The sequence below is a fragment of the Bombina bombina genome, chromosome 1, assembly GCF_027579735.1.
Source record: "Bombina bombina isolate aBomBom1 chromosome 1, aBomBom1.pri, whole genome shotgun sequence".
NCBI lineage: Eukaryota > Metazoa > Chordata > Amphibia > Anura > Bombinatoridae > Bombina > Bombina bombina.
In genome coordinates, this window is record NC_069499.1 from 847,581,338 (window position 1) to 847,725,516 (window position 144,179).

Consider the following 144,179-nt stretch of genomic DNA (forward strand, 5'->3'; position numbering starts at 1 on the left):
AATGCATCAGGGATGAAATGCAGAAATTTAGGGACGAATTTAGACAAAGAACCCCTATTGGGTCAGAAGTAAATATCTCAAATAGACAGTCACTTCATTATATAAATTCAGGGAGCTGCTATAACTCAGCTGAGGAGGGAAGCTCTAGTAGCGAGTCACGCTCCAACCCCAAAAATAAAGCTCCTAGGAAAGCCCGAGATACATCTAATATGGTATACAGGGAGTGCAGAATTATTAGGCAAATTAGTATTTTGACCACATCATCCTCTTTATGCATGTTGTCTTACTCCAAGCTGTATAGGCTCGAAAGCCTACTATCAATTAAGCATATTAGGTGATGTGCATCTCTGTAATGAGAAGGGGTGTGGTCTAATGACATCAACACCCTATATCAGGTGTGCATAATTATTAGGCAACTTCCTTTCCTTTGGCAAAATGGGTCAAAAGAAGGACTTGACAGGCTCAGAAAAGTCAAAAATAGTTAGATATCTTGCAGAGGGATGCAGCACTCTTAAAATTGCAAAGCTTCTGAAGCGTGATCATCGAACAATCAAGCGTTTCATTCAAAATAGTCAACAGGGTCGCAAGAAGCGTGTGGAAAAACCAAGGCGCAAAATAACTGCCCATGAACTGAGAAAAGTCAAGCGTGCAGCTGCCAAGATGCCACTTGCCACCAGTTTGGCCATATTTCAGAGCTGCAACATCACTGGAGTGCCCAAAAGCACAAGGTGTGCAATACTCAGAGACATGGCCAAGGTAAGAAAGGCTGAAAGACGACCACCACTGAACAAGACACACAAGCTGAAACATCAAGACTGGGCCAAGAAATATCTCAAGACTGATTTTTCTAAGGTTTTATGGACTGATGAAATGAGAGTGAGTCTTGATGGGCCAGATGGATGGGCCCGTGGCTGGATTGGTAAAGGGCAGAGAGCTCCAGTCCAACTCAGACGCCAGCAAGGTGGAGGTGGAGTACTGGTTTGGGCTGGTATCATCAAAGATGAGCTTGTGGGGCCTTTTCGGGTTGAGGATGGAGTCAAGCTCAACTCCCAGTCCTACTGCCAGTTTCTGGAAGACACCTTCTTCAAGCAGTGGTACAGGAAGAAGTCTGCATCCTTCAAGAAAAACCATGATTTTCATGCAGGACAATGCTCCATCACACGTGTCCGAGTACTCCACAGCGTGGCTGGCAAGAAAGGGTATAAAAGAAGAAAATCTAATGACATGGCCTCCTTGTTCACCTGATCTGAACCCCATTGAGAACCTGTGGTCCATCATCAAATGTGAGATTTACAAGGAGGGAAAACAGTACACCTCTCTGAACAGTGCCTGGGAGGCTGTGGTTGCTGCTGCACGCAATGTTGATGGTGAACAGATCAAAACACTGACAGAATCCATGGATGGCAGGCTTTTGAGTGTCCTTGCAAAGAAAGGTGGCTATATTGGTCACTGATTTGTTTTTGTTTTGTTTTTGAATGTCAGAAATGTATATTTGTGAATGTTGAGATGTTATATTGGTTTCACTGGTAAAAATAAATAATTGAAATGGGTATATATTTGTTTTTTGTTAAGTTGCCTAATAATTATGCACAGTAATAGTCACCTGCACACACAGATATCCCCCTAAAATAGCTATAACTAAAAACAAACTAAAAACTACTTCCAAAACTATTCAGCTTTGATATTAATTAGTTTTTTGGGTTCATTGAGAACATGGTTGTTGTTCAATAATAAAATTAATCCTCAAAAATACAACTTGCCTAATAATTCTGCACTCCCTGTATGAGACCCCTAAAATAATTAAATTTTTAAGTCATGCAGTACCTAAGTTCCCCAACAAAGGAACCAATTCCATAATTGACCACTTAGCGACTTATGAAAATGCTTTATCCATTTTGAATGTTACAGGTGAGCAGTCAAACATTGACTTTCTGCCCTGGGTATTTGAAGGTAAATATCACAAATTCTTTGCTTCACTAAAGGATATGAATATTCATCCTGGAATGAGACAAAACGACAGTGCAGAAAAGAATTTGGGCAATATCGCACTAAAACTGCAGCAAAAATAGCTGTATACAATTTAAAATGTAGTGCAAATCAAAGCCCTATAGAATTCCTTTCTGTACTGAAAAGTGCGTACAGTATGGCTGAAGATTATCCCATATTTGAATGCTCAGAATTTGTGAATTTATTTTTCGAAGCAATGCCCGTGTCCATCAAACTTAATTTAGCTAGAGATTTTGATGAGCACTGCTCATTTGACTGGCTGATCAAAGAGAGTACAAAGTTATACTCTATTCAGCAGTCTGGTGAACAGGGGGTTAAAAGGGAATCAAAACAAAGTCCCAAAATTGTGGCAGAAACTAGGGTGTCACCTAGCCCCCTCAATCTGGAGTCTAAAAAGAAAACCTATGCGGAGGTGGCCCGAGAAAACAGGCCATCCCCACAAAGTTTTAACTCTGCCCCTCCCCCAACACAGGCTGAGGCGCAGAGAGACAATACCCAAAATGGGGGGCATACCCAGGTAAATAATTATTCCCAAAGAGATGAACGCCCACAAAATAATTGGTATCCCCGTAAATATAGACACCAAAAGTGGCGAAAATACTCTCAGGGTAACCAGACACCCCAAGTAAATAGTGCTCCCCAAGATACTAATGCTGAAAACGTTGAACCCCAAAGACAAGCATGTCAAAATAGGAGAAATAGCTATGATTCTGAGGGATCCCAAGGATCCAGGAATCAATACCCTTAGAAAAAATCGGTCTATGGGTAAAGATAGCTTGTCCATTCAAGTGTGCCAACTCAGCACACAGGTTAGTCAATTATGTACACTATTTATTAATATGAGTCAAGTTTTTATGGCAAAGCAACCTAATAATCCTTTTTTAGGGGTACAGCCAGTGGCCAGCAGTGGGCCACAGACACAGTCATAAATACTGCAGTATCACCTGAAAGAGAGGGGAGAGATATACCAAATGAAATGATACATGTCAATAATGGTACTAATCATATTCTCTCCCTACAGACCGGAAACGGACGATTTAGCTGTGATAACGAGCAACCTCAGCCGGTAAACTTTAACAAATTTCTTCCTTTGCAGCATTCTCTTAACCTTATTTCCACAGATGCAGTACACAAGAACCCAGTCAACCCTATTATAGAGGATATGAATGGTGAGCATGAAAATTCCCCTGCATCAGGTAACATGGCGGATTCAGGAAACACGTGGCGAAGCCCACAATTGTGTAATCATGCCAATTTTATGTGTGAAATGGTAGAAACTGCAGGGGGATATTATGTATTAGCTGAGCTCCAGGATTCAGTCTCCAACCCTATCATGGGATTAATTGATACTGGGTCTCAGGCAACTATTTTATCCCACAGGTACTACACACAGCTAAATGAGCTAACACCCCACAAACCTAAAATAAAAGAATTTGATGGTTCACTAATAGGTGTTGGGGGTGACTCTCTAAAAGTCTACGGTACTGCATGGTTAAAAGTGAGGCTGGGGAACAGGATGATAAGACACCCTGTCATTATAGTGGATCTGCCAACTGATCGTTTAATTATTGGTAGTGATCTCCTGAAGAAATTAAGCACCATAATTGATTGCATAAATAATGTAATTTGGTCACAAGTAAAAAGGCCAATTAATTATGAGCAATCCGGTATATCTCGCACCCGACATAGCTGTCATGTGGTGGAAGAGAAGCCAGATGCTGTGGAGATTCATTTCAGGAATAACTCTGTACCTGAAATCACTATCTTACAAATAGATGATCAGACTCCTTTAAGTGGCTCTGATGGTAATACTTTTAAAATTTCGCCTGGAAAGATAGCAAATATCTCCTTAGACGGCGATGTATTAACCATATCTCTCCACAAGGAGGACCCTAAATCCCCTAAGGGGGGAGGCCACACTCAATACCTCACAGGAATTGAGAAAGTTAAGGATGATCTATTTATACCTATGCAAGTGCATGACCTTGGTAAAACCAAATATGCTAAATTGAACTTAAAACAGGAAGCTAGCTATATAATGTCAGTATATTTGTAAGAATCTTAGTAGTGCTATCCAAATAATATATCAGTTTATGGCAGGGTTACAAACACAATATAAAAAAAATAGTAACCCTAATTAACCATGCATCTACTAGACCATACAATTAATATAAATACCTGAATTCTTTTATTTAGTTAATATCCATGAACATATTGAAATACATTTGCAATAAAAGGAAACTAAATAATATTATAGGCGCTTGAAAACTATTTAAATATGCTATGCAAAATTCCTACACACTTATCTTAAGAAACCAGCCTTATATACAAGTCTTTTAACATCCAAGCAATACAATTCTAAACAGTGTTTATAAAACAATAGGATAATATATATATATTCTGCTATTTAACTGCAATTTATCCTAATACAATATTGACTTAAAACACCAGGACTTTCACAGATAAATCACTTAGTCTACCAAATACAAATTTAAATAATATCTAGGCTGGGGTTATCAATTTAAAATACAATTTATTTATTTGACTCTGTCAGGCCCAGCAATAGTAATTGTTTACTTTAAATGCTTGCATACAAATAGGTAGGCTAAGAGCTATCTAGGACAATGACACACAGTTTAAAAGTATAATCTGCTCTTTAAATCTATTAACTGTAAAGGCTATGCATATGACTTATCTTATAATAAAACTTTTATATACATCACAAAATAAACAGCAATCCAGTTTCCAATGTTTTGCAACAGATCCAATTCACCTCAGAAATTCAAAATTGGGGTAAAGCATATGGAGTCCAATGGTAGGTGTGTGCTTTTGATTAATAACTGCAGCAGTTACTCCTTTCTGGATCAGTCAACACACCCTTTTTAGTCTCTATGCTGGGGTTTAAATCATCTGATCTCACCCCTCCCCTTTTTGATTATTTATCAGTCATTGGTGAATATTGGAAACGCCCACGGCCTTGTCCCTTTTCATTGGATTATCTTAATATCCCATTTCCAACAGCCAAAAAGCTTTCTGGCTGTAGTTCTCTCATAGCAACACCGGGTGGCAGCATTACAATTAGACAGCATAAACAAATGCAGCATGACAAAGAAATACAGTTATACATTTAAGCATCTTTCTTTAAAATGTATAATAACTCCCATAATTTCTTGTATTAATCTCTCCCAATATTAATTACAGGTGAAGCGGCATCAGATTAATTTCCTGATCGTTTTTATATGAAACATCACATATATCTAACATTAATTTAAAATAATTTATATTTCATTTAGCCTAACAGAAAATGTATATCTCATAGTCATATCACATCAAAGTAACTTCCATATCTTCATCTCACTATATTTTAAAAGATGTATTTAAAACTTTATAAACATGTGTTTCACATTTATATGATATGACATTTCATTTCATTTCATGCAGGCATTCCATCTCTTTCTAAGTGCATAGATTGATGCTCATGACCAATGGTTGTCTGCAATAAAAATAGAAATAATTATTAGAGATGATCCAAGCATTCATATGTCTATGGTCCATAAGTATTTATTTATATTCTTAAAAACACAGAGGCTAACTAAGATCTTTTATGTTTTCAAAACATATATATCATTTCTATGTATATCTGAATTTATTTCCTATATAAATATCCCCTGCAGCAATTATCTATTTAATACAATGTGCTTAATTTCAATATATATATCATGAATCATTCCAAACATACATGGAAAACTGGCATTGTTCCCCTTGCAAAATGTATTTAATTTTATTTGTGTCACCTTCCCCCAAGATGGGGGTCTGCAGTACGTCTTCAAATGTCAGAGATTCAGTGAGATAGAACTGTTGTTATCACACGTGTCAAATTCCAAAGGGGTCCTTGAACACATTCTTTTCTCTCATCACCAAATGTTCTGAAGTTATAAAACTCTGCATATATAGTCAAATGAATAGGGTCACTGAGCTATTTCCTTTAGAAAAGAAATGTTTGTGTGTTTTACACTACAGGGGTCGTGCTTCAAAAGGCTATGCTGATTTCCAATCCTGATAAACGTGTATTCACCCAGCTCTCATCTTGTAGGGGGTTTTGAGTTAAATCCTGACATCAGAATTTCTATTCTACAGCACATCTGATAAAATAGACGGCTTCATATATATACACACATCCTTTTATATTATTTCATTTACGTATATATATTAGTATATATATATATTATGTCATTGACCTTTACCCTGACATAATTCCCCCTTTCAAATTCAAATATATGTAGGACACATGTTTTTGAATTGGATCAAAGTCAGTGGTACTCGGTGAGGATGTTGGCCATATACAACATAGACAGTCTCTTATGTAGAAAGTTTATTTTGAGCCTTCACGTTCATCAGCTGGTCATCTTTAAATTACAGTATGTCTTTAGTGCATTTGGGGATATGACACTTCATTCTCCCTCTATGACTTGTAGTTGGGATCTGGGATGACATGCCCGCAATTGATTTATATGGACCCATTTATCTATGAAACCTTCATTTTTGGGGATTCTTATTTTATAGGCCACTGGAGATATTTTGTCAGTAATGACAAAAGGACCTTTCCATGAGGGAAGAAATTTCTTCTCCCTAACCTGATCTCTTCCAAAGTTATAAAGATAAACTTTATCATTTATTTCATATTCCTTTTTGGATGTTTTGAGATCATAATAGGTTTTAGTGGCAGTTGCGGCTCTTTCTAAATTCCTTTGAGCAAATGCAAAGGCATATTGCAGGTGCTTTCTTAGGTTTTCCACATATTGATGTGTATTGGCAGCGTTTATCAAGTTTTGGTCTGATGTACGGTACAGCAGATGCTGAGGTAGAACCATTCTTCTACCAGTCATCAGTTCAAAAGGTGACATCTTGGTAGCACTACTTGGAGTTGCTCTTAATGCCATTAAGACTAGAGGTAGTTTTACATCCCAGTCTTTACCCGTTTCACTCACAAACTTTTTGAGGATTTTAACAATGGACTGGTTGTAACGCTCTACACCACCACTTGAGGCAGCTCTATAAGCAATATGGAGCTTTCTTTTAACCCCTAGTATTTTCCACATTTTGGTCATCACTTCGCTAGTGAAGTGAGTTCCCCGATCTGATTCGATTCTTTGGGGCAAACCAAATCTGGAAAATACATGGTTGATGAGCAACGCTGCACATGTTTCAGCACTGTTGTTAGGTGCACTAATGCACTCTACCCATTTAGTGAACAGGCATGTCACGGTTAACATGTATTTGTTACCTCTTGATGATCTTGTTACTGGACCAATAAAATCAATTTGTATATCTGACCATGGCATTACCATCCCCCTTTTCTGCAATGGTGCTCTATGCGTTGGTGCAGTGGGTTGGAACTGTGGACAGATTAAACAACCTTGACAGTAGGTTTGAACATCTTTCAACATGTGTGGCCAAAAAGCATAATCACGTAATATTTCATACGTGAGTTTGGCACCACAATGACCAGATGTGGGAGCGTCATGGGCATGTTGAAGCATTAGACCTCTGAACTTGGTGGGTACTACCCACTGCTGGATGCCAGTTTTGGAGGTTCTAATTAACAAACCATCCTGTAATTTGAATTGTGATTTAGATTTTATTAAGATTCTCAGATCTTCTTTGCCAATACAATCATCTTTTGAGATGGGGTTGCTTTCAGGATCTTCTATGTGTTTATAGAAGATGCCTACAATGGGGTCTTCTTTTTGACTAGTGATCAGGTCCTCACTAGGAGAATCCTGACTCCATTGTACCAAGTTAGGCTCACTCTGTTGTTTTGCCTGGTTTCTGGTAATGGCTTCTACCTGAATTGCACCCATTAAATGGTCAATATTAAGGAGTTCTCCAGTTATGGCTCCTTGTTTGGCTAATGAATCCGCAAGATCATTGCCTTCCTTATCAGGACCTAGAACTCTGGAATGACCCTTGGTCTTTTTCCAGTGTATGGTTAAATCATTGGATACCACCAGATTATCAATCTCGCAGAACAATTTGCCATGCTTGACTGGTTTGTTATTGCTTTTCTGCATGCCATTTCTTTTCCAAGTTGGCAGGTATTCAACAAAACTGTCACGCACATAATTTGAGTCAGTTATGATCACAAATTCATGAATACCATGTTCAATAGCCATTTCAATGGTTTTGAAAACAGCAGTTAGTTCTGCAACTTGACTGGATCTTGGTCCAATGTTGAAACCTACAGATATATTTGAGAATCCATTTGCCCCAGTTATACCAATGCCAGCGACTAATCTGCACTCATTATCAATAGTGGCATGGTAAGAACAACCATCAACATATACCCAAGGTAATGTTTGACAATGGTCCTCATTGTACATTTTATATGGGGAAAGCAATTGTTCTTCCAGAAAATCATCTTCTGATAATTCTTCCCCAGGATCTCTAGCAGTACAGTCGTGGAGCTCAGCAAGCCCTTGTGCGACTGGATTCTTTTTATTCTGCTTGTAGCGAATTTCTAAGGGCCAGCCTTGTAAGGAAAGAGTCCACGCTGTTATGCGGCTATTAGACAAATTCCCATCTCTTATTCTCTCACTTTGCAAATATAGCAAAGGCTGGTGGGCCGTTTCCACAATAATTTTCTCGCCCTGTATATAGCTGCGGAAATTTTGTAGAGCCCATACAGTAGATAAGAGGGCTTTTTCGCAATCGCTAAATTTTATTTCTACTGGGGATAGATTTTTGCTCGCATAAGCAATGGCTTTGTTCAAATTATCATGCTTTTGGTATAAAACAGCACTCATGCTTACATCTGTGTACCCTGTTTCTAAGTAGAAAGGTTTGCCACCTTCAGGGTACGCTAAGCAAGGTGCTTGAGTGAGTTTTCTCTTCAGCTCTCTGATGGCTGTCTCTTGAGACTCACTCCAGTGCCATTTCACCTCTTTCTTTAGGAGAAGTAGTAGTGGTTTAGCTAATTCCGCATAATTATCAATGAATTTGCGAGAATAATTTGTCATACCCAGGAATGATCTCAATTCCTTCAAGTTAGTTGGGTTTTTAGAATTCACTATCGCTTCCACCTTTTTCTTCTGGGGATTTAATCCGTCAGAGGTAACTTCATGTCCCAAGAAGTTTACACGAGTGCGGCACCATTGAGCTTTTTGTAGGGATAATTTGACACCTGCCCTTTTAAGTTGGCTGAGGACGTGTTTAAGCTCTGCGATGTGTTTTTCAAAGTCTGTGCTTTTGATTAAAACATCATCAACATAAGATAAGGTCCCCCTTTCCAGTGCGTCAGGCATAGCCTTATGCATGAATACAGCAAATTCATGTCCAGAATTTATGTATCCAAATGGAAGTCTCTGGAATGCATACTGAACCTTTTGGAAGGAGAATGCTAGCTTATATTGGTCCTCTTCATGTACCTTTATGGTTCAATATCCCTGTGCACAATCAATGGCAGTGAATATTTTGGATCCCTGCATTTGTGCTAGGCACTGGTCAATGTATGGTACAGGCCAGCCAGACATGTATACTCGTTTGTTTAGCTGTCTTAAGTCAGCACACAAACGCCATTGTCCATTGGGCTTAAGGACACCTAGAATAGGATTATTATAAGAGCTGTGCACCTGTCTGATAATACCTCTTTCTTCCAAATTCCTTATGATCTCTGCAAGAGAATCATATGAGGCTAAGGGAAGTCTGTATTGTTTGACAAATACAGGTGGCGCATTAGGATCTGTTTGTATCCTTGCAATGTGCAAGTCTGTAGTACCACAGTCATAAGAATCCTTAGCGAAAATATCCTTGTACTCCATCAGGAGTTCTCGCAGCTGTTGGCGTTCATCATCGCTGGAACAGCCATTAGCTAAGGATATTTGCTCTTCGACTATTTGCTGAAATCCTGGAAAGATTTCAGGCTGTCCTATTTCATAGGCTTCTTCCAGTCTAGAGGTGAGATTCCCTTGATTATAATTTACATTGCTCCCATGACTCTGGGTATTGGGGTAATCTTGCTGTTTGATTGGCTGATCAAACACTAGAGAGGCTTCTTCAATTTTACAGATGCCTTCCTCTGAGCTGAAGGGATAAATAGACTGAATATTAAATAGACCCTCTGGCATGGATGCAAAGGATTGTTCTATTAATTGTTCTTCAGTTAGGTATCCTTCAGGTATTAGCCCAATTACATTATTCTGGAATCCAAAAGTGTAATAACTTGATTCCAGTGCATATCCTATGGTGGTTCCCTTGGATAATGTTATATCCTGTGGGGTCATGTTATGCACAACAATATGTATTGGAACAGTTCCAATATTCACCATAGGAGTGTAGGTTACTGTGACACCCAGATTTTGTATTCTATGGGAGAGGCAAATTAGTGTTTCAGAAGTTTTTAATTTCTGACCTCTCTTTACCTGTAAGGGTAAAAGAAATTTATCAGCCCCAGCAGGAATTATAACATCGCTAGATACCTGCATATTCACAGCATATGGCAATTGCTGGTTTGATTTTAGGGCTGCATTTTCATTCTGAAATACTTCAGGGTCCCCCTTTAACCTGCTCCAAAGGCAAGAGTTAATCAAATCTATTTGTATGGCATATCTATGTAAGATATCATTGCCAATGTATATCTGATTATGGGGAGTATTTAAAACTAAAAACAGGTGCTTCACTGACTTATTACCAATAGAGATAGATAATAAGCACTTAGCTGTGATGTTATAGCTTTCAGACCTGTCATCCAGGCCGTTGACACAGTGGTCTTGGGGAGAAAGATATTTAATCACTTTAGGTTCAGCTATCTGCGCTAATAAACCTTCGCTTATATAGCTAGCTTCCTGTTTTAAGTTTATTTTAGCATACTTGGTTTTACCAAGGTCATGTACCAAGGTCAGAAACTATTTATGACAGGAAGGCCTGTTTGGTTAAGGAAAATACACAGAGACATACAACCTTTCAAATAAAACAAAATAGCATACAGAGAAGTTAACCCCTTGCACCTAAAATCATGAGGTTTTCATGACAGCTTACTCTTCAGGTCTGGTGCTGACTGTTACTTTTAGTCAATTTCAAAACCCCAACTTGTATAATTGGAACATACCATGGTCACAGTGAAAATATCAGCTTTGTATATTGTTACCTTAACATATTACAAATAAACAGGAAAACATTTTTTTCAAGTAGACTGTCCCTTTAATGGCTCTCCAGGAAATCTTAGATACTGCCAACTGCGGTCATCTGATTCTGTCTTTCATTCTATTTTCAGCCAGTCTAGCATGTTTTCCTTTTCTGCTTTGTCTTCATGTTGAAAAAGCAAAAAATGAAGCCTCCTATGGAGATTATTCTAGATTCAGTGTCCGAAATAATCATGGTTATTTGGTTACAGGAGCTAGAATAATCTACATTTTTTACAATGCTCACCTGCATCTTACAGGGGGTTCTTTCAACTTAGGGGTGTTTTGTAAGGAGTCCAAGAGCGGAGATACAGGCTTTAAACGTCACCCAACACCATTAACTATGAAGGAAATAAGGGGACACTCAAGTCAAAATTAAACTGTCATGATTCAGATAGATCATGCAATTTTAAACAACTTTCCAATTTACTTCCATTAACAAAATGTGCAGTATTTTTATATTTACACTTTTTGAGATGTGTTTGTATGCATCTCTATGTTAAAGCCTTCATATCTTTGAGCCCTTATAACTTTTTATATGCAATATTTTTTTTAAAATAATTTTTATTAGACAGTGTTATTATGAGTGTAACTGTAATTTTAAATGTAATTTTGATATGTTCTGTGCAACTTTGTGGTCTTTCGTAACAGTTAATCATAGCTCATTAAATTCAACTGCGCTCAAGCGAACATGTTTACTTTCAACTTGTTACACGTGCACAGCTTCTGACAAGTGTAAAGAGACGCGATAAACCCCTTATCACTCGCGTGCAACAGCACACCACTCATAATCTAGCCCAAAATAAGAGAAACAATGAAAATTAGACAAAAGTGAAATTATAACAGACAGTGGGGTAGATTCCTGTCTTTTAGATCATGTTTATTGGCTGGTATTCTACTCATGATACGCATTTTTCTGCATCAAAACAATCATACAGCAAATGATGACATAATTTCTTTATTGGAAGAATATTGGATTGAGTATTGGAAAAGTCACCAATTCGATGCATGGACAGTACTGACAATCCACCCAACCACAAATAATTGACTAAATTTCAACAAAATGGACACATCAAATTCAACAGCCAAAGGCACTTGATAAACACCCACAGATCTAACCGTAGCATACAACAGAAAATGACCATAAAAAGAAGATGGCGCTACTCATGCCAGCATTGAAGACAGCAGGTTTTTTTTTTATAACAATCAAATCATGCTAAATATCAAAAGCTACTGACTGTCATTACTGACTGAATTAGATTTAAAAACATGAAGAAAACATGCAGAGAGAGTGGAGACCGTAAGAAGTGGAGAAAATGCTGGGTTAACAAAAGAAGAATGAGTGTCCATGTCAGTTGGTGAGAGTGGCTGTAATTTTTCATGTATTTTTTTGGTGGTCAACAGCTACTTTTGGTGGTTAATGATGGTGTTGTGGGGTACTGGAGAATAAATATTACATTATCTATTGTGATCATTTAGATTTTTTTTTTATATATAGTCCAATCCCATTTTTCCAATATTGAATGAGTAATCAAGGCCAATATTAGAAAACATAGCGCTCATCATAGAAGAATCCTAAAAATCAAGCACAAACTTACTTCACCACCTCCATAGGAGGCAAAGTTTGTAAAAACTGAATTGTGGGTGTGGTGAGGGGTGTATTTATAGGTATTTTAGGTTTGGGAAACTTTGCCCCTCCTGGTAGGATTGTATATCCCATACGTCACTAGCTCATGGACTCTTGCCAATTACATGAGATATTTATTTCCCTGAATAAGAAAGGAGTGGGTTAGAAGATTGCTAGATACTTTATGTCCAGTCTCTTGTCGTTAAAGGGACACTGAACCCAAATTTTTTCTTTTGTAATTCAGATAGAGCATGGAATTTTAAACAACTTGCTAATTTACTCCTATTATCAAATTTTCTTCTTTCTCTTGGTATGTTTATTTGAAAAGCAAGAATGTAAGTTTAGATGCCGGCCCATTTTTGGTGAACCTGGGTTGTCCTTGCTGATTGGATAGCACCAATAAACAAGTGCTGTCCATGGTACTGAACCAAAAATTTGCTGGCTCCTTAGTTTAGATGCCTTCTATTTCAAATAAAGATAGAAAGAGAACAAAGAAAAATTTATAATAGGAGTAAATTAGAAAGTTGCTTAAAAACTAAATTTATGCTTCCCTGATAAATTACTTTCTTTTACGATATGACGAGTCCACGGATTTCATCCTTACTTGTGGGATATTAACCTCCTGCTAACAGGAAGTGGCAAAGAGCACCACAGCAGAGCTGTATATATAGCCCCTCCCCTTCCACCCTCAGTCATTCGGCCGAATGTTATAGGAGGAGAAAAGGAAAGGCTAAAAAGGTGCAGAGGTGACTGAAGTTTCCAAAAAATAAAATAAACCTGTCTTAAAATAACAGGGAGGGCCGTGGACTCGTCATATCGTAAAAGAAAGTAATTTATCAGGTAAAGCATAAATTTAGTTTTCTTTTACAAAGATATGACGAGTCCACGGATTTCATCCTTACTTGTGGGAAACCAATACCAAAGCAATAGGACACGGTTGAAAGGGAGGGACAAGACAGGAACCTAAACAGAAGGCACCACTGCTTGAAGAACCTTTCTCCCAAAGATAGCCTCAGAAGAAGCAAAAGTATCAAATTTGGAAAAAGTGTGAAGGGACGACCAAGTCGCAGCCTTACAAATCTGTTCCACAGATGCATCGTTTTTAAAAGCCCATGTGGAAGCCACAGCCCTAGTAGAATGAGCCGTAATTCTTTCAGGAGGCTGCTGTCCAGCAGTCTCATATGCCAGGCGGATGATACTTCTCAGCCAAAAAGAAAGAGAAGTAGCTGTAGCTTTCTAACGCCTACGCTTTCCAGAATAAACAATGAATAATGAAGATGATTGACAGAAATCCTTAGTTGCCTGTAAGTAAAACTTTAAGGCACGGACCACGTCCAATTTATGCAACAGACGCTCCTTCTTAGAAGAAGGATTAGGACACAAGGAAGGAACAACAATTTCCTGATTAATATTCTTATTCGAAACAACCTTAGGAAGGATATTAAAACAATTCCCATAAACCTGCGCTTCTCAAAAGAGAATCAAATATCGTAGTTATAATCTGTGTTGGCTTATAAAATAGCCTAAACTGTATATAACAAATAACAGTTAAAAATTCAATTGACATAAGAGTAAACGATAGCTCTAAATTTGCATATAATGTACTTATTCAGTAACTTAAATGTTAAAAAAGAAAGACCGTGTCAAATAAGAATAAAAACATTGATTGTAGGGATAACAATACTTCCCAACTGTGGTTTGTCGAGTAGGTGCTGCTCCAGTGAGAGACTCAGGGCTGTGTTCCTGATCTTGGAAGTGACTAAAAAACGAAAGAAGACACAGAGCGCACCCCACTCTAAGTGTAACACCGTTTTATTAAGACAAGCACACAACACGTGTAGATTGCATGTACAATGTGATAAAAAGTTAAAAGCACAGTCACCAAATCCGAGTCCGTCTTGTCGGATACTGAGGGTGTGTTAACCGTCACCTCGTCAGCTGCATCCTCAAGTGAGCTTCCGGAAAGCCGTGAGGGGACTTCGCCGCAACGAGGGATACTCTTTATCAGCACCGTCTTTTCAGTGATCCGGAGTCGGTGCTTGTGCAGCCTCAACGCGTTTCTTCAAGCTGCGACCTGACTTTTTCAAGAGGAGATAAATACTTGATTGATGCAGTCCCTTTTAAAAGGCCCGAGTCGGGCGCGCCTCCAAAGGTAAGAATGTCATTGGTTGTAAACTAGTCAGTGACATGAGGATGAGGCTAACATTCATATATGCATCAGTTCAGCCCTTTACATCAGGTCCGATAGAATAGCTCTGTATAGCAACACTTGCTGTAGTTGTAGAGCATGTGCTGCTATACAGAGCTATTCTATCGGACCTGATGTAAAGGACTGAACTGATGCATATATGAATGTTAGCCTCATTCTCATGTCACTGACGAGTTTACAACCAATGACATTCTTACCTTTGGAGGCACGCCCGACCCGGGCCTTTTAAAAGGGACTGCATCAATCAAGTATTTATCTCCTCTTGAAAAAGTCAGGTCGCAGCCTGAAGAAACGCGTTGAGGCTGCACAAGCACCGACTCCGGATCACTGAAAAGACGGTGCTGATAAAAGAGTATCCCTCGTTGCGGCGAAGTCCCCTCATGGCTTTCCGGAAGCTCACTTGAGGATGCAGCTGACGGGTAACACACCCTCAGTATCCGACAGGACGGACTCGGATTTGGTGACTGTGCTTTTAACTTTTTATCACATTGTACGTGCAATCTACACGTGTTGAGTGTTTGTCTTAATAAAACGGTGTTACACTTAGAGTGGGGTGCACTCTGTGTCTTCATTTGTTTTTTAACCTTAGGAAGGAACCCAGGTTTTGTACGTAAAACCACCTTATCAGAATGAAATATGAGATAAGGCGAATCACACTGTAATGCTGAAAGCTCAGAAACTCTTCGAGAAGAAATAGCAACCAAAAACTGAACCTATGCATTCCATGGATATTAAACTATTATCTTGGAAAGTTCTAACGGAACCCCTTGCAGAACTCGAAGAACTAAATTCAAACTCCAGGGAGGAGTAATAGATCTAAATACAGGCTTAATTCTAGATAGAGCCTGACAAAAAGACTGAACATCTGATACATTTGCCAATCATGAAATAAAACATTTGGGTTCAGTGTCCCTTTAAGTCTTCTACACCCCACAGGGAGTGACATTTCTTCTGCTGCCTGTGTTTACATAGCCTGTCATTAGCCTGGACTTAAAGGGGCAGTCTAGTCAAAAATAAACTTTCATGATTCAGATAGGGCATGTAATTTTAAACAACTTTCCAATGTAGTTTTATCATCAACTTTGCTTTGTTCTCTTGGTATTCTTAGTTGAAAGCTAAACCTAGGAGGCTAACATGCTAATTTCTTAGCCCTTGAAGGCCGCCTCTTATCTAAATGCATTTTGTATTTTTTTTCACAACTAGAGGGCATTAGTTCATGTGTGCCATATAGATAACATTGTGTTCACGTCCATGGAGTTACCTAGGAGTCAGCACTAATTGGCTAAAATGCAAGTTTGTCAAAAGAACTGAAATAAGGGGGCAGTCTGCAGAGGCTTAGATACAAGGTAATCACACAGGTAAACAGTATATTAATATAACAGTGTTGGCTATAAAATAAAAATAATAACCATCTTAATAAATTAAATATTAAAGGGATAGTAAACCCCAAAATTTTCTTTTATGATTCAGATATAACATACAATTTTAAACAACTTTCCAATTTAATTCTATTATCCAATTTTCTTCATTCTCTTGTTATCCATTGCTGAAGGGACAGCATTGCACTACTGACAGGAAGCTGAAAATATCTATTTAGCCAATCACAAGAGACAAATGTGTGCAGGCTCCAATTAGCAGCAGCTCCCACTAGTGTATGATATATGCGTATTCATTTTTTAACAAGGGATACTAAGAGAACGAAGCACATTTGAAAATAGAATTTAAAAGTGTATTAAAATGACCTGATCTGTCTGAATCATGCAAGTTTAATTTTGACTTTCCTATCCCTTTAAAGATTGTTTTCATTTTATACACACTTGCTGCTTCTTGGATTTAGTTTTTTATCCCATTTGTGAATTGGAGTGTGACCTGCATACTACCTGGGATCAGTCAGCTGGGCGGCAAAGAAGCTCCACTGTGCGATGCATTGGAGAAGTGATTTGCAACTTTTTTTTTGCCGTGGCACACTTTTTTACATTAAAAAATCCTGTGGCACACCACCATCCCAAAATTTTACAAAATCACACATTGTAGCCTAATACAGGATATATATATATATATATATATACACACTGTACTGTGCTGTCATGCCATGCCTCCTACAAACTATACATGACATATTGACATTCATTCACAATCATAATGATTGTCTGTGAATGAATGTCAATGTCATGGTTGTAAATGATGCCTGATGAGCCTGTCACATACCTACCAATATTTCAAATTTTGAAGAGGAACACCCCCACACTGTTGTCAGTCTGCCGCGGCACACCTGAGGATCTCTCACGGCACACTAGAGTGCCACGGCACACTGATTGAAAAACACTGCATTGGAGGATGTGTGTTTTTTAACATTGTACACATTTGAGCCAAACTGTGCTGGGCCATGTTGGTTCTGTCTTTTTCTACATAGGAATACATTAGTGGCCATCCCTGGGAGACCACTTCAGACGCTTTGTTGCCTGCATACAGTTAGCTGGACAACTGTGAGGTTCCAGTCTGCTCATTAGCACTTTTGGGTGCGGTTTGTGAGTAGTCATTTGCCTTATTTATATGTGTTGATGGTACTAGGTCATTTGGCACCTCTGTATTTTCTCCTTCCACAAGGAGACGTTCACTTGATATTTTCTAGTCAGCTCTTTACAGCTATGTTGCTTCACTTTCAAGCGTTTTAACATTTGGGTATCATGTCTCTTTAAGGCTCAAAGCAGGATTCCCAGGACAAAGTGTGTGGGGGTGGAGTGATGAGCCCCAAAATTTATTATGTGAATATGCCATTGGCACTTAAAGGGACAGTATACTATAAAATTGTGCTTCCAATTACTTTTTTTTACCAGCTGAGTATAAAATGTATGAGATTTGCTTTTTTTTAGGGCTTATTTATGTATATGAATGAGCAGATTTTGTGTTTTGAAGCCACAACCTAATAAAATGGAGCTTGTAGGTATAAATCAGATCTCATTACTTTATCACATTAACTACATATACCTGCTTCTTTATCTTATATCTGTCCATAAACCAATCACCAATACTTGGAAAAAAAACAATGGAAAAACATAATTTATGCTTACCTGATAAATTTATTTCTCTTGTAGTGTATTCAGTCCACGGATCATCCATTACTTATGGGATATATTCCCTTCCCAACAGCAGAGCTGCTATATAGCTCCTCCCCTCCACGTCATATCCAGTCATTCGACAGAAACAAGACAAGAAAGGAGAAACCATAGGGAGCAGTGGTGACTGGAGTTTTAATTAAAATTTAGATCTGCCTTAAAAAAGACAGGGCGGGCCGTGGACTGAATACACTACAAGAGAAATACATTTATCAGGTAAGCATAAATTATGTTTTCTCTTGTTAAGTGTATTCAGTCCACGGATCATCCATTACTTATGGGATACCAATACCAAAGCTAAAGTACACGGATGATGGGAGGGACAAGGCAGGAACTTAAACGGAAGGAACCACTGCCTGTAGAACCTTTCTCCCAAAAACAGCCTCCGAAGAAGCAAAAGTGTCAAATTTGTAAAATTTTGAAAAAGTGTGAAGCGAAGACCAAGTCGAAGCCTTGCAAATCTGTTCAACAGAGGCCTCATTCTTAAAGGCCCAGGTGGAAGCCACAGCTCTAGTGGAATGAGCTGTAATTCTTTCAGGGGGCTGCTGTCCAGCAGTCTCATAGGCTAAACGTATTATGCTACGAAGCCAAAAGGAGAGAGAGGTTGCCGAAGCTTTTTGGCCTCTCCTCTGTCCAGAGTACACGACAAACAGGGAAGTTTGACGAAAATCTTTAGTTGCCTGTAAATAGAACTTCAGGGCACGGACTACGTCCAGATTATGCAAAAGTCGTTCCTTCTTTGAAGAAGGATTAGGACATAATGATGGAACAACAATCTCCTGATTGATATTCCTGTTAGAAACTACCTTAGGTAAAAACCCAGGTTTAGTACGCAGAACTACCTTGTCTGAATGGAAAATCAGATAAGGAGAATCACAATGTAAGGCAGATAACTCAGAGACTCTTCGAGCCGAGGAAATAGCCATCAAAAACAGAACTTTCCAAGATAAAAGCTTAATATCAATGGAATGAAGGGGTTCAAACGGAACCCCTTGAAGAACTTTAAGAACCAAGTTTAAGCTCCACGGAGGAGCAACAGTCTTAAACACAGGCTTAATCCTAGCCAAAGCCTGACAAAAAGCCTGGACGTCTGGAACTTCTGCCAGACGTTTGTGTAAGAGAATAGACAGAGCAGAAATCTGTCCCTTTAACGAACTAGCAGATAAGCCCTTTTCTAAACCCTCTTGTAGAAAGGACAATATCCTAGGAATCCTAACCTTACTCCATGAGTAACTCTTGGATTCGCACCAATATAAATATTTACGCCATATCTTATGGTAAATTTTTCTGGTAACAGGCTTCCGTGCCTGTATTAAGGTATCAATAACTGACTCCGAGAAGCCACGCTTTGATAGGATCAAGCGTTCAATCTCCATGCAGTCAGCCTCAGCGAAATTAGATTTGGATGGTTGAAAGGACCTTGTATTAGAAGGTCCTGCCTCAGAGGCAGAGACCATGGTGGACAGGACGACATGTCCACTAGGTCTGCATACCAGGTCCTGCGTGGCCACGCAGGCGCTATCAGAATCACCGATGCTCTCTCCTGTTTGATCTTGGCAATCAGTCGACGTAGCAGCGGAAATGGTGGAAATACATAAGCCATGTTGAAAACCCAAGGGGCTGCCAGAGCATCTATCAGCGCCGCTCCCGGGTCCCTGGACCTGGATCCGTAACAAGGAAGCTTGGCGTTCTGGCGAGACGCCATGAGATCCAGTTCTGGTTTGCCCCAACGATGAATCAGTTGAGCGAAGACCTCCGGATGAAGTTCCCACTCCCCCGGATGAAAAGACTGGCGACTTAGAAAGTCCGCCTCCCAGTTCTCCACGCCTGGGATGTAGATCGCTGACAGGTGGCAAGAGTGAGACTCTGCCCAGCGAATTATCTTTGAGACTTCTAACATCGCTAGGGAACTCCTGGTTCCCCCTTGATGGTTGATGTAAGCCACAGTCGTGATGTTGTCCGACTGAAATCTGATGAACCTCAGTGAGGCCAAGCTAGAAGAGCATTGAAAATTGCTCTCAACTCCAGAATATTTATTGGGAGGAGTTTCTCCTCCTGAGTCCATACTCCCTGAGCCTTCAGGGAGTTCCAGACTGCGCCCCAACCTAGAAGGCTGGCATCTGTTGTTACAATCGTCCAATCTGGCCTGCGAAAGGTCATCCCCTTGGACAGATGGACCCGAGAAAGCCACCAGAGAAGAGAATCTCTGGTCTCTTGATCCAGATTTAGTAGAGGGGACAAATCTGAGTAATCCCCATTCCACTGACTTAGCATGCATAATTGCAGCGGTCTGAGATGCAGGCGCGCAAATGGTACTATGTCCATTGCCGCTACCATTAAGCCGATTACTTCCATGCACTGAGCTACTGACGGGCGTGGAATGGAATGAAGGACACGGCAAGCATTCAGAAGCTTTGATAACCTGGACTCCGTCAGGTAAATCTTCATCTCTATAGAATCTATAAGAGTCCCCAGGAAGGGAACTCTTGTGAGTGGTAATAGAGAACTCTTTTCCACGTTCACCTTCCACCCATGCGACCTCAGAAATGCCAGAACTATCTCTGTATGAGACTTGGCAATTTGAAAACTTGACGCTTGTATCAGAATGTCGTCTAGGTACGGAGCCACCGCTATGCCTCGCGGTCTTAGCACCGCCAGAAGTGAGCCCAGAACCTTTGTAAAAATTCTCGGGGCCGTAGCTAACCCGAAGGGAAGAGCTACAAACTGGTAATGCCTGTCTAGAAAGGCAAATCTTAGGTACCGATAATGATCTTTGTGAATCGGTATGTGAAGGTAGGCATCCTTTAAGTCCACTGTGGTCATGTATTGACCCTCTTGGATCATGGGTAGGATGGTTCGAATAGTTTCCATTTTGAATGATGGAACTCTTAGGAATTTGTTTAAGATTTTTAGGTCCAAGATTGGTCTGAAGGTTCCCTCTTTCTTGGGAACCACAAACAGATTTGAGTAAAAACCTTGCCCTTGTTCCGTCCGCGGAACTGGGTGGATCACCCCCATTACTAAGAGGTCTTGTACACAGCGTAGAAATGCATCTTTCTTTATTTGGTTTGCTGATAACCTTGAAAGATGAAATCTCCCTTGTGGAGGAGAAGCTTTGAAGTCCAGAAGATATCCCTGAGATATGATCTCCAACGCCCAGGGATCCTGGACATCTCTTGCCCAAGCCTGGGCGAAGAGAGAAAGTCTGCCCCCCACTAGATCCGTTTCCGTATAGGGGGCCCTCTCTTCATGCTGTCTTAGGGGCAGAAGTAGGTTTTCTGGCCTGCTTGCCCTTGTTCCAGGACTGGTTAACTTTCCAGCCCTGTCTGTAACGAGCAACAGTTCCTTCCTGTTTTGGAGCGGAGGAAGTTGATGCTGCTCCTGCCTTGAAGTTACGAAAGGCACGAAAATTAGACTGTTTGGCCTTTGATTTGGCCCTGTCCTGAGGAAGAGTATGACCCTTACCTCCAGTAATGTCAGCAATAATTTCTTTCAAGCCGGGCCCGAATAAGGTCTGCCCTTTGAAAGGAATATTAAGCAATTTAGATTTAGAAGTCACGTCAGCTGACCAGGATTTAAGCCATAGCGCTCTGGGCGCCTGGATGGCGAATCCGGAGTTCTTAGCCGTTAGTTTGGTTAAATGTACAACGGCATCAGAAACAAATGCGTTAGCTAGCTTAAGTGCTTTAAGCTTGTCCATAATCTCGTCCAATGGAGCTGTGCGAATGGCCTCTTCCAGAGACTCAAACCAGAATGCCGCAGCAGCAGTGACAGGCGCAATGCATGCAAGGGGCTGTAAGATAAAACCTTGTTGAACAAACATTTTCTTAAGGTAACCTAATTTTTTTATCCATTGGATCCGAAAAAGCACAACTATCCTCCACCGGGATAGTGGTACATTTAGCTAAAGTAGAAACTGCTCCCTCCACCCTAGGGACCGTCTGCCATAGGTCCTGTGTAGTGGCGTCTATTGGAAACATTTTCCTAAATATAGGAGGTGGGGAAAAGGGCACACCGGGTCTATCCCACTCCTTGCTAATAATTTCTGTAAGCCTTTTAGGTATAGGAAAAACGTCAGTACACACCGGCACCGCATAGTATCTATCCAGCCTACATAATTTCTCTGGAATTGCAACTGTGTTACAGTCATTCAGAGCCGCTAAAACCTCCCCTAGCAATACACGGAGGTTCTCAAGCTTAAATTTAAAATTAGAGATCTCTGAATCCGGTTTCCCTGGATCAGATCCGTCACCCACAGAATGAAGCTCTCCGTCCTCATGTTCTGCAAATTGTGACGCAGTATCGGACATGGCTCTCACATCATCAGCGCGCTCTGTCCTTAACCCAGAGCTATCACACTTGCCTCTTAATTCTGGCAATTTAGATAATACCTCTGTCATAACAGCAGCCATGTCTTGCAAAGTGATTTGTAAGGGCCTCTCTGATGTACTTGGCGCCACAATATCACGCGCCTCCTGAGCGGGAGGCGAAGGTACTGACACGTGAGGAGAGTTAGTCGGCATAACTTCCCCCTCGTTGTCTGGTGATAATTTCTTTACAGATAAAGACTGACTTTTATTTAAAGTGACATCAATACATTTAGTACACATATTTCTATGGGGCTCCACATTGGCCTTCAAACATAGTGAACAAACAGATTCATCTGTGTCAGACATGTTTAAACAGACTAGCAATGAGACTAGCAAGCTTGGAAAATCCTTTCAAATAAGTTTACAAGCAATATAAAAAACGCTACTGCGCCTTTAAGAAGCACAAAAAAAAAACTGTCACAGTTGAAATAACAATGAACCAAATCAGTTATAGCAACCAAATTTTCACAGTAAATGTATTAAGTTAGCAAAGTATTGCACCCACTAGCAAATGGATGATTAACCCCTTAATACCCAAAACGGATAATCAGTTTAACAATTAACGTTTTTATCACAGTCAAACACACTGTCACAGGTCTGCTGTGACTGATTACCTCCCTCAAAATGAATTTTGAAGACCCCTGAGCTCCCTAGAGACGTCCTGGATCAAGGAGGAAGAAGCAGGAAGACTGTGACTGAATTTTTACTGCGCAAAAAAGCGCTAAAATAGGCCCCTCCCACTCATATTACAACAGTGGGAAAACTCAGTTAACCTTTTCTATGCAGAAATATACGTCAGCCATGTGGAAAAAATCATGCCCCAAAAGATTTATCACCAAAGTACCTCTGAAAAACGAATAACATGCCAGTAAACGTTTTAAACATACATTTTAAAAGTTATGTAGTGTTATCAATAAGCCTGCTACCAGTCGCTTCTACTGCAGTTAAGGCTCATATATTACTTCAGTATTAACAGCATTTTCTTAATCAAATTCCATTCCTTAGAAAATTACTTTACTGCACATACATTCATCAGCCTGATACCAGTCACTACTACTGCATTTAAGGCTGTACTTACATTACATCGGTATCAGCAGTATTTTCTAGTCAATTCCATTCCTTAGAAAAAATATTTTACTGCACATACCTCATCTGCAGGGAACCCCGCATGCTATTCCCTTTCTGAAGTTACCCCACTCCTCAGAATGTGCGAGAACAGCCAGTGGATCTTAGTTACTTCTGCTAAGATCATAGAAAACGCAGGCAGATTCTTCTTCTAAATAATGCCTGAGAGAAAAAACAGCACACTCCGGTGCCATTTAAAAATAAACTTTTGATTGAAGAAATAATTAAGTATAAAAACTCCACACTCCTCTCACACCTTCCTACTATGTTGAGAGTTGCAAGAGAATGACTGGATATGACGTGGAGGGGAGGAGCTATATAGCAGCTCTGCTTTGGGTGATCCTCTTGCAACTTCCTGTTGGGAAGGGAATATATCCCATAAGTAATGGATGATCCGTGGACTGAATACACTTAACAAGAGAAATTAACATTTTATTACCTTATCTCTTCTATAACCCACTGGGAGTGTAATTTATTCTACTTGCTGTAGTAACACAGCTTGGCCAAAAACTTTCAGGATTGGTGGGGATAGCACAGGCTAAATCACTTATTTCAAATGCCAATATAAGGGTAATGGTAATACTTGTAAACAATTTAATACACTCCAGCAGGTAAAGTAGATAATTGGGGACAAATTAAAGGGGAGAAAATGTTAGCGTAAACTGTCCCTTTAAAGGGACATTAAACAATTTCAGATGAGAATATAAAAAGCTAAATTATATATATATAAAAAAAAAACCTCTGCAATATACTTTATTTATATTGTCCCCTTTTCCTGTAATTCCATTTTGAATGTGTGAGCTTTTCAGTTCCTGTTAGAAATGGATGTGCAGAACACTTATATTCCACACACTAAAATGTTACACTTATTTTGTCAATATTTAAACAGCTAATGAAACTTTAAAGAATACATCTGCATGTTATTCTGACTAATTTTTTCTTTGACTGCATCATTCTATCTAGCAATTATTTAGTGTTTAATGTCCCTTTAAGTGTAGAATAAAAAAAATAAATAATAAGAATATTACCCTTATATACAAATATAACCCAGGCAAAACAAAATTGATTATTTTATTCTGTCAGCTTTAACATGTATTTTGAAAAAATCAACAAAAGATAGATCACGGCATATTTTGGTCAGTATCTAGTAATCAACAAATAGAACCATGCTTAATAGTGTCAACAATATAAAAATACTCAAGGTATACAACATAAGATCAGATCATAAAATAGCTTTATCCAGACATTATACAAAAGGTATTTAATAGCTGACAATTAACTTGACCATAATGACAATTTCTTTACGTCTTTCCCTTTTACCCATGTGAGGAATTAAACATTTAGGGGTCGATTTAACAAAGGTCAAATGGCCCCTGATGCCCGTTTCTGCGCAAGCCTTCAGGCTCGCCGGAAACAGCAGTTATGAAGCAGCGGTCTAAAGACCACTGCTCCATAACTTGTCCGCTGCCTCTGAGGCTGCGGTATTCAATCCGCCCGATCCTATATGATCGGGCTGATTGACACCCCCTACGAATCTGCAGAAGACGGCATTGTACAAGCAGTTCTGGTGAACTGCTTGTGCAATGATAAATGCCGAGAGCGTATGCTGTCTGCATTCAGCAATGTCTGTCGGACATGATACGCTACAGTGTATCATGTCGGACAGACATTGGTAAATCTACCCCTTAGAATTAAATACTTAGCACTTGGAAACAAGTCTGTTACGATCATCCACATTGGCATAGGAAAACTTAGTAATGGCTTCAATTTACTTATATGAGCTACTACTGGCATTTCTAGACAGGATATTGACTTCATATTTTTTGATTAGAAAAAGGATTGTGGATGCTAATCATGTAAACGTTTCCCATAAGCCAATCTAAGAACATTATCCATAATAGGATACACATGGTCAATTGTCATACTCATGTCAATAGGTTCTACTTGACCTTGTTTTTGGTCTTTGGGAAAAAGCTTTTGCTGTAAAGAATCAAAAGACCCTCGTCCCGAGAAGCCAAGTTGTTTTTTAACTGGAAACCTGTCCACATTTACATTGTGTGCTAGAATTGCTAGCTTAGTTCTAGCCTCGAGTGATTTCAGTGTAAAGTGAGCACCTTTGGGTCTGTACTTTAACAACATGCTGTGGAAAAGATCAGTATCTCCGGCATTGCAAAATTCTGTTAGATGAGTTAAGTCCTGTTGAATCTGTTCATCATGAACAAATAGACTTAGTTCAGAAGTAGCCATAGTTCCCATCTTCAACCAAGGATGTTTTGTGTCCTCTTCTTTGTTTAAGTCATCATGAGGACATTTATGAACGGAAGTTCCTTTAACCCAGGAGTGTTGATTAGTCACATGGTACATTACAGAGTTCCATTTCTCCTGTAACAAATCAGCATCCCCTTTACATAATGCACTTGCAACCAATAAATGATTAATTATAGTTGGTATCCATGGTGCAATTGCAGTGCTGCATGGCTTATTGGCCAAAGAGATTAACTTTTTCTGTAGACTTTCTGTATACTGCCCAATTTCAAACTGGTGATTTATTTGCTTAAACTCTTCATCCATGATTTTTTTAATTCTTGCTTTATTTTTTGTGGCAATGATAAGAATTTCCAAACCTTCAGTTAGGACATTGTTTACACAACGCCTAAAAGCTTTAGATTCTAGAGTCGCCATTGATTTTTTTTCTGAAGCATGGACAGTATGGAAATCTATTATTTTTTTGGTACGTTCTTCTGTCAGTGTATATGTGCAACATTGAGTAGGAAAATCGGTTTGGTCATGCTGACCATCACCAGATAGACATAATGGTTTGCCCCGCAAAGAGTGTATTATCCCCTGCCGTTCTTTCTTCCAACGATGGTCAATGGCAGGCAAAAGAAATTTTTTTTGATAGCTTCCATAAGTTTTAAGAGAAATGAAAGGAATGCACAAAAGTTTGAAAAACTCTTTAAGTTTGTTGTAAATATTCCCACTGAACAAGAGAGCAGCACATAATAACAGATTACCAATAGGCATATTGCCTATCACTGGCTGATTTTGCCAAAGCTTAGTATTATGACCATTAAGACAGTCGCCATAGACAATTAACATTGTCCCAAAAATATATTTTTTTGCCCGGATTATTGGTGCAAAACATGTGCCATTGTAAGAACATTTCATTTTACATAACAAATCATCCAAATTTGATTCAAAGACTATAAACTTTCTTTCCTCAAAAGGATTCCCCCTTTGGTAACCACTGCTACAAGAATGACCACGTATGAAAGAGTCAGTCTCCTGTAGATAGGATGGGACATCATGCTGATAGTATACATTGTCTGATGGTTCAAGTGATACTGGTTGGGGATCTGAACAACTATAAACATTTTCCTCAAACACATTTGCACCTGTGTTTGGATCAGGTGAAATTGGTGATGTGTTGACATTTTTCTCAGGCACATTTGCACCAGTGTCTAGATCAGGTGAAATTGTTGATGATGTGTCGATGAGAGTTTGGTCTTGGACATTATCATTATCAGATATTACCATTGGTGAAGTTTTAGAATTAGACTGTTTAGATTGGACTGTAAAATTGCTTGAAGTTGACATATCAATTCCAACGGATGTACGTTCAGCCACAAAGTCCTCATATGAGCCTGTCCACGTGCCAACATCCTTGCAAGGAATTAAACGCTCAGTGGTAGTTTTTTTTATAAACCTAACAGCCGAAGTGTCTCTAGTTATATAAGTTCCATCTACTGTTATTTCAGCTATGCAGCTGTCAAACATTTTCTTAGCTGGCCGAGGCAGACCTCCTATCCCTTTTTCACTGTGCACTGGTAAAATATTAGCCGGCAAAACCTTCAATGTGCTGTCTAGATGTACTACACCCCTTTGTTGATGTGAAGTAGCCGGTGAAACCTTAAATGGGCGGGACTGTACCACTGTTCCAGTACCATGGAAGATAGAAGGAATAGCATCTTTTTTAAGGCGCTTGCTCACTCCTATAGTCTCATAGCAATCAGGAGTGAAATGTTTTGAACACATGCGAAGGTTACCACCCTTTTTCTTCTCTGAAAACTGCTCTACTATAAGATCTAGGTCTCCAGAGTACTGTCCAGTTTTTTCTAGCCACAGTTTTACTCTTTCAGGTGCTTTTGGAAATGTATGCATGGATATGTCTCCTAAGGGTCTTGTGCGAACCTGTTTAGTTTCACAAGCCTTTACAATACACCTCGGCATCTGTGGGGGGGAGAAAAATAAATAAGAAATAATTAGATATTCATAGGATTGTTTGTAAGTTATTTACAGTTTTATGTTAAAGGTATAGAAAGATTAAAATTGAAATGTGCATGAATGCTTTTCAGTTTTAAATAAGCATTTTTGCAATATACTTCCATTAGCAGAAATGCTTCTGGTAATATGCATTACGGTTTGTTTTTTTTTAATTTATTTTTTAACCAAATCTTACAACCAAGATAAGCAAGTTACAAAACATAGCATATGTGCATCAGATTCTGTAATATCTAGCAATGGAATATCAACAAAGCATGTCTAATATGTTGTACTATCTCCATTACAATTTCACAAAAATGAAACACCCCATAACAATCCTAACAGCACATAAGTGTCTCAAATGAATTGACATTTCAAGGAGCAAGGTAATTAAATCAATGGCCTTTTTTATTTAATACCAAATCTCTATGGTATTTAACTGGAGGAGAAATCAAAAGAAGAAAAAAAAAAAAAAAAGAAAATTTATGCTTACCTGATAAATTTGTTTCTTTTTAGACATGATGAGTCCACGGATCATCATCCTTACTTGTGGGATACAATACCAAAGCTAGAGTACACTGATGATAAGGAAGGGACAAGACAGGGAACCTAAACGGAAGGCACCACTGCTTGAAGAACCTTTCTCCCAAAAGTAGCCTCGGCCAAGGCAAAAGTATCAAATTTGTAAAATTTAGAAAAAGTGTGAAGAGAAGACCAAGTTGCAGCCTTGCAAATCTGTTCTACAGAAGCTTCATTTTTGAATGCCCATGAAGAAGCAACAGCCCTAGTGGAATGAGCCGTAACTCTTTTAGGAGGCTGCTGTCCAGCAGTCTCATATGCAAAGCGGATGATACTCTTCAAACAAAAAGAAAGAGAGGTAGCCGTAGCTTTCTGACCCTTACGTTTTCCAGAGAAAATTAAAAACAGAGAAGAAGACTGACGAAAGTCTTTAGTAGCTTGTACGTAAAACTTTAAAGCACGGACTATGTCCAAATTGTGCAGAAGACGTTCCTTCTGAGAAGAAGGATTAGGACACAATGAAGGAACCACAATCTCCTGATTAATGTTCCTGTCTGAAACAACCTTAGGAAGGAACCATAGTTTAGTACACAAAACTACCTTATCCGAATGGAAAATAAGATAAGGCAAATTGTATTGCAACACCGAAAGCTCAGAAACTCTTCGAGCTGAAGAAATAGCAACAAATAAAACTTTCCAAGATAACAACTTAATATCTAAGGCATGCATAGGCTCAAACGGAGCCCCTTGAAGAACTTTAAGAACTAAATTCAGACTCCACGGAGGAGTAACTGGCTTGAACACAGGCCTGATCCTAACCAAGGCCTGACAAAAAGATTGAACATCTGGGACATCTGCCAGACGTTTGTGTAACAAAATAGATAAGGCAGAGATCTGACCCTTTAGGGAACTTGTCGATAAACCCTTCTCCAAACCTTCTTGGAGAAAAGAAAAATTCTGGGAATCCTAAATCTACTCCATGAGTAGCCCTTGGATTCACACCAATAAAGATATTTACACCATATCTTATGGTAAATCTTTCTAATTACAGGTTTACGCGCCTGAATTAAGGTCTCTATGACCGAATCAGAAAAACCCCGCTTGGATAGGATTAAGCGTTCAATCTCCGAGCAGTCAGCTTCAGAGAAGCTAGATTTGGGTGAAGGAAGGGTCCTTGAATGAGAAGGTCCCTCCTCAATGGAAGCTTCCAAGGTGGCATGGATGACATGTCCACCAGATCGGCATACCAAATCCTGCAAGGCCACGCAGGAGCGATGAGGATCACTGATGCCTTCTCCTGTTTGATTCGAGCAATGACCTGAGGAAGAAGAGCAAACAGGGGAAATAGATATGATAGGCTGAAGGACCAAGGAACTGCCAAAGCATCTATCAGTTCCACCTGGGGATCCCTGGACCCGTATCTCGGGAGCTTGGCATTCTGAAGAGATGCCATGAGATCTAACTCCGGCCGACCCCATTTGAGAATCAGGTTGGAGAATATTTCCAGATGGACTTCCCACTCTCCCGGGTGAAAAGTCTGCCTGCTCAGAAAGTCTGCCTCCCAGTTGTCCACCCCTGGGATGTGGATCGCTGACTGATTGATGTAAGCCACTGTCGTTATGTTGTCTGACTGGAATCTGACGAACTGGGCGGAAGCCAACTGAGGCCAGGCCAGAAGAGCATTGAAGATTGCTCTTAGCTTCAGGATGTTTATAGGAAGAAGAGACTCTGCCTGAGTCCATACTCCCTGAACCTTTTGAGAGCCCCAAACTGCTCCCCATCCTAAAAGGCTGGCGTCCGTTGTCACAATCACCCATGAAGGTCTGCAAAAGCATGTCCCCTGGGATAGATGATCCAGAGACAACCACCATTGAAGAGAGTCCCTCGTCTCCTATTCCAGGGTTATTCGAGGAGACAAATCTGCATAATCTCCATTCCACTGCCTTAGCATGTTTAACTGCAGAGGTCTGAGGTGAAACCGAGCAAACGGTATGATGTCCATTGCCGCCACCATCAATCCGATTACCTCCATGCACTGAGCCACTGATGGCCGAGGAGTGGACTGAAAGGCTCGACAGGTATCCAGAATTTCTGATTTTCTGACCTCTGTCAGAAAAATTCTCATGGATATAGAATTGATTAGAGTTCCCAAGAAGGTCACCCTTGTCTTCGGGATTAAGGAACTCTTTTCCAGATTTATCTTCCACCCGTGAGTTCCCAGGAAGGATAGCATGTCGGTATGGGACCTTGCTTGCTGACAAGATGACGCCTGGATTAGAATATCGTCCAGATAAGGCTCCACCGCAATGCCCCGCGGTCTTAGAACCGCCAGCAGAGACCCCAGAACCTTTGTGAAAATTCTGGGTGCCATGGCCAGACCGAAAGAAAGTGTTCGTCCAGAAAGGAAAACCTTAGGAACTTGTGATGATCTCTGTGGATAGGAACATGCAGATATGCATCCTTTAAATCCACTGTCGTCATAAATTGACCCTCCAGGATCAAAGGAAGAATGGAACACATAGTCTCCATCTTGAACGATGGAAACCTGAGAAACTTGTTTAGACCCTTGAGGTCTAGGAGAGGTCTGAAAGTTCCCTCCTTTTTGGGAACTACAAACAGATTTGAATAAAAACCCTGCCCTTGTTCCTGTATAGGAACGGGACAAATTACTCCCATGGAAGAGAGGTCTCTTACACAATGTAAGAACGCCTCTCTTTTTATCTGGTCTGCAGATAATCTTGAAAAAAGAAATCTTCCTCGGGGAGGAAAATTTCTGAACTCCAGTTTGTATCCCTGAGACACTATTTCTATAGCCCAGGAATCCTGAATATCCCGCACCCAAGCTTGGATGAAGAAAGAAAGTCTGCCCCCTACCAGATCCGCTCCCGGATCGGGGCAAACCCTTCATGCTGACATGGAATCAGCAGCAGGATTCTTGGATTGTTTACCCTTGTTCCAAGACTGGTTGGGTCTCAAAGTAGACTGAGATTGTGAATAATTTCCTTCCTGTTTAGAGGAGGAAGAGAAGGAATTGCCCTTGAAATTTCGAAAGGAACGAAAATTACCGTACTTTGTCGTCCTTTCCGTTTGGTTCTTTTATCTTGAGGAAGTAGATGACCCTTGCCTCCCGTGATGTTAGAGATAATTTCCTTCAAGCCAGGTCCAAACAAGGTCTTAGACTTAGATGATACGTCCGCAGACCAAGGTTTCAACCATAAGGCCCTGCAGGCTAGGATAGAAAAACCTGAACTCTTAGCTGCCAATTTAGTAACTTGCAGAGAAGCATCTGTAATAAAAGAATTGGCTAATTTCAGAGCTTTAATCCGATCCTGGATTTCCTCTAAAGAAGTCTCAGTCTTAAGAGACTCGGCAAGAGCATCAAACCAATAAGCTGCCGCACTGGTGACTGTAGCAATGCACGCAGCCGGCTGCAATAGCAGACCCTGGTGAACATAGATATTTTTTAATAGACCCTCCAACTTCTTGTCCATGGGGTCTTTGAAAGCACAACTATCCTCAATAGGAATAGTAGTTCGTTTGGCCAAGGAGGAAATAGCCCCCTCCACCTTAGGAACCGATTGCCAGGTTTCCATAATAGCATCCGCTACAGGAAACATCTTCTTAAAAACAGGAGACTGAGAGAAAGGAATGCCTGGTTTCTCCCATTCCTTAGAAATAATCTCTGAAGTTCTTTTAGGAACTGGAAAGACATCTGAGTAAGAGGGAACTTCAAAATATCTATCCAATTTACACAACTTCTCAGGAGCAACTACTACTGAAGAGTCACAATCATCTAAAGTTAGCAGAACCTCCATGAGTAACAGATTGAGGTGTTCCAGCTTAAATCTGAAAGATACCACCTCTGAATCTGATAGAGGTAAAGAGCTTTCAGAGTCAGAGATCTCACCTTCTGATAACATTTCCATACCCTCCAACTCAGTTCCCTGGGAGGGTACCTCTGAAATTGCTACCATTGGATCAGAATCCTCACTGACCATATTGGTATCCTTTCTTTTACGCTTGCCTTGTAACATGGGGAAAGCAGATAATGCATCAGAAATCGTAGAAGACATAAGCGCAGCTATGTCCTTTAAAGTAACCCCAGAGATAGCTGGAGCAGGAGTTAAAGTACAGGGCACTGCTTGAGCGGGCGTAAATCCTGGGACATTTGGGGAGAAAGCTGCGGCATACTCTGAGTCTCATCATGAGACTCCTGGGAAGCACCCGCCTTAGAAAAGGTTTGTTCATGCAATATCTTTTCTTTATAGCTCAAAGCCCTCTCAACACATGAGGGACAAAAAGGAATTGGTGGTTCAACACTAGCATTCAAACACATAGAGCAAGTACCAGGTTGCACAACTCCTATGTCCATCTCAAATCACATGAAAAAGAAATTTAAAAATAAAACTTTTTTTTAGCGTTAATGTCACTTTAAGGGAAAAGAAAAAAGGACCAAAGTAACCCTAGATCCAAATGAACAACAAGTTGAGATAACAACTAACAAAATTTAACGTTGCAAAAAATAAATAAAAAAAAAGTAAATTTATGCTTACCTGATAAATTAATTTCTTCTACGATATGACGAGTCCACGGATTTCATCCTTACTTGTGGGATTTATCCTCCTGCTAACAGGAAGTGGCAAAGAGCACCACAGCAGAGCTGTATATATAGCTCCTCCCTTCCCTCCACCTCCAGTCATTCGACCGAAGTTAGGAAGAGAAAGGAAAAGCCAAAGGTGCAGAGGTGACTGAAGTTTATAACAAATATAATTTAAATCAGTCTTAAAAATGACAGGGTGGGCCGTGGACTCGTTATATCGTAGAAGAAATTAATTTATCAGGTAAGCATAAATTTACTTTTCTTCTACAAGATACGACGAGTCCACGGATTTCATCCTTACTTGTGGGATACAATACCAAAACTACAGGACACGGATGAAAGGGAGGGACAAGACAGGGACCTAAATGGAAGGCACCACTGCTTGAAGAACCTTTTTCCCAAATCCAGCCTCAGAAGAAGCAAAAGTATCAAATTTGTAAAATTTGTAAAAAGTGTGAAGAGACGACCAAGTCGCAGCCTTGCAAATCTGTTCAACAGAAGCATAGTTTTTAAATGCCCATGAGGAAGCCACAGTCCTAGTAGAATGGGCCGTAATTCTTTCAGGAGGCTGCAGTCCAGCAGTCTCATATGCCAGACGGATGATACTCTTCAGCCAAAAAGAAAGGGAGGTAGCCGTAGCTTTCTAACCCCTACGCTTTCCAGAAAAAACAATGAATAATGAAGATGATTGATGGAAATCCTTAGTCGCCTGCAAGTAAAACTTCACGGCACGGACCACGTCCAAGTTATGCAACATACGCTCCTTCTTAGAAGAAGGGTTAGGACATAATGAAGGAACAACAATTTCCTGATTAATATTCTTATTAGAAACAACCTTAGGAAGGAAACCAGGTTTGGTATGTAAAACCACCTTATCAGAATGGAAGATAAGACGAGGCGAATCACATTGTAATGCTGAAAGCTCAGAAACTCTACGAGCAGAAGAAATAGCAACCAAAAACAAAACTTTCTAAGATAACAACTTAATATCTATGGAATGCATGGGTTCAAACGGAACCCCTTCAAGAACATTAAGAACTAAATTCAAACTCCAGAGTGGAGCAATTGGTCTAAATACAGGCTTAATTCTGGTTAGAGCCTGACAAAAAGACTGAACGTCTGGAACATCTGCCAAACGTCTGTGTAACAAAATTGACAAGGCAGAAATTTGTCCCTTTAACCCCTTAATGACCACAGCACTTTTCCATTTTCTGTCCGTTTGGGACCAAGGCTATTTTTACATTTCTGCAGTGTTTGTGTTTAGCTGTAATTTTCTGTACCCACACATATTATATACCGTTTTTCTCGCCATTAAATGGACTTTCTAAAAATACCATTATTTTCATCATATCTTATAATTTACTATAAATTTTTTTTATAAAATATGAGGAAAAAAAACACACTTTTTCTAACTTTGACCCCCAAAATCTGTTACACATCTACAACCACCAAAAAACACCCATGCTAAATAGTTTCTAAATTTTGTCCTGAGTTTAGAAATACCCAATGTTTACATCTTCTTTGCTTTTTTTTGTAAGTTATAGGGCCATAAATACAAGTAGCACTTTGCTATTTCCAAACCATTATTTTTCAAAATTAGCGCTAGTTACATTAGAACACTAATATCTTTCAGGAATCTCTGAATATCCATTGACATGTACATATTTTTTTTTAGTAGACATCCCAAAGTATTGATCTAGGCCCATTTTGGTATATTTCATGCCATCATTTCACCACCAAATGCGATTAAATACAAAAATTCGTTCACTTTTTCACTAATTTTTTTCACAAACTTTTGGTTTCTCACTGAAATTATTTACAAACAGCTTGTGCAATTATGGCTTAAATTGTTGTAAATTCTTCTCTGGGATCCTCTTTGTTCAGAAATAGCAGACATATATGGCTTTGGCGTTGCTTTTTGGTAATTAGAAGGCTACTAAATGCCACTGCGCACTACACGTGTATTATGCCCAGCAGTGAAGGGGTTAATTAGGGAGCATGTAGGGAGCTTTTTGGGGTAATTTTAGCTTTAGTGTAGTAGACAACACCAAGTATTGATCTAGGCCAATTTTGGTATATTTCCTGCCACCATTTCACCGCCAAATGCGATCAAATTAAAAAAAACGTTAAATTTTTCACAATTTTAGGTTTCTCACTTGAAATCATTTACAAACAGCTTGTGCAATTATGGCACAAATGGTTGTAAATGCTTCTCTGGGATCCCCTTTGTTCAGAAAACATAATTTATGCTTACCTGATGAATTCCTTTCTCCTGTAGTGTGGTCAGTCCACGGGTCATCATTACTTGTGGGATATTTGCTCCTCCCCAACAGGAAGTGCAAGAGGATCACCCAAGCAGAGCTGCTATATAGCTCCTCCCCTCCACGTCACACCCAGTCATTCGACCGAGAACCAACGAGAAAGGAGAAGCTAAAGGGTGCAGTGGTGACTGGAGTATAATTTAAAAATTTAGACCTGCCATAAAAAACAGGGCGGGCCGTGGACTGACCACACTACAGGAGAAAGGAATTTATCAGGTAAGCATAAATTATGTTTTCTCCTGTTAAGTGTGGTCAGTCCACGGGTCATCATTACTTGTGGGATACCAATACCAAAGCTAAAGTACACGGATGACGGGAGGGACAGGCAGGATCTTTATACGGAAGGAACCACTGCCTGAAGAACCTTTCTCCCAAAAACAGCCTCCGAAGAAGCAAAAGTGTCAAATTTGTAAAATTTGTAAAAAGTATGAAGCGAAGACCAAGTTGCAGCCTTGCAAATCTGTTCAACAGAGGCCTCATTCTTAAAGGCCCAAGTGGAAGCCACAGCTCTAGTAGAATGAGCTGTAATTCTTTCAGGAGGCTGCTGTCCAGCAGTCTCATAAGCTAAACGTATTATGCTACGAAGCCAAAAAGAGAGAGAGGTAGCAGAAGCTTTTTGACCTCTCCTCTGACCAGAATAAACGACAAACAGGGAAGACGTTTGTCGAAAATCTTTAGTTGCCTGTAAATAAAATTTCAGGGCACGAACAACATCCAGATTGTGTAGAAGTCGTTCCTTCTTCGAAGAAGGATTTGGACACAAGGATGGAACAACAATCTCTTGATTGATATTCCTGTTAGTGACCACCTTAGGTAAGAACCCAGGTTTAGTACGCAGAACTACCTTGTCTGAATGAAAAATCAGATAAGGAGAATCACAATGTAAGGCCGATAACTCAGAGACTCTTCGAGCCGAGGAAATAGCCATTAAAAACAGAACTTTCCAAGATAACAATTTTATATCAATGGAATGAAGGGGTTCAAACGGAACACCCTGTAAAACGTTAAGAACTAGGTTTAAACTCCATGGCGGAGCAACAGATTTAAACACAGGCTTAATCCTGGCCAAAGCCTGACAAAAAGCCTGAACGTCTGGAACTTCTGACAGACGTTTGTGTAAAAGAATGGACAGAGCTGAGATCTGTCCCTTTAAGGAACTAGCGGATAAACCCTTTTCTAAACCTTCTTGTAGAAAAGACAATATCCTAGGAATCCTAACCTTACTCCAAGAGTAACCTTTGGATTCGCACCAATATAAGTATTTACGCCATATTTTATGGTAAATCTTTCTGGTAACAGGCTTCCTAGCCTGTATTAAGGTATCAATTACTGACTCAGAAAATCCACGTTTTGATAAAATCAAGCGTTCAATTTCCAGGCAGTCAGCTTCAGAGAAATTAGATTTTGATGTTTGAAGGGACCCTGGATCAGAAGGTCCTGTCTCAGAGGCAGAGACCAAGGTGGACAGGATGACATGTCCACTAGATCTGCATACCAGGTCCTGCGTGGCCACGCAGGCGCTATTAGAATCACCGATGCTCTCTCCTGTTTGATCCTGGCAATCAATCGAGGAAGCATCGGGAAGGGTGGAAACACATAAGCCCTCCCGAAGGTCCAAGGTGCTGTCAAAGCATTTACCAGGACCGCTCCCGGATCCCTGGATCTGGACCCGTAACAAGGAAGCTTGGCGTTCTGTCGAGACGCCATGAGATCTATTTCTGGTTTGCCCCAACGTCGAAGTATTTGGGCAAAGACCTCCGGATGAAGTTCCCACTCCCCCGGATGAAAAGTCTGACGACTTAGGAAATCCGCCTCCCAGTTCTCCACTCCCGGGATGTGGATTGCTGATAGGTGGCAGGAGTGAGACTCTGCCCAGCGAATTATCTTTGATACTTCCATCATCGCTAGGGAGCTTCTTGTCCCTCCTTGATGGTTGATGTAAGCTACAGTCGTGATGTTGTCCGACTGAAACCTGATGAACCCCTGAGTTGTTAACTGGGGCCAAGCCAGAAGGGCATTGAGAACTGCTCTCAATTCCAGAATGTTTATTGGCAGGAGACTCTCCTCCTGAGTCCATGATCCCTGAGCCTTCAGAGAATTCCAGACAGCGCCCCAACCTAGTAGGCTGGCGTCTGTTACAATTGTCCAATCTGGCCTGCTGAATGGCATCCCCCTGGACAGATGTGGCCGAGAAAGCCACCAAAGAAGAGAATTTCTGGTCTCTTGATCCAGATTCAGAGTAGGGGACAAATCTGAGTAATCCCCATTCCACTGACTTAGCATGCACAATTGCAGCGGTCTGAGATGAAGGCGTGCAAAGGGTACTATGTCCATTGCCGCTACCATTAAGCCGATCACCTCCATGCATTGAGCCACTGACGGGTGTTGAATGGAATGAAGGACACGGCAAGCATTTTGAAGCTTTGTTAACCTGTCCTCTGTCAGGTAGATCTTCATTTCTACAGAATCTATAAGAGTCCCCAAGAAGGGAACTCTTGTGAGTGGAAAGAGAGAACTCTTCTTTTCGTTCACCTTCCACCCATGCGACCTTAGAAATGCCAGTACTAACTCTGTATGAGACTTGGCAGTTTGAAAGCTTGAAGCTTGTATCAGAATGTCGTCTAGGTACGGAGCTACCGAAATTCCTTGCGGTCTTAGTACCGCCAGAAGAGCACCCAGAACCTTTGTGAAGATTCTTGGAGCCGTAGCCAATCCGAATGGAAGAGCTACAAACTGGTAATGCCTGTCTAGGAAGGCAAACCTTAGATACCGGTAATGATCTCTGTGAATCGGTATGTGAAGGTAAGCATCCTTTAAATCCACTGTGGTCATGTACTGACCCTTTTGGATCATGGGTAGGATTGTCCGAATAGTTTCCATTTTGAACAATGGAACTCTTAGGAATTTGTTCAGGATCTTTAAATCCAAGATTGGTCTGAAGGTTCCTTCTTTCTTGGGAACCACAAACAGATTTGAGTAAAACCCCTGTCCGTGTTCCGACCGCGGAACCGGATGGATCACTCCCATTAGTAAAAGATCTTGTACACAGCGTAGAAACGCCTCTTTCTTTATTTGGTTTGTCGACAACCTTGACAGATGAAATCTCCCTTTTGGGGGAGAGGATTTGAAGTCCAGAAGATATCCCTGAGATATGATCTCTAACGCCCAGGGATCCTGGACATCTCTTGCCCAAGCCTGGGCGAAGAGAGAAAGTCTGCCCCCCACTAGATCCGTTCCCAGATCGGGGGCCCTCAATTCATGCTGTCTTAGGGGCAGCAGCAGGTTTTCTGGCCTGCTTGCCCTTGTTCCAGGACTGGTTAGGTCTCCAGCCTTGTCTGTAGCGAGCAACAGCTCCTTCCTGTTTTGGTGCAGAGGAAGTTGATGCTGCTCCTGCCTTGAAATTACGAAAGGAACGAAAATTAGACTGTCTAGCCCTAGGTTTGGCTCTGTCTTGAGGCAGGGCATGGCCTTTACCTCCTGTAATGTCAGCGATAATTTCTTTCAAACCGGGCCCGAATAAGGTCTGCCCTTTGAAAGGTATGTTAAGTAACGTCAGCCGACCAGGATTTTAGCCACAGTGCTCTGCGTGCCTGAATGGCGAATCCGGAATTCTTAGCCGTAAGTTTAGTTAAATGTACTACGGCATCTGAAACAAATGAATTAGCTAGCTTAAGTGTTTTAAGCTTGTTTGAAATCTCATCTATAGTTATTGAGTCAAGAGTCTCTTCCAGGAACTCGGACCAAAAAGCGGCCGCGGCCGTGACAGACGCAATACATGCAAGGGGTTGCAATATAAAACCTTGTTGAACAAACATTTTCTTAAGGTAACCCTCTAATTTTTTATCCATTGGATCTGAAAAGGCACAGCTATCCTCCACCGGGATAGTGGTACGCTTAGCCAGAGTAGAAACCGCTCCCTCCACCTTAGGGACCGTTTGCCATAAGTCCCGTGTGGTGGCGTCTATTGGAAACATTTTTCTAAATACAGGAGGGGGGGAAAAGGGTACACCGGGCCTATCCCACTCCTTAGTAATTATCTCTGTAAGCCTCTTAGGTATAGGAAATACGTCAGTACTCGCCGGTACCGCATAGTATCTATCCAGCCTACATAATTTCTCTGGGATTGCAACGGTGTTACAATCATTCAGAGCCGCTAATACCTCCCCTAGCAGTACGCGGAGGTTTTCAAGCTTAAACTTAAAATTAGAAATGTCTGAATCCACTCTATTGGGATCAGAACCGTCACCTGCAGATTGAAGCTCTCCGTCCTCATGTTCTGCATACTGTGACGCAGTATCTGACATGGCCCTATTATCAGCGCACTCTGTTCTCACCCCAGAGTGATCACGCTTCCCTCTAAGTTCTGGTAATTTAGACAAAACTTCAGTCATAACATTAGCCATGTCCTGTAATGTGATTTGTAATGGCCGCCCTGAAGTACCCGGCGTTACAATATCACGCACCTCCCGAGTGGGAGATGCAGGTACTGACACGTGAGGAGAGTTAGTCGGCATAACTTTCCTCTCGTTGTTTGGTGAATGATGTTCAATTTGTACAGATTGACTTTTATTTAAAGTAGCATCAATGCAATTAGTACATAAATTTCTATTGGGCTCCACTTTGGCTTTAGCACATATAGCACAGAGATATTCCTCTGAGTCAGACATGTTTAACACACTAGCAATTAAACCAGCAAACTTGGAAATACTTTTCAATACAATTTACAAATAATATGAAAAAACGTACTGTGCCTTTAAGAAGCACAGAAAAAGTTATGACAGTTGAGTAACAATAAACTGGAGAAACTATAAAATTAAATTCTCTCCGGAAAAAACACAATTTTAGCAAAGGATTGCCCCCATTAGTAATGGATAACTAACCCTTTAATAGCAGAAAAAATGTACAGAATATAAACGTTTTTTATCACAGTCAAAGCACAATCTCACAGGTCTGCTGTGAGTGATTACCTCCCTCAAAATAATTTTTGAAGACCCTTGAGCTCTGTAGAGATGAACCGGATCATGCAAGGAAGAAGACAGACTTGTGACTGAATTTCTGATGCATAGTAAAAGCGCCAAATTAAGCCCCTCCCCCTCACACACAACAGTGAGGGAGATCAGTAAACTGTCTTAAATTCAATAAAATGCCCGCCAAGTGGATAAAAACATTGCCCAAAACAATTTTTCACCCAGTACCTCAGAAAATTAAACGATTTAACATGCCAGCAAAACGTTTAACATCAAATAAATGAATTGTCATAGAAAGCCTGCTGCTAGTCATTCTCACTGCAAGATAGGCTAAAGTTTTATGCATACAGTATTATTCCAGTGAAGTGCCATTCCCCAGAATACTGAAGTGAAAATATACATACATGACAGCCTGATACCAGTTGCTACTACTGCATTTAAGGCTGAACTTACATTATATAGGCATTGGCAGTATTTTCTAGTCAATTCCATTCCTCAGAAAATAATATGCTGCTACATACCTCTTTGCAGGTGAACCTGCCCGCTGTCCCCTGATCTGAAGTTTACCTCACTCCTCAGATGGCCGAGAACAGCAACATGATCTTAACTACTCCGGTTAAAATCATACAGAAACTCAGGTAGATTCTTCTTCAAATTCTCCCTGAGAAGGAACAACACACTCCGGTGCTGTTTTAAAATAAACTTTTGATTGAAGTTATAAAAACTAAGTATAATCACCACAGTCCTCTCACACATCCTATCTATTAGTTGGGTGCAAGAGAATGACTGGGTATGACGTGGAGGAGCTATATAGCAGCTCTGCTTGGGTGATCCTCTTGCACTTCCTGTTGGGGAGGAGCAAATATCCCACAAGTAATGATGACCCGTGGACTGACCACACTTAACAGGAGAAATAGCAGACATATATGGCTTTGGCGTTGCTTTGTGGTAATTAGAAGGCCGCCAAATTCCGCTGCGCATCACACGTGTATTATGGCTAGCAGTGATGGGGTTAATTATGTAGCTTGTAGGGAGCTTGCAGGGTTAATTTTAGCTTTAGTGTAGAGCTCAGCCTCCCACCTAAAACATCAGACCCCCTGATCCCTCCCAAACAGCTCTCTTCCCTCCCCCACCCCACAATTGTCCCCGCCATCTGAAGTACTGGCAGAAACTCTGCCAGTTCTAAAATAAAAGCTATATTTGGGCTCCTTTTTTTTTCTCTTTTAGCATATTTACATATGCTGCTGTGTAGGATCCCCCCTTAGCCCCCAACCTCACTGATCCCCCTCCAAACAGCTTTCTAACCCTCCCCCTCTGCCTTAATGGGCGCCATGTTTTTTTTTTTTATTGCTCTTTTCTGTAGTGTAGCTTCCCCCCCCAAGACTAACCCCCCACCCCTTCCAGAACCCTTAGATGATCAATTTTTTTTTTTTTAAATATATATATTTTTTTAACGTTTATTAATTTTTTTTCTGCAGTGTAGCGGTTCCCTCCCGCTTCCTCTCCCTCCCCGTGCACGCGCCACCCCACCGCCCCCCGTGCACGCGCGCTCCCCTGTCTGTCCCGCCCCCTCCACTCGGCACATCGATGGCCGCCCACCCGCCTCCCAGACTTGATCCCACCCACCAACGATACCGGCCACCGATGTCCGGTGCAGAGAGGGCCACAGAGTGGCTCTCTCTGCATCGGATAGCCAAGGGGGGTTATTGCAGGATGCCTCGATATCGAGGCATCACTGCAATAACCGGAAAGCAGCTGGAAGCGAGCAGGATCGCTTCCAGCTGCTTTCCAGACCAAGGACGTACGCCACACGTCCTCTGTCATTAACTGTATTTTTTTTTTGAGGACGTGTGGCGTACGTCCTTGGTCATTAAGGGGTTAAGGAACTCGCTGATAAACCCTTCTCCAATCCTTCTTGGAGAAAAGACAGAATCCTGGGAATCCTAACTTTACTCCATGAGTAGCCCTTGGATTCACACCAAAAAAGATATTTACGCCATATCTTATGATAGATCTTTCTAGTGACAGGCTTACGTGCCTGAATTAAAGTACCTATGACCGAATCAGAGAATCCCCGCTTAGATAAAATCAAGCGTTCAATCTCCACGCAGTCAGCTGCAGAGAAATTAGATTTGGATGTTGGAAAGGACCTTGAATGAGAAGGTCCTGCCTCACTGGAAGTTTAGAATTACTGAAGCTCTCTCCTGTTTGATCCGAGCATCACCCGGGGAAGGAGAGGAAATGGAGGAAACACATAAGCTAGGTTGAACGACCAAGGCACTGCCAAGGCATCTATCAGTTCGGCCTGAGGATCCCTCGACCTGGATCCGTATCTTGGGAGCTTGGCATTCTGCCAAGACGCCATTAGATCCAACTCCGGTCTGCCCCATCTGAGAATCAGTGAGGCAAATACCTCCAGATGGAGTTCCCACTCCCGCGGATGAAAAGCCTGTCGGCTTAGAAAATCCGCTTCCCAGTTGTCCACTCCTGGGATGTAGATTGCTGACAGATAACAAGAGTGAGCCTCCGCCCACCGAATTATCTTGGATACTTCTGTCATCGCTAAGGAACTCCTCGTTCCTCTGTGATGATTGATGTAAGCCACAGTCGTAATGTTGTCCGACTGGAATCTGATGAATTTGGCCGAAGCCAATTGAGGCCACGCCTGAAGCGCATTGAATATTGCTCTCCGTTCCAGAATATTGATTGGAAGTAGAGACTCCACCTGAGTCCATACACCCTGAGCCTTCAGGGAATTCCAGACTGCACCCCAGCCTAGTAGACTGGCGTCCGTTGTCACTATCACCCACGAGGGTCTGCGGAAACACGTCCCTTGGGACAGATGATCCGGCGACAACCACCAAGGAAGAGATTCTCTGGTCTCCTGGTCCAGATTTATCTGAGGAGACAAATTTGCATAATCCCCATTCCACTGTCCGAGCATGCACAGTTGCAGTGGTCTGAGATGAAATCGAGCAAACGGAATGATGTCCATTGCCGCCACCATCAATCCAATTGCCTCCATGCACTGAGCCACTGATGGCCGAGGATTGGAGTGAAGGGCTCGGCATGTATTTAGAATCTTTGAATTTCTGACCTCCGTCAGAAAAATCTTCATGTCTATAGGATCTATCAGAGTTCCCAAGAAGGGAACTTTTATCTGTGGAATTAGTGAACTTTTTTCTAGATTCACCTTCCATCCGTGAGTTCTCAGAAATACCAACACTGTGTCTGTATGAGATTTTGTGAAATGATAAATCGACGCCTGAATCAGAATATCGTCCAGATAAGGCGCTACTGCTATTCCCCGCGGTCTGAGAACCGCCAGAAGGGACCCTAGAACCTTCGTGAAGATTCTGGGTGCTGTGGCCAATCCGAAGGGAAGAGCTACGAACTGGAAATGTTTGTCCAGGAAGGCAAACCTTAGATACTGATGATGATCCTTGTGGCTAGGAATATGCAGGTATGTATCCTTCAAGTCCACGGTAGTCATATATTGACCCTCCGGAATCATTGGTAAAATTGAGCGAATGGTCTCCATCTTGAAGGATGGGACACTGAGAAACTTGTTTAGACTCTTGAGATCTAAAATGGGTCTGAACGTTCCCTCTTTTTTGGGAACCACGAAAAGATTTGAGTAAAACCCCCGCCCCTGTTCTAGTCTTGGAACGGGATGAATTACTCCCAAAGTAGAGAGGTCTTTTACACAACGTAAGAACGCCTCTCTTTTTATCCGGTCTACAGACAATCGTGAAAGAAGAAATCTCCCTCTTGGGAGAAAATTTTGGGTCACGATTTCCAGTGCCCAGGGGTCCTGAACATCTCTTGCCCAAGTCTGGGCAAAGAGAGAAAGTCTGCCCCCTACTAGATCTGGCCCCTTCATGCTGACTTAGTAGTAGCAACGATCTTCTTGTGTTGTTTACCCTTGTTCCAAGCTTGGTTGGGTCTCCAGACGGACTTGGCCTGAGCAAAATTCCCTTCCTGCTTTGTGGAGGAAGAGGAAGAAGAGGGTACTCCTTTAAAATTCCGAAAGGAACGAAAATTATTCTGTTTACCCCTCAATTTAACAGTCTTATCCTGAGGTAGGAGATGACCCTTATCTCCAGTGATGTCAGAAATGATTTCCTTCAGGTCAGGCCCGAATAGGGTCTTACCCTTGAAAGGAATAGCCAAAAGCTTTGACTTAGATGACACACCAGCAGACCAAAACTTTAACCACAACGCTCTACGCGCCAAAATGGCAAATCCAGCATTCTTAGCCGCCAACATAGCAATTTGAAAGGCAGCATCTGTGATAAAAGAGTTAGCCAGCTTAAGAGCCTTAATTCTATCTAAGATATCCTCTAAAGGAGTCTCAGTCTTAAGAGACTCTTCTAAGGCCTCAAACCAAAAGGCCAGCGCAGTTGTAACTGGTACAATGCATGCCGTAGGTTGCAAGAGGAAACCCTGATGAATAAACATTTTCTTTAGAAGACCCTCCAATTTCTTATCCATAGGGTCTTTGAAAGCGCAGCTGTCCTCAATAGGAATAGTTGTACGCTTAGCCAGGGTAGATATAGCTCCTTCCACCTTAGGATCTGATTGCCAGGAGTCCCGAACAGTGTCAGATATAGGATACATTTTCTTGAAATTATGAGAGGGATTCCCGGTCTGTCCCATTCCCTCTTAATTTCCGCAATTCTCTTAGGAACCGGAAAAAACATCAGTGTAAGCAGGCACCTCCAAGTATTTGTCCATCTTACACAACTTCTCTGGTGGTACCACAATAAAGTCACAGTCATCCAGAGTTACTAAAACCTCCCTAAGTAAAAGACGGAGGTGTTCAAGCTTAAATTTAAAGGACATGACGTCCGAGTCTGTCTGAGGTAACGCACTTCCCGTTTTGGAAAGTTCCCCCTCAGATAGAAGTTCCCTAACCCCCAATTCAGATCCCTGAGAGGGTACATCGGAAATAGCCAACAACGCATCAGAGTGATCAGCAATCACATTGTCCTCTGTTCTACTGCGTTTACCCTGTAACACTGGCAACTTAGATAACACTTCTGTAAGGGTAGTTGACATAACTGCAGCCATATCCTGCAAAGTAAATGAATTAAACGCGGTTGAAGAACCAGGCGTCGCTTGGGTGGGCGTTAAAGGTTGTGACGCTTGAGGAGAAGCTGGCGGTACACCCCGATTCCCTTCAGCCTGAGAATCATCTTAACACACATTTTCTTTACATAAAATTTGTGCTTTGCATTGTAAGGCCCTCCTCAGTACACGAGGGACAAAAAGTCAGAGGGGGTTCCACAGTGGCATCTAAACACATAGAACAAGGAGTTTCCTCACTGTCCGACATGTTAAACAGACTAGCAGTACTGATAATAGTCGTACCTTGCTAAATATTGAGTAGTGATTAAACAAAAAAACCAAAAAATTAATACCAAAAAAAAATTGTACTGCGCCTTTAAATTTTAAAAGCGCAACTATTTTACTGAAAACTGCAAAAACGCTTTTTAGTCAGAAAAAAACTATTTTAATGTGCCTAAACGCTCCTTAATATTGCATCCACTTGCAAGATGTGCCCAAATACAATATTATCACTCAGAACATAAGTTTTATTATTTATTCAATTATTGGCCCCTGCACCACCTTCCTGCCCCTGTTGTGAATCTGTTGCCGGATATATCGTGAAAAGGACTTATCGAGTGCAGACACTTAAGCCTCCAGCCTCTGCTAGCTATGCGTTGTCGGAGAAGACTGCGCGACAGAGCGCGCGAAAATAGGCCCCGCCCACCGTGGGCGTACTGTATCTTAACTAGGACCTGCATGGGTCGCAGTGCAAACAAACATGCCTGACAAAATAAAAATATGTGCCAAGTGTCCCAATGCAGACCAAACCGTAACACTGAGTCCTGCATCCAGCCATTAACCGCCCTAAGTCTCCCAGCGTCCAGCCCAAGAAAAGCCACCAAGGTCTTTAATACTTCTGGCCATAAAATAAGTAAATAAATCAATAAAGGGATTTCAGGTACACCATATCCATTTTTCTTAGTGCATAATGCTTACCCTTCCCCATATAGGGGACAATGTCAGCCTGTTCTGATATATCAAGTCTCCCCAGAAAACAATAGACTGAACATACCTCAATGCTGCTTGTAGCAAGACACAGTTCTATAGACTGAAGATTTTCTTACACTACCTTCAGCTGCGCTGTGGGAACCATATGGATCTTAGATAATGTTTGCTAAGATCATCAACATCAGGGTAGAAAATAATATGTCTCCACTCCTCTTGGGAAGCAAGGGACTGATGATTTCCCCTTGAGAAAAATAGCACTCTCTGGCACTATTTTAAAATAAAAAAAACTTCTTGACTGAAGAATCTAAACTAACACCTCACTTTACCTCTTCCTATCACTAACACAGGCAAAGAGAATGACTGGGGGTGGAGGGAAGGGAGGAGCTATATATACAGCTCTGCTGTGGTGCTCTTTGCCACTTCCTGTTAGCAGGAGGATAAATCCCACAAGTAAGGATGAAATCCGTGGACTCGTCATATCTTGTAGAAGAAAATATGATACTGTGCCTTTAAATTTTAAACCGTAAGATTTTTATCCTGCTAGAAAAATAACAAATGTGCCCCAGGAGAAAATAAAGATAACTAAAGACACCTGTACACCTCAGCAGCACTGCTGAGGTGCCTACCTGCCCACCAAATAAGCTTCTGACCGGAATCTGAATTCAGATGCTGCAGAGAGAAAATCAGTTTCTGGCATATATAAACACTACAACCGCTTGTCTAAATCAACAGACAGACACGCGGTAATAGAGCCACACATGCAACCTCTTCAACCAGCATGGAGGAGCGCAATAAGGAAGAGGAAGCGAACGAAAATAGGCCCCGCCCATCGTGGGCGTATATATATATATATATATATATATATATATATAAAAACATAAGCAAACAACATAAGGGATTCTAATACCGTTATATTCCCCAAAAGTGTCACAAAATATTTAATAAACTTTCTCCCAAAAAGCCCCAGTGCCTGTACAAGTTGCGGTCTCATTGTAAACCCTCTGCTAGTAAAGAGGGTAATATCGTCCCCAGAGCTGCTTTTGAAATCTGCAGCTTCTAAATAAACGTTAAGTGCCTTTGTCACTCTGCTCTCCAGAATGAATTAAAGTCAGCACTTACCTCAAATGCTGCCCGACAACAGGACAGTCCAGCAGGTGTAAGAGGTCCTCTCCCTACCATAGCCCTGTGGAAGAAGATCAGCCTGAGTTAACCAGTGCTTAGGCTATCTGTATTAGGGCAGCAACTGTGTATAGGAGGTGCAGTTAGAATTATGTCCCACCAGTTCCTATTGCTTTAAAGCCACCAAAGCTCTACTGTAGAGACTGATCAGGACTAGGCTACACCCTAAAACAAGGCAGTACTCTCTGGCACTACTTTAAAAATAATAAACTCTTGATTGAAGAATCTAATCTAACACCTCACTTTGCCATCTCCTATCACTAACGCAGGCGAAGAGAATGCAGTTGCAACAATCCTGAGTTGCAATATAAATGAACAGGCATGGAAGTTATTCTAGCTTTTGTTCTATCTCAGGGGTCCCTAAGAGTAATGGGTAATCCAGACGTGGACCCCATGCACACATGCCCTTAGAGAGATACAACTGCACCTCACTGACGAGGCCCACAGAAGGCCGAAACGATCGCCTGGGGTTGTTGCTTCCCTTGTTCAGAGAAGAATTGCCTGGTATTTTGGCGCTGGACTATCATTGGGCAGGATCAGACTGATATGCTACAGGATATTTTTTTCTCTGTGAAGGGGCATAGTGTGCAAAAAGAACGAGCACCCTGAGTTGCAATATAAATGAACAGGCATGGAAGTTATTCTAGCTTTTGTTCTCAGGGGTGCTGTTCTCCTCCCCCTTTTTCGCAGGCAAAGAGAATGACTGGGGTGGGAGGGAATGGAGGAGCTATTTAACAGCTCTGTTGTGGGGAATCAGTGTCCGGGAGAATCAGTGTCTGATTCAATGCGGTGATTGGAGGAAGCCGGATTCCTCATTTTAGACCCAGAAAGAGGCTTTGCGACGGGCGGAGGAAGCTGGAGCTGCTGTGAAGATTAAAAGGTAAGTTTTTTTTCTCAACAGGAGTGAAATGTAAATTTTGATGAATTAAAGTGCCCCTGTTTTTAGTAAAATTTTTAAAAACCGGGCACTTTAGCATCAACATTGAAATTCACTTTAATAGTCTCAGATACAGGAACGGCATTATTTGATTCTGGCTTAGGATAGAATCAGTCTGAGGAACCAAGGTTACTTATACTCTTACTCCCAGAGTCTTTTATATAGCCTTAATAAAATCACCCAAGGCAAGAGGATTAAAATAAAAAATTCCCATTCAGAAAACAAAGTATTTAGCAGAATTCTCAGGTACAGAATTTGTGGCAAAGCAACCTAAATTTGTACAATTTATACTCTGCATAACCTCTTATTTTGTCAACGAGGATTTACCCAATGCAAGTTTAAAGGGACACTCAATCAAAATTAAACTTTCACTATTCAGATAGAGCATGCCATTTTAAACAACTTTCCAATTTACTTCCATTAACTAAATGTGCACAGTATTTTTATATTTAAACTTTTTGAGTCACGAGCTCCTACTGAGCATGTGCAAGAATAAGTGTGTATGCATTTGTGAATGACTGATGGCTGTCACATGGTACGTGTATGCATTTGTGATTGGCTGATGGCTGTCACATGGTACAGGGGGAGTGGAAAAAGGCATAACTTAAAATTGTCAGAAAACAAATCTACTACTCATTTGAAGTCAGGTCTTCCTTTCAAAAGAGGTTCGCGGGCAAGCTGTCTAAATCACAGCGCGTCCGATCGCGCTATTGAACTAAATGTAGCTCGCTACCAGACCTGAGTGGTTGCTGGCTTCATTTAGTTCAATAGCGTGATCCGGCACCTTGTGATTAGACAGCACGACCCCCCCAAACCGATTTTGAAAGAAAGACCCGATCAGAAGAGCCTGGAGAGAAAAGTAGGTAAGTAACGTTTGAGGCTAAAATCGTTTGATTTTTAAAGCTGTCACTAAGATAATGTTACATAATTCTGCACTATGTGCAACATTATTTTTTAAGTTTACTGTCCCTTTAAGGCCCAACATATCAGGAGACAACTTCACACAGAAGCAAAAATCTTCATGGAGTGTCACAGCAAAAAAAATAACAAATGAGCGTGCATGCACCAGAAACCGCTCTTAGACAAAGCCCCTGTGACATTGCGCCATGATGATGTCACTGTAAAGGTGTCACCCCCCCACAGAAAGACTCCAGACAGAGCGTCCACCGCACACTGCTTACAGGCCACAAGGGATAAAGGATAAGCCAGTGTGCTCAAAGCAGTAACTAAATACCATACATACTGAGAGAGATTGATTCTAATTTCTATGTGGTTTATCGATTGCCTCTAGATCAAGCCTCAATAAAAGGATGTTGCTCTTGCACTAGTGAGCAATCATTTCAGAACATGCAACAAGTTGGTCTGAGTTATTTAAAAAAATATATGATGTGGACAGTAAGAAGAATATAAAAAGACGTTTACTTAATAAATCAATGTTGATACACAGGGCATGTTAATCACCTGATATTGATTTTAGTAACTAACCTGAGGAAAAGCTGCTTAAAGGGACAGTGTAGTCAAAAATTGAAACAATATTTTGATCAAGAATTTATATATATATATATATATATATATATATATATATATATATATATATATATATATATATATATACAAACATATACACACACACATATATATATATACATATATATATATATATATATACACATATACACACACACATATATATATATATACATATATATATATATATACACACACACACACACATATACATATATATATATATATATATATATATATATATATATATATATATATATATATACACATATATACACACACACATACATATATACACACACACAATCCAATTTTACTCCAATATAGAATAAAAAATGCTGCACTCACCGGTCGAGCATCAAACATCCAAAGCACAATTACCCCCAAACGTTTCGGTACCGCTCTGGTACCTTTCTCAATGGGTATAGTCCAAGTCTCCAACAAACGATCCTAACTATCACCCCTATCACCCTATTTAAACCCCTAGCGTGCCCCTAACTTCCGGTTTGTCCGTCCAATGCCGTTCTGCTACGTCACTGATGCCGAATTGGGGATGAAGAGAACAACAGCGTGGCTAATTACCATAACAACTCCTCCTATGAAAGGCTGAACGCATCGTCATCATCGGCTCAAACAGTGAAAGCGTAACACCGCAGCAGGCTGACAAAACACGGATGTTAGTAAAAGAGGCAGACAACCTCTTAATAAAATGTGAAATAAATGTGAGATTAAAAACGGTTAGGCCTTCCACTAACATATTATGATAGTGGTGCAAGATGTGTACACCTAATTTGGTATCCTATCAATACTGTTATATTACATTTGTTATGTTTTATTTTAAGAACAATAACGTCCCCGTAATACATCAAAGGGTTTAGTATTCATTTAAACTGTTACTATTACATCATAAACATGCCTATAATCTAAATAACATCAATTCCCTCTTCGGTATCATTGTAATAGGGTAGAAACTCAGGTGGATAACAACACACTCAGGACGGGTACCTGCTTATGATCATATGTCCATCTCCCAAGAGAGCAATATGTCAGAAGAATATTAGTGTCCAAGTATTCGACTAAATAACGTTACATGACCAGAGAAAGACCTATATTGTCCAATCACAGCCTGATCCAGCTATATAAATACATTGTAGTCCAGTTGAACATTCAATCCTCTAGGGGTGACAGTGTCCAAGCGATAGATCCAAGATGCTTCAATTTGCAAGAGCTTGGTTTGTCTGTCCCCACCTCTGCTAAGCAGTGGTACATAGTCGATAACCATAGTTCTTAAGCTTGCCGCTGTATGCCCTGCTTGCATGAAATGCCTGGCGACAGGCTGGTCCGACTCCTTTTTATCAATCATTGCTCTTATTGCATGGCGATGATTAGCCATCCTTTCTCGAAACGTGGTGGTCTTTCCAACATAAACCAATGAACACGGGCATGTCAAGATGTATATCACGAAGCTGCTAGTACAGGTCAATCTATGATAGATTTTATATTTCCTCCCTGTACGGGGATGATGAAATTGTGATCCAGTGAGCATGCTATTGCATGTGGTGCAGTCTCCACATTTAAAGCAGCCAAGCTTCCTGTTAGTGTCCATCCAAGTGCCCTTTTGGTAGCACTGTGTTGGGTCATTGTGGACCAAAATGTCCTTCAAATTGGATGCTTTCCTGTACACCATCCGTGGTGCATTAGTTAGAGTGAAAGGGAGGGATTTATCAGATTTCACTATCTCCCAGTTCTTGTGTACCGATTTTTCCAGTATTTGATGCATGGGGGTAAATGTGGTAATCAGATTAATCTCATTAGCATTGGTCTTCTCAATCTTCGTCTTATGGAGCAGTGCCCTTTGGTCGTATTGCGACAAATTCAGTGAAGAGTTATCAATATCCACAGATCTGTATCCCCTCTCCTTAAGTTTGTCTCTCATTGCATTCTCTTGGAGGACCCTGGTCTCCATGAATGTGTTGTTTCGAGCTACTTGCATGAGTTGGGAGTTGATAACCCCTTTCTTTTGGTGTGTAGGGTGAAAGCTAGTAGATAGAAGGGAATTTTTATCGGTTGGTTTGGTATATAGTGATGTGCTGAATCTAACTGCCTCATCAAAAATACATTTTGAAATTTTGAGGTCCAGAAATGGTATGGATTCCATGCTAACATCATACTTGAATCGAATAGGCGATTCCAATTGGTTAAGAGCCTCAATCCAATTTCGTAAAGAATCCACAGTGCCCCTCCATACGAGGAACACGTCATCTATGTAGCGACCATAAAGTTTAAAAGGACTTTTTTTCTCAGACCGGTGAGTGCAGCATTTTTTATTCTATATTGGAGTAAAATTGGATTGTGTATCTATTGGTTATGCAGCACCACGGCAGTTGTGTTAATAAGTCTTATGGATTGGTGTATATATATGTGTGTGTGTGTGTGTGTGTGTATGTATATATATATATATATATATATATATATATATACACACATACACACATATATATATATATATATATATATATATATATATATATATATATATATATATATATATATATATATATATATATATATATATATATATATATATATATATATATATATTATATACATACACACACAGTTGTGCTCATAAGTTTACATACCCTGGCAGAATTTATGATTTCTTGGCCATTTTTCAGAGAATATGAATGATAACACAAAAACTTTTCTTTCACTCATGGTTAGTGTTTGGCTGAAGCCATTTATTATCAATCAACTGTGTTGACTCTTTTTAAATCATAATGACAACAGAAACTAACCAAATGACCCTGATCAAAAGTTTTACATACCCTGGTGATTTTGGCCTGATAACATGCACACAAGTTGACACAAAGGGGTTTGAATGGCTATTAAAGGTAACCATCCTCACCTGTGATCTATTTGCTTGTAATTAGTGTGTGTATAAAAGGTCAATGAGTTTCTGGACTCCTGACAGACCCTTGCATCTTTCATCCAGTGCTGCACTGACGATTTTGGATTCCGAGTCATGGGGAAAGCAAAAGAATTGTCAAAGGATCTGCGGGAAAAGGTAGTTGAACTGTATAAAACAGAAAAGGAATATAAAAGATATCCAAGGAATTAAGAATGCAAATCAGCAGTGTTCAAACTCTAACCAAGAAGTGGAAAATGAGGGGTTCTGTTTGATAACACACTGCATTCATCTTGCCATCAATTCTGACCAAATTTCCTGTGCCTTTGTAGCTCACACATTCCCAAAACATCAGCGATCCAACTCCGTGTTTCACAGTAGGAATGGTGTACCTTTCATCATAGGCCTTTTTGACTCCTCTCCAAATGTAGAGTTTATGGTTGTGGCCAAAAAGCACAATTTTGGTCTTATCATTCCAAATGACTTTGTGCCAGAAGGTTTAAAGCTTCTCTCTGTGCTGTTTGGCGTATTGTAAGCGGGATACTTTGTGGCATTTGCGTAGTAATGGCTTTCTTCTGGCGATTCGACCATGCAGCCCATCTTTCTTCAAGTGCCTCCTTATTGTGCATCTTGAAACAGCCACACCACATGTTTTCTGAGAGTCCTGTATTTCACCTGAAGTTATTTGTGGTTTTGTCTTTGCACCAAAACAATTTTCCTGGCAGTTGTGGCTGAAATTTTAGTTGGTCTACCTGACCGTGGTTTGGTTTCAACAGAACCCCTCATTTTCCACTTCTTTATTAGAGTTTTGAACACTGCTGATTTGCATTCTCAATTCCTTGGATATCTTTTTATACAGTTCAACTACCTTTTCCCGCAGATCCTTTGACAATTCTTTTGCTTTCCCCATGACTCAGAATCCAAAATCGTCAGTGCAGCACTGGATGAAAGATGCAAGGGTCTGTCAGGAGTCCAGAAACTCACTGACCTTTTATATACACACACTAATTACAAGCAAACAGATCACTGGTGAGGATGGTTACCTTTAACCCCTTAATGACCGGACCATTTTTCAATTTTCTTACCCTTAATGACAATGGCTATTTTTACATTTCTGCAGTGTTTGTGTTTAGCTGTAATTTTCCTCTTACTCATTTACTGTACCCACACATATTATATACTGTTTTTCTCGCCATTAAATGGACTTTCTAAAGGTACCATTATTTTCATCATATCTTATAATTTACTATAAAAAAATATAAAATATGAGGAAAAAATTGAAAAAACACACACTTTTTCTAACTTTTACCCCCAAAATCTGTTACACACCTACAACCACCAAAATACACCCATTCTAAATAGTTTCTAAATTTTGTCCTGAGTTTAGAAATACCCAATGTTTACACGTTCTTTGCTTTTTTTGCAAGTTATAGGGCCATAAATACAAGTAGCACTTTGCTATTTCCAAACCACTTTTTTTCAAAATTAGCGCTAGTTACATTGGGACACTAATATCTATATCCCTTGACATGTATATATTTATATTTAGAAGACATCCCAAAGCATTGATCTAGACCCATTTTGGTATATTTCATGCCACCATTTCACCGCCAAATGCGATCAAATAAAAAAAATTGTTGACTTTTTCACAATTTTTTTCACTAACTTTAGGTTTCTCGCTGAATTTATTTACAAACATCTTGTGCAATTATGGCATAAATGGTTGTAAATACTTCTCTGGGATCCCCTTTGTTCAGAATTAGCAGACCTATATGGATTTGGCGTTGCTTTTTGGTAATTAGAAGGCCGCTAAATGCCGCTGCACACCACACGTGTATTATACCCAGCCGTGAAGGGGTTAATTAGGGAGCTTGTAGGGAGCTTTTAGGTTTAATTTTAGCTTTAGTGTAGTGTAGTAGACAACCCAAATTATTGATATAGGCCCATTTTGGTATATTTCATGCCACCATTTCACCGCCAAATACGATCAAATAAAAAAAAAAAACTTAAATTTTTCACAATTTTAGGTTTCTCACTGAAATTATTTACAAACAGCTTGTGCAATTATGGCACAAATGGTTGTAAATGCTTCTCTGGGATCCCCTTTGTTCAGAAATAGCAGACATATATGGCTTTGGTGTTGCTTTTTGGTAATAATAAGGCCGTTAAATACTGCTGCGCACCACACTTGTAATATGCCCAGCAGTTAAGGGGTTAATTAGGTAGCTTGTGGGGTTAATTTTTAGCTTTAGTGTAGAGATCAGCCTCCCACCTGACACATCCCACCCCCTGATCCCCCCTGACCCCCCTCAAACAGCTCTCTTCCCTCCCCACCTCACAATTGTCACCGCCATCTTATGTACTGGCAGAAAGTCTGCCAGTACTGAAATAAAAATATTTTTTTTAATTTTTTTTATTTTTTGGCATAAAGTCTGCAGTGATAGATCCCCCCTTACCCCACAACCTCCCTGATCCCCCCCTTACATCTTTCTAACCCTCCCCCTCTGTCTATATGCCGCCATCTTGGGTACTGGCAGCTGTCTGCCAGTACCCAATTTGCCCCCCAAAATAGTTTTTTTTTTTAACTTTTTTAATAAAAAATATATGTTTGCTGTAGTGTAGCTGGCCCCCCTAAATAATATTCAACCCTCCCCCTCCCAGATCCCTTATTACAGAACAAAGATGCCACTGCATCTAGATCGATAATTTTTTTGAGTGGGCTGTTGTCTGTTGTAAATTTAGCGTGCGCGCGCACGCACGCGCACCCGCCCCCCCCCCCGCCGCAACCGCCACACCGGGAGCAAAGTGAAAATAACGAAGATCGGTTAGTATTTTTACAATTGATGGCAATCTAGTTGAAATGAACACCCACCAAGGCAGTCATTGTACAACATACATAGCCGATGCAGATGGGGCCACAGAGTGGCCCTTTCTGCAACGGTATGTAAAATGGGGGATTGTAGTGATGCCTCAATATTGAGGCATCACTACAATACCTTGTAAGCAGCTGGAAGCGATCAAGATCGCTTCCAGCACTTCAGACAACAGAGGACGTACCAGGTACGTCAGCTGTCATTAAGGGAAGTTTTTCCTATGACGTACCTGGTACGTCCTCTGTCATTAAGGGGTTAATAGCCATTCAAACCCCTTTGTGTCAACTTGTGTGCATGTTATCAGGCCAAAATCACCAGGGTATGTAAACTTTTGACCAGGGACATTTGGGTAGTTTCTGTTGTCATTATGATTTAAAAAGAGTCAACACAGTTGACTGATAATAAATGGCTTCAGCCGAACACTAACCATGAGTGAAAGAAAAGTTTTTGTGTTATCATTCATATTCTCTGAAAATTGGCCAAGAAATCAAATTCTACCAGGGTATGTAAACTTATGAGCACAACTGTATGTATATATATATATATATATATATATATATATATATATATATATATATATATATATATATATATATATATATACACACACACACATATATATATATATATATATATACACATACACCATTGTAACATTAAATCGTTTGCAACTTGAGGAGTTAAAAAAGTATAAAATTCTCTGTTCTGGCAGTGCTATCAGCTTTGTGTATGCATGTAATTTACATTCTCAACATAGAAAAAAGATAAGTATGTGCTGGTCCCCCTCCCCTCCTAGTTCAGCATAAACTATTTAAACTTGCTGCACTGGTTATCTAAATAACAAATCAGGTGCTGCAGGCATCTGCAATTTGCACTGCTTCCTGAACTTTTGTGCAGAACTTGTAGGGTTAAAGGGACAGTCTAGTCAAAATTAAACTTTCATGATTTAACTTTCCGATGAACTTTTATCATCTAATTTGCTTTGTTCTATTGGCATTCTTTGTCAAAAGCTAAACCTAGGTAGATTCATATGCCAATTTGACAGTTTTTCACAGCTGGACAACGCTAGTTCATGTGTGCCATATAAATAACATTGTGCTCACTCCTATGGAGTTATTTATGAGTTAGTAATGATGGGCTAAAATGCAAGTATGTCAAAAGAACTGAAATAAGAGGGCAGTCTGCAGAGGCTTGGATACAAGGTAATCACAGAGGTAAAAACAAAATTTATGCTTACCTGATAAATTTCTTTCTCTTGTGGTGTATCCAGTCCACGAGTTCATCCATTACTTGTGGGATATTCTTCTATGATGTTAAGACAAAAACAAAAACAGAGGCGCCACATGTGTAGGTTAATAAAACAAAAACATCCAAAAAAGGAGCAGAATAAGGGTACTCACAAAGGAAGCAGCACTCTATTATGCCAGTAGGGGCGGCTGGTATTCAACAGCAAACCAGCTGGCTGTGTAAAGGTCCCCACCAAATACGATCAACGTTGGAAATCTCTGCCTTCTGAATCTCAAACCAATGCTCCTGGTGGCGATAACGATCTCCAGCTGGAACTGACGTTGGAATAGGAGGAAGGGCTGGACTGCCCTTTGGTTACTTATATGGGGATTTTAACACCAACACCAGACTTATGTAAAAGTTTAAAATCAGTATTTTATTGTACAGAATAAAAATACCAAAAGGTATAACAATTTACAGCTGGGTGGTGAAAACCAATCTCCCCACAGGAATACAATATAGCGACGCGTTTCTCGGGGAACACCCCGTTTCCTCAGGCTTGTATCTACATAGCTGTAACTTGTTATACCTTTGGTATTTTTATTCTGTACAATAAAATACTGATTTTAAACTTTTACATAAGTCTGGTGTTGGTGTTACAATCTCCATATCAGTAACCCAAGGGCAGTCCAGCCCTTCCTCCTATTCCAACTGCAGTTCCAGCTGGAGATTGTTATCGCCACCAGGAGCATTGGTTTGAGATTCAGAAGGCAGAGATTTACAGCGTTGATCGTATTTGGTGGGGACCTTTACACAGCCAGCTTGTTTGCTGTTGAATACCAGCCCGCCCCTACTGGCATAATAGAGTGCCGCTTCCTTTGTGAGTACCCTTATTCTGCTCCTTTTTTGGATGTTTTTGTTTTATTGACCTACACATGTGGCGCCTCCGTTTTTGTTTTTGTCTTAACATCATAGAAGTGTATCATCCCTCTGGGTGAAGACAGAGAGCGGCCTATCCAAGTTTTGGGGACATCTGAGGACACCTGTCGGACTTTTCAGATCTGGCCTGTCCAGAGTGTTGATTTGTATATTTCTTTTAATTAACATACAGTATTGTACATTTAGAGATCAATATATATTGTGTGTTTATACATTGTTATATATATATATATATTTTTTTTTTCATTGCTATTTGACATTCATCAACATATATATAATATATATATATATATATATATATATATATATATATATATATATATATATATATATATATATATATATATATATACACACACACACACACACAGTGTTTTTTTATATATATATATTTTCCTTTTTATCCGTGCAACAGTAAAGCGCCTCCTATAGAAGCCCAGTGATTATTCTCATCACAGTGACTTCTTTATTGCTTGTGGGATATTCTCCTTCCCAACAGGAAGTTGCAAGAGGACACCCACAGCAGAGCTGTCTATATAGCTCCTCCCCTAACTGCCACTCCCAGTCATTTGACCGAAGACAAGCAAGAAAAAGGAGAAACTATAGGGTGCAGTGGTGACTGTAGTTTAAAAATAAAAAACACCTGCCTTAAAATGACAGGGCGGGCCGTGGACTGGATACACCACAAGAGAAAGAAATTTATCAGGTAAGCATAAATTTTGTTTTCTCTTGTAAGGTGTATCCAGTCTACGGGTTCATCCATTACTTGTGGGATACCAATACCAAAGCTTTAGGACACGGATGAAGGGAGGGACAAGGCAGGAACTTAAACGGAAGGCACCACTGCCTGCAAGACTTTTCTCCCAAAAATAGCCTCCAAGGAAGCAAAAGTATCAAATTTGTAGAATTTAGAAAAAGTATGAAGCGAAGACCAAGTCGCCGCCTTACAAATCTGTTCAACAGAGGCCTCATTTTTAAAAGCCCATGTGGAAGCTACCGCTCTAGTGGAATGAGCTGTAATTCTTTCAGGAGGCTGCTGGCCAGCAGTCTCATAAGCTAAACGGATTATGCTTCTCAGCCAAAAAGAAAGAGAATATGCCGAAGCCTTTTGGCCTCTCCTCTGTCCAGAGTAGACAACATTGAAGGTAAAACTACACTAAGTCACCACATATCTCTTGATACTTCCTTTCTTGTCGAGAGTTGCAAGAGAATGACTGGGAGTGGCAGTTAGGGGAGGAGCTATATAGACAGCTCTGCTGTGGGTGTCCTCTTGCAACTTCCTGTTGGGAAGGAGAATATCCCACAAGTAATGGATGAACCCGTGGACTGGATACACCTTACAAGAGAAATGTGTATTAATTTAACAGTGTTGGTTATGCAAAACTGCGTAATGGTAATAAAGGGATTATCTATCTTTTTAAACAAAAATTCTATTGTAGACTGTCCCTTTAAAGTGATTGTGAAGTATAACAATACTGGTCAGTATATAAATGTAATCTTTAAAACAGGGAGTTATGTTAAACATACTGCCGTTCCTTCGCCTGCATCTCCTACCCTTCTTTAACATATTGATGACGAATCCGGCTTCCCCAATTAATTGGAGAAAGCCGGATTTGTCATTGATCTGCTAAATACAGTAGGAGATGCGGGCGGAGGAACGGCAGTATGTTTAACATAACTAAATGGTCAATATTTTAAAACCGAAGCATCTTTCAAAATTTTAATAAATTAAAGTGCCCCTGTTTGAAAGATTACATTTATATACTGGCCAGTATTGTGTTATACTTCACAATCACTTTAAAGGGGCACTCAGGTCAAATTAAAATTTCATGATTCAGATAGAGTTTGCAAATTTAAACAACTTTACAATTTACTTCCATTAACAACATGTGCACAGTCTTTTTAAATGTACACTTTTTGAATCAGCAGCACCTACTGAGCATGTGCAAGAATTTACGTATATGTATTTGTGATTGGCTAATGGATGTCACACGGTACGGGGGAATGGAAATATACATAACTTTGAAATTTGTTAAGATATTTTTTTTACTACTCATTTGAAGTTCAGACTAAGTTCTATTGTATTGTCTTTTTATCATGCATTTGTTGATTATGCAAATATACTGTATTTACTGGTCCTTTAAAGGGACAGTCAAGTCCAAAAAAAACTTTCATGTCTCAAATAGGGCATGTAATTTTAAGTAACGTTCCAATTTACTTTTATCACCAATTTTGCTTTGTTCTTTTAGTATTCTTAGTTGAAAACTAAACCTAGGAAGGCTCATATGATAATTTCTAAGCCCTTAAAGGCCGCCTCTTATCATATGCTTTTTTATTTGCTTTTCACAACAGGGGAGAGCTAGTTCATGTGAGCCATATAGATAACATTGTGATCACGCCCGTGGCTTGTGGCAGACACTGCACTTATTGGCTAAAATGAAAGTCAATAGGTAATAAATTAAATGTCATGTGATCAGGGGACTGTCAGAAGATGCTTAGATACAAGTTAATCACAGAGGTAAAATGTGTATTTATATAACTGTTTGTTATGCAAAACTGGGGAATGGGTAATAAAGGGATTATCTATCTTTTAAAACAACAAACATTCTGGTGTTGACTGTACCTTTAAAGGATTACTTTCTGTTATAATTTTAAGCTAAACAACTAACATATTAAAGTTAATAAACATTAATTAAAACCTACTGACCTATATTTTCTCCAAAACGAAGTTTCATAACGTTCTAAAAGTTTTATCTTTTATTCGCCGATGATGTCACATTATCCTGCCCACTATTTTCAGCACTGCATGTTCAAAATACTTAAACCAATAACTTTGTGTTTAAAGCGCCATTTTGAAACCAAGGTATTGTAAACGGATTGGTACAGAGCAAAGGATACCCACGGAGTGGGTTGGAAAACAAATTTGCAGACAAGATTTCTGATATACGGTAGAGATATGTTAATGAAATGCTATTGATAAAAAGCGTATTTGGGGTAGTTAGTTAGTAACAGGCATTGAAAATATTTACTTACAGTGGCCCTTTAAGTACACGGAGCAGTGAGTGTTAAAGGGACACTGAACCCAAATTTTTTCTTTTGTAATTCAGAAAGAGCATGCCATTTTAAGCAACTTTCTAATTTATTCCTATTATCCATTTTTATTCGTTCTCTTGCTATCATTATTTGAAAAAGAAGGCATCTAAGCTTTTTTTTGGTTTCAGTACTCTGGACAGCACTTTTTTATTGGTGGATGAATTTATCCACCAATCAGCAAGGACAACCCAGGTTGTTCACCAAAAATGGGCCGGCATCTAAACTTACATTCTTGCATTTCAAATAAAGATACCAAGAGAATGAAGAAAATTTGATAATAGGAGTAAATTAGAAATTTGCTTAAAATTTCATGCTCAATCTGAATCACGAAAGAAAGATTTTGGGTACAGTGTCCCTTTAATTGCAGCTGCCTGTAGCACCTGATTTGTTATTTAGATAACCCCTGCAGTAAGTTTTAATAAAGTCTGCTGAGCTAGGAGGTCAGGGGGACCAGCACATACTTCTCTTTTTTTCACGGTTCCTAAACTTCCCTATGTTATCAGTTACTGACTAGAGGCTGAAGCCGAAGAACCAGCTGTTTGGGGAATGTAAATTACATAAATACCCAAAGCTGATATCAGCACTGTCAGAACAGGGGATTTTACACTTATTTTTATCTCCTTTAGCTGCAAATTTTTTTATTATTAAAATACAGTATTGAATTTAAATTTTTGACTACACTGTCCCTTTATGCCTAATGAAAAATCTTTAAAATATACTTTCATTATTTATCCTCCCCCCATTTCATGTAAGGTTTTCTAATGAAGGCTAACCCTGCTACATATGTCCCCCTAATTGACTGTAGCTGATAACAACTACAAAACAATGAACCATATACTGACATTATGGCTTTGGCTAGCCTTATAGTCTGCAGAGTAAAGCCCAGACTGGCTTCTCCAAATAAAGGAAATGGTGGGTGGAGTTTAAAACAACTGCATTAAAAAGGATGTTAATTAGTTTTTAAAAAAAATGTTTACATTTCGCCGATATGCTATAACAACACAACAGAAAGGTATTCTAATTAAAAGGTATTGATGGTTCCTTTAACCAATAAGAAATTATAATAATTATATACACAAAATGCAGATACCATATATTTTGGGTAGAATCACATCTATTCAGATTCCTTCAGTATCTAAAACATTTGTCATAGTATTATTTTCTATCTTCCATACCTTTTGAACCAAGATGTATGTTTCATGGGCTTTAAAATCTAAACTTCCAGGCTACACATGTGCACACATACCTAGTACCCGCATAACAACTTTTGAAATGTATGCGGTTTCTATATTATGGGTCGTCCAGTTATTCTATGTTACATTAGACAAAATATAAAAAATATAACTTATGCTTACCTAATAATTTCATTTCCATCGTGGGGAGGAGAGTCCACGTATTCATTCATTACTTGTGGGAATTAAGAACCTGGCCACCAGGGGGAGGCAAAGACACCCAAGCCAAAGGCTTAAATACCTCCCCCACTTCCCTCATCCTCCAGTCATTCTGCTGAGGGAACAAGGAGCAGTAGGAGAAATAGAGTATAAATGGTGCCAGAAGAATAATATTAATTTTAGGTCCGCACACCGGAGCAACGGGCGGGAGCTGTGGACTCTCCTACCCACAATGGAAATGAAACTATCAGGTAAGCATAATTTATATTTTCCATCTAAAGGGGAGGAGAGTCCACGGCTTCATTCATTACTTGTGGGAACAAATACCCAAGCTCTAGAGGACACTGAATGAAAACGGGAGGGAAAATAAGGCGGACCCTAATCTGAGGGCACCACAGCCGGTAAAACCTTTCTCCCAAAAACTGCTTCCGCCTAAACAAAAACGTCAAATTTGTAAAATTTTGTAAAGGTATGTAAGGAGGACCAGGTAGCTGCCTTATAAATCTGCTCCATAGAGGCCTCATTCTTGAAGGCCCAAGAAGAAGCCACAGCTCTAGTTGAATGAGCCGTGATCCTCTGAGGAGGCTTATGTCTCGCTGTCTCATAGGCCAAGCGAATCATGCTCCTCAACCAAAAGGACAAAGAAGTTGAAGAGGCCTTCTGCCCCTTGCGCTTCCCTGAATACACCATAAAAAGAGATGTAGTCTGTCTGAAATCCTTCGTAGACTGAAGATAAAACTTTAAAGCACAAACCACTTCCAAATTATGAAGTAACCTCTCCTTAGGAGAAGAAGGGTTAGGACACAAAGAAGGAACAACTATTTCCCGATTGATGTTATGGGTAGACAAAACCTTGGGAAGAAACACCAAACCAGTGAGAAGAACAGCCTTATCAGCATGAAAAACCAGATAAGGAGGCTCATTTTGCTAGGCCGCCAACTCAGAAACCCTGCGTGCCGATGCAATAGCCAACAAAAACAGAACCTTCCAAGAAAGTAACAATGTCAAGAGAGTGCATAGGTTCAAACAGAACCCTCTGCAACACCTTCAGAACCAAGTTCAAGCTCCAGGGAGGAGCGGACTGTCTAAAAACAGGCCTCATTCTAGACAGAGCCTAAACAAAAGACTGGATTATCAGGAAGCTCAGCGAGCCTCTTGTGCAACAGAACAGATAAAGCCGAAATCTGTCCCTTCAAGGAACTGGCGGCAAGCCCCTTCTCCAGTCCATCCTGAAGAAAGGACAGAATTCTAGATACCTTAACCTTGTGCCAAGGATATCCATACTTCTCAAACCAGGAAAAGTAAGTCCTCCACACCTTATGATAGATGTGACGCGTGACCGGCTTCCTGGCCTGAACGAGTATCAATCACTCTCTCAGAGAATTCTCTCTTAGCTAAGACTAAGCGTTCAATCACCACGCAGTCAGCCTCAGAGAAACTAGATTTTGATGTTGAAAGGGACCCTGTACCAACAGATCCCTGTGACAGGGTAACCTCCATGGAGGAGACAATGTGACATCCCCACTAGATCCGCAAACCATGTCCTCCGTGGCCACGACGAAGCAATCAGAATAGCTGAAGCTTGCTCCTGCTTGATGCGGGCCACTACTCGAGGTAGAAGTGGCAACGGTGGAAAAACATAAACTAGGTTGAACCCCCAAGGAACCGCTAAGGCGTCTGTCAGCTCTGCCTGGGGATCCCTGGATCGCAACCCATATCTGGGCAGCTTGCAATTGAGTCTGGACGCCATGAGATCTATCTCCGGCGTCCCCCACCTGAGACAAATCTCAGCAAACACCTCGGTTTGGAGAGACCATTGGATGGAAGGATTGCCTGCTTTAGAAAATCCGCTTCCCAGTTGTCCACACCCGGAATGTGGATTGCTGAGAGCGAGCAGCTGTGGGACTCTGCCCATTCCAATATCCGAGAAACTTCCCTCATTGCTAGGGAGCTTCTCGTCCCCCCCTCATGGTTGATGTAAGCCACCAAGGTAATGTAGTCTGTCTGGAACCTCATGAAGTTGAACGACCCCAGGAGAGGTCACACCTTCAGTACATTGTAGATCGCTCGAAGTTCCAGAATATTGATCGAAAAGAGAGACTCTTCTCGAGACCAACTTCCCTGTGCCATCCTGGCACCCCAAACAGAACCCCACACTGCTAGACTCGCGTCCATGGTCACAATCTCCCAGGAAGGATGTCTCCTGGGACAGTTGTTGCGGACGGATCAACCAAGAAAGGGAGTCCCTCATCCGAACATCCAGAGAAATCTGTTGAGATAGATCTAAATGATCACCGTTCCACTGTCTCAACATGCACAGCTGAAGAGGTCTGAGATGGAACCTAGCGAAAGGAATGACATTGATGCTGGACACCATGAGCCCGATCACCTCCATACTCTGAGCCACTGAGGGACTGGAGGAGGACTGAAGGGCAAGACAGGTGGACGCAATCTTCCTGCGTCGCTGATCTGTGAGAAATATCTTCATTGATCTAGAATCTATTATCATTCCCAGGAACTCCACCCTGTTGCTGGGAATTAGGGAGCTCTTTACTGAGTCTATCTTCTAACCGTGAGATTGGATTAACAAAAGAAGGGCCCTGGAGTGATCCTCTGTGAGACTGAACAACGGCGCCTGGACTAGGATGTCGTCCAGATATGGCGCCACAGCAATGCCTCTGGATCTGGCCATTGCAAGTAGCGCCCCCAGAACCTTCGTAAAGACTCTCGGGGCCGTCGCCAAACCAAAGGGAAGGGCCATAAACTGGAAATGTTGGTCCAGAAACGCAAAACTCAGGAACCTGAAGTGATCCCTGTGGATCCGCACATGAAGGTAGGCAACCTTCAAGTCTATTGTCATCATGAACTGAACCTCTTGAACTAGGGGCAGAATCGATCTGATCGTTTCCATTTTGAACAATGGAACAGCCAGAAATTTGTTTAAACATTTTAGGTCCAGAATCGTGCGGAATGTGCCCTCCTTCTTTGGGACCACGAAAAGTTTTGAATAGTACCCTAGACCCCTTTCTGCTGGGGGTACTGGTACAATAACTCCAAGAGAAAAGAAATTCCTCACACAGTCTAGAAAGGCTTCTCTCTTTTCTGGTCTGGAAGACAGATTTGACAGGAGGAATCTGCCCCTGGGCGGATGAGATCTGAGCCCTATCCTGTATCCCTGGGCGCCAACCTCCAGAACCCAAGGGTCCTGAACATCCTGCAACCAGGCCTCTGAGAAGAGATAATCTGCCCCCTACTTGGTCCAGAGACAGGTTGGGGGCCGCCCCCCTTCATGCTGACTTTGTTTTGGCGGGCTTCTTGTTCTGCTTGGACTTATTCCAAGACTGAGCTGGTTTCCAAGTACCCTTGGACTGATCCGCTTTCGCGGCGGGCTGCTGGCGTTGGGCCTTGTCCGCACGAAAGGAACGAAAAGTAGATCCCTTAGGCTTAACCTTTTTATCCTGCAGTAGGAAAGCGCCCTTGCCTCCTGTAACCGTGGATATGATTGAGTCCAATCTTGGACCGAACAGGATCTTTCCCTGAAAGGGAAGGGATAGAAGTCTGGACTTAGAGGTCATGTCCGCAAACCACGATTTTAGCCACAGAGCCCTGCAGGCTAAAATGGAAAAAAACGGATACCTTTGCGTTCAGGCAAATAATTTGCATATTGGTAGGGCTGCACGATTAATCGCATATGCAATTTAAAACAGCGATTAAAAAAACGCGAGAGTTGCGATTTTTTGCTAAAAAAATATACTCAGAAGTGGCTGTAATGCTTTGATTTGTATGTGATTTCTTGCAAACCAGCTCCATCTAGTGGTTGCTTTTAGCACACATTTGTAAAATGGCTGTTTTACTTTCACTTTCTGATCTCAGAGTAGCAGCCGGCCAGCCGATCAATCTAGAAGTCTAAAAGCAGAGCCCATGCAGGAATGAAGAGGAGGGAAAGCCAATTGCTTATATTTTCCCCTAGGGACGTCTGCAGTCTGGGTATGTAAAGATTATGGAACCTCCCACACAATCTCCTGTTCTCTGAGAAATGGCTCAAATACATAGCAGATGCAGTTAACCCCACAGCTGCCAAAAAGGCTAAAACTGCAGTCCCCTCTGCTGCTAGGTTAACTTAACTGCATCTACAATGTATTTGATATCAGCACAGCATTTCTGAAAGGAGCCCCCCACCCATACTGCTATATGCCTGTATTGGATTCCTGGACAGGAGCAGGGCTCATTTTCAGTCAAAATGTTTTAAAAAAAAAGAATATATATATAAATATATATATATATATATACACACACATACATATATGTGTATATATATATATATATATATATATATATATATATATATATATATATATATATATATATATATATATATATATATATATATATATGTGTGTGTGTGTGTGTGTGTGTGTGTGTGTAACTGTTTGTGATTGTATATTATATATATATATATATATATAAAAAAATTGTGTGTATGTGGTTTAAACTGATTCATTTGTTAATCATACCACTGTCCACAATTAGAATTACTGTCCAAGAAAACAGGACAATGTTGTGTGTCATAAGACCTAATAACTGGCTAGTGGCTACTATTTAATCACATCACAGACAGCAAATTATATTTTAATTATTTTTTGTTTTGTATTTTTATGCTCCAAGAGTGTTTTGGACATTGAGAAACATGTACATTAAGATTCTGTAGTGTTAAATAAACTTTAGAATGCAAAACGAAGTTGTTATAGTCATTTACAAGAAAATCGCTATTAAATCGCAATGGTGATTTTTTTTTTGCCCATATCGCCCAGCCCTACATATTGGCATCACAAATAAAAGAATTAGTGACCATCAAGGCCTTAATTCTCTCCTGTAGCTCGTCGAGGGGAGTCTCACACTCGACCATGTCAGAGACTCGAACCAATATGTCGCAGCTCCGGCAACTGCAGCTACCGCCACTGCCGGCTGAAAAACAAACCCTGTTTGTTGGAACATCTTTCTTAACATGTTCTCCAACTTTTTATCCATGGGCTCTTTAAACGACGAACTATGCTCAAGAGGAATCGTCGTCTGCTTTGCAAGCGTAGAGTTAGCACCATCCACTTTAGGGACAGTCCCCCATAGCTTGAGCTGAGAGTCCAGGACAGGGAACAGCTTCTTAAAGGAAGAAGGGGAAAAGGAAGAACCTAATCTCTCCCATTCATTCTTAATAATGTTAGCCATCTTAACAGGAACCGGGAAGGTCTGAGGTACCACCCTGTCCTCATACACTTTATCAAGCTTAGGAATCGAAGGTTTCGGTTCCGGGACCTTGAGGGTAGTAAGCATCTGCTTCAGCAAAAAGCGCAAATTTTCCATCCTAAATCTAAAGTCAGGCTCCTCTGCAGTGGGAGCTTTAGATGACATGGACTCCGACTCAGAAGGAACGTCCTCGGAAGAGTCGGCCCCCTCAGCGGATAATCTTTCCGAGATATCTATTGAAGTATAGGACCCCTGGGCCGGATCGCCATATTTTCAGTCAAATCGTTTTTTATTGAGATTTGACATTAGTACAAGAGTTAATATTTAACAGACATGAGTAGCCTAGTGTTACAGGTATATTCATAACAGTAATACAACAAAGCAATGATATACAGGACAAAGTTATTATGTCAAGCTGTTGAGAGAAAATTTGGAAACCTCACTTTTAAGTATATATTCTGGGTAATTAAGGTAGCTATTATATTGGCCACTTTAGGGCTGTCTGTTACAGGAAAGGTAAAAGGCTGTTTAGCTACATGTATGACCCTTACAAAACTAATATTCTGATAAAAATATGACTAGCATGGAGGTGGAATTCTGGAATATAGTGGATAAGCAAACTAAATCATGGTAATTGAGAAGAAACGTTTCATCAAGAATTACTGCTAGATAAATGATAACTTGGGTTAGTGTGCTGACAAGCAAAGAGGGGGGATAATTCAGTGGGTGAGCACCGCAACATATAAAGAGGGGGGTTATGGGGTGTGGGGGAGGAAACTCTCAAAATATGGGGAGCTGACATTCTCAGAGCATAATGATATCAGGGTTACAGCCTACAAATGCGATAGAATTGTGTTATAGGCTAAAGTAAGGAGGAGAGATATAGTTGGATGGAGACTAAATGAGTATACAGTCACTCTTGGATGTACAAACAACAGACACAGGCAACTACAGGAGGGTCCATAGGTATCCAGGGGCAATAAAAAGAGAGATGTTAAATTGTCATAAGCATAGACACACCGTGGGGTGTAACAACAAAATAAGACCACATATAACTCACAAATTAACTATTGCTAAAACTGCAGTTTAGTAAAATGGCCCTTTAAGTGTACCAAGGCTAATTAAAAGGTAAAGTACTTAGTGCTAAGCTGAGGTAAATAAACATGCTAATTTGTACAACATTATGAACAAAATCATCATATGAACCAACACAGAGAAAAAACATAATTTATGCTTACCTGATAAATTCCTTTCTTCTGTTGTGTGATCAGTCCACGGGTCATCATTACTTGTGGGATATTAACTGCTCCCCTACAGGAAGTGCAAGAGGATTCACCCAGCAGAGCTGCTATATAGCTCCTCCCCTCTACGTCACCTCCAGTCATTCGACCAAGGACCAACGAGAAAGGAGAAGCCAAGGGTGTAGTGGTGACTGGAGTATAATTTAAAAAATATTTACCTGCCTTAAAAAACAGGGCGGGCCGTGGACTGATCACACTACAGAAGAAAGGAATTTATCAGGTAAGCATAAATTATGTTTTCTTCTGTTAAGTGTGATCAGTCCACGGGTCATCATTACTTGTGGGATACCAATACCAAAGCAAAAGTACACGGATGACGGGAGGGATAGGCAGGCTCTTTATACAGAAGGAACCACTGCCTGAAGAACCTTTCTCCCAAAAATAGCCTCCGAGGAAGCAAAAGTGTCAAATTTGTAAAATTTGGAAAAAGTATGAAGCGAAGACCAAGTTGCAGCCTTGCAAATCTGTTCAACAGAGGCCTCATTCTTAAAGGCCCAAGTGGAAGCCACAGCTCTAGTGGAATGAGCTGTAATTCTTTCAGGAGGCTGCTGTCCAGCAGTCTCATAAGCTAAACGAATTATGCTACGAAGCCAAAAAGAGAGAGAGGTAGCAGAAGCTTTTTGACCTCTCCTCTGACCAGAGTAAACGACAAACAGGGAAGACGTTTGTCGAAAATCTTTAGTTGCCTGTAAATAAAATTTAAGGGCACGAACTACATCCAGATTGTGCAAAAGACGTTCCTTCCTCGAAGAAGGATTTGGGCACAAGGATGGAACAACAATCTCCTGATTGATATTCCTGTTAGTGACTACCTTAGGTAAGAACCCAGGCTTAGTACGCAGAACTACCTTATCCGAGTGAAAAATCAAATAAGGAGAATCACAATGTAAGGCTGATAACTCAGAGACTCTTCGAGCCGAGGAAATAGCCATTAAAAATAGAACTTTCCAAGATAACAACTTTATATCAATGGAATGAAGGGGTTCAAACGGAACACCCTGTAAAACGTTAAGAACAAGGTTTAAACTCCATGGTGGAGCCACAGCTTTAAACACAGGTTTAATCCTGGCCAAAGCCTGACAAAAAGCCTGAACGTCTGGAACTTCTGACAGACGCTTGTGTAACAGAATGGACAGAGCTGAGATCTGTCCCTTTAAGGAACTAGCGGATAACCCCTTTTCTAAACCTTCTTGTAGAAAAGACAATATCCTAGGAATCCTAACCTTACTCCAAGAGTAACCTTTGGATTCGCACCAATATAGGTATTTACGCCATATTTTATGGTAAATCTTTCTGGTGACAGGCTTCCTAGCCTGTATTAAGGTATCAATAACTGACTCAGAAAAACCACGCTTTGATAAGATCAAGCGTTCAATTACCAAGCAGTCAGCTTCAGAGAAGTTAGATTTTGATGTTTGAAAGGACCCTGAATCAGAAGGTCCTGTTTCAGAGGTAACGACCAAGGTGGACAGAATGACATGTCCACCAGATCTGTATACCAAGTCCTGCGTGGCCATGCAGGCGCTATTAGAATCACTGATGCTTTCTCCTGTTTGATTCTGGCAATCAATCGAGGAAGCATCGGGAAAGGTGGAAACACATAAGCCATCCTGAAGGTCCATGGTGCTGTCAAGGCATCTATCAGGACCGCTCCCGGATCCCTGGATCTGGACCCGTAGCGCGGAAGCTTGGCGTTCTGTCGAGACGCCATGAGATCTATCTCTGGTTTGCCCCAACGTGGAAGTATTTGGGCAAAGACCTCTGGATGAAGTTCCCACTCCCCCGGATGAAAAGTCTGACGACTTAAGAAATCCGCCTCCCAGTTCTCCACTCCCGGGATGTGGATTGCAGACAGGTGGCAAGAGTGAGACTCTGCCCAGCGAATTATCTTCAATACTTCCATCATTGCTAGGGAGCTTCTTGTCCCTCCCTGATGGTTGATATAAGCTACAGTCGTGATGTTGTCCGACTGGAACCTGATGAACCCCCGAGTTGCTAACTGGGGCCAAGCCAGAAGAGCATTGAGGACTGCTCTCAATTCCAGAATGTTTATTGGAAGAAGACTCTCCTCCTGATTCCATAGTCCCTGAGCCTTCAGAGAATTCCAGACAGCGCCCCAACCTAGTAGGCTGGCGTCTGTTGTTACAATTGACCAGTCTGGCCTGCTGAATGGCATTCCCCTGGACAGATGTGGCCGATAAAGCCACCATAGAAGAGAATTTCTGGTCTCTTGAATGGAATGAAGGACACGGCATGCATTTTGAAGTTTTGTTAACCTGTCCTCTGTCAGGTAAATCTTCATTTCTACAGAATCTATCAGAGTCCCCAGGAAGGGAACTCTTGTGAGTGGAAAGAGAGAACTTTTCTCTTCGTTCACTTTCCATCCATGCGACCTTAGAAATGCCAGTACTATCTCTGTATGAGATTTGGCAGTTTGAAAGCTTGAAGCTTGTATCAGTATGTCGTCTAAGTACGGAGCTACTGAAATTCCTCGCGGTCTTAGTACCGCCAGAAGAGTGCCCAGAACCTTTGTGAAGATTCTTGGAGCCGTAGCCAGTCCGAATGGAAGAGCTACAAACTGGTAATGCCTGTCTAAAAAGGCAAACCTTAGATACCGGTAATGACTTCTGTGAATCGGTATGTGAAGGTAAGCATCCTTTAAATCCACTGTGGTCAAGTACTGACCCTCTTGGATCATGGGCAAAATTGTTCGAATAGTTTCCATCTTGAACGATGGAACTCTTAGGAATTTGTTTAGGATCTTTAAATCCAAGATTGGCCTGAAGGTTCCCTCTTTTTTGGGAACTACAAACAGATTTGAGTAAAACCCTTGTCCTTGTTCCAACCGCGGAACTGGATGGATCACTCCCATTAATAAAAGATCTTGTACGCAGCGTAGAAACGCTTCCTTCTTTGTTAGGTTTGTTGACAACCTTGACAGATGAAATCTCCCTCTTGGGGGAGAGGATTTGAAGTCCAGAAGGTATCCCTGAGATATGATCTCTAACGCCCAGGGATCCTGAACATCTCTTGCCCAAGCCTGGGCGAAGAGGGAAAGTCTGCCCCCCACTAGATCCGGTCCCGGATCGGGGGCCCTCAATTCATGCTGTCTTAGGGGCAGCAGCAGGTTTTCTGGCCTGTTTGCCCCTGTTCCAGGACTGGTTAGGTTTCCAGCCTTGTCTGTAGCGAGCAACAGCTCCTTCCTGTTTTGGTGCAGAGGAAGTTGATGCTGCTCCTGCTTTGAAATTACGAAAGGAACGAAAATTGGACTGTCTAGCCTTGGCTTTGGCCTTGTCCTGAGGCAGGGCATGACCTTTACCTCCTGTAATGTCATCAATAATCTCTTTCAAGCCGGGCCCGAATAAGGTCTGCCCTTTGAAAGGAATATTAAGCAATTTAGATTTAGACGTAACATCAGCTGACCAGGATTTTAGCCACAGAGCTCTGCGTGCCTGAATGGCGAATCCTGAATTTTTAGCCGCAAGTTTAGTTAAATGTACTACGGCATCTGAAATAAATGAATTAGCTAACTTAAGGAATTTAAGTTTGTGTGTGATGTCATCTAGTGTGGATGATTGAAGTGTCTCTTCCAGAGACTCAAACCAAAATGCTGCTGCAGCCGTGACAGGCGCAATACATGCAAGAGGTTGCAATATAAACCTTTGTTGAACAAACATTTTCTTAAGGTAACCCTCTAATTTTTTATCCATTGGATCTGAAAAAGCACAGCTATCCTCCACTGGGATAGTGGTACGCTTAGCTAAAGTAGAAACTGCTCCCTCCACCTTAGGGACCATTTGCCATAAGTCCCGTGTGGCGGCGTCTATTGGAAACATTTTTCTGAATATAGGAGGGGGTGAGAAAGGCACACCAGGTCTATCCCACTCCTTAGTAACAATGTCAGTAAGTCTCTTAGGTATAGGAAAAACGTCAGTACTCGTCGGTACCGCAAAATATTTATCCAACCTACACATTTTTTCTGGGATTGCAACTGTGTTACAATCATTCAGAGCCGCTAATACCTCCCCTAGTAACACACGGAGGTTCTCAAGCTTAAATTTAAAATTTGAAATGTCTGAGTCCAGTTTATTTGGATCAGAACCGTCACCCACAGAATGAAGCTCTCCGTCTTCACGTTCTGCAAACTGTGACGCAGTATCAGACATGGCCCTTGCATTATCAGCGCACTCTGTTCTCATCCCAGAGAGATCACGTTTACCTCTTAGTTCTGGTAGTTTAGCCAAAACTTCAGTCATAACAGTAGCCATATCTTGTAATGTGATTTGTAATGGCCGCCCAGATGCACTCGGCGCTACAATATCACGCACCTCCTGAGCGGGAGATGCAGGTACTGACACGTGAGGCGAGTTAGTCGGCATAACTCTCCCCTAGTTGTTTGGTGAAATATGTTCAATTTGTACAGATTGACTATTTTTTAAAGTAGCATCAATACATTTAGTACATAAATTTCTATTGGGCTCCACTTTGGCATTAACACATATAGCACAGAGATATTCCTCTGAATCAGACATGTTTAACACACTAGCAAATAAACAGCAACTTGGAAATACTTTTCAAAGTAATTTACAAATAATATGAAAACGAACTGTGCCTTTAAGAAGCACAGAAAATATTATAACAGATAAAATAATTAAGTTATAGCATCAATCTTTGTCAGAATATACAGTTTTAGCAAAGGATTGTTCCCCTCAGCAAATGATAACTAACCCAGGCAGCAGAAAAAAATACACAAATAAACGTTTTTTATATCACAGTCAATACAATCAGCACAGCTCTGCTGTAATGATTACTTCCCTCAAAAAAGACTCTTGAGATCCCTGAACTCTGTAGAGATGAACCGGAACTGCTCTAATTTAAATCAAAACTATTGCCAAGTGGAAAAAAAGTGCCCAAAACATTTTTTCACCCAGTACCTCAGAGAAAAAAACGTTTTTACATGCCAGCAAAAAAACGTTTTACCTCAATAATTAATTGTCATTTAAAACCTATTGCAAGTCCCTGCAAAATAGGTTAAGTCTATGTATACAGTTTAAAAGCCAGAGAAGTACCATTTCCCAGAAAACTGAAGTGTAAAATATACATACATGACAGCCTGATATCAGCTACATCTACTGCATTCAAGGCTGAGTTTACATTATAACGGTATGGCAGGATTTTCTCATCAATTCCATGTCAGAAAATAATAAACTGCTACATACCTCTTTGCAGATTAATCTGCCTGCTGTCCCCTGATCTGAAGTTTACCTCTCCTCAGATGGCCGAGAAACAGCAATATGATCTTAACTACTCCGGCTAAAATCATAGAAAAACTCTGGTAGAATTTGAAGAAGAATCTACCTGAGAAGGAATAACACACTCCGGTGCTATTATAAAATAACAAACTTTTGATTGAAGATATAAAAACTAAATATATCACCATAGTCCTCTCACACATCCTATCTAGTCGTTGGGTGCAAGAGAATGACTGGAGGTGACGTAGAGGGGAGGAGCTATATAGCAGCTCTGCTGGGTGAATCCTCTTGCACTTCCTGTAGGGGAGCAGTTAATATCCCACAAGTAATGATGACCCGTGGACTGATCACACTTAACAGAAGAAATATTGCTGAGTGTGAAAGTAATAGACACCCCTAATGTTTATGTCATATTTAAAAACTGGCGTACCTCACTCCTTCTGCATTATGCAGCATGTTGCCGTGGCTGCCAGCACCATCTAAACTGATGTAATTTGTGCATACATTGGGAATAGGCACTCAAGCGGTCCTGACTCACAACACATTGAAATATTAATTGTGTGAAGGTACATGGGATAAATGTATATAGACTCTTAAGCTAAGTCAGTAGTCATGCCTTAATGTGTATGTCCCTCTAACGAAGGATGTTGAGCTTATAAACTCTAGCAGTCATAAAGGAGATAAGAACCCTAGAGGGCTATAAAATTAGCTGAGCTAGTAATCTACTAACACCGCAATCTCAATGTGGATATACGGTAAACAATTATAAAACACCTAGAAAGCGGAGGCAAAGAGAAGTAACATGGAAGCAAGCAAACAATATAGAAAACAGTTACTACTACAATTAAAGTACTGTTACCAGGATTATTAGTTTGTTATTTTGTTTCAAGTGTTAGGCTACTCCAAACCTGTGGTGACCTAGACAAAGTGCGTTAATGACTGATAACCATTTATAAAGGTTAAGTAGGCTTTACTACTACTTATATGCGGGTCCCAAGAAGTTTATCAAAGCTGGATTTCAGAAATCATTATATAGACTCCTAACAGAGAGATCAGCTGAGCATTGAGACTGAGTGCTATAAGAAAGTTCAACCTATTCCAGTTTTAAACTGAATCCGCTCAGCAGATTGTCTACCTTCCCTGGGAAGTGCAGTGTCCCTCAGACAGTGGTCTGCCTCCAAATCAAAGTCCCCAAAAACGTGCAAAAGCGGAAATTGGGATGTAAGTCCAGCTATGTAGAGGGGACCAAATTTGTAGTGGGAATCTTGCGTCTCAGAATTTCCATATCTGGATCCTCCATGTCTCAGAGCGGTAGAAGCTTGTGAGCGGCGCTTCAGCAATGTGTCTCTGTAAGAACTGGCCTCGTCGCAAATGTATGTGCCCTTGTATGCTTCTGCGGCTTCTCTGATGCTATTAGTGGGTCAGCCCCATGTGTGGCGTGATTAGCCTCGGCTCCCAACCATTTCCTTTTCTTGGAGACCTCACTGAGCTCACGCTCTTCTCTGCCGCACATTGTTAATCATTATTAGTGAAAAACAATTAAGAGTGAGTGCACCTATTGGATTGAGACAGCTCAACCCTAATATACAGTTGTTCCTTCAAACAACTGTGAGGGATCGATGGGGTAAAAAAACAGGTGAGGGGAGCTGTGTGTATTTCAATACATATATATGTGTGTAATCGTGACCTATAGATGAGCTTCGTGTTAATTTTTGATTTTTCTGCAATATATATTGCACTAAGAAATGGGTGAAAAATAATGGAGGTATGACTACAAGAGGTTAAAAAACAGAATATTTAATTGTTTCAATAAAAACACAATATGACTGGATTATAAGTTCTGACTTGATTAAGTTAGTGGTAAAGAACCAATACAAGGTAAACAGTTTCTATAACCAAGTTATACCAACAACTGAAACGCCTGCAAACCAAGTTTAGGTAAACAGTTTCAGCAAACTGAACCAAGTTATACCAACAACTGAAACTCCTGCAAACCCAGTATAGGTAAACAGTTTCAGCATCTTTACCATCAAGTATTTGTTATCCTCATCTAAAATCTTGATCTACAAGTTTTAAAGAATTTTAGTCAAAATCACAGCGGAATATATTATCTTATTCACATAAAGGCTTGTCTGTTCCAACCAATCAGACACCTTGGAAAATTTTTCATGCAAACTGTGAGTAATTACTTTTCCACTTAAAGGGACAGTATACACTCATTTTCATATAACTGCATGTAACAGACACTACTATAAAGAATAAGATGCACAGATACTGATATAAAAATCCAGTATAAAACCGTTTAAAAACTTACTTAGAAGCTGTCAGTTTGGCTCTGTTGAAAAGGTAGCTGGAAAGCCCACTGCAAGTGGCAAATAAGACACTCCCCCCTCCCCCTTCTTTTGCATATGAAAAGACCCTTTACACAAACAGGAGCAAGCTGGAGAAGGAAGCTGACGGTATTCACATAAAACTTTGGGGCTTGGTTAGGAGTCTGAAAATCAGAGCAATGTTATTTAAAAATAAGCAAAACTATACATATATTTAAAAATAAAACTTTATGGGCTATATAAATAGATCATCTACAAAACATTTATGCAAAGAAAAATGAGTGTATAATGGCCCTTTAAAGTCACATCAAAAGCTACAATCTTGATCTACAAGTTTTAAAGAATTTTAGTCAAAATCACAGCGGAATATATAATCTTATTCACATAAAGGCTTGTCTGTTCCAACCAATCAGACACCTTGGAAAATTTTTCATGCAAACTGTGAGTAATTACTTTTCCACTTAAAGTCACATCAAAAGATACATGCAAATCATCAGATGAACATTTATTTCCACCTTCCACGATAATTATTTTTACCTTTATTTTTGTTCTTATCAAATGCTTTGAATACTATAGTATGAATGTAATGTCATTTTAACTTTAAGAAATTTTAACTATACTATTTTCCTCAAGGTAATAGAGCTCTTTACCACTAACTTAATCAAGTCAGAACTTATAATCCAGTCATATTGTGTTTTTATTGCAACAATTAAATATTCTGTTTTTTAACCTCTTGTAGTCATACCTCCATTATTTTTCACCTATTTGTTCACCCATTTCTTAGTGCAATATATATTGCAGAAAAATCAAAAATTAACACGAGAAGCTCATCTATAGGTCACGATTACACACATATATATGTATTGAAATACACACAGCTCCCCTCACCTGTTTTTTTACCCCATCGATCCCTCAATCCAATAGGTGCACTCACTCTTAATTGTTTTTCACTAATAATCTTTAACCTTCTTTAGCGTTAGAGACACACCTTTATAATTCCCAAAATTTTCCATCACTTATTCACTCATTGATACACTACGATTATTAATACATATTTATCAAATTATAAACTTATCTAAATATGGACATTTTTGCTCAAAGAGAGGAAATCCTCCAAGGAATCTTCTCTGATAATAATAGCACAGAGTTTAACACCTTACACAATACCCCTAAAAATCTCACCGATCTATGTGAAAATTTAGAAAACCTACTAATAAAAGAACTAAAGAACACCATTGAAATCAAATGCACAGAAAAATATATCGCCAATAATATGGTCACCCATTTCTTAGTGCAATATATATTGCAGAAAAATAAAAAATTAACACGAGAAGCTCATCTATAGGTCACGATTACACACATATATATGTATTGAAATACACACAGCTCCCCGCACATTGTTAACCAGCCAAGTGCTTGACAAAGTTAGGGGGCAATGCTGTGATCCAGCAACATCCCCCCAGGTGCGTGGCTAATTTTTGTTGCAAGCGGGTAGGATCTCAGTGAGCGCATCAGTGTAAGGTGAGCTGAATGCGGTCCGCAATGCAGTTATACAGTGCTCTTGATGTTGATCTAAGCGAGTGCACAGATCTCCCAGGAGGGAGGTGATCAACTTCATAGTGATCGTCGAGCGTACTGTGGTATGAGGATCCTCCATTTTCTTGTCTCTATCTGATGTGGGCTCGTAATAGCGTGTTCGTTTCAGGCTCCTGAAGCACCTTCAGAACTGCTGTAAATCCCGGACTCAATTGTAAAATGCCCCAAATTGTAGCGATGCGATTTGACAACGGCTGGTAATCAGCTGCCATAGATCTCCTGTGTGGTTGCCTGCAGGAGTGTGACTAGAGGTGCCGCCTACGCCTCATTGATCAGCGTCGCCATGTGGTGATCTAAGGGCGTATTTGGCCCCTATAAAAGATAAATAAAAGCTTTCGCCAACTCCCTCCATGTCCGTGGCTAAAGGGAATGTCTTTTAAGTAGGTAGTGTGTCCTTTTTGGAGCCTTATGCCATATCTTTAGCCGGAGCTCAAAGCAGATGCGACTGCTCTCCTCGGCTGCTAGCTCCATCCCCCCGGATCGCCATATTTTACCTTACGCTTGCGCTTGGCAGAACGTGGTAAGGCACTTATCACCTAAGAGACCGCTGTTTGCAGCTGATCCGCAAAATCTTACGGCCAACGAATCTCTCCTGTAGGAGAAATAGACATGCCCTGGGGCGCTGCATGTGTACTCGGAGATGTATGTAGGGAACGCACCTCGGGGAGCCCTCAGAGGTGGACGACTCAGTAGTACTAGACATCCATTTCTTTCTAGATGTCGTGACTTTATCAAGGCATGTGGAACACAGTTGAGCAGGCGGATCTACCAGAACCTCCTCGCAATAAACACAGGTACTAGACTTAGTTAAAGAGGGAGTAACGTGTCGGAGTCCTCCATAGATTGTGGCTTTAGTACGGACTATGTACAATTTAAATAAAAATGGCACCTTTATAAACTCCAATGGCCGGAGACCTCACCACCTCCTATGACCCGGACCACAGAAACCGTTACGTCTCCTGCGCTGCCGGTCAAGCCAGGAAGTCGATAGGCCCCACCCGAATGAAGGAATGCCTCACAGGACCGCCCCTGCACTAAAGGAGAAAACATGCAAAATATGCCGCGTAAATACTCCCGGAAATGAAACTAAAGTCCAGCCATTGCCAGAGCCACATCTCACACATATCGCAGCAATGACACAACAAACAATATTGTGTACAAATCCCCCCTGTTCAATAATCCCCCTACCAGGGATTGCAATGCAACTGCGCATGCCCAACTCAATACGCTATTTGCGCAACTAAATACCTGTACCCGTTAGCGGCCTCACTGTTTTAGTTGCGCAAATAGCGTATTGAGTTGCGCAGTTGCACTTCCAGGCAGAGTTACAAGCACGGGAGCGTGCTGTAAGTAAAATCCATGGGGCGCATGGTGAGGCTCCTATTGGCTGAAAGAGATGCCAATCAAATACTACACTCTGAAAATCTCTGACAGGGGCTGTATAAAATCAGGTAACGGATCCCGAAAAAAACGCTGATTTTTAGAAGTTTAATTGAGTTTTGAAATAAATAAGCAGATCAATATGCTAGTAATGACAAGAGCTTTCAGAATATGTAAAGTTATGGAGGCAAATTTACCATCACTTTAAGTAAAGAGTTAATGAAACAGGGATTTTTTAAATTGTTTTCTGTGTAAGGGGTGCATTTTAAAAACGTAACTGCTTTTAAAAACAGGGGCACATTCATCCATTCAACTTTACATTGCAGCATTTAAAAAAATAAATAAATTACCTTTTCTTTAGCAAACCCAGACTGGCGATCCCCCGCCTGCTTCTCATGCTGTACTTAGCACAGCAATGACAAAACCAGCTTTCTCCAATCACGGCGTGGCCTCAAGAGATGGACGCTCTGGGGTGCACGCCATGATTGGATGAAGCCAGTTTCGTCATTGCTGAGGCAAGTACAGAGGAGCTGCAGGTGGAGGATCGCAGGTCCGGGTTTCCTAAAGAAAAAGGTAAGTATTTAAAAAAAGTTTAAATGAATGAAAGTGCCCCTGTTTTTAACAGTATTTTTTTTTTTAAACTGGGCAATCATTCATTAAACTTTACATTCACTTTAACAGATACTTTTTTTTGTTTTGTTTGTGTAATTAGGGGAGGGATTAGTTTCATCTGTGTGGGCCTGTAACTGTGGAAGCTTTGCTCTGTATGGGTTTGCTGCATTGATTTTCTATGTTAAAGTAAGATTTTCTGTTTGAGTAGAGAGTTAGTGAAACAGGGGAGTTTGGGCAAACAAGGGTTTGGAGTAACCACGTGGGAATATCATGTTTATATTTTTAGGATAAACCTTTTAGTAAGAATGTGTAAGAATCTCATTCAATGTACAGCTTGCTATATATTTGCATCACTGGAGCAGACACTTCAGGGATTATATGTTTGTAGCAAGTGTGAACATATTGTCTCTTTAGAAACCTGTATTGGAGTTCTGGAAAAATGAATTGCGACACTGCATGATACATTTCTTTCATTCCGGGCATGGAGAGTCCACAACGTCTTTCTAATTACTAGTGGGACATTCAACTCCTGGCCAGCAGGAGGAGACAAAGAGCACCCCAGCAAAGCTGTTAAGTGTAACTTCCCTTACCCATAACCCCCAGTCATTCAGCCAAAGGAAAATGGAAAAAGAAGAAACTCAAGGGAATAGGAGGTGCCTGAGGTTTTTCTCAAAAAAACAAACAAACTGCTGAATTATAATTTAAAAAGAGGGCGGGTCGTGGACTCTCCAAGCCCGGAAAGAAAGAGATTTATCAGGTAAGCATACATTTTGTTTTCTTTCCTATGGCATGGAGAGTCCACAACATAATTCCAATTACTAGTGGGAACCAATACCCAATCTAGAGGACACGGAATGAACAGGGAGGGAGAAAGGCAGGAGGATCTAAACAGAAGGCACCCTCGCTTAAAGAACCTCTCTCCCAAAAGAGGCCTTAGCCGAGGTAAAAGTATCAAATTTGTAGAATTTGAAAACAATATGCAAAGAGGACCATGTTGCCGCCTTGCAAATCTGTTCCACAGAAGCTTCATTTTGAAAGCCCAAGATGAGGAGACAGCCCTAGTGGAATAAGCCGTAATTCTCTCAGGAGGCTTCCTCTTACTTCTTAACCAGAGGGAGAGAGAAGTAGAAGAGGCCTTCTGACCCTTATGCTTTCCAGAAAAAACAACAAACAGGGCAAAAGATTGCCGAAAATCTATCTGTAGTAGCTTGTAGGTAAAATTTTAGAGCATGCACAACATCCAAGTTATGCAAAAGACATTCCTTATGAGAAGAAGGATTAGGACAAACATTTCCTGATTAATAGTTTGATCTGACACCACCTTAGGGAGAAACCCCAATTTAGTATGAAGGACCGCCTTATCTGCATGAAAAATAAGGTACGGGGAAATCGCACTGCAGAGCTGAAAGCTCAGAAACCCTGCGAGCGGAAGAAATAGCAAGGAGAAACAGGACCTTCCAAGATAACTTTATTTCAACAACATGCATGGGCTCAAACTGAGCCTGCTGCAAAACTTTAAGAACTAGATTAAGGCTCCAAGGAGGAGCAACAGGTTTAAACACAGGCCTGATTCTGACCAGGGCCTGAACAAAAGCTTGAACACCTGGAAAATCTGCCAGACGTTTGTGCAAAAGAATAGATAGTGCAGAAATCTGACCCTTCAGAGTACTGACTGACAAACCTTTCTCCAGGCGATAATGAAGAAATGATAAAATGCAGGGAATCCTCACCCGGCTCCAGGAGAAACCTTGAGATTCACACCAAAAAAGTTATTTACGCCATACATTATGGTAAATCCGGTGAGTAACAGGTTTACGAGCCTGAAGCATAGATCAATGACCGCTACAGAAAACCAAGTTTAGACAGAACAAGGCGTTCAATCTCCAACCAGTCAGCTTCAGAGAATCCATGATTGGATGGAGGAATGGACCCTGAAGTAGAAGGTACTTCCTCAGAGGTTACCTCCAAGGTGGAAGAGAAGACATCTTTACCAGATCCGCAAACCAGATCCTGTGAGGCCATGCAGGAGCTATTAGAATTACAGATGCCCTCTCCTGCTTGGTACGAGCAATGACTCGAAGAAGGAGAGCAAACGGGACGGGGGGGGGGGGGGGGGGGGGGGGAGAGACAGGTACACCAGACTGAAGTTCCAAGGCACCTCTAGAGCGTTAATCAGAGCGGTATGTGGCTCTCTTGATTTTGAACCATACTTTGGAAGCTTAGCTTAGATGTTACGCCATCAAATCCAACTCTGGAACCCCCCACCTGAGAATTATCATTTGAAAACCTCTGGGTTGAGAGCCCACTCCCTGGAATGAAAAGTCTGCCTGCTCATAAAAAACACCTCCCAGTTGTCCACCCCTGGGATGCGGAATGCAGAGAGGAGACAATTGTGAGACTCCGCCCACTGGAGAATGCGAGTCACCTCCTTTATTGTTAAGGAACTCAGAGTTCATCCCTGGTGATTGCTGTAAGCAACAGAGGAGATATTGTCCGATTGAAATCTGATAAACCGGACTAAAGCTATAGTTGAGGTCAGGCTGATGAGGCATTGTAAATTGCTCTCAAATCCAGTATGTTTATGAGAATAAAAGACTCCTCTTGAGTCCAAAGACCCCGAGTCTTTAAAGAACCCCAAACTGCTCCCCAGCCTAAAAGGCTGGCGTCCACGGTTACAATCACCCAGGATGGTCTTAGGAAGAATGTACCCGGAGACAGATAGTCCTGTGAAAACCACCAAGATAGAGAGACTCTAGTTAGGGGAGCCAGAGCTATCCTCTGCGATAGGTCAGAGTGGTCTCTGTTCCATTGTCTGAGCATACATAACTGTAGGGGTCTCAGATGGAACCGAGCAAATGAAATGATGTCCATGGAAGCAACCATCAGACCAATTACTTCAATACACTGAGCCACAGATGGACAGGTTGAAGACTGAAGTGACAGGTAGGAAGTCAGAAGTTTGGATTTTATGACCTTCATCAGCAAAATCTTCATAGACAGAGAATCTATAATCGTTCCTCAGAAACACACCCTGGTGTCTGGCACCAGGGAACTCTTCTCCAGATTCACTTTCCATCAGTGGGAACGTAGAATAGACAATAACATCTTACAAAAAGAAAAGAAGGCACCTAAACCAAGATATAGTCCAGGAGAGATGCCACCGTAATTCCTTAACATCTGGCTAGTGCCAGAAGAGCCCCATCGAACCCCCGTAAGATTCGAGGAGTAGAGGCTAAGTCCAAAATTTAGGGCTACAAAACAAAAGTGTTTGTCTAAAAGACAAAACAGAGAGTGGCATGATTAAAAAGAGAATAGAAGAAAATATAAGATAAGCCAGGAAATGCGTATAACATAACCTCTAATCATCTACGGTAGGAAAGGGCCAAAAAAAAAAAAAAAGTTAAGAATCCCTAGAGCATACATTTAAAATGTATAGAGCAAATTAAGCAATTATGATGCTTATAACAACAGTATATACCTATACTGAATCATAACGAATCAGGATAGAGATAAATCAAATAAATGTTGATAACCTTTAAACCCATACTATAAATGAGATAGTCATAGTGACTCACTTATATACTATAGCCTACTTTACGCAGGACTTCCCCTAAATGCCATAGCATTGCTGAATACACAGCTGTAAGGATAGCTAGGGTTAAAACAGAAATCCAGCTGGTAGATTGGAGACTTAACCACTGAATCACAAGTGGTCAGATTAATAACAATCTCCTGTATATATTTTTCTACCGTAGAAAAAAATAAAAATAAATAAAACACGAACATGAATAATCCCTAATTTTACATATATATATATATATATATATATATATATATATATATATATATATATATATATATATATATATATATATATATATATATATAAAAATAATATATTATATATAAATATTGTTCAACAGGAAAGATAATTCGACAAAAGGCTTATAACAATATCCAGAAGATATATCCATGGTAGGAGGAAAATAAATTGTGTAAATGCTAATATTCCCCTACTTATGTCTTAAATATGCACAGCAGACACAAGATAAGATAAGCATTTCTAGTACTTATAACATAGTAATCATATATTCTACTGTAGAAAAGAAGGATAATATAAGTAGACCTAATGTTTAAAACATAGTCTAATTAAACTGTACTGTAGAAAGATAGGGATAAACCATGAAGATGGAAATATTCCCTAAAGCATACAGGAATGTGAGACAGGATAATTGGACATCATATTGATAATGTCCAGTATATACACCTATACTTAAAAAGGAAAGGGATAAACCATGAACATGGTGACAAACAAATATACAGTTACAATGCACAAACTGTAGACATTTGTAATCCCCAATAGGTGGATATAAATAATATATGAATCCCTGCTAAATAGAACAGAGACAGATTAATCATGAGAGACCCTCAAGATTTATCCACAGAATGAGGGGGAAATGTAATGCAACTTAATACATGACAATATAACAAAGGAGCCAAGGCTGCCCAGAGGGCGTCCTTGGAGAGGGGGTACTGTCACAGCCTGTTTCACTGTTCCTGCGCCACCAGAAGGCTTTGAGAAAATAAATCATGAAAAATATAAAATTGTAGGATATATGATTTATTATAATAAACACTCCCATAATAAAAACTCACCCATCATATCCTAGAGGCAGTATTATCAGCACACATAAAAAACTGATATAAAACACCTTAGGAGGGGAATAAACCTCTATAAAGGTCTAGGCTGAATAGGTTTAAATGAGGCTCACATAGAGATCATACTTAACCTTACATGATGAAGACATCTAAAATGCGTTTAAACAGCAAACCTCACTGCCCATAGTGGGAAATAGAAAAGCTATTTCCAAAATGGCGCCAACAGAAATTTATGTCCTCTGAAGCGGATCTGACTATGTAGACGAGGTTGGAACAAAAGAAATTTTTTATTCTGTATAGAGCCTAACGCTCACGGCTCTGAAAACAAAAACAGACCATACGTCTCCTATCCAGCAGAGCGAACGCTCACGGATCCTCCACCGCATAGCTGAATAGATGCTCCATAGTATCCGCCCACAATGGCGGTCTTCTAATATGAGGATAATGGTACATAGCCGCATATAGTAAAATAGAGCTGACACAAAAGCTAAACACCTGAAGATTAGAAGCGAGACCCCTCTAAATTATTAACTCGATAACAGATGAGGGGAGAAACCCTTCAAATGTGGTCATCGCTATCTAGCATTTTACTAATAAATAAGCATGCATTAGCCAGCGCCGTAATATGCAAGCGCCATAACTGAGTGCTGCGTCAGGAGCGTAATATGGGACTTGCAGGTTCAGTGGGGAAAACCTTTCAGTCAGTGTATTGGCGCTTATTGCGATTGCCTAAAATAGCACTGCAGGAGAATATTTTCTAAAAAAGGCCGGCGGTAGTCTCCTCTCATCTAGCTAGAGAAGCCACCGCAGCATCAGATAATGGCGCGCATCGATGTTATAAAAAAGTAAGCATAAACAGTCAGCAGTAGCCTCCTCTACTGAAGCTGGAGGTGCCGCTGCTGTAAATGAGGAACATACCAGCTAAAGGAGCTAGAGTGTAGATGCCCCATTATAAATGTTTGTACAAATAAATAAAAGCCTCAACCCCTTGTGTCATTTTTAACTGTAAACAAAACTATGAGGGTAGTTGAGTTATGTTAGAGGGAAACACCCAATAATGAGTGAACCGGAGCCTGTTTAAGGAGATGCCGGTAGATCCAAGCTGCTCAAATAACTGATATCCCCAACCGGGGATATAACTAAGGTTTCCAGACCCATCTAAGAGGGCAATGGAGGTGCCAGTTGGTCACCCTTAAAAGTCCTCCCTTTCATTGATGACAGTAACAGTTATACCTGCCAAGGGAAGGGTTTAAATAAGGATATAAAACTGACTTAGCCTCCAGGATCTTCTGCTGTGGAGCAGACACAGCACTTCCCAGTCTATCAGCCTCAATCGACTGCTGGCAAGGACATGGAGAGAAAAGAAAAAAACAGAGTAACCAGCCCTGGTTTTCTATATAGGGGTAGCATAAATGTTAGAAGTAAAGCAAAGACTTCCTCGCTGCCTTCTAACTGCTAAAAGCCACCACTACTCTTACTAAAGAGATTGACGTGGACACAGCTATACCCCAATCCTTGCTTGCAGGGAAAAGCACCCATTAACAAGGATTACATTCTTCAGACACCGACTTTGCACATCCTCCACTGACAAAGGCAAAGATAATGACTGGGGATTATGGGTAAGAGAAGTTACACTTAATAGCTTTGCTGGGGTGCTCTTTGCCTCCTCCTGCTGGCAAGGAGTTGAATATCTCACTAGTAATTGGAATGACATTGTGGACTCTCCATGCCATGTGGTTATTAATTAAAAGGGGTATCCATTTTTTCCAAACAGTTTATTTAGGAATCACTATATGTTAATAATAAGATAAATGTTTAGAGGTATATATACACACACACATCTATTTTACAGCAAAACAGTCCAAATATTTAAGACAGGGCAACTTTACTACAATTTCTGCAACACTGCTAAAATAATCACAGGATTTTATCCAAGGAATATACTTAGCCATTCTCTAGTGTGCCCAAAATCAGCCATGCTTTCACGAACAGGATAAGAAAGAAAGAGATTTTGGTGTTCCAGTTTTTAAACCCCAATTCAATAGGGAGTGGTTTATCAAATGCCACTCAAAGGCTATTGGGAGTGTCCTACTTAGACATACACTAGGCCAAAGACCTACTTGAATATTCAATTTTAAAACCAGCTATGTGAATTGCCAGGTATAAAATCTGTGAGCTATATTTTAATATTCCAGTGATAAAATGTCACCACATGCCATAGGAAAGAAAGGGAAATGGATATGACTGAGCTGGTTGTTAATGGTTCTAGCAGTGGGAATTGGGGAAGATTCAGATAGGGAGACTCCAGAATGTAGCTGGGTCACAGACGGCGAAGTAAAGGTAAGCGGAAGAGACAGGCCAGTTCGAGCTAGTACACCCCAACAGATTTGCCAGATTGAGTAAAGATGTTGGGAATATCAGTTCAGGGGTGGCAGTGTCAGAGAGGGCTGTTTTGCCTAGTATAGTGAACAGTCCTTCAGTCATGGAAGAGGGACATACAAGTCAGGGCCTGAGGCAGATGTTGTTGGTAGGAGACTATTATTAGGAAGGTTGATAGGGTAATGTGTCATCCAGATTCCTTAAATAGAACAGTTAGCTGTCTTCCAGTGGCTTGTGTTAGGCATATTGTGGAGCATATTGATGGATTGTTAGAGGGATGTGGGTCTGATCCTGCAGTCATGGTGCATATTGGTACTAATTAAGGAATGAGATGGAGTGTCCTAATAAATGACTTCAAGGAGTTAGTTAGCAAGCTTAAAGCAAGGACCTCCAAGGTAATATTTTCAGAGATTACCAGTTCCATGTGCTAACTCAGTAAGACAGAAGGAGCTAAGGTCAGTTAATTCAGGGTTAAAAACATGGTGTAAAAATGAGGGGGTTGAATTTTTAGAGCACTGGGTTGACTTTTCACTTGGGTACAATTTGTACAGTAATGATGGATTGCACCTGAATGACATGGGTGCAGGTGTGTTGGGGGAGAGGTGGGTAGCACGTTTAGAGAATCTTTTAAACTAGTATAATCTTTTATACTTGGTATACACAAGAGAGGAACCAATGGAGGATACTTTGGAACAAACTAGAACATGTCAGCCCATACCATTAACTGTTATGTCTAGAGGATACCAGGAAAAAAACTGGATAATATTAAGGTAAATTAAACTCCAGGCCCAGATGGAATACACCCAAGGGTTTTACGGGAATTTAGCACTGTTAGAGACAAACTTCTACTCTTAATTTGTTCAAGACTCCTTATCCTCAGGCATAGTACCCCAGGATTGTCGTAAAGCTGATGTGGTGCCACTCTTCAAAAAGGGAAGCAGGGCTGATCCAGGAAGCTATAGAGCAGTTAGTCTGGCATCAATAGTGGGGAAGATACTTGAAGGGATTATATTGATGAGTATATTTGTGCAAACAAGATTATAAATTCAAATCAGCATGGTTGAATGAGAAATAGATCATGTCAAACTAATCTAATTATATTCTACGAGGAAGTAAAAATATAGATAAAGGGGAATCAGTTGATGTGATATACTTAGATTTTGCAAAAGCGTTTGATACTGTGCCACATGAGAGATTAATGTACAAAATTAAGGGACTGGGAATATCTGAGAATGTTAGCTCATGGATAAATAACTGGATAAAAGACAGGGAGCAATGGAGTAGCAGTAAATGGATCTTACTCAGATTGGACAAAGGTATAATCAGTGGAGTCCCCCAGGGATCAGTACTGGGCCCTGTTCTTGGAGCAAGAATTAAATAGAGACATCTCTAACTTTGCAGATGATACAAATTTGTGTAAGGTCATTAGGTCTAAGCAGGATGAACTAGTGTTACAAGGCATTTGCAAAAATTAAAGTATGGGCAAGTAAATGGAAAATTACATTTAATGTGGGAAAATGCAAGGTTCTACATTTTGGAAGTAAAAATAAACAAGCAATGCATTATTTAAATGGAACTAGACTAAGCCAACAGAGGAGGAACGGGATTTGGAAGTAGTAATAGATAAAAAGCTAAAGATGGGTGCACAATGCAGGGCAGCAACTTCTAAGGCTAATAAGATACTAGCATGTATTAAAAGAGGCATTAATTCAAGGGAGGAAAGCATTATTCTGTCACTATATAAATCCCTGGTAAAGACCTCACCATGAGTATGGAGTGCAGTTCTGGGGGCCGATCTCAAAAATAGACATTGCAGACCTTAAAGTTCAGAGAAGGGCCACAAAGCTAATAAGGGGAATGGAGAATTTAAGCAATGAGGAGAGATTAGCCAAACTGGGTCTGTATGTATATATATGTATATGTGTATATATATATATATATATATATATATATATATATTATATGTATGTATGTATGTATGTGTATATATATATATATATATATATATATATATATATATATATATATATATATATATATATATATATATATATATATATATATATATATATATATATGTCAGAAGCTCTGTTCATTCCAAGAAAATGGTTTGTGAGAAGAGGTCACAATTTAAGGCTGGAGGAAAGGAGATTTAGAGGCCTATGTATCATAGGTATTGCGGACCTGATCCAACAGTGCGGATCAGGTCCGCAAGACCTTGCTGAAGGCGGAGAGCAATACGCTCTCCATATTCAGCATTGCACCAGCAGCTCACAAGAGCTGCTGGTGCAACGCCGCCCCCTGCAGACTCGTTGTCAATCGGCCACCAGCAGGGGGTGTCAATCAACTCGATCGGGTTGAATTCCAGCGATTCCTGTCCGCCTCATCAGACCAGGCGGACAGGGTTATGGAGCAGCGGTCTTTAGACCGCTGCTACATAACTGCTGTTTCTGGCGAGCCTGCAGGCTCGCCAGAAACACAGGGCATCAAGCTCCATTCGGCGCTTGATAGATAGGCCCCTTAATCTCCTGCAACGGAAACGTTTTTTCACTGTAAGAGCAATAAAATTGTGGAACTCATTACCAAAGGAGGTAGTGAATGTCAATACCTTAGATATATTTTTTAATGGTTTGTATACATTTCTGGCTAGAAACAGAATTAATGGATATGATTACTTATGTTATATGGGTCACCTTTTAATGGGATTAATTTAAGCTCAACTGGGGCTTTTTTGAAAGTATATTAGATTTGTATAGGTTGAATTCAATGGACTTCAGTCTTTTTTCAACCACTACTATGTATGGGCATTCTGGCAGATTATAAAGTATGCGCACATTGTCAAAACTAGTTAAGTCAACCCTTATCTAGTTTTTAAATGTATTTAATGTTCTACGGTTGTTGATTTTATTCCTACTTGTTTTTCATTTAAAGTGAACAAATCTTATATTTTATCTTATAATTCGTATTGAAAAGTATTTGAAAAGTACTGGAAAAAAATCTAAAATTATGGCATTTTGGGAAGCTGAATTGATACTAAATGTGGAATTAGGTGGTGTTCAATTACATTATTTAAAACAATGAGACATGCAGTTTAACATATAGGGGCCTATTTATCAACCCGTCAACTGTGCTGCATTCCCTGGCACCAATACGCTCGCCTGACATCGCTGCCGCGGATCTGAATATGCTCTCCATATTTAACAAAAAAGCTGTCAAAAAGTTGTGCACCAAGTACGGGGCGATGAGCAGTAATCGATCTTGCTGCTCTTTGGCTTTTTCCCAGCTTTATTTGTATACGGTCACTAAACACCCACACTAAACTGTTTAACCCCTATACCGCCACTCCCGGACCCCGTCGCAACTAAATAAACTTATTAACCCCATAAACCGCCACTCCCGGAGCCCACAGCCACTCTAATAAACTTATTAACCCCTATTCCTCCGCTCCCAGAGCCCACCGCCACCAACATTATACTTATTAACCCCTAATCTGCCGCCACCTACATAAAGTTATTAACCCCTAATCTGCTGCTCCCGGAGCCCACTGCAACTAAATAAATGTATTAACCCCTAAACCGCCAGCCCCCCACATCGCCATAAACTAAATTAACCTATTAATCCCTAAACCTAACAACCTGCTAACTTTATATTAAATATTAACTCATTCCTATCTTATAATAAATTTAAACTTACCTTTAAAATTAAATTAAACTAATAATTAACCTATTCTAACTATTATACTAAAATTACATGAAACTATATTAAATTAATAATTAATCTAACTTTTATACTAAAATTACAAATTAAAACAACTATATTATATATTTAAACACCTAACCCTACTCAAATAATTTAATTCTACACTAAAAAAACTTAGTTATAAAAAACTAAGTTACAAAAAATAACAAACACTAAGTTACACAAAAAATAAACACTAAGTTACAAAAAATAAAAAATAAATTATCAAAGCTTTAAACTAATTACACCTAATCTAAACCTAAAACTAAAACCCACCCAATAAACCCTTAAAAAATCCTAACACTAACCCCAGAAGATTTACTTACAGTTTTGAAGATCCGACATCCATCCTCCAAGAAGCCGGGAAAAGTCCTCAACGAAGCGGCCGAAGTCTTCATCCAAGCCCGCAAAAGTCTTCATCCAGATGGCATCTTCTATCCATCCGGCGCGGCTCCATCTTCAAGACATCCGACGCGGAGCATCCTCTTCCTTCCGACGACTACTGACGAATGAAGGTTCCTTTAAATGACGTCATCCAAGATGGCGTCCCTTAGATTCCGATTATCAGCCAATTGGAATTAAGGTTGAAAAAAATCCTATTGGCTGTTGCAATCAGCCAATAGGATTGAGCTTTCATCCTATTGGCTGATCCAATCAGCCAGTAGGATTGAGCTCACATTCTATTGGCTATTCCAATCAGCCAAAAGAATGTGAGCTCAATCCTATTGGCTGATTGCGACAGCCAATAGGATTTTTTCAACCTTAATTCCGATTGGCTGATAGAATTCTATCAGCCAATCGGAATCTAAGGGACGTCATCTTGGATGACATCATTTAAAGGAACCTTCATTCGTCGGTAGACGTCGTGAAGAAGAGGATGCTCCGCGTCGGATGTCTAGAAGATGGAGCCGCTCCGCGCCGGATGGATGAAGATAGAAGATGCCGTCTGGATGAAGACTTCTGCTCATCTGGAGGACCACTTCGGCCCAGTTGGATGAAGACTTCTGCGTGCTTGGATGAAGACTTTGGCCGCTTCGTTGAGGACTTCTTCCGGCTTCTTGGAGGATGGATGTCGGATCTTCAAAACTGTAAGTAAATCTTCTGGGGTTAGTGTTAGCATTTTTTAAGGGTTTATTGGGTGGGTTTTAGATTAGGACTTGGGCCTGCAAAAGAGCTAAATGCCCTATTAAAGGGCAATGCCCATCCAAATGCCCTTTTCAGGGCAATGGGGAGCTTAAGTTTTTTTAGATAGCTTTTTATTTGGGGGGTTGGTTGTGTGGGTGGTGGGTTTTACTATTGGGGGGTTGTTTGTATTTTTTTTTACAGGTAAAAGAGCTGATTACTTTAGGGCAATGCCCCGCAAAAGGCCCTTTTAAGGGCTATTTGTAGTTTATTGTAGGCTAGGGGTTTTTATTTTGGGGGGGGGGGGGGGCTTTTCTATTTTCATAGGGCCCTTAGATTAGGTGTAATTAGTTTAAAGCTTTGATAATTTCCTTTTTATTTTTTGTAACTTAGTGTTTATTTTTTTGTGTAACTTAGTGTTTGTTATTTTTTGTAACTTTGTAATTTTGTAGTGTAGATTTAAATTATTTGAGTAGGGTTAGGTGTTTAAATATATAATATAGTTATTTTAATTTGTAATTTTATGTAATTTTAGTATAAAAGTTAGGTTAGATTAATTATTAATTTAATATAGTTGAATGTAATTTTATTATAACAGTTAGGGTAGGTTAATTATTAATTTAATATAGTTTAATGTAATTTTATTATAATAGTTAGAATAGGTTAATTATTAGTTTAATATAGTTTAATTTAATTTTAAAGGTAAGTTTAAATTTATTATAAGATAGGAATGAGTTAATATAAAGTTAACGGGTTGTTAGGTTTAGGGATTAATAGGTTAATTTAGTTTATGGCGATGTGGGGGGCGGGCGGTTTAGGGGTTAATACATTTATTCAGTTGCGGTGGGCTCCGAGAGCGGCAGGATAGGGGTTAATAACTTTATGTAGGTGAAGGCGGTATAGGGGGTGGCAGATTAGGGGTTAATAAGTATAATGTAGGTGGCGGTGGGCTCCGGGAGCGGCAGGATAGGGGTTAATAACTTTATTTAGTTGCGGCGGGGTCCGGGAGCAGCGGGATAGGGCTTAATAACTTATTTAGGTGGCGGCGGTGTATGGGGCGGCAGATTAGGGGTGTTTAGACTCGGGGTACATGTTAGGGTGTTGGGTGTAAACTTTTATTATACCATAGGAATCAATGGGATATCGGGCAGCAGCGAACATGAGCTTTCGCGGCTTTCAGACTCCCATTGATTCCTATGGCATCCGCCGCCTCCAGGGCGGCGGATTGAAAAGCAGGTACGCTGGGCCGGAATAGTGGCGAGCGTACCTGCTAGTTATTTGATAAGTAGCAAAAATAGTCAAATAGTGCCGAATTTGCATTCGGAACATCTGTAGTGACGTAAGCATTGATCTGTGTCGGACTGAGACCGTCGGATCATATGTTACGTCACAGATTTCTACTTTTGCCGGTCTGTAGGCTTTAATAAATAAGGGGAATCAAGCTTGCCACAATTACTCTGCGGAATTCCGGCATATTTTCGGTTGACGGCTTGATAAATAGGCCCCATAGACTATAAAAAAAATATCACATTTTGAGTTCTGGGTGTTGGCTTTTTAACATTTCAGATATATATGTAATTAAGAAGTTTTCTGTGTGCATGGATAAATAAAAATTAAAACAATGCATAATTTATGTGGGTATATTACAAAGCCATCCTGGAACGGCTGTTAAATTCAACAAGTCCAAATGTTTTTGTTGTTTTCTAAATTAAGTCTTTAGCACCACAGTGAAAATACATGTTAGAGTTGCTAGTGCTGTATAATGTTAAAGCGACAGTAAACATAAAAAACATAAAAAACGGCCCTTTACTGAATCTACTTCTGCCTGTCCCTACCTAAACCACTAATCTCTATTAATCGGTCGGGCCATACAGTTGTTAGAGCTGTGCGCCGATTGAGTCAGTCAGATCCTCTTGCGCATGCGCAGTTGTTTAGCTAATGCCGAAAATGTCATTTAGGCTGAGAAGTGCACAGAAACAAGATCGTTATCCGGAGCTCCCTAAAACATCTTGTAGAGCTGAACAATTTACTTTTAGTAGCTCTTCATCAGAATGCCATAATGCATCTAAAACCAGCTGTCATGTAAATCGCAAAGCAGAACGCTTCACGATTTAGATGACAACTTGGTGTCAAAGTGGAGACTTTTTAGTGCATCCGCAGCTCCTCTAGTTCTCTCTGACAGATAGAATGCACTGTCATACACTAGAGCACAAGAGCTTGAAATCGCAGAAGCAAGGGGGGTGGGCTAGAGTATTTGATTGACAGGTTTGATCTCAAGCTTATAGTTTAAAAAAGTAATAATCAACTTGTATTGTATGTATTTTACATAAAAAAAAATTTTTTAGATGACATCTAATACAGTAATGTTTACTGTCCCTTTAATAATTACTAAACCATACATACCTTTACGTGATTTAAAAAAAAAAAAAAAAAAGTTGTTTCACATAGAAGACCACAGCAAATCTGGAAGCTTGGCTCTGTGCCAACCAAGTTAGAGTGTGTTCCTGTTGGAGAGAGAGAAAAAAAATACATAAACATCCCCCACAAAAATAACTAAAAAAACCCACAATTTATGCTTACCTGATAAATTTATTTCTCTTGTGGTGTATCCAGTCCACGGATCATCCATTACTTGTGGGATATTCTCCTTCCCAACAGGAAGTTTCAAGAGGACACCCACAGCAGAGCTGCTATATAGCTCCTCCCCTAACTGCCATATCCAGTCATTCGACCGAAACAAGCCGAGAAAGGAGAAACCATAGGGTGCAGTGGTAACTGCAGTTTAAATCTAAATTTTGACCTGCCTGAAAATGACAGGGCGGGCCGTGGACTGGATACACCACAAGAGAAATAAATGTATCAGGTAAGCATAAATTGTGTTTTCTCTTGTAAGGTGTATCCAGTCCACGGATCATCCATTACTTGTGGGATAACAATACCAAAGCTAAAGTACACGGATGAAGGGAGGGACAAGGCAGAAACTTAAACGGAAGGTACCACTGCCTGTAGAACCTTTCTCCCAAAAATAGCCTCCGAAGAAGCAAAAGTATCAAATTTGTAGAATTTTGAAAAAGTATGAAGCGGAGACCAAGTCGCCGCCTTGCAAATCTGTTCAACAGAAGCCTCATTTTTAAAGGCCCAAGTGGAAGCCACAGCTCTAGTAGAATGAGCTGTAATCCTTTCAGGAGGCTGCTGTCCAGCAGTCTCATAGGATAAGCGGATTATGCTTCTTAGCCAAAAAGAAAGAGAGGTTGCCGAAGCCTTTTGACCTCTCCTCTGTCCAGAGTAAACCACAAACAAAGCAGATGTTTGACGAAAATCTTTAGTAGCTTGTAAGTAAAACTTTAAAGCACGAACCACGTCCAGATTATGTAAAAGACGTTCCTTCTTTGAAGAAGGGTTAGGACATAATGATGGAACAACAATCTCTTGATTGATATTCTTATTAGATACTACCTTAGGCAAAAACCCAGGTTTTGTACGCAGAACTACCTTATCTGCATGGAAGATCAGATAATGAGAATCACATTGTAAAGCAGATAACTCGGAGACTCTATAAGCCGAGGAAATAGCCATCAAAAAAAGAACTTTCCAAGATAAAAGCTTGATATCTATGGAATGAAGAGGTTCAAACGGAACCCCTTGAAGAACTTTAAGAACCAAATTTAAGCTCCATGGGGGAGCAACAGGTTTAAACACAGGCTTGATTCTAACCAACGCCTGGCAAAACGCCTGAACGTCTGGAACATCCGCCAGACGCTTGTGCAAAAGAATAGACAGTGCAGAGATCTGTCCCTTCAAAGAACTAGCTGATAATTCTCTCTCCAAACCCTCTTGGAGAAAAGATAATATCCTAGGAATCCTAACCTTACTCCATGAGTAACTCTTGGATTCACACCAATAAAGATATTTACGCCATATCTTATGGTAAATTTTCCTGGTAACAGGCTTTCGTGCCTGTATTAAGGTATCAATAACAGACTCTGAGAAGCCACGCTTTGATAAAATCAAGCGTTCAATCTCCATGCAGTCAGTCTCAGAGAAATTAGATTTGGATGATTGAAAGGACCTTGAAGTAGAAGGTCTCGTCTCAAAGGCAGAGTCCAAGGTGGAAAGGATGACATGTCCACTAGGTCTGCATACCAGGTCCTGCGTGGCCACGCAGGCGCTATCAAAATCACTGATGCTCTCTCCTGCTTGATTTTGGCAATCAGTCGAGGGAGCAGAGGAAACGGTGGAAACACGTAAGCCAGGTTGAAAGACCAAGGCGCTGCTAGAGCATCTATCAGCGTCGCTTCCGGGTCCCTGGACCTGGATCCGTAATAAGGAAGCTTGGTGTTCTGGCGAGACGCCATGAGATCCAATTCTGGTTTGCCCCAACGACGAATCAATTGAGCAAACACCTCCGGATGGAGTTCCCATTCCCCCGGATGAAAAGTCTTACGACTTAGAGTTTCTCCTCCTGAGTCCACGATCCCTGAGCCTTCAGGGAGTTCCAGACTGCACCCCAACCTAGAAGGCTGGCATCTGTCGTTACAATTGTCCAATCTGGCCTGCGAAAGGTCATACCTTTGGACAGATGGACCCGAGATAGCCACCAGAGAAGAGAATCTCTGGTCTCTTGATCCAGATTTAATAGAGAGGACAAATCTGTGTAATCCCCATTCCACTGACTGAGCATGCATAGTTGCAGCGGTATGAGATGTAGGGGCGCAAACGGAACTATGTCCATTGCCGCTACCATTAAGCCGATTACCTCCATGCACTGAGCCACCGAAGGGCGCGGAATAGAATGGAGAACACGGCAAGAATTTAGAAGTTTTGATAACCTGGACTCCGTCAGGTAAATTTTCATTTCTACAGAATCTATCAGAGTCCCTAGGAAGGAGACTCTTGTGAGTGGGGACAGAGAACTCTTTTCCTCGTTCACTTTCCACCCGTGCGATCTCAGAAATGCCAGAACTATGTCCGTATGGGACTTGGCAATTTGGAAATTTGATGCCTGTATCAGGATGTCGTCTAGATAAGGGGCCACTGCAATGCCCCGCGGTCTTAGGACCGCCAGAAGCGACCCCAGAACCTTTGTAAAAATTCTTGGGGCTGTAGCTAACCCGAAGGGAAGAGCCACAAACTGGTAATGCCTGACCAGAAAGGCAAACCTTAGAAACCGATGATGATCTTTGTGTATCAGAATGTGAAGGTAAGCATCCTTTAGATCCACCGTAGTCATATATTGACCCTCCTGGATCATAGGAAGGATGGTCCGAATAGTTTCCATTTTGAATGATGGAACTCTGAGGAATTTGTTTAAGATCTTTAGATCCAAGATTGGTCTGAAGGTTCTCTCGTTTTTGGGAACCACAAACAGATTTGAGTAAAAACCCTGTCCCTGTTCCTCCTTTGGAACTGGATGGATTACTTCCATAACTAGGAGGTCTTGCACACAGTGTAAGAATGCCTCTTTCTTTATCTGGTTTACAGATAATCTCGAAAGGTGAAATCTCCCTTGAGGAGGGGAAGCTTTGAAGTCCAGAAGATATCCCTGAGATATGATCTCCAACGCCCAGGGATCCTGAACATCTCTTGCCCACGCCTGGGCGAAGAGAGAAAGTCTGCCCCCTACTAGATCCGTTACCAGATAGGGGGCCATTCCTTCATGCTGTCTTAGAGGCAGCAGCAGGCTTTTTGGCCTGCTTGCCTTTGTTCCAGGACTGGTTAGGTTTCCAGGCCGTCTTGGACTGAGCAAAAGTTCCCTCTTGTTTTGTAGCAGAGGAAGTTGATGCTGCACTTGCCTTGAAGTTTCGAAAGGCACAAAAATTAGACTGTTTGGCCCTTGATTTGGACCTGTCCTGAGGAAGGGCATGACCTTTACCTCCAGTAATGTCAGCAATAATTTCCTTCAAACCAGGCCCGAATAGGGTCTGCCCCTTGAAGGGAATGTTAAGTAGTTTAGACTTTGAAGTCACATCAGCTGACCAAGATTTGAGCCATAGCGCCCTACGCGCCTGGATGGCAAATCCCGAATTCTTAGCCGTTAGTTTAGTCAAATGAACAATGACATCAGAAACAAAAGAATTAGCTAGCTTAATTGCTCTAAGCTTGTTAAGTATGTCCTCCAAAGGAGTCGTTGTCTGTAAAGCCTCTTCCAGAGACTCAAACCAGAACGCCGCAGCAGCAGTGACAGGAGCAATGCATGCAAGGGGCTGCAGGATAAAACCTTGTTGAATAAACATTTTCTTAAGGTAACCCTCTAATTTTTTATCCATAGGATCTGAAAAAGCACAACTGTCCTCAACAGGGATAGTAGTACGCTTTGCTAAAGTAGAAACTGCTCCCTCCACCTTAGGGACCGTTTGCCATAAGTCCCGTGTGGTGGCGTTTATGGGAAACATTTTTCTAAAAATAGGAGGGGGGGAAAACGGCATACCGGATCTATTCCACTCTTTATTAATAATTTCTGTAAACCTTTTAGGTATTGGAAAAACCTCAGTACACACCGGCACTGCAAAGTATTTATCCAGTCTACACAATTTCTCTGGCACTGCAATTGTGTCACAGTCATTCAGAGCAGCTAAAACCTCCCTAAGTAAAACACGGAGGTTCTCAAGCTTAAATTTAAAAGTAGAAATATCAGAATCAGGTTTCCCTGAGTCAGAGATATCACCCACAGACTGAAGCTCTCCTTCCTCAGCTTCTGCATATTGTGAGGCAGTATCAGACATGGCTCTTAAAGCGTCTGTATGCTCTGTATTACGCCTGACACCAGAGCTATCACGCTTTCCTCTAAATTCAGGAAGTCTGGCTAATACAGCTGACAGTGTATTATCCATGACTGCCGCCATGTCTTGTAACGTAATCGCTATGGGCGTCCTTGATGTACTTGGCGCCATTTGAGCGCGAGTCCCTTGAGCGGGAGTCAAAGGGTCTGACACGTGGGGAGAGTTAGTCGGCATAACTTCCCCCTCGTCAGAATCCTCTGGTGATAAATTTTTTAAAGACAAAAGCTGATCTTTATTGTTTAAAGTGAAATCAATACATTTAGTACACATTCTCATATGGGGTTCCACCATGGCTTTTAAACATAATGAACAAGGAGTTTCCTCTATGTCAGACATGTTTATACAGACTAGCAATGAGACTAGGAAGCTTGGAAAACACTTTAAATCAAGTTAACAAGCAAATATAAAAAATGGTACTGTGCCTTTAAGAGAAACAAATTTTGAAAAACAGTGAAAAAAGGCAGTAATTCAAACGAAATTTTTACAGTGTATGTAATAGGTTAGCAGAGCATTGCACCCACTTGCAAATGGATGATTAACCCCTTAATGCAAAAAACGGATAAAAAAAACGAAATAAACGTTTAAACAGTCACAACTCCCACAGCTCAGCTGTAGTCCTACCTTCCTTAATAAACGACTTTTGAAGCCTTTAGAGCCCTTCAGAGATGTCCTATAACATGCAGGGGACTGCTGAGTGAAGCTGAATGTCTCTGTCTGTAATTTTAACTGCGCAAAAAAGCGCTAAAATAGGCCCCTCCCACTCATAGTACAACAGTGGAAAGCCTCAGGAAACTGTTTCTAGGCAAAAATCAAGCCAGCCATGTGGAAAAAACTAGGCCCCAATAAGTTTTATCACCAAAGCATATATAAAAACGATTAAACATGCCAGCAAACGTTTTATATTGCACATTTATAAGAGTATATATCTCTGATAGTAAGCCTGATACTAGTCGCTATTAAATCACTGTATTTAGGCTTAACATACATTAATCCGGTATCAGCAGCATTTTCTAGCAATTCCATCCCTAGAAAAACTTAAAACTGCACATACCTCATTGCAGGATAACCTGCACGCCATTCTCCCTCTGAAGTTACCTCACTCCTCAGACACATGTGAGAACAGCATTGGATCTTAGTTACTTCATAAGATCAAGCCTGATGAAACAGGGTCTTCCCTGAGAAACGCGTCGCTATTATCTCTGCATATACAAGGAGACTTGCCATATAACACACCCAGCTGTAATTTGTTACTGATGGTATTTTTTATCTTTTGAAAAATAAAATACTTGAAACTTTTTTAACAAATCTGGTGTTCGTGTGGCATTTCCCTTGCCAGTAACCATAAGGCTGTTTAGCCTTCCTCCCCTCTGGACACATTTTCCTTTTTGCTGGAAGTAACCTAGTTAAGGGTTGCTGTTGTGAGATCCACCACAACTGTAGGATATCCTAACGGGGATCCCTTGGTACAGCCAGCTGGTTTGCTGTTAAAATACCAGCCTGCCCCTACAGGCACAAGAGAGTGCCTTCACGTTTGTGAGTATCCTGTATCTCATCTTGCTTGGATTTTGTCAGTTTTGATTGATCTACACATGTGGCGCCTCTGTTTCTGTTTTCCTTGCAGTTAACCATTTTTTGAAGATACACCATCGTTTGGGTGAAGACCGAGAGCTGCCTTATCTATCTATTTCTGGACTCATTTGGACTTCATTTGAACTTTTCCATTTGACCATTTGATACGTCTGTATATATATATATATATTTTAACCATTTTTTAATATATATTTTTTATTATTATTATTATTTTTTAATTATTATTGCTCTTTATAATTTTTAGATTTATAATTCTATTCACATATATGGTATTACCAGGGGCATATTGATTGTATTACCATTCCAGTACTATACTCTGCCCGTAGTTATTAGCGCCTCCTATAGGGGATTTGTGGTATTACATCAGTATCACAAATATCCCTGATAATAGATTCTTCTTCTAAATGCTGCCTGAGATAAAATAGTACAACTCCGGTACCATTTAAAAATAATAAACTTTTGATTGAAGAAAAAACTAACTATCTATCACCACTTTCCTCTTACTACCTCCATCTTTGTTGAGAGTTGCAAGAGAATGACTGGATATGGCAGTTAGGGGAGGAGCTATATAGCAGCTCTGCTGTGGGTGTCCTCTTGCAACTTCCTGTTGGGAAGGAGAATATCCCACAAGTAATGGATGATCTGTGGACTGGATACACCTTACAAGAGAAATACTTTTATACTGCAGAGGCACCCGAAAGTTTAACAGTATAATTAAAGGCTTATGAAACACTACATGATCAAAGCACATATTCCGTTTTATGCCATCATAACCAATTAAACTCACCTATTTGCTCTGAAAAACAAAGCTTGTAAATGTTAATTTTAACCCTTCCATGACAATGTTATAATGTCTACATCGGAACAACGTTCCGATGTAGACAAATTGAAATCCTGAGATTGTGCACGCGATCGCAAGATTTTAATTATGGGATCGGGTCTGGGGGGGTGCTAGGAAAGCCCTCCAGACTGCACTCAAATCCAGGAAGCGCAGTTGGCTTCAGGACATCCAACGGCTATGACGAATTTCGTCCTAACGGCGCTATAGCCTAGCGCTATTTGGACGGAAAACAACAGCATAACGACAGTGAAAGGTTAAATAGGATGTTCCGTCAGAATTTTGACTGACCAATCAGCATCACCCAATTAGCATGCAATTATAATATATACTACTGCACAATACCGCTCGCAAGCGCAATCTGATGCTTACTCTAACGCAGTGCTTGACAAATCTGTTTAAAAATTAGGAGCCAGACATATTTTTAGGAGCCAGACAGTGGGATTTGTATATAGATATATGGAGAATAACCAAAAAAGTTAGGAGCCAGGGTTAAAATTCTAGGAGCCAGTGGCTCCCAGGCTCCTGGATTTGTCAAGCCCTGCTCTAACACATGTGCACAACACCCCCCTTGAAAATCTGCTTTAACTCGTTAGGTCCTGGTATTGCTCATGTGTAAATCGAATTTGTTGCGCAGCAATAGGAAAAAGATTTATAGTGCTGTTCACTGCAATATGTGGAATGCATAATAGGTTTCTCACCAATCACGTGTGAATTAAACAGCTCTTCAGGAAAACATCATTGTTTTTCACTTTGTTAAAGTTTGACTGAAGTGCTGTTTATTTCAATCATGTTTGGACTTTCAAGTAGGTATTTATAACGCTATTTGCATCATGAAGATTTCTTTGGGTCCTTTCAAGCTCAGTTGCTGATGTCGCATGCTGCACATAGCAAAAGCAAAGATGGCGGACATTTTCTAAAAGTTTTAACTTCCTTGAGTTGATGTGTCTGGCAGTACTATATGATACCCATACAAGATGGGTATCTATTATGCCAAGACCTTCATTAATTTATTCAAACAATATTGCTTGTGGACACTGTGCACATAAGTGAGTTTTGTTAGTAGAGCCATCCATGAGTTGAAGTTAAAAATATTTTTAAAAAGATTCTGCGTTTCCGATAGAGCATGCAATTTTCAATAACTTTCCAATGTATTTCTATGATCTAATTTGTTTCAGTCTCTTTGAACCCTTGTTGAAAAGTATACCTAGGTAGGCTCAGTAGCTGCTGATTGGTGGCTGCACATATATGCCTCCTGTCACTGCCTTTCAGCTAGCTCCCAGTAGTGGATTACTGTCCCTTCAACAAAGGTTACCAAGAGAATCAAGAAAATTAGAGAACAGAAGTAAATTTAAAAGTTGTTTAAATTTGTATGATCTATCTGAACCACGAAAGAAACGTTGTAGACAAATTGAAATCCTGAGATTGTGCACGCGATCGCAAGATTTTAATTATGGGATCGGGTCTGGGGGGTGCTAGGAAAGCCCTCCAGACCGCACTCAAATCCAGGAAGCGCAGTTGGCTTCAGGACATCAAACGGCTATGACGAATTTCGTCCTAACGGCGCTATAGCCTAGCGCTATTTGGACGGAAAACAACAGCATAACGGCAGTGAAAGGTTAAATAGGATGTTCCGTCAGAATTTTGACTGACCAATCAGCGTCACCCATTAGCATGCAATTATAATATATACTACTGCACAATACCGCTCGCAAGAGCAATCTGATGCTTACTCTAACGCAGTGCTTGACAAATCTGTTTAAAAATTAGGAGCCAGACATATTTTTAGGAGCCAGACAGTGGGATTTGTATATAGATATATGGAGAATAACCAAAAACGTTAGGAGCCAGGGTTAAAATTCTAGGAGCCAGTGGCTCCCAGGCTCCTGGGTTTGTCAAGCCCTGCTCTAACACATGTGCACAACACCCCCCTTGAAAATCTGCTTTAACTCATTAGGTCCTGGTATTGCTCATGTGTAAATCGAATTTGTTGCGCAGCAATAGGAAAAAGATTTATAGTGCTGTTCACTGCAATATGTGGAATGCATAATAGGTTTCTCACCAATCACGTGTGAATTAAACAGCTCTTCAGGAAAACATCATTGTTTTTCACTTTGTTAAAGTTTGACTGAAGTGCTGTGTATTTCAATCGTGTTTGGACTTTCAAGTAGGTATTTATAACGCTATTTGCATCATGAAGATTTCTTTGGGTCCTTTCCAGCTCAGTTGCTGATGTCGCATGCTGCACATAGCAAAAGCAAAGATGGCGGACATAGCTCCTACATGGGTAGACCAACGTGATAGGACTTGCATAATGAGTGAGTGCCACCATTTTTATTGCAAGATTGCGAGGTAAATTGGATAAAGCAAGGTAATTTAATAAAATACTATTCTTATAATAATCTTCTGTTTAAAGTAAAAAATAAAATCTGAGTTTCATATACCTTAAATGTGCATGCTTATTATTTCTAGTGACCAATCCAAGTTTACAAATGAATAAATTGATTTTATGGATTTAAATAAAAGATTTGCAATTTCTAAAAGTTTTAACTTCCTTGAGTTGATGTGTCTGGCAGTACTATATGATACCCATACAAGATGGGTATCTATTATGCCAAGACCTTCATTAATTTATTCAAACAATATTGCTTGTGGACACTGTGCACATAAGTATGAGTTTTGTTAGTAGAGCCATTCATGAGTTGAAGTTAAAAATATTTTTAAAAAGATTCCGCATTTCCGATAGAGCATGCAATTTTCAATAACTGTCCAAATGTATTTCTATGATCTAATTTGTTTCAGTCTCTTTGAACCCTTGTTGAAAAGTATACCTAGGTAGGCTCAGTAGCTGCTGATTGGTGGCTGCACATATATGCCTCCTGTCATTGGCTTTTAGCTAGCTCCCAGTATTGCATTACTGTCCCTTCAACAAAGGTTACCAAGAGAATCAAGAAAATTAGAGAACAGAAGTAAATTTAAAAGTTGTTTAAATTGGTATGATATATCTGAACCACGAAAGAAACGTTTGAGTTTCATGTCCATTTAAAGAGACATGATTTTTTCCCCCTTTGTTGCACCTACAAGAGGGTTTTTTAAAATGTATTGCAGATTGTTGTAAAACAGATTTCCTGTACTATTGTGAAGCATTTTTTTACACTAGTAAAGTGTGCATTTATCCACCAGAAAGCAGTAGTAGGTCTACTTATCAGCCATTGAATACACATCTTAAAAGGGACAGTGTACCCACATTATTTTTTTATTTGTTCCAAATCATCCATTTTACCTTCTGGAGTGAAATAAATTGTTTAGAAATGGTGAATTTACTTTTATTTCAGCATTTGAAATAGCTGATATTGTCTGTGGTATCCCTACCTATACTGTATAGGCTATAGAGAAGCTGTGTAAACATAGCCAGCAAAATAAATTACACTCCACATGGGGGTTAGGAGAGTTAAAGGGGCAGTCTAGTCAAAATTAAAAACTCTCATGATTCAGATAGGGCATGCAATTTTAAACAACTTTCCAATATCATCAAATTTGTTTTGTTCTTTTTGTATTCTTTGTTGAAAGCTAAACCTAGGTAGACTCATATGCTAATTTCTAAGCCCTTGAAGGCTGTCTCTTATCTCAGTGCATTTTGACAATTTTTCACAGCTACACATCGCTAGCTCATGTGCGCCATATAGATATCACTATGCTCACTCCCGTGGAGTTATTTATGAGTCAGCATTGATTGGCTAAAATGCATGTCTGTCAAAAGAAATAAGGGGCAGACTGCAGAGGCTTAGATACAATGTAATCACAGAGGTATTACATTTTAATATAACCATGATGGTTATGCAGAACTGGGGAATGGGTAATAAGGGGATTATCTATCTTTTTAAACAAAAATTCTGGAGTAGACTCTCTTTAAAATGTTAATTTTCAAATTTTCTCTCTAAGTATTGGTCTTTGGTAAACAGAGAGATAATATAAAGAAGCATGTGTGTGTACGGAAAGTGATAACATAATGAGATATAATTTCCATGCAAGAAAAAACTATTTTAGTAGTTTTCAAAACTAAGAATAAAAACAAACATCTTTTCAAACTGTATTATCATATTCTGCAATTATACTTATACTTGTAAACAAAGCTGCTATCTATACAAACATATGTAATCTATATTCTCATTTTACATAACACAAGACCGCCCATAAAATGGTTGTGTCTACTAGATTAAATGTTGCTCAATCGCAGCACTCAAAATTAGCATACTGCTAAAGAGCTGTGTGCGCTGATCATCGTATGTGCATTTTAAATTAAGTAAAGCCCACAGGGATTGAATAGTGCAAGCATTGGGCTCTTCCTAGCTACCCAGAAAGACTGAAAATCCAGGCTGTCCACCATGATTGGCTCATGAAAATGAGCCTCATGATGGGTTTGGAAACTCCCATAATTTCAGCCAAGGATTGCAAGAAAGGTGTACAGAACTGACAGCACAAGGTATTTGTGCATATTTATGATCTATGCAATGAAAGGGAGATCATTTTTACCTTTAGTATCCCTTTAATGGAAAAACAATTTTACAGTATACTGTACATTTAAAAGGGACACTGAACCCACATTTTTTTCTTTCACTATTCAGAGAGCATGAAATTTTAATCAACTTTCTAATTTACTCTTATTATCAATTTTTCTTCATTCTCTTGCTATCTTTATTTTAAAAGTAGGAATGTAAATCTTAGTGGCCAGTCCATTTTAGGTTCAGCACCATAGATAGTGTTTGCTTATTGGAGGCTTACATTTACCCACCAATAAGCAAGCATAACCAAAACCGGTCCGGCAAGAAAATGAAGAAAAATTGATAATTGGAGTAAATTAGAACGTTGCTTAAAATGGCATGCTCTATCTGAATCATGAACGAAAAAATATGGGTTTAGTGTCCCTTTAAAGGGACATGCTATGCAAAAATGACACTCCAGTTTGTTGAGTTCTACTGTTATTAGTGCTAATATTATGTTACAATTTTTTTACAAGCAAAGTTAGTTTCCAATAAGTTATATACAGATAAATTAGTGTTATGAATATAAACCCCCCACAAGAACTTTACAAATAGTAAAAAGAAATATTAGATATTTATGGGCTTGTGGAAAAATTTTCCGGGGTGGGGAGAAGGCTAAAAAGGAGCAAAATTCCAGGGGGTTCCCACTCCGGCTACCAAAGAATTCACAGAGTTTTTTTTAACATATACCTCGATCTTCGCACAGCTCCCCAAATCCCGTATCTCATATGTACATTATAGCAACCTCCGCCACCGCCATACCACACTGAAATGAATCATACATGTAGAAAGATAATACGTATATGCTAACGCAGCCTCTCCCCAACATATAGCCATACATTATAATGAATATGGTACTTCTCTCTCATACAGTACTCACATTACATGTACACTCATTTAACCCATACTTATTTTTTAAATATTTTACACAGTGAAAACAACTTTAAAATACGCCTCTCGATACCAAAACAAACTTACCGAACTACACTCGTGAATTCTGCAAACCGGATGCGATTCTGGAACGGGAAGTAGATGCGCAGGACTGCAACTCCCACAATGCACCAAGAAGCAACCACTTCAAGCGCATTAGATAAGTGACTGTTTGTTTATGACATTTGTGATACGCGTATATGCGATTGCCAGTGTTATGGAAGTAGTTTTGGTATTTTATTCCCCAGGCCATTAGCGCTACAGCTCTAAAAGACGGAAAGGAACGTATTTTGGCAAGTGATAAACTCTCACGAAAAAGAGGTTAAAAAATAGTTAAGAACTTTTTGAAGTGACTGAGATGGCCAAGGTGAGAGTGCATAGCAGGGTAAGGAGAGCTTTAGGTTTATTTAATCAACGTGAAGGGGAAATTGTTTTTTATAGAATGATCTTATGTTGTTTTTTTTTTGAGTTTGTCAACTTTATTAAAATCTTCAATTGACAAGTATACATTTACAAATCAGATTTTCAGACACATTACAGAAGTTTATAAAAGAAACGTTGCAAAAATATAGGGTGATCAAAATGCGGTATAGAAAGAGTGTCTTTACAGATCGAAAGTTTTCGCATATCAAATTATAGAAACTCCAAAGTTAGTACACACCCACCATTAGTTGTAATCCTCAGATTTATGGGTTACCAAAAGTACCCTTTGGGATAGTAATCCCTAAAGAGACCTTAGTTCTAGGCTATTATTGTCTATTGACTTTATTGTTTTAAAGGGATAGTCTAGTCAAAATACATTTTTTAATGATTCAGATAGAACATGCAATTTTAAACAACGTTCTAATTTACTCCTATTATTATTTTTTTCTTAATTTTCTTGTTATCTTTATTTGTAAAAGCAATAATGTAAGCTTAGGAGCCCGCCCATTTTTAGTTCCGAACGTGGGTAGCGCTTGTTGATTGGTGTCTAAATGTAGCCGCCAATCAGCAGGTGCTACCCAGGTGCTGAACCATAAATGGGCCAGCTCCTAAGCTTACATTCTTGCTTTTTCAAATAAAGATACCAAGAGAACGAAGAAAAAAATTGATAATAGGACTAAACTAGAATGTTGCTTAAACTTGCATCCTCTGTCTGAATCATTAAAGTTTGATTTTGAGTAGACTATTTGTCAGGACTGATGAAGAATAGGAGCCCAGTAGCGGAGTATAGCTAGCATGACCACTAGACAACACAGGAGTGCATGGTTCAGAAGAAAACTCCAAAAGCAAGGTTAAAGAGATAGTAAAGTCCAAATTAAAGTTTTATGATTCAGATAGGGCATTTCATTTTAAACTACTTTCTAATTTAGTGTTATCATCAAATTTGCTATGGTCTCTTCGTATTCTTTGTGGAAAGCTAAACCTAGGTAGGCTGATATGCTAATTTCTAAGCCCTTGAAGGCCGCCTCTTATCATAATGCATTTGACAGTTTTTCACAGCTGGAGTTCATGTGTTTCATATAAATAACATTGCACTCATGCACATTCAGGGCAAAATTGGAATCCACATGGATACATTTCAGTTTTCAATAGAAGCATTTTTTAATATATGTGCCCATGCGTGAAACGCGTCAGTTAGGAGTCTACCTTGTGTCTCCTATGTAAGCCTGTTCCTAAATAAACTTTGTGTATTCACTGTAAGACTCAGCGCTTCTCTTTCCTCGTTTCATTTTTTAATATACATGTATTAGAAAAAATGCTTCTAATAAAAGCTATAGCTGTTTCAAAGGTGTATTTAAGTATGCACCGTGCACCAGCATTTTAAACACAACCCTTGCCTAAAGTGCTTATAATACCTGGTAATGACTCAGTTTGTTAATTGCTGACATGATTACAAGCCCCACTGGCGCTCTGATCATATATGCACTGAGAGTATCTAGCAATAAACAAGATGAATGTGGTAAAGTGGACAGTAATTGCCAGTGGTGATATGTTTAAGGATAAACAGAAACCAGTTCAACACTCTCTGTAATAAAATTATTATAATCTTCCAGCACCCTGGGTGAGACTCCTAGATCGAGTAACCAAGCGCTTAAATATATACTTAAAACTCTGCAGAAAAACCCATATACTCGCAAGAATTACCTGGTTGCCTACGTCTGACCGCCAGCTCCACTGGTATTAGCGCATCAGAACGCAACCCGGGTAAAAGAGCAATGCTGCTGCATAGAGCAGGTTCACTCATCCACTCCTACGATAAGTGTTTGTACTGGTCTCCGGGTATGTAAAGGAAACAATCGCTTCAACAAGGATCAAGAAAGCAACACTCTGTACTTCCTCCTCGTAGCGTTTTTTCCAGTCCGTTCACATGGTTGTATCTGAGCCAATCAATAATCAAAATGGCAAAAACAGAGAGCTGACGTCACCACCTGGCTTCCAAATAATTCTGCAGCAAAGAATAACAGAGAAAGAAAGCAGCGCAACCCCCAGGATCAGCGACGAACTCCCAAACAAATGGACAGAAAATCCTCAAGAAGCAGCTGGTATCAAGAGGTGCTCACCGCATTGAAGTCGTTATACAAACATACCAACACAGGAAGCGAAAAAGGGGGTGCCGCCTTTTTCGCTTCCTGTGTTGGTATGTTTGTATAACGACTTCAATCCTGGAATAAACTTCCGACTTCTGTTTTGGAAAGACCAAGTGTGCTGCCTCCTTCTTTCTCAGCAAAGAATAATACTAGCAGGCACAAGCAAGGCAATTGTGTGGAGCGGTTCCCCAAAAAAAGCTTAATGCAAAATAGAAAAAAGAGTCCATAAAGCCTTGTGAATGAGCATAAAGTAAAATAAAATAGCAAACTTTATTGTGCATACAGTTAAAAGCACACAGGGGATAATAAAAATTCCATAGGCCAAACAGAAAAACGTCTGACCAGTTTCGGTGTTACAACACCGTAATCCTAGACATAAATTCTCTACATCTGTGCAGACCTTTAAATCGTCTACCACACTTTGATAGGTTAAAACAAAAAGAAGGATTGGCCTAGGAATAACCCTTTAATAACCTGATAGTGAACAATCAAAGCATGACAACACCAGAACCGCAAAATAAGCTCATAGCAGTGTTAATAAAATCACTGGGAGAACTAGTGGCATATTATGATTGTTCAATAGTAATGGCTAAACATAGTAAAGAAATTAAGATAACGTAAGAGCAAAAAAAAGGGAGAAACATATAGAAAATGCAACCTGGATATTCTTTTTACAGTCAAACTAAGAAGATTACTTTTCCCCAAATATATTAACTCTTTCAGTATTCATCCTTTTAGGGGAGCAAATAACATTAAATCATACAGAATATATATATATATATATATATATATATATATATATATATATATATATATATATATATGTACCAATAAGATGACATTGATAGCCAAAAATTCAAACGTATTAGAAGTATATATAGTATCACTAGAAGTACGTAAATAATACTAGATTGAGATCTTTTACTCATGATAATGAATAAGAATGAATACATGATATAGTATGAAAACTATATATACCATAAGGATTTATCTTTGCCAAAAATGGATAATGTTAAATTCGGAGTTGAAACTTATTGGAACCAAGCTATTCAGCTTGAAGATCCAATAGATTTCCTGTCAGCATAACAATGAAAGCTTGTCTTTGTATCTGCTCAATTGCTTTCCATTTAAATGTACAGGTGGCCCTCGTTTTACAACGGTTCATTTTACACCGTTTCGGAATAACAACCTTTTTTTCCAGTCATGTGACTGCTATTGAAAAGCATTGAGAAACAGTGCATTGATTAAAATAGCTAGTAGGTAGAGCTGTCTACTTGTGTTGCAGCAAAGCCAAGCAAGCTGAAATTAATCAGTTTAACCACACCTGAGCTATCGAGCAGATTTCAAAGGAACAATATCTTCCTGTCTATAACTCAGTCCAGATTGGAATGCATAGAAAGAACTGTTTGCAAAAAAATGCAAGTGAAGTCTGTGTTGTGTGATTATTTTATTAGGTTTATAATGCTGTTTAGCAAATGTTTTTGTTCATTTAACTTAGTTTAATTATATATTTTGTGTTGTGTGATTATTTTATTAGGTTTATAATGCTGTTTAGCATTTAAAGTCTTCATTTCAAAGCTTTAAAAATAATGTATTAGGTGTTAATTATGACAATTTTGAGAGGGGCCTAGAACCTATCTCCCTCACTTCCCATTGACTTACATTATAAACTGGGTTTCAATTTACAACGGTTTCGATTTACAACCATTCCTTCTGGAACCTAACCCCGGCGTAAACTGAGGGCTACCTGTATCTACATTTTTATGGTGAATCTCCAAAAAATGTCTGCACAGAGCTGAGCAGGGTCTCTCACCTGAGATGTAATACAAGTGTTCCCGGATTTGGGTACCCACTTTTCTAGTAGTTCTACCTACATATGCCCTTTTACATTCAACGCATTCCACTAAGTAGATGACATACAAGCTCTTGCAGTTCACACAGCCTTTAGTTGGGGATTCTTCCCCTGTTTGATAAGATGTAAATGACTTTGAGACCTGTACATGGTCACAAGAAGTACATGTTTTCCGAACACATCTGTAGGTGCCGGTAATGTGTAACCAGGAGTTCGCAGAGGACCTGTCCTTTAAAAGGCTAGGGGATAATATATTCCCCAATGCAATATTCCTTTTTGCAGTAAAGGCACATCCTTTTTCTACATTCTTTCTCAATTTTTTATCTACCATCAATATGGGCAGGTTTCTATTTATGATTTTACAGATCTGATCATATTGATCCGAGAAACCCGTCACAAATCTAGGTTGAGAATGATCAATTGACAATTTCCTCTGCAAAGTCCTGGACACATCCGTGAGCATGGATGCTCTACTCATGTGTTGTACTTCCTTGTAGGCTCTATCAATCACCCTTTTTGGATAGCCTCTTTTTTTCAATCTTTGACTAAGAACTTCACTCTCTAGTTGAAAGGAATCATTGAGGGTACAGTTTCTTTTCAGCCTCATTAACTGCCCCTTGGCTATGCCTCTAAAGACATGTCCGGGATGGCTGCTACGTGCATGTTATAAACTATTACCCGTAATGGGCTTTCTAAAGAGAGTGGAGATCACCTTTCATGTTGACCTCACACCTCTCAGAGACACATCCAAAAAATGAATACTTTCCTTTTGCCATTCGTAGGTAAATTGGATCCCCACAGTGTTTACATTGAGGTTGCTAACAAAGCATTCTGCCTGGTCAAGGTCAGAGGACCATACGATTAATAAATCGTCAATGAACCTAATATATTTAACAATATGTTCTGAGGGGACGCCAGTACCTCCATAGACGTGGCACCTCTCCCACCAACCCATGAAAAGGTTGGCGTACAATGGGACAAGTTTTGCCCACTGTGCCACGTCTCTGAAATGTAGCGCCCCTGGAACATAAAAAAATTGTGTTCCAACAAAAATTTAACAGCCCTGGTAAGAAAATCTTTTATCTCACATGAAAGATCTGTATACAGATCAAGAAAGTATCTAATGGTTTTTAGGCCATGTTGGTGGGGAATGGACTAGTACAGGGAGACAACGTCTATTGTGAGCCAACTGTACTCCTCCTTCCATTCAATACTCTCTATCACCTGTAAAGTTTGGGTAGTGTCTCTCACATTATTTATGCTCTTATGGACCTTTGGGAGGTGGTGGAAGATGGAAGTGATCGGATTGGTAACCATAATCTGATCTGTAGACTGGACATCAATCAAGCCATCCTCCACTGCCTCATCCAAAAGGTGCCTAAGTTCACATGAGAACCTGGCAGTTGGATTACCTGGTAGCTTGACTAAGGTGTCTACATCACTCATTGGCGAACTGCCTTTATTAATGTAGTTTATCATATCCATAATGACCACGCTGCCGCCTTTATCAGAATGCTTAATTACAATTTGGTCATTGTCACGTAAATTAGTTAGGGCCTCTTTCTCCTTAACCGTAAGATTATGCAAACCTCCTTGTAAGGATATAGATAGCTGAGTCAAATCAACTACCCGCTGATGGAAAACCTCTAAGGCTTTCCCTCGGACTTGAAGGGGGTAAAAGGTGGATTTAGACCTTAGGACAGGCTTAGAGGTCTGCAAGTGGGGGTTTTCAGTTATACGACCCTCACCCTGCAGGCTCTCAAGGGAAACCAAAGCACAAGAATCCTCAAAAGAAATAGAATTCAAAGTGCCGGACCTTAAAGAGGTCTGATGTCTCTGTGTATGTTTCTCCCTTTTTTTTTGCTCTTACGTTATATAATTTCTTTACTATGTTTAGCCATTACTATTGAACAATCATAATATGCCACTAGTTCTCCCAGTGATTTTATTAACACTGCTATGATCTGATTTTGCGGTTCTAGTGTTGCCATGCTTTGATTGTTCACTATCAGATTATTAAAGGGTTATTCCTAGGCCAATCCTTCTTTTTGTTTTAACCTATCAAAGTGTGGTAGACGATTTAAAGGTCTGCAACAGATGTAGAGAATTTATGTCTAAGATTACGGTGTTGTAACACCGAAACCAGTCAGACGTTTTTCTGTTTGGCCTGTGGAATTTTTATCATCCCCTGTGTGCTTTTAACTGTATGCACAATAAAGCTTGCTATTTTATTTTACTTTATGCTCATTCACAAGACTTTATGGACTCTTTTTTTTCTATTTTGCATTAAGCGTTTTTTTGGGGAACCACTCCACATAATTGCCTTGTTTGTGCCTGCTAGTGTTATTCTTTGCAGCAGAGTTCTTTGGAAGCCGGGTGGTGACGTCAGCTCTCTGTTTTTGCCATTGTGATTATTGATTGGCTCAGGTACAACCATGTGAACGGACTGGAAAAAAAACGCTACGAGGAGGAAGTACGGAGTGCTGCTTTCTTTTTTTTCTTCTTTTTTTTTAAATAATATTTTTATTAAGATATGTAAAATTCATATACAGTAAAGATACATAACACAGTAATGTCAGAGAGCTATTATCAACAAAGGGTCCCTTACAAGAAGAGTGATTTAGCGGACCCAGTCCATAGTTTGCAATGACCCTAAGCCCTTTAGCTAGGCAGGGTCCAGCGTCCTTAGGTAGCATCAGGGAAGAGATGTTCATGCTCAATGACAATGTAAAGTAGTGACAATGTAAAACAACAAGCGCAAACAAAATAACTGTGAAACACCAGAATTAGCTTATATCTCAAACAAATAGTAGGAAAGCTGTATACTTCAGTATCTTCAATCGACCAATGATTATTGATCTAAGAGGGACGATCGATTATTAGGGTGTCGCTGAGTGAAGAGAAGAGAGAAAGGAGGAGGGGAGAGAGGGAGAGAGAAGAAAAAAAGGGGGTGGGGGAAAGAAAGAGAGAAAGAGGAGAGAGGGAAGAGGAGAAAAGGGAGAGGGGGGAAGTAGCCATAGGGACATAATTGGTATGGGGCATATCTCTGTGGTGAAAAATTATTGGTTTTGTCTGGGGTGTTATAAAGCGAAGGCAGAGGGAAGCCTCACATGGGGCTATGATCCCAGATCAGAGCTTGGATGTTTTCAGAGCCATGCATGTGGGATACATATGATTCCATCGATTTAATATATATTGCAGAGTGTCTACAACCTGTTCCCAGAGTGGTGAGGCTGACTGAAGCCACATTCGGGCTATGGATAGTTTGATTGTTAGAAATAGATGCAGAACAATTTTTGCGGAAGAGTTAAGTCTGCGGGTAAAATGTTGAATAGGCCGACACCTGGTGAGGATGGTGTTTGGATGTTTTTCGTTGGTACAGTGCTGAAATGCTTTCTGCCATAGGGGACTGATTATCGGGCAAGTCCACTATATATGTAATGGGGTACCCAACTCATCGCAACTTCTCCAGCATTTGGGAGAGTTAGTGTGTAAGATTTTAAATAGACGGACAGGCGTCATGTGCCATTCTAGTAAGACTTTGAGAAACAGCTCATATAGGGTGATGCAATGGACCGCTTTTTTGGTTAACTGAATCGCCGATTTCCACGAGAGTGGTTCGTGTGTCATATCAAAGGAGGATTCTCAGTGTTTTACCGGTGGAGACTTATGAAAGAGTGGAGGGTGCAAAATATCCTGGTATGAGGATGAGAGCAACTTTTTGAAGGAGATTCTGGAATCCCACCTGACTTCCCGCTTAGTTCTAGGTCTCAACGGGCCCTTATCAAAACCCCAAGACCGGAGAAAACTCCGTAGTCTCCAGAATTCAAAGTGTAGCAGTAATGGTGGGTTAAACCTCTGGAGAAAGGTTTGATACGTGATTAGGCGGTTACCTTCATAGAGGTCTACAATATTAGTAATGCCTAAGTCAGACCAGAGTGATGGATGAGTATCTGGCAGTGCAAGAAGTAGCCCCTTTTCTTCTATGGGATGGGGACGGATGCGGAGCTATGGTAGACAAATTATGGATCTTATCCCAAAATTTCAAGTTTGAAGCTATAATGGGATTTAAGAGTAGGGCCTGCGGCTTGGAGTGTTTAGAGAGCCAATTTGCGGATCAAGGCCTTATGGATTGGGATAGGTAAGGATCTAAAAATATAGGTAAATCTGGGGAGGAGGCTCATTTTGAAGGCCACTATTCGCCCCATCCAGGATCGCGATGGAACATTCCATGCCTCCGTGGACGCTGCGATATTGGACAATAAGAGAAATTCATGGTAATTATAGTTGAAATGTTGTGCGACAGGTAAACACCTAGATGTTTAATGTGTGATGTGGACCACTGGAATTTATACGTACTCTTGAGAGTGGAAAGGGTATCCTCAGGTATATGGATGGCATATGCTTCTGTTTTAGATACATTCGCCTAGATTTAGAGTTCTGCGTTAGCTGTCCAAACCAGAGTTAGGGGGTCCTAACGCTGGTTTTTACCGCCCGCTGGTATTTAGAGTCAGTCATGAAAGGGTCTAACGCTCACTTTCCAGCCGCGACTTTTCCACACCGCAGATCCCCCTACGCCAATTGCGTATCCTATCTTTTCAATGGGATCTTTCTAACGCTGGTATTTAGAGTCTTGGCTGAAGTGAGCATTAGAAATCTAACGACAAGACTCCAGCCGCTGAAAAAAGCCAGGAGTTAAGAGCTTTCTGGGCTAACGCCGGTTCATAAAGCTCTTAACTACTGTGCTCTAAAGTACACTAACACCCATAAACTACCTATGTACCCCTAAACCGAGGCTCCCCCACATCGCCGCCACTCTATTACATTTTTTTAACCCCTAATCTGCCGACCGCACACCGCCGCCACCTACATTATCCCTATGAACCCCTAATCTGCTGCCCCTAACATCGCCGACCCCTACATAATATTTATTAACCCCTAATCTGCCCCCCCAAAGTCGCCGCTACCTACAATTATTAACCCCTAATCTGCCGACCGGACCTCACCGCTACTATAATAAAGTTATTAACCCCTAATCCGCCTCACTCCCGCCTCAAAAATCCTATAATAAATAGTATTAACCCCTAATCTGCCCTCCCTAACATCGCCGACACCTAACTTCGAGTATTAACCCCTAATCTGCCGACTGGACCTCACCGCTACTCTAATAAATGTAACATATTAATTAATTATTAGGAAGCTGTTTCTTCTGAGGCTTTAGGGGTCCAACCCTCGGGGCCGGGGTCATCTGTTTCCCTGGCAGAGGTAAGTCTTGCTTTACATTATAGACTGGCATGCCTTAGTGTCCTACTGAGGCATGTTTTAGCAGTGCTGGAGGATCCAAGTCCTAATGGGTCGGTGGAACCTCGGTCTTCCGTTCCAGATGACAAGCAGGGTTAGACGACGGGGGATGAAGTCAATCTCCTTTTCGTCTCTATTTTAATTTTTCTTTTTGGGGTATCTTATTCCAGTTCTGAGCTTTGGGGAGTTCACCTGTGGGTGCTGTCCTCATTTACTTTGATCCGGTTAGAATGTTTTTTATTTCTTTTTGAAAAGATCATGCCCATTATAGTTTTTCCCGTTGGAAAACTTTGTTTACTCTGAAATTTGATACTGGTGATTTTGTGGTCGCTTTAAGACTTCCGTGGAAGTCTAATTCATAGTTATGACATTGTTATGCCTATCATTTATTTTTGTCTATCCCTACTAGGGCTTCGGCTTTCTGTGGCCTAGAACAGTTCTAGGGTGCCCTATGTATTAGGCTGGTCCTGATTGGGCACTAGTTTGTCTGTTCCTGGAGGCTTGTATCAACCATGTGGTGCCCGTTTTAACTGGCTGGTCCGGTTGGGGTGCTGAGTTGCTTACTCTGGTTTTGAACGATTTCGGAGGCCTTTCGTTCCTAAACATCAGGCTGGTCCTCGTTTATTCCTTTGGGACATCAGAAGGTATTGGGCTCAGTCCTCAATGTCTTATTCCTGTTTTGCTGGCTGTTTGCCGAGCACGGATCCTGCTAAGGCTTGCTCTAGGGGTTCCTGATGTCTTTTGACTCTGGAGCTAAAGTTTTTTTTTCCCATTTGGGTTGGAAGTTCAGATGACTCCTTGGAAGTCTGGGGTACCAGGTGTAGGTGGCGATTCCTTGTCCTCTGTATTGGTATGTTTTTCTTGAATTGTCCTTTGGGGATCCTTGGTGATGGTGCCCTTTCCTTGACGGGCCTTCCATTCCCTTTCTGGGGGCTGGTTTTCTGGTCATCTGGTTCTGGAAGCTCGGGCTTTTTTGGCCTTTGTCTTTCCCCCATGGTATCTCTCTGCTCCCATAATTTTGGAATTTTGGAGATGTATGTCTCTCTTTTCCTGCGGTTGCCCTGTTTAGGCGTTTCAGCTTGATCTGTCGCTCACCGGGAGTTTGGGTTGCTCGTGCATTCGTAAATTCCTAGAGCTGTGGGGTTTTCCGGGAGGTCAATCCCGAGTGGATCTCTAGAGACTTTTTATCTTCTCAATCTAGTTTTTCTAGGTTTTGAGTTATGTTCTCTTGTAAGCTTCTCCTTGGTAGACTTAGTGGGTATTGCCCCTTGAGCCTTTAGGCAAGCTCCTTGTCTTAGGATTTCTTACGAGTGCGCTTAGTGTCCAAAGTTTTTGGCTGAGGCTGTGATTGCATCCAAAGTGTTTTTACTTATACTGCATACAATATAATTTGCAGTTTATTAAGTGTTCGCATATCAAATGGCCCATTATGCTATTATACCTTATACAGAAAAGGATGATAATATGAGTTGAGATGCTGGATATTATACACTATGTGAGATTAAATGATAGTATGGTTAAATTGTGAAATTAAATCACGTACTATTGTGTATCTATCATTGCTTATGAGAAATCCTTATAGCCAATTTACCATTTGGTCTGGTAGCCATAGCAACACTGTCATAATTCTGTCTCATGCTTATCAACAGTACTTGTCTATAAATTACAGCAGGGTATTATCTCCATAAAGGCCCCTGTTTATTTCTCCAGGTCAAGTAATTACCCCAAGCGTAAGAGAAAGTGTTGACTGCAATGTAAAAAAGGAAAGAGGTATACCTAGGTGATCTCATTTCATACATAGTGAATGAGTAATCACCAAAAATATTAGTGACCATACTCAACTCTAGTTATTAATACTCGTATCAGTTCAGACCTGTTACATCTATTGTGTGTAATTACTAAGCACCCCAGATTAACAAGATTCTATGAGTACTAGATGCTAAGTAAAACAGGTTATTTCATTTGTTGAGATTAATTAAAGGTATACCCAGTAATTATTGTTCTCATTCATCCCATAAGGCATTACTGTATTTAAATTAAAAATCCATTTGGTTTCCATTTTTAAAAGTCTCTGTTCTGGGGAGTGACACACATCTTTTTAGTGGAATGGGTGTGTTTTGTGGAGTACAGAGTTTCTCTCTGTTTTTTAACCTTAAACAATAAAATTTAGTTTTAAGTCTTTATGATAATTTGTTTTGGTAGGTTTTGAGTGCTGTATCAGCCTGATGAAACAGTGTGTTACACTGAGAAACACGTTGCTTTTGTTTTTTACTATTTTAATAAAATTTTAAGATTCATTCATCTCCTCACTTGCTGCCGATATTTTTATCCTTTGATTCGTTGACCTTTTTTGGAGCTGTTCTAGTCTCCTTTATAGCTGTTTGAGGTGTGGGACTGGTCACCGTTGGATTTCTTCACTGCTGACTGACTCCTGCTCAAGGCATCCCTGGACTCTCCCTGGTGAGATGAGGATCCGCCCTTGTGATAACATCTATTGGTCTACCGGACGACGAGTGGTTCCGGATTGCTGGTTTTGCACATCTGTGCTTTACATTTCGTGAGTAGGATTCTTATGTCCTCTTTGCTTGTTTTTTCATTTACCATCTGATCTGCACCATGTGGCGCCCTCTATTCTGATTTGTCTAGATTCCTTTCACTTGTGTCGTGGCGTGACACCCTAGAGGAGCGGCCCTTCTGTCTGAAAATATCTCTTCTGGGACTTAACATCACGGATATTAAGGACTTTCCCTTCTTATGCCATCCCTTATTGGATTGATAGTTTGTATATCATAGATATTATATTGTATATTATTGCCTATAGTCATTTATAGACCTACACATCTAATTCATCTACCAGTTCCTGTTTGTTACTCCTAGGTGCCTCTTATAAGTACTATAGTGATACTAGTTGTCACTAGAGTACTAGTCTGCCAACTAGGGGGATATTGGCTCTTCCATTCTCTGGTAATCGCCAATCTGGTGGCTGAAAAGCGATAGGTACAAAAGTAACTCTGGTACTTAGGAAGGGAGTGTAGGCCCACATGTAATAAGGCTGTTTCTGGTGTTTTTGGGATATGTATATTTAGTTTAGTTAATAGGGTATACACCTTGTGCCATAATAGCTTGAGTTTGGGACAGGTCCACCAAATATGGAGAGAGTCTCCCGGTTTCCCACAAAGCCTCCAACACTGGGGCGTGGAGATCAGTTTTAATTTAAAGAGTCTCATTGGGGTAAAATACCAATGGGATAGCAATTTATAGTAGGATTCAAAAAGAGTCGTACAATGTATGGCTTTTGTCATTAATTCGAAGGCCCTAGTCCAAAGGAGCTGGGGGAAGTGCACATGTAAGATGTCTTCCCATTTAGTGATATGTATGGTCTTACCATAAGGGGTTGCCCCCTCTATAGGCCAATAGAAATGGGAAAGGGGTCTACTAATTTTTCCGCCTCTCTTCCACATTGTTTCCCAAACGGTCAAGGGGCGGGGTAATGACGGGGTGAATTCCCAGGATCTTAAAGTACTTTTGATGCGGGTATATTCAAAGCTAAGTCTGGGAGGGGTGACCTGTGCACCGATTAGTTGGGTCAATGGTGAGTATGTGTCTGGAGAATGGGGTGATATTAAGTCAGAAACCGAGAGACCCAAATTGGACCAAGCATTAGGGTGAGCATCGGGAAGGCCTAACAATAGGCCTGAAAGGGAGTGAATAGGTGAGGGATGGGGGGAGACTCCTGAGTAATGTCTCAATTTATCCCAAGAACTAAGACATTCTTTGATTATACAGTTTTCAATATTTAGAGTGCGTCTACAGTGCGAGGGGATCCAGATTAAATCATGTAAATGAATATGGTTAGGCAGAGACGCTTGCTCAAGAGCACGCCCCCTGCTCGTACAAGTTTTATTGGCCCATTATGAAATATGGAAAGCATTGCTGCTTCGTAATATCGGGTAACTGAGGGGGAAGCGACGCCTCCTAGGGATTTTGGGTATTGTAGTGTTTTATGTCCAATCAGCCAATCAGATTGAGCTCGCATTCTATTGGCTGATCGGAACAGCCAATAGAATGCGAGCTCAATCTGATTGGCTGATTGGATCGGCTAATCGGATTGAACTTGATTCTGATTGGCTGATTCCATCAGCCAATCAGAAAATTCCTACCTTAATTCCGATTGGCTGATAGAATCCTATCAGCCAATCGGAATTCGAGGGACGCCATCTTGGATGACGTCCCTTAAAGGAACAGTCATTCGTCGTTCAGTCGTCGGTCCGGATGGATGTTCCGCGCTGGAGGTCTTCAGGATCCTGCCGCTTCGCTCCGGATGGAAGACCATAGAAGATGCCGCCTGGATGATGACTTCAATCGGATGGAAGATCCTCTTCTGCCCCGCTTGGATGAAGACTTTGACCGGATCATGGACCTCTTCAGCCCCCGCTTGGGCTTGGATCAGGACATCGGAGGAGCTCTTCAGGACGGATCGGTGAACCTGGTATGGTGAAGACAAGGTAGGAAGATCTTCAGGGGCTTAGTGTTAGGTTTATTTAAGGGGGGTTTGGGTTAGATTAGGGGTATGTGGGTGGTGGGTTGTAATGTTGGGGGGGGGGGGTATTGTATTTATTCTTTTACAGGCAAAAGAGCTGAAATTCTTGGGGCATGCCCCGCAAAGGGCCCTGTTCAGGGCTGGTAAGGTAAAAGAGCTTGTAACTTTTTTAATTTAGAATAGGGTAGGGAATTTTTTATTTTGGGGGGCTTTGTTATTTTATTAGGGGGCTTAGAGTAGGTGTAATTAGTTTAAAATTGTTGTAATATTTTTATTATGTTTGTAAATATTTTTTTATTTTCTGTAACTTAGTTCTTTTTTATTTTTTGTACTTTAGCTAGTTTATTTAATTGTATTTATTTGTAGCAATTGTGTTTAATTAATTTATTGATAGTGTAGTGTTAGGTTAATTGTAGGTAATTGTAGGTAGTTTATTTAATTATTTTATTGATAGGGTAGTGTTAGGTTTAATTATATCTTAGGTTAGGATTTATTTTACAGGTAAATTTGTTATTATTTTAACTAGGTAACTATTAAATAGTTCTTAACTATTTAATAGCTATTGTACCTGGTTAAAATAATTACAAAGTTGCCTGTAAAATAAATATTAATCCTAAAATAGCTATAATATAATTATAATTTATATTGTAGCTATATTAGGATGTATTTTACAGGTAAGTATTTAGCTTTAAATAGGAATCATTTATTTAATAAGAGTTAATTTATTTCGTTAGATAAAAATTATATTTAACTTAGGGGGGTGTTAGTGTTAGGGTTAGACTTAGCTTTAGGGGTTAATACATTTATTAGAATAGCGGTGAGCTCCGGTCGGCAGATTAGGGGTTAATAATTGAAGTTAGGTGTCGGCGATGTTAGGGAGGGCAGATTAGGGGTTAATACTATTTATGATAGGGTTAGTGAGGCGGGTTAGGGGTTCATAACTTTATTATAGTAGCGCTCAGGTCCGCTCGGCAGATTAGGGGTTAATAAGTGTAGGCAGGTGTCGGCGACGTTGAGGGGGGCAGATTAGGGGTTAATAAATATAATATAGGGGTCGGCGGTGTTAGGGCAGCAGATTAGGGGTACATAGGGATAACGTAGGTGGCGGCGATTTGCGGTCGGAAGATTAGGGGTTAATTATTTTAAGTAGCTGGCGGCGACGTTGTGGGGGGCAAGTTAGGGGTTAAGAAATATAATATAGGGGTCGGCGGGGTTAGGGGCAGCAGATTAGGGGTACATAAGTATAACGTAGGTGGCGGTCGGCAGATTAGGGGTTAAAAATTTAAATCGAGTGGCGGCGATGTGGGGGGACCTCGGTTTAGGGGTACATAGGTAGTTTATGGGTGTTAGTGTACTTTAGGGTACAGTAGTTAAGAGCTTTATGAACCGGCGTTAGCCAGAAAGCTCTTAACTCCTGCTATTTTCAGGCGGCTGGAATCTTGTCGTTAGAGCTCTAACGCTCACTTCAGAAACGACTCTAAATACCAGCGTTAGAAAGATCCCATTGAAAAGGTAGGCTACGCAAATGGCGTAGGGGGATCTGCGGTATGGAAAAGTCGCGGCTGAAAAGTGAGCGTTAGACCCTTTAATCACTGACTCCAAATACCAGCGGGCGGCCAAAACCAGCGTTAGGAGCCTCTAACGCTGGTTTTGACGGCTACCGCCGAACTCCAAATCTAGGCCATAGTGTGTATTAATATTTCAATAGTATTTCCAATCGTTGTATATGAACTAGTAAAGAATTCATCACGGTATAAATCCGCTTGACAATATTGAGTCACCTATATAATATATGGGTTCATGAGACTCATCTAATGTTATGAAGTATTTAAATCCTACTAATATTATTATAAACTAAAATTATTACTTAGAGGGCATGCGAGTTGTTTTAAATTACTAACATAATAAATACCCAAGCGGCCTTTTTATAAGTAATGAATACAAGAAATACATTTCCTCTTTACATTTCAAATATTAATACACACTATGTATGTTATTACCCAAAACATTATTTTCACAACATTCATGTAAATGGTGTTTTCGAGTTATAGTTAACATAAACATTCTCCTACTTGCATTAAATGATTTATTAGGCGTACTATTCTTTTAAGTTGCCAGTCACTAACAGGAATAGTGAAAAGATGGTATTGAATAGAACGAAACAGACTGCTGCACGGGTTAGTGTAGTCCGTTTTAACCAGTCTCACTCGTTCTGTATGTGATACCATTTTAAGTATTTAAAGGGCCATTAAACCCAAATTTTCTCTTTAATGATTCAGATAGAGAATACAATTTTAAACAACATTCCAATTTACTTCTATTATCTAATTTGCTGCAATATTTAGATATCCTTTGTTAAAGAAATAGCAATGCACATTGGTGAGCCAATCACATGAGGCATCTATGTGCAGCCACCAATCAGAAGCTACTGAGCCTATCTAGATATGCTTTTCAGGAAAGAATATCAAGAGAATGAAGCAAATTAGATAATAGAAGTAAATTAGAGAGTTGTTTAAAATGGTATACTCTATCTGAATCATGAAAGAAAAAATGTAGGTTTAATGTCTCTTTAATTACTTTATGGTGCACGCTAGTATTGGGGGCTTGGATGAGTGACAAGAACAATCGCACTATTACCAGTTAAAAATGTATGACAGTGTCACGGAGAGTAACATATGTAATGCAAGTGAGCTTGGATTGGACAGTAATGGCGTACCCACAGCCAATCAAGAGCCAGTTATCAACAAAATGTACTCTGACGAAACGGCAGCTGTGATTGGTCTAAAGATGGGTGTGAATGATAATCGCGACACCATTGGCCATGTACACACATCACTGGGGTATTTAAAGCGCGCTCAGTTCTACACTCGGCTTGTCATTTTTCTAAAACACATTGAGAAAGGCCGCTACTCGGCTGAAATGCGTTTGTGTGCTAATCTAGCCCAATAGTACTAAGTTGGCTAGTGTGGCAATTTTGTTTTTAATATATCGCTCCTACGCTTAAAAACAATTAGATTGATAGCTGTGCTCCTGGCTATTCATGCTTCCTGGGTCGCAATGTCTGCAGTAGATTAAGGTATTTAAAGCACCCAGAATTAGGCTATTGTCTAGTAAGGCTAATTTTTAGTTACATCACCAATTTGTGTGAGCATATTTAATTTTTGCCTCCCTATATTTTTAATATTTTTAATATTATTAACATAAGTAAAGACTTCATTTTTGTACTCAAAGTATGACATGTTGAGCATAGTTCTGATTTAGCAGTGTCCCCTAGATATATGTTTCAGTCACTAGGTGTCTATGGTTCTTATTTTCTCCCCATATACTATGGCTTGCAGCATCTATATTCCCAAGGTATATGTAATTAAGGTAGATGGATGAGCCACATTTTATTCAGTTATAATATGTTTATAGCCACTTGCACTGAGATAGAGAGCCTATATGTGATTCTAGACATGTTATCACAGATGTGCAGAATGGTCTCAGAGCCTTATCAAAAAACTACTGTGTAATGTTTAGGTACATAAGTAGGCTTGAATATAATAGCTCTTAACGTGATAACATATTGGTAATTGATATACACATCTGAGTATCACAGTTAATGGTCCACGAGTGTTCACACATACATCGTAGGTTCACTTACTACATAGAATCCCTCTGTTTATGAGGTACATATGCCTAGCACATTTTAAGGCTTTGATGTATTTGGTGCATGATTTAACACATGTCAATTCCAGCGCTCGCAAAAATATGACTGCCTCTCTATTACAGGGCCATCCTGTTTTACCTATATGGTCCAGTTTTTGGGTTGTAATTGCTTACAGCCTATCTGCACTCATAGAGTTATTACTAGAATTGAGATTTAATACTATTCCTATGCACTCCCATATTTATTTGGCTAGATCTAGACTACCATTTCATTAGTTACTCCTTTGTTCTCACCAGCCATGGCAAATACACATGTCATTATTCTGAAGAATTGCATCTTTTTTATACTGCCTATATTAGCACAAAGGGCATTGAACATATTATTCACTCAGGTTGAGGAGGGCGGGCGGGCAACTATTGGGAATAACCCACCTATACATTTAAGTGTGGTGCCTGTTGTCTGGACATAGGGCCCGTGCCTGGACGGCAGTGCATAACAGTTACATTCCCTATTCTCACTATAATGCCCTTCATAACGCCTGTTATCCCTTGGTCTATGATGTGCTCTGTAGTCTCCCACATGTTACTTCAGGGACAGTACTTTCTGGAGATAATGGGGTATCTATCAAACCTGGTCTACCACTGTATATACTTATTCTGCTTGGTCCTACTTGCTAATGTCAGATAGAAAGGAAATTCTCATCCCTGATTTCGCTTATTTAAATTTAACTACTCCTTTCCCATCACATTTCTTAAAATGCCCTGTTGCATAGTTTTAAATATCGCTATTTCACTATTAGCATATATAATGTATCATATTTCTTTATATTGTATTTACATAGCTTACTATTGCGTGTTTAAACCCCTCCTGTTAATGTTTTATATGAGGAAGGTAGTTCTAAGTGCATTCTATTATGTTTTACTGCTCCTAAACGGGGAGATAATTCTGAAAATATGAAAAACACCTCCTCCCCCCCCCCCCTACAATAATGTATCCCCTACTCTAGGGGAACTAACAAGGCGGTTTGTCTCGTCTATACCGCACCTGAATTACAGCTCTTAATTGCTCCCTATGTACCCAACCCTCCATAACACAATAGGAATGCGTTTATATGCCCTGTCTAGATCAGCAGGACTGATCTCTAATACGTGTCACCAACGCATGCAATTTTAACACAGCTGTTAGTTAACTTTCTGGAGGTGTTCCAATGTTTCATCATAAATCCATTTATCAGTAAGGGAGCTTGACATTATATTATCCTAGACAATAAAAAATGAGGTTTTTCAATAAGGGTCCATGAGTGGCCCTCTCCAACTTATGTCCACCTACTCTACGTTCTATTTATGATAACCCCATACAGTCTGAAAGTTACCGCTTGGTTCATGTAGTAGGTCTTCAGATACCATGGTGCTTACTGTGTAATATGAGAAAGTAATTGTCTTTCAATCATTTGGTTTCCCTATTTGTCATATATTCGCAGCTTACTTTGTAATACTCTTCTGTTTTCTTTTATATTGTATATTGGCAATTACCAAATGTTTATTTTGACAAAAAAACCTCAATAAAAATTATAATTTAAAAAAAATAACAAAACAAAAAAAAAATTAGATTGCAAGAGATTTAAACATAGTCTCCCAGCCATCCCTGTCACCTGAAACCGGCGTATCCTGTTACCGGCCAGGAATACAGGGGGGTGGTTTGGGCTGTGTTTTTTGTCTCTGTCTACTGCAGTTTATTCTCTTTATAGCGGTTTCTTAGGGGTGGATTTTGTAGTTTTCACTGTAATTCTTACTTTTAAATAGTGATTAATAAAATAATGTTTTTAAACAAATTTAACTATTAAGGAGTTGAATGGTTTTCAACACTGTAATCAGTTTTGGTAAAAACAACATCTTAAGGGCCGTGATTCTCCCTAGCAAAGAAATTGACTTATAATCCCACTTGGTAGTTAGGGATCTTAGTTCGGTTAGGAGGGGATTGTAATTGTCTCCAATCAGTTGAGCCTTGTCAGGTGAGATGAAGACACCTAAATGTTTAATATTGTCAGACTTATGGGTAAACCCATGAGTTTGCACAAGGGTCTTAGTGTAATCCATCGGAAAGCCTTTAGAATACTATTTGGTCTTTGAGGTGTTAAGTCTATAATAAGACATATCCCCAAATCGTTTCAGCACAGACAGGAGAGCAGGAATAGTGGTTTAGGGGGCAGATGTGAATATTGTGATATCGTCAGCGAAGAGAGCTATTTTGTACGTGGTACCATGTAAGGTAATCCCGGAGATAGAGGAGTCCTGACGTATGAGCTCAGCAAGGGGTTCTATTGCGAGGGCAAACAGTAGGGGGGACAGAGGGCACCCCTGTCTTGTCCCGTTGGTCAAGGGGAAAAGGTCAGAGCAAAATCCCATGCCCCTTACTCTAGCCGTAGGGCACGAATATAGCGCCCTTATCAGAGATTGTGTTTCTGTAGGGAACCTGAAAACATCCAGGGCCTCCCAAAGATACTCCCAGCGAAAACGGTCGAACGCCTTTTCGGCACCTAAAGAGACAACCAAAAAAGGGCTTCCCCATTCTGGTAGCTTCCATAGCAATGTTTAGAAGGCGTCTAGTGTTATCTGGGCCTTCGCGATTGTGGATAAAACCCACTTGGTCTGCATTAATTAAGCTGGGTAAAAGAGTCGCAATACGATTCGCTAGTATCTTGGAATAAATTTTAATATCAGTATTGATTAGTGAGATAGGCTGGTAGCTGGGGCAAAGAGAAGGGTCCTTTCCGGGCTTAGGGATTGTGATAATAACGGCTTCAAGGAACTCCTGTTTGAATGAGCTTCGAGAACCAGAATACTGAAAAAATCTGTGCAGTATGGGTATAAGCTCCTTTTTATAGGTTTTATAAAATAACGCAGGGAATCCGTCTGGGCCAGGCACCTTAAGTGGTTTTAAGGAGTCAATTACTTTTTTAATTTCGAGCATTGAAATTGGTGCTTTAAGGGAGTCTCGTTGGTCATCTAACAGCGTGGGGAGCTTAAGGCACTTGAGAGTCTGTTGGATAGAGGGTAGTGCCGTGGCAGTGGGGGATTCTGAGGATCGGATATTATATAGGTCCTTGAAGTATGAAGCAAATATAGCCCCTATTTGATTAGGTAATGTAGAGGATCTGCTCTTATGCTTTAAAATTTGTATACGGGAAGCACTTTCTCTATGTCTAAGCTTATTGGCTAACATAGTGTCTGCTTTGTTGCCTTTATAATAAAATAATTGTCTAAGTTTCAACATCTGCTGTTGCGTCCGTTTTAATTCTAGAGTACAAATATAAGCTTTTAGGTCCTTTATGGCAGTGGAGTGTGCTGGGGAAGGGTGTAGGCGGTTGAGCTTTTCCAACTCAGTAAGTTTGCTAAAGGCTAGTGAAAGGGGCAACCCCCGGGCCTTCCAAATTATGGCCTGTTTTCTTATTATCAAACCTCTTATCGAGGCTTTAATGGCCCCCCAGAGGGTATCATCCGCTACTGCTTGGATGTCATTCAACGCGATTAGCTCTCTTAAGTCTTTCCCTAATTCTTGCCGAAATGGAATGTCCGCAAGTATGGTATGTGGCATTGACCATGTAGATGGGTGAGGTGTTGCAAGAGAATTATAAACTGTGAGCGACACTTGGTCGTGGTCTGACCATGCACATGGGAGTATATTAATTTCCTTAACTTGATCCAGGGTCTGGGATTGGCTAAAAATGTAGTCTATTCTAGTATAGGTGAGATGGGGAGTGGAAAAGTGTGTGTAGTCTCTATCTCTCGTATGGAAAGCGCGCCAGATGTCAAAGTATCCAAAAGCAATCATAAGGGACCTAAACTTAAATGAGAGGGTATCTAATCTATGTCCTTTAGGATTTGGTTTGTGAGGTTTTTTTATCTAATAGGGGATCCCAAACAAGATTAAAGTTCCCACCCATGATAACTCTGCCTTGCTTGTATTTATCAACTGTTACTAGTATCTTACGCAGGTATTTACATTGACCCGAATTGGGGAGATAGGTCGAGACTAACGTGTACATATTTTGATTGAGTTTACAATTAAGAATAATATATCTAGCCTGGGGATCTACTTCCTGAAAGGTGATTTCGCACGCTAGGCGTTTGTGTATAAGGATAGCAACTCCTCTAGCTTTAGTAGTGAAAGGGGCAAGGATCAAAGTGGTGTAGTGTTTTAAAAAAAGTGCGGGTATGTCCCCAACTTTCCAATGTGTCTCCTGTAGGAAGACTACATCTGGGTTTGAGTACCTGAGGGATCTGAGGAAAACACTGCGCTTACCTGGTGAATTTAGCCCTCTAACATTGTGAGAGAGAAACTTCAAGGTGTCTTTGTCAGCCATTTGGATAATGTGGAGAACATCTTTGCCACAAGAGTCTGAAGAAAGAAGCAGGATAAGTTGAGAAAAGGAAGAGTAAGCACATAGAAGAAACAGTATAAAGTTTACATAGTAAATGCAAAATTGTTGTGGTGGAAGTAGTCCACCAAGGTGAGCCCAACATAAGGGCTAAATGGGGGGGAGATTGCCTAGGTCTAATAAAAAGACAGGGACGGTTTGACCCAATAATGAGAAAAAAAATAGATAATTAAATATTACATTTCAATAAGCAGTAATGAACCCAAATATAGAATAACAAATAACTTAACTTCTATATCCTTATAACAATAGAATAATAATATGACCTCAAGCCGGGATTAAGAACAGTAAACAAACATTAACAGGATGAGGTAAGCACACATCTTATGCAGGGGGGTCGGATGTTTTTGCCTTTTGGACCTCTGCTCCTTAATTTGCCACTCAGGGGCAGAGGCTCTGAGCCTTGACTGTGAGGATGAAGGTTGGGGGTTATTCGGAGGTGGACGGAGGCCCCAGGATTCGAGAAGTGTGAAACCTTGGTTGAGGTTAGCCACAGAATGTGACTGATTGTCCTTTGTGATGAAGAGTTTTATTGGGAAGCCCCATCTATATTTTATATTCTCTCGTCTTAGGACCTCAGTTATTGGAGAGAGTAGTCTTCGTTGTTGAAGAGAGTGTTGAGACAAGTCCTGTAACAATTGAATATCCTTAAACTTTTCAGATAGGGGGAGGCTTACGGAAGGCTGCCTGAAAAATCTGATCCTTAAGACTGTAGCTGTGAAAACATACAATTACGTCTCTGGGTTTATCGGAGGAGAGTGCTCTGAATCTAAGCGCTCTATGACATCTCTCCTGAGTGGTGGGAGTCATAGTAAAGGTTCCCAAAAGTTCTTTAAATAATTCGGATAGAAAATTCTGTAGATCGGATGGCAAGACAGCCTCTGGGATGCCTCGGAAGTGAATGTTGCTGCGCCTCGATCTGTCCTCAAGGTCAGCTAACTTGTATTCCAGCTGTGTGATCTGATCTGCCAAAGATTCAGAGTATGCCAGGAGATTAGTGTGGTCGGTGGTTAGGTCGTCCTGTTTGCGCTCCAAGGCATCAACCCTCTCCCCTATCTCAGAAATGTCCTTTCGGAGTTCAGCCGAGCTACGGTGAATTTCTTGGGTGATTGAGAGGGTTTGGGCGGCCAACAGCTTCTGCATAGTTGTCTCCGTAATATATTTTTAAGAAGAAGCACAGGAATGGACACTAGATTGAGAGTCTCCATCTTGAGATTCGTGGTCAGCGTGGCTAGAGGCCGACTGAGACAGTACTCTGGCGGATGGAAGAGAAAAATGGTCTAGGACTGTCTTCTTCATTTTGTTCTGGGGTTTAGACTGCCTCCTGGCAGTATGCGGCATTGTTGATCTTTAAAGAAGTGGAGACCACAAGACAGAAATACAGAATACAGTTACAAGGTAAACAATTTAGATTCCCCCACAACCTGTGAAACAAATGGTTAAGTCATTAAAGTACAAGATAAGGCATTTAATAGGAACGTGAGCTAAGGTGTAGTAGACACATACTGCTAAAATGGGTCAACCGCCCCAGCCATATAAGCTTTTCCACTTACCACATCAGAGGAGAAGGATACTCCTGGCAAGGTGCTCAATGGAGCAAATTAGATTAAGAGGACTGATGTGGCCGTAGAAAAGCTCAAGGAGGGAAATTATGGATGACACAAAATCTATGGTCACACTTGCCAGTAAAAAAGCGGAAGGATTATCGTAAAACTAGTGTCCTAGGGCCAGACCCTCACCTTAGGGAGCTTGGGGATATGACCCGAAGGAAGGGAAAGGAGAGTGGGAAGTGACCCACCCAGACAAGCTGGGCAGGAGCGGGAAGGTGAGGGACGGTCACACAAACTTTTTACACTATTACACTGCTTACACACTTAGCTTTGTACACTGGTAGTATAATAGGGAGGATAGGACTGGGAAGCAATTATGTGGGGTAGAGAAAGCTGGGAGTGTGCAAATAAGGGCCCCGAAGACACAGAAATTAAGGCAATAACACTCCACCCTAATGTAAAGTTCAGACACATGAGCTGTCGCAGCAGCGTTATAATAATATGGAAGGTTTCCAAAAGTCAATGCTGAGTATTAGCACACTGTTCACACTATATAGAAATAACACACGGTAAGACCAAGAGAGGCAGCAAATATAAAATTTTAGGCAATTTTTGTAAATAAAAGTGCCAGGAGCTCTTAACAGTGTGTCCGTCCAGATCCCAAATTGATTTTATTGGTCCAGTAACTAGGTCATCAAGAGGTAACAAATACATGTTAACAGTGACATGCCTGTTCACTAAATGGATAGAGTGCATCAGTGCACCTAACAATAGTGCTGAAACATGCGCAGCTTTGCACATCAACCATGTGTTTTCCAGATTTCGGTTGCCCCAAAGAATCGAATCAGATCGGGGAACCCACTTCACTAGCGAAGTGATAACCAAAATGTGGAAAATACTAGGGGTTAAAAGAAAGCTCCATATTGCATATAGAGCTGCCTCAAGTGGTAGTGTAGAGCATTACAACCAGTCCATTGTGAAAATCCTCAAAAAGTTTGTGAGTGAAACGGGTAAAGACTGGAATCTAAAACTACCTCAAGTTTTAATGGCATTGAGAGCAACTCCAAGTAGTGCTTCCAAGATGTCACATTTTGAACTGATGAGTGGTAGAAGAATGGTTCTACCTCAGCATCTACTGTACCGTACATCAGACCAGAACTTGATAAACGCTGCCAGTACACATCAATATGTGGAGAACCTAAGAAAGCACCTACAATATGCCTTTGCATTAGAGAAGGCTGCAACTGCCACTAAAACCTATTATGATCTCAAAACGTCCAAAAAGGAATACAAAATAAATGATAGAGTTTATCTTTATAACTTTGGAAGAGATCAGGTTAAGTAGAAGAAATTTCTTCCATCGTGGAAAGTCCTTTTGTCATTACTGAAAAAATATATCCAGTGGCCTATAAAATAAGGATCCCCAAAAATGATAGTTTCATAGATAAATGGGTCCATATTAATCAGTTACGACGGTGCCATCCTAGGTCCCAACTACAAGTTATAGATGGAGAATTAAGTCATATCCCCAAATGCACTAAAGACATACTGTAGTTTAAAGATGCCTAGCCAATGAGCATGAGGGCTCAAAAATAACGGACTTTCTTCATAGAAGACTGTCTATGATGCAGACTGTCAATACACCCATCAAATACCACTGACTTTAAACCAATTCAGATACATGTGTCCTACATATATTTAATGGAAGGGGGATTTATGTCATGATATCTGAGTATTATTAAATAATATATATATATATATATATGTATTTTTATCTACACACAGATTTATGATAAGACCAAGAACTCATATTTTTATTTGCTTTGTGAAACTGCCTATAAGACATTAGATGCCTGACTGACCACAACTCAATCCTCCCCCACTCAGTATGCAAAATTACAATGCATCCAAGTGAGCACAGGGGGAAGACATTTGATCTATTTAAACTCAGACAGTCATTTCAAAGAAAGCAAAGTACATCAAAGAGATGGTCAATCTATATGGCTGTATATTCCAGGTCTTAGATCAGACATAAGACATGCCTATCCTAATTAAGATAACATTTAAGTTATTTCAAAGAGGAAGCATCTATCTTACCTAGATTACAGGAATCCCTGGAGTGACAGAGACGTAATGTCTAAAACTTTTCATTTGAAGCCTAATGAGATGCAAAGATTGATTATAACTGCTGAGGTTTGAATATACGAAGCTCAGACATACGTCTAGAGGAAGATTAGCTAAGCAAAAGCACATGACTTGCATTTAACTCTCAAACCCATTGTTAAAATACAGCCTGTATGATTTTAAATACTATATAAAAATGTGTGATCTACTGTGTTTTTATATGAATATAAGGAGATACTCAAATGAACATGAAAACCTGAGAGTTAAGATTTTAACATGTCTTAACCTCTGTATTTTTGGAAGCGTAGAAATGGATATTTGTGGACCTAAAAAGCAATGACTAATAGTAACATATTAGATAAATACTGCAAATAGATGTATACATATTTGGCAATTGTTCTCTTTGTTTTACAGGAAAACAAGATCTCCTTAATCATAAACACAGATATATGTGGATATTTTCTATTTTAACATAGAAATTGAGGAAATATTGGAGTTTGGTATCAAATTGTAAATTATCTGTTATGCAAAATGAAATATAGATACTGACAAGAGAGTTTTATTAATGAAATAAGTTATAGTATGTTAAATAATCATTATATAGGGAGATATTTGAAATATAGCAAAAATGAATGTTAAGACTATATTGCTGGCCATCTGCTCCACCCTAGGAGATTAAAGCTGGTATGACAGCCAAATGAATTTTCTCTTAGAGCACATAGAGAGCCAATCAGAGAGGCACCTCCCAGGTGACCAATGAGATGGTCAGCTCCGAAGGGCCTCCCATATTGTTTCACCAATGATTAAGACAATATAAGCTGAATGCAAGAGGGGAAAAAGGCTGCTGATCTTTGCTGGAGGACTAGTAACTGAATAATTGGCTGCGTTGGAACACAGTTACTTTAAGCAAATTAGGCTACCTTTTCTTATCCATATTGCAAATACACTTATTTTCATATGAGGTGAAACAAAGACGTTTTGGAAGCTGAATTATCGATTTGGTCATTTTGGGTGAAGTATACGCGATTGTTAAATATATATATAATATTTAAATCAAAGGTATTTAGCAACTATAACTAAACTGCAGTAAAGAGGTTTAAAAGAGCATTTTGTACATTTTAAGTGTAAGAAAGAGGGGAGATCAACTCCAGACTGTCAGACAGCCTGATGAAACAGCTCTGTGTAGCCGAGAAACGCGTGGCTGGATTTTAAGACATTTTAATAAAATTGTTTTATATGTATCCTGCTGGAGTTGATCTTCCCTCTTTCCTACACTGTCCAATCCAATTTTTGAGCAACCGCAGTGTGGTTATCTTGCCCACCGCCATTACACACCCCTTTGAAATTATTCTGAAGATTGGAGTATAGAGAGGAAGGTGTGTATGCAGACCGGATCCGGATTGGCTACACTAACCATGTGCTTGGCTGGGATTTGCTGTTGCCATTGTGTGGTCTCCCGGGCGACTGTGAGGTTCCGGTCTGCGATTTCAGGCACGCCATAGTGCCGCCTCGCTTGTGAGTATTGCTCTTTCCACCACAGCACATCGAATTGCTTTGGCGATATTACCCTATTTTGGCACCTTCTTGTCTTCCATTGTAGGTCCCTCCTACACTAAAGCGTGGGAGAGAGACCTCCAAGCAGACATCAGTGTACAAGACTGGCTGACAGCTTTCCAGACCACAAAACGAGTTTCGGTATCCGCCAGGGTACAAGAATCCAGTTACAAATATCTGTCTAGATGGTACTTAATGCCAAGCAGACTAAAACACATATATAAATCAACACCAGGGAAGTGTTGGAGAGAATGTGGAGGGGAGGGCTCACTCACACATATATGGTGGGAATGCCCAAAACTTGACAGGTACTGGACAGAAATCATGAACTATATCAGAATTGCCACAGGGAAATCCTTAAAGCCTAGCCCAGAGTCACTCCTGTTCCTCTAGTTACCTAAGCTTGAAAGTAAGGCGAGTGAAGCCCTAAGACTAGTGATGTTAAATGGAGCAAAAATGCTAATCCCGAAATACTGGAAAAATAAGGCAATCCCAACAATAGAGGAGTGGAAAAGGCAAGTTGACACTTTAATACATCTCGAGAGATATCACCACATGCAGAATGGCACTCTAGACACACACAAATACATGTTGATGAGGTGGAAGGAATGCATGACCCATTAGGTTTAGGGGGAAGTTGAAAGCATTAACTAGCAAAATACTGCAAGGGACTACCTACCCTTAACAATAAGAGATGGCCAGAGAAAGGGGAGAGGCACACCAGGATAACACTGACCACAATTGAGGATGGCTAGTGGTGGGAGGGGAAAAATGAAAATTGAAATGTAGATTAAATTCCAGCACATTTGTGGTTGCTGCATTATTATGTTTCTTTTTCCTTACAATCTTGGACTTTGAAAACCACGTTGGGTGTCATGTGACAAAATACCTACATATGGACGATGAACTTGTGAGAGTGAAAGAGATAAATACAAAGAGACATTTTGTGTTACAACTGATAGGAATTCATAGCCAAGGCACTGCGTGCTGAGAACTTGACAATTGTGTATACTCAGTTAAAAATGGAAAAACATGTTCTATTTCTATAATTTTTCAATAAAGCTTCTTGGGAAAAAACAAACAAAAAACATTTGCAAATGCAGAAGACTTTTGCCTAACTACTCTTACGAACATTAGTTTTCCACATTTCTTTCAGTTTTTTTAGCGTATAAAGCAATTTATCTTAAAATAAGCACTGAGATAACTTGGGAGATAAGGATTTGCTCACCAATAGCCATCTAGAATCCGCCACGGAAAGTGGCCCCTGCTCTCCAATACTTGACCAGTCCTCCCTGGAAAGTGGTTAAGGGGGGTGAGCTGAAACTCTCTCTAGCTAATGGGAAATAATAACGCTGGTCCCAAAAACAGTATTAAATAATGAAAAAAGACATCAGAGAAATTTAAAATCCCACAGCTCTAAAACTATTAGAGAGATACTAACATGGCAGTGTTCAAATTAATGTTATTTATTCATATTTTAAAAAGCATAGATATGTTGTAGCAATGTATTAGATAAACATAAGAAACCTTCGTAAAATATTTTAAAAGCTTGAAAATTGAAAGTCTTAAAGAAGCTTTGCTGTCTCCAGGAGTTTGGAGGGATTTCCAAACTATAACTAATGTTCGTGGGATATTTCCTTATAAGACCAATCCTGGTCAGTAGTCTTCTTATCCCAGCATCAAGTGAATGAGGAAGTACAAGAACAGTTAACGTCACACTCTGCAAGGGATAATGAGGAGCAGGTCACAGGCCTGAGTAGGGTTCAGAAGTAAGCAGACAGTACTATGCCCCTGAGAAACACAAAAAATAATAGAAATGCTCGCCAAGCAGGGCAGGGTTCAGTGAGAAGAATGAGAATCAAGGGGTTAAGCAAAGGAATGGTTACTAGGAAATGCAGTATTCAGTAACAAGCAGGCAGTCCAATCTTTCTGAGTATCAAAAGGGTTAAGCAGTAGAATGACCAATAAGCAATGTTGGTTTCAGTAGCAAGCAGGCAGTCCAGTAAAGCACACTATTAAACAGCAAAATTAACACCAAGGAGTACACAGAGGACAATAAAAGAGTTCTATTTGCACATCTTGAAAAAGCCTTATGAGGTGAAACGCGTTGATGTTTTTGTTAAAATATCAGATTGGAACTAGCATCTTTTTCATTGACACATTTTCTCCCTAAGTAATAAGGCATGAACTTGTAACTACTTCAACTTCCTGCAATACAAATTATCTACAGGTATTATTCCAACCACCAAGACTAATTCCCCTGTGGATATCACAAACAGTTTTGAAGGAGCGGAGGGGCACCTGAATCTGTTACCCAGGAGGAAAATTACTCATATTGCGCAGAAAAATTGAGCAGAGAAATTAGTCTTTGGGAGTACATGAAGAGATAAGGTATGCAAAGCAAATCTCTAACGGCAAGTACTGTGCCCTTAAAGAAATGCAATACAGATCAGTGGGGGAACTACTAGTCGTGCAGAAGGTGCAGTTGCACCGGGGCCTGAGTGAGGAAGGGGGTCCATTAAGCAGCAGCAGAATGCTGTGTATGTCTGGTAGTTTCAGAAAACAGCCGTATTGCACAGAACATTTTTTGTTCCTGGGGCAGCCACAGTCTAAAGTGTAAAGCTGCATTATCAACTCAGGGCTCTGTATAAGGGTGTAGCTGCACATGGATATTGATGAATGCCATTCCAATGTGGCATGCAGTGCCTCCCCATGACCCCTCTGCCAGTGTGATCATAGCTATCTTCTAGTTTACTGTACCTCAGGATTTCCCTCCTTAGTCCCACATGCTGTGCTGTCCCAAGGATACTATCTCCCTGTCCGAGTGCGGTGCAGTGTTGACAGCCTCTGCTTAAGTCAACAAACTGCAAGCAGCTGAATTTTCAGGCAGAACATAGCAGGGAACCAAGGTCAGAGGGTCAGGGCGGGGTTGCATCTTTAACTCATGTCTGTTTATTTTTAAAGGAATCCTGTCACTTTGATGTGTATTGCTGTACTGGTTAACTGCTCCCAACCCTGTTCCCTTAAGCTAATAGCAGAACACAGTCCTTTTATTAACCCCTTCTCTCCTAGATGTGATGGACTGTTAGCAGCTTTTGTTATACTTAATTAAATTATTATTGTTATCAGTTATTTGTAGAGCGCCAACAGGTTCCGCAGCGCTAAAGACATGGGTCTAATATGCAAGGTGACAGTTATGAGAGGCAAAGGAAAAGAGGGCCCTGCCAAGAGTTTCACTGTTGTAAATCATCTCTCATGAAAATGATCTACAAAGCAGCTAGGAACGTAAGCTTACATGCTAAAGGGGTTCAAGGGGATAGCTAAAGGAGTAGAGGAACTAAAATGGGAAAATGTTAGTGTATATTATATGCATCCCTAAAATTTAAGGAGCACTTGAAAGTTTGAAAACTAGGGGAGAGTTGTGTAGAGCGAGGCAGAGAGTTCCACAAAATAGGGGCCATTATGGAGAAGTATTGTAAAAGGGAATGTGACGAGGTAACAAGAGAGGAGGTCATGAGCAGAGGGAAAGGATTGGGATTACGAGCATCTGGAGACTAGGTCGGAGATATAGGGTGGAGCAGTGTGATTGAGAGCTTTAAAAGTTAGAGTCAGGATTTTATGTTTTATTCTGGAGATTACAGGAAGCTAGTGAAGGGACTGGAAGTGAGGTGCAACAGATGAGGAGCGACGTGTAAGGAAGATCAGCCTGGCAGAAGCATTTTTTAGAGAGCGGATTAAAGTCTTAGTTATGTCTTGTGTGAGGAAGTGGCAAATTTTGGAGATGTTTTTAAGGTGGAGGTGGCAAGTTTTGTTCAAAGACTGAATGTTGGGAGTGAAAGAGAGATCCTAGTCAAGTATAACCCCAAAGACATTGGGCATGCAGGGTTGGGGTAATGATGTTATAATCAACAGTTAGAGAAAGTTGGGGGGTAGGGATTTTGGAAGAAGGGGGAAAATAAGGGGCTCATTTTTTGAGAGATTTAGCTTAAGGTAGTGAGAGGACATCTAGGATGAAATATTAGAAAGATAGTTACTGACACGAGTTAGTAAGGAAGGGGATAGGTCCAGTGCAGAGTCGAAGATTTGGGTATTATCAGCATACAAATGGTATTGAAACCCATGGGACTGTAATAAGGAACCTAAGGATAATGTATAAATTGAGAAGAGCAGGGATCCAAGGACTGAGCCTTGTGGTACCCCAACAGAAAATGGTAAAGGGTCAGAAGATGTGCCAGAGAAGGTTACGCTAAAGGTCCACTTAGACAGGTAAGAGGAGAGCCACAAGAGAGCTGTGTCTCAGTGGCCGAAGGGTTGGAGGGTTTGGCGCAAGAGAGTGTGGTCAACCATGCAAAAGTCTAACGACAGATCAAGAAGGATTAACAAAGAAAAGTGGCCTTTAGATTTTATCTCTAATTAGGTCATTCGTAACCTTACAGTTTCTGTGGAGTGTTGTGGGCGAAATCCAAATTGCAGTGGATCAAGGAGGGAGTTTAATGTGAGGAAATGTGATAAACGTGTATATACAAGCTTTTCCAGAAGTTTTGAAGCGAGGGGGAGTAGGGAAATAGGGCAGTAGTTGGATGAGGATGATGACTCAAGAGAACATTTTTTGAGGATAGGTGTAATTAATGCATGTTTAAGGGATGAGGGAAATATACCAGTGCTGAGGGAGAGATTAAAAATGTGTAAAGGATAGGAGTAGGAGAGAGGGAGGGCAGTAATTGTGAGGGGATGGGGTCAAGTGGACAGGTAGTGAGGTGAGAGGAGGATATAAGGGCAGAAACGTCTTCCGCCATAGTGGTAGCAAAAAAGCTGAGTCTGTGGCTTTGCAGGTTTAGGACATCGGTTATTGGTTGAGCGGGTTGGAGACTAGTAGTGTGTTGGGAGATGATATCGTTTCTGATGGAGTCTCTTTTGTTGGTGAAGTGGTTGGCAAAATCTTGAGCTGAGAGAAAAGTGGAAATAGGAGATGGGGTGGGCGGAGAAGGGTGTTAAATGTGGAGAACAGACGTTTTGGGTTTGAAGAAAGAGTAGCAAAGCACTAGTCCTGCTTGGAGAGGTTAAGGGCAGAACAATTAAATGTGAGATTGTGTGTATTTTACACACATATGCAAGTTTCCATTTATGCCATAGTGTCAACTGATTTTATATATCAAAGGACTGTATCAAAATTATTCAACCCCCATTTTTCAGGGTACCAGGAACCAGACAGACGTAAAATGCTAAATTAATCACACCTTTATTAAAAAATAACAAAAAATAATGAGTCCAAAAGCTAAATGACAAGCCAGGAGTCAAAGCCAGAGCAGATAGACCAGCCGGATAAGAACGAAAGTGAGTAGTCAGACAGGACGGGGTCAGGAATACGAAGATCAGCAAAGTGAGGAACTAGCCAGGGATCAGGAACCAGAAGGGACGTCAAACAAGCCAGGTGTAATATTTCAACCCTTTCTGTCACTATGTTTTGTCTAATCACTATACCTTTAAGGATTTCCTTTTACCTTTGCAGCCTAACCACTAATCAATGATTGATTACTGTTGCTTACGCAAGGGCTTTACGTTCACTCGTACTTTCCTAGCAGGTTCTCACTTTGTATCTAGCTATTTATAGCAAGTTTCTTTCACCATAATTACTACCTCAGCACAGCTGTAGCAATTTACTCTGTCAGAACCTCTCCACCTCCTACCTATCGGATCGTCGCTGACCTTCCTGGAAGAACTCTGTTGTGTGTTTGCATGAACTCTAAGAAGTTATACTACATTCAAGGATTTGGTAAAGTCTGGGATGTTCCGGTAGCGGTAAGACTGCATCTGCCATATTTCAAAATATACTTACCTGAAAATGTCTTAATCATTACAGACACCATTTTTTCTTTGATGAACTATTTAAAGTTATGTGTATGTTACCATAATCCAGCTTTAATCATGTTTTGTATTTAATATGCTTATACCTGTGACATCATTACCTACCTTTTAAATTCCTACTTACCTGGTATTCAGTATATGAGCTTAGCTGATACTTTAATGTGTAGAGCTACATGAAATCTAAACACATTATCTAATTTAAAAAAAGAATCTAACCTTTCACTATGTGAATAGAGTTATTCCTATGATTCCTTTATTGTAGTTCTAAACTATATTATCTGCTGTTTATTCTGTGTCAGCTTATTCATATCCATATAATGCTGCAGAAATATCAGCTACAAACCTAAAATTACTTTTGTTACTTTATGATAGCAGACTAACTTTCATCTGAAGTTAGATTATTGCAGTGTCATTTTTTTCTCCTGTTAAGTGTAGTCAGTCCACGGGTCATCCATTACTTATGGGATTATATCTCCTCCCTAACAGGAAGTGCAAGAGGATCACCCAAGCAGAGCTGCTATATAGCTCCTCCCCTCTACGTCATACCCAGTCATTCTCTTGCACCTAACTAATAGATAGGACATGTGAGAGGACTGTGGTTGTTAAACTTAGTTTTTTTTTTTTTTTTGTTTGTTTTTTTATCTTTTTATTAAGTTTTTTTCACACAAACATTGAACATTAAAAGGACACAAAAAGAAAGTAAAGTAAATCTCATTACCAGCATTACACTTTTACCTTAATTAATACCGTACAGTGATAGTATTCCAACATACATATCATATTATCATCATCTTATTACAAAAATTACTTCATTATCTTTAATTATCCTTGGTGCCTTACAAAAATAAATTTTACATCACATTATACAGTGTATGACAGAGAAAATTTTAAATTATAATTACCTAACATAGAATATTCTTCAAGTGCTATCAATTTTATACGGGGAGAGAGAGAGAAAGACAACAAACAGAAAAAAAAAAAAAAAAAACCCAAAAGGGATGGGGAAGGAAAAATCACTCTTTGGATGGCGAGCCTTGTCGTTACATTACACCCCAAATTGGGTTAGATCTATCCAGTGATAGGGTAGTTCACCCTCTAGTACTAGAGAAAGAAATATTGAAGAGTCCTGAAATCTAGCAATATATTGGTGTTGCAGCGGTGCTGGCCAGGCACTTATATATTTTTTCCACTTTGCAAAGAAAGCTCGGTAATGTATTTCCGAGTTGAATTTAGTATCATATGATTCAATTGTCATTTGTAAAGTTAATAAGTTTACTAGTTCGGGGATGGTAGGAATCTTTGGTGTTTTCCACTCTCTGAATAGTTGATTTCTAACTGCTATTATGATAAAATTGATAAAGAGTTGTTCTCCTTTACTTCTCCTTTCTGAGTCTAGCATAAAAATCAGTCGAAAAGTTATGATAATTTTTTTTTCGAGATATTTATTTAGCCAATAATTAACTTTTCTCCAATATTGGTTAATTTTCGGGCATGCCCATATACAATGAATGATATCTGCCATTTCTTCTTTACATTTAAAGCAACAACTTGTTTGTCTAGTCTTTGAGATCTTATATAGTTAAACTTAGTTTTTATTTCTTCAATCAAAAGTTTGTTATTTTAAACAGCACCGGAGTGTGTTGTTTTTTCTCAGGCAGCATTAGAAGAAGAATCTACCTGAGTTTGTGTATGATCTTAGCGGTCGTAACTAAGATCCATTTGCTGTTCTCGGCCATTCTGAGGAGTGAGGTAACTTCAGAACAGGGGACAGCAGGCAGGGTTCACCTGCAAGGAGGTATGTTGCAGTATATTATTTTCTAAGGAATGGAATTGACTGAGAAAATACTGCTAATACCGATGTAATGTAAGTGCAGCCTTAAATGCAGTAGTAGCGACTGGTATCAGGCTGATATGTATGTATGTTTACACTGAGGTATTTCTAGGGAATGGAACTTAACTAAGAAAATACTGTATACATTTAAGTTATATTTGAGCCTCCACTGCAGTGAAAGCGACTAGCAGCAGGCTTATTAATAACATTTCATAATTTTATTTTTAAACGTTTACTGGCATGTTAATCGTTTTTTTCTGAGGTACTTGGTGATAAAACTTTATGGGCATGATTTTTACCACATGGCTGTCGTTTGTTTATGAATAAAATCAGTTTACTGAGCTTCCCCACTGTTATATTATGAGTGGGAGGGGCCTATTTTAGCGCTTTATTGCGTAGTAAAAATTCAGTCACAGTCTTCCTATTCCTTCCTCCATGATCCAGGACGTCTCTACAGAGCCCAGGGGTCTCCAAAACTAGTTTTGAGGGAGGTAATCACTCACAGCAGACCTGTGAGACTGTGTTTTGACTGTGAAAAAACGTTTATATTAAATTGTTATCCGTTTTTGGGTACTAAGGGGTTAATCATCCATTTGCTGGTGGGTGCAATCCTTTGCTAACTTAATGCATTTACTGTGACAATTTGGTTGCTATAACTAATTTGGTTCATTGTTATTTCAACTGTGACAGTTTTGTGTGCTTCTTAAAGGCACAGTAACATTTTTTATATTGCTTGTAAATTTATTTGAAAAGTATTTTCCAAGCTTGCTAGTCTCATTGCTAGTTTGTTTAAACATGTCTGACACAGATGAATCTCTTTGTGCAATATGTTTAAAGGCCAAAGTGGAGCCCAATAGAAATTTGTGTACTAATTGCATTGATGCTACTTTAAATAAAAGCCAATCTGTACATGTAAAGAAATTTTCACCAGACAACGAGGGGGAAGTTATGCCGACTAACTCTCCTCACATGTCAGTACCTTCGCCTCCCGCTCAGGAGGTGCGTGATATTGTGGCGCCAAGTACATCAGGGCGGCCCATACAAATCACTTTGCAAGACATGGCTAATGTTATGACTGAAGTACTATCTAAATTGCCAGAATTTAGGGGTAAACGCGATCACTCTGGGGTAAGAACAGAGTGCGCTGATAATAATAGAGCCATGTCTGATACTGCGTCACAATTTGCAGAACATGAGGACGGAGAGCTTCATTCTGTGGGTGACGGATCTGATCCAAGTAAACTGGACTCAGACATTTCAAATTTTAAATTTAAGCTTGAGAACCTCCGTGTATTACTAGGGGAGGTATTAGCGGCTCTGAATGATTGTAACACGGTTGCAATTCCAGAGAAAATATGTAGGCTGGATAAATATTTTGCGGTACCGACGTGTACTGACGTTTTTCCTATACCTAAAAGGCTTACAGAAATTGTTAACAAGGAGTGGGATAGACCCGGTGTGCCTTTTTCACCCCCTCCTATATTTAGAAAAATGTTTCCAATAGACGCCACCACACGGGACTTATGGCAGACGGTCCCTAAGATGGAGGGAGCAGTTTCTACTCTGGCTAAGCGCACCACTATCCCGGTGGAGGATAGCTGTGCTTTTTCAGATCCAATGGATAAAAAGTTAGAGGGTTACCTTAAGAAAATGTTTGTTCAACAAGGTTTTATATTACAACCCCTTGCATGCATTGCGCCTGTCACGGCTGCGGCGGCATTCTGGTTTGAGTCTCTGGAAGAGACCATTAGCTCAGCTCCATTGGATGAGATTATAGACAAGCTTAAAGTCCTTAAGCTAGCTAATTCATTTATTTCTGATGCCGTAGTACACTTAACTAAGCTTACGGCTAAGAACTCCGGATTCGCCATTCAAGCACGCAGAGCGCTGTGGCTTAAATCCTGGTCAGCCGATGTGACTTCTAAATCTAAATTGCTTAACATACCTTTCAAAGGGCAGACATTATTCAGGCCCGGTTTGAAAGAAATTATCGCTGACATTACTGGAGGTAAGGGCCATGCCCTGCCTCAAGACAGAGCCAAACCAAGAGCTAAACAGTCTATTTTTCGTGCCTTTCGTAACTTCAAGGCAGGAGCAGCATCAACTTCCTCCGCTCCAAAACAGGAAGGAACTGTTGCTCGCTACAGACAGGGCTGGAAACCTAACCAGTCCTGGAACAAGGG

The 144,179-nt window shown here is 40.3% G+C and overlaps 1 protein-coding gene across 2 annotated transcripts; it reads right to left on the minus strand.

Moving 5' to 3' along the window:
- Window positions 1-24,687: 24,687 nt before the first annotated feature.
- Window positions 24,688-106,827, minus strand: LOC128646060 (uncharacterized). 2 transcript variants are annotated; one of them, XM_053699483.1, is made up of 3 exons: window positions 106,771-106,827; window positions 94,448-94,548; window positions 24,688-27,860 (listed from the first exon to the last, which is right to left on the minus strand). In XM_053699483.1, the coding sequence occupies exon 3, from the start codon at window positions 27,858-27,860 to the stop codon at window positions 25,479-25,481; it is 2,382 nt and encodes a 793-aa protein (XP_053555458.1). In that variant the 5' UTR covers window positions 94,448-94,548; window positions 106,771-106,827; the 3' UTR covers window positions 24,688-25,478. The 2 variants fall into 2 exon arrangements, with proteins under 2 accessions (XP_053555458.1, XP_053555459.1); XM_053699484.1 differs by lacking the exons at window positions 94,448-94,548; window positions 106,771-106,827 and adding an exon at window positions 79,044-79,109.
- Window positions 106,828-144,179: the final 37,352 nt, after the last annotated feature.

Bases quoted from the DNA above. Each gene is read 5' to 3' on its own strand.
- LOC128646060 (XM_053699483.1), bottom strand. From the start codon at position 27,860: ATGCCGAGGTGTATTGTAAAGGCTTGTGAAACTAAACAGGTTCGCACA.